Here is a 144179-nt window from a genome sequence, read left to right on the forward strand (position 1 = left end):
CATGTAAGCAAAGACAGAAAACCCATCCACAGCAGGGAGGAGGTCACTGAGTGCTGCCACGTGGACATGGAGGAGCAGGCGGGGCCAGACTGTTGAAGGTGGAGGATGTAGTCCAGAAGGTTGGGAATGGAGACTGAGTCCAGAGGGTAGCAGTGATGGTGTACCCAGTAATGAAACCTCACCATTTAGCTTGGTAGCAGGCTGTAGTAGACGGCCATCTGCTGTGAGTGAGGATGTCATGCACGGGGGGCAGAGCACACCCTGTCTATAAGTGAGCCCCATTCAAATACCAGGCTGTGAGGTGGAGCGGACCTGGGTTGGGGTGCCACAGACAGCCATGCGCCTGTGTGAGGAGATCTGGGAGGGTGGGAAGGCCAATTGTGGGGCAAGCAGAGAGGTGAAGGAGACTGGTGAACAAATACTGGTGAGGCCAGGAGGGAGCTATGAGAAGGACTGTTGCGTGATCCTGCTGTACCTTGCACAGGACTTGTGGGAGTAAGGGAATGGGTGGGAAGGCATAGCGATGTTTGGTGGTACAGGGAAGGAGAAGGACGTCGCCCTGTGAGCCCGGCCCGAGGGTTCCTATGGAGCAGAAGAGGGGAAGTTTGTGGTTCTTGGCTGTTGTGAAGAGATCCCAGTGCGGTGTGCCTGTGATGGGATCCCAGGATACAACTTGGAACTGGGGTACCACTTAACTCTCCAGCCTGGGGTGTCTCTCACAATGCTTTGATAGTGACAAGCAGCAAACCCCCCTAGGCTCTGTTATCACTCAATATAATAGCATATGGATCTCCACACCCAGTTAAATTGCATGAATGCTCCCATAGCCACTCATGAATCACACAGAGAAAGGCACCAGCAAATCTCCCAAGCCCCCAGTCTTGCATCCCAGAACAGTACTGTCTTGGCCTGGTCAGAAGCGTGACCAGTGTAAGTTTATTACCTAGTCCACCCCTGCTTGATGTGGAGAGGGGACACACTAAACTGAGCTGTAAACTGAGCCGAGATTTCCCAAACAAAACACATTGTTTTAGGTAAAATATAAAAACAGATGTATTAACTATAGAAAGATAGATTTTAAGTGATTATAAGTGTTACACACAAAAGGTCAGAGATAGTTACAAAAAAATCAAGCACATAGTTTAAATCTTAAACCTTATTAGACTAGGCAGTCTTTGGACCAAACAGTTTTTCTCACCCCACTTGATGTTGCAGGTAGGTTACAGTTCTTAATACACAGACTTCCCCTTTAAGCCTGGGACCAGTCTCCTCAGTTCAAGTTGTTGTCTTCCCAGTATTCTTGTTTCTTTCAGAGTAGGTAGGGGAGGAGAAAGGTAAAAGCATGATGCCACTGTCCTGTTTTATATCCACAGTCCCTGGAAAGAAACTTATCCAAAACGTGTCCTGGTGGGCTCTGCTGAGTCACAGAGTTGAGCAATCCCCCATTGTGTGGTGCTTCTCTCACAGAACTGTAAATCCCTTGTTTCACTCCCAGGAGGGTATTCAGTGACCATTAATCAGCAAGGGAGTTGTAATCACCACCCTTGTTGTCACTGGGAAACTAGCAGTAGAGACTCTCAAACTTACTGAAATAAAGCTGTAACCACCATACAGAACCATACCATATGGTTGTAACAACCATACAGAAAAAATCTCAACTTCATACACACTAACGATATACCTATCTGGACAGAACAATGGGTTTCAGCAGATCATGACCTTTCATGGGATCCCTTACATTGTATGAAATATATCTATTGTGACAGGGGTGAATATGGGGGTTCCAGAGTGCTGGTTCAAGGTACAGAGTGCCACAGTGCCCCACTGGCAAAAGACTGAGTGAAGTGTGAGGTCCTGGAGCTTCCAGTAAGGATTTGCGTAAAAGGACCTGCTGAACTTGTCTGCCAGAGAGTTGCTGGTGCCTGGGAGGCGCACAGCATAGAGGGTGACCTCGTGTCTGAGGCACCAGTTCCAGAGAATGGCTTCCATGCAGGGGGAGGGGGACCACTTGTTGACCTATACAACCACTGTCAAGTTGTCAGAGAGCAATTGAATGTGGTGGGATCTGATGGGGGCAGGAATGTCTGGCAAGCAAGGTGAGTGGCCTGCAGTTCTAGGATGTTGATATGCATCTGTGCTTCCCTGGGCAACCAGAGGCCCTGGGCTGTGTGGCCCTCCAGGTGGGCGCCCCATCCCATAAGTGAGGTGTCCATGGTGAGAGTGGTGTGGAATATGGGGGGAGTGAGTGGAGTGCTGGCCAGGATCATGGATGGGCTCCACCAGCAGAGGAGGGAAGCCAAGATGGAGATGGGGATTAGGGCTGGCTTGTCCAGGTGCTCCAACTGTGGGTTGTAGACCCACTAGAGACAGGTGGAGGCAGCGCATATGCAGGTGAGCATACAGTGTGCCTGAGGTGCAGGCTGCTATGTGGCCAAAGAGGAAGAGGCACTGTTGGATGTGTGTATGCTGAAGGCAGTGTAGTTGTGCGATAAGCATGGTGAATCGATCTGATGGGAGAAAGGCTCGGGCTGCAAGAGAGTCCAGGTGTGCCCCATGAAGGTGAGATTGAAGGTAGGTCTGGATAGTGGTGAAGAGGCAGTCGAGAGATGGTGCAATGAGGATCCAGTCATCTAGATAGGGGAATAGCGAGTGGTCTCGATAGCTCATGTAGGCCGCTACACCCATGAAGATGCAGGGAGCAGTGGCTGTCCCAAAGGGGAGGACCCAGAACTGGTAGTGGGAATGTCTCATGGTGAAGCAGAGGATGCGATGAGTGGGGTGGATGTCTATATGAAAATATACATCCTTCATATCAAGAGCTGCGAACCAGCTTCCATGGGGGAGGGCCAGGATAATGAGGGGGAGCAAGACCATCCAGAAATGGAAATTGCATATGAATTTGTTCAGCGACCAGACATCCAGAATGGGACGGTGGCCACCCCTCTTCTTTGGAACAAGGAAATAAGGGGAGAAGAAGCCATGGCAGTGCAGGACGCATTCTATGGCGCCCTTCCAGAGGAGGGTGTCCGCTTCCTCTCTGAGACTGCATCGGGAAGGATCCCCAGGGCCCTCATGGGGTGGGCGACAAGGAGAAGAACTCAATTGGTGAACAATATCCAGCACCCAGTGGTGATCTTGCTCCAAATGTGGGCAAACAGGACAAGACGGCCCACCAAAACAATCTGAGGTGCTGCAGAAGGGCTGGAGTGAGTTTCTTGGATCATGGGGGCAGAATCAAAAGGATTACTTGGATGACATTGAGTAAGGTGGAGGTGGTGGCAGTGGCAGAGTAGCGAGGTCACTATGTGCACGGGCGATGCTGAGATGCATCTTGCAGGTGTTGAGGGTAGGGCTGGTCGGCAGTGCGAGGGCATGGTCAGGAGGACGAGCACTGCTGCCTGCAAGTTGGGGCCAGGGTGCAGATTCAGAGCGACCAGAGGATGGCACAGGAGTCCTTAAGATAGTGGAGAACTTGTCCATTTCATCATTGAAGTTTGTGGCTGTCAAAGGGGAGGCCCTCTAGGGCAGTCTGGATCTCCTTGGGAAAGCTGAAGGATTGAAGCCAGGAATCCCAGCAGAGCACCATCCTGTGTGCCAGAAAGCATGACGCGGTGTCACCATGGCTTGGAAGGCCACTTTGGCAACTAGCTTGCCCTCATCCAGTAGGGCCTGAAAAGCCAGCTGTTGCTCTGGTGGGAGAAAGGCCTGGAGCTCCACCAACTTGGAGTAAGAGAGGAAGTCATACTTCACCAGGATGGTCTGGTAGTTGCCAATGAACAACTGGAGGCCTGAAAAAGAGCAGACCTTGCACCCCAGAAGGTCAAGTTTCTTCATCACCTGATCAGGAGGGGTGGCCTTGGGATGTTGCTGTCAGGCTTGGTCAATCACCATGTGAACCACGAGCGAATTGGGGGGTGGGTGGGTAAACAAGAAGTCTGTACCCTTAGATGGCATGAAGTAGTGGCACTCTGCCAGGTTCAGGGTAGGGGCACAGAAAGCTGGGATGTGCCAGACCACTTAAGCTGGTTACAAGATGGTTCCATGGATTGAGAGGGTATGCACTACAGCTATTCCCATTTGTGTGATCAGGTTCACATGTGAAAAATATCCATGTTCCAATTTGAATCAGATAAATGGACATTTTAACCTTGGGTCCATGTACATGAAAGGCTATTTTTTAAAAAGTTCTCATTGTTACTGACCAAGAGAAGAAAATTTTTCAGGAAAATATAATTTTGCATTATTTTCTTGGTTTTTGAAACTGAGATACTCAGTGCTGTCAATTTTGCACTCAGGAGCAGTGTTAATTACGGAGTTAAGTATTTGGAATGAATATGTGGATGTAGCCAGGAGTAGCACTTCACTGCTGATATTTTCCAGATGTAAATCTAGTAGCTGGTTCTATACTTATACAGAGTATATAATTGAAAATGCCATGCAGGCAAGCTTGTTATTTCTCTCTGCCATTACTATATAACTTACACTGAAAATACTCTAATATACAGGTGTTTTGTTAGATTCTTTGTTTTGACAATTCAAACAACACAAGTCTGCTTAATGGGGAAACAAGCTAACTCATGCTGCTATTTATACATAAAAAGAAAGTATCCCCACCTAAACATTGTGGAGAAAACATTTCTAAACATGAATTCTCAGCCCTCTTGATATTAATATACGCTATGCATTTATGGTCTGTGAACAGAAAGTTTAAGTGGGTCAACTGCACTAAAGTGATCCTTTAGTTATCTTTAACTTGTGTTTATATCCTCAAGAGATTACTCTACTTCAAAAAGTTGTCCATTTTTAGCTCCTCTACTTTTATTTTTTCAATACAAAGAAACTGAAGAGGAAGTAAACAGGTCAGATTGAACAAACAAACTTGAAAGTGCTAGGTCATAGTTCAGGGAAAAGTTTTTATTTAGGGCTAACAACTAGATAATAAATAAAGGCATATACTCATGTAATAACAGATGTTCTCATGCACTTAACACATACAATAAAGCTGGCTTACATTGTTGTTTGGACAAATTGAGAAGAGGTATTTGGCAATACTATAAATCTGAACAATTTAAAGATTATAGAACAAATTCTTCCTGTTGATTTTTTACATTTCCTTTATACAATTTTGAATAAATATTAATACTTATTTTTCCTCATACTCTGTCTTCACTTTTAACATGCCAGATAGCTAAGCCATAGCAATATACAACCGCCTAGAAACGGCTTTTATGGTTTATACTAAGTAGTAGGAGCCTAGAAATTATTCCCAATTTTACCATTTTTGTAAAAGTTGTTTAGTTAGAGCCAAATTTTAAAAAAAACTGCAGAGAGTTTAAGCTCATTTTACCATTCAGTGCAAGGCCAGTCCAGACCACAAATCATGATACTGTAACGTAAGCCAGTATAATTTAAATAGTAAAATGTGCCCAAAAGATTCAAGAGGAAGCAAACAGAGAATGATTTTTCTGTTGAAAGATTCATTTGATACCTAACATGCAGATACTGCAGTATTAGACATTTTTCAAATCTTTGAGATGGCAAATTCAGATGGTATAAGTAGGCCTTTTTAAAAGAACAAAACTCACAATACTACCACAATGGCCAAAAAATGACAAACTATTATAAAGAGAAATCAATCTGATTAAAAAAATTAAATATTTCAATTAACACTGAAAAGTGTTTGTAATCATTATTTACAATTTATCAATGATACCAGTGTACAGCTTCATACAGTCAAGTATACTGCTTTCAGCAAATGCAAATTCTTAATCCCCCAGTAAAGCATTAGATAGTAGTATAGTATTTCTTCTAAACACATCAATTTAATGAAGGAGATCGATCTGTGGTCCAGAGTAATTCTATATATGGCCATTTGGTTTGCAAACAGCGCTTTATTGGAGTATCATCAGTCTGTAGCATTGGATCTTCAAAGCCCATAATAACTGCTGTGCCTTCTACATACATGACCTGTCAAAATAAAGCCATCTACTTCAGTATATTTCCTGAGATACCTTTAAAGATAGACATAGAATGTTGTTTTCACAGTGTAGAAAGCCACTTGTCACAAAGCATGCTTTTCATTACAAAAGGAAAAACTCAAAACAAATAAAGTTTTAGACAAGTGGTTCACATTTATTGAAATATGAGATCTAGAATATCTAACTGGTAGGTGTTGATGCCTGAAACTTCTATTCAGGTCACAGATTAATCATGCTGTTCATATACTGACAGTAAAGGCCAAAGCAGAAAAAATAAAACTGAAAACTTAAATGATGCAAAAAGTCTGAGGCAATAGGCCATTCATTGAACAAACTCAATTTTCTTTAGATGAGGTGAAAAAGCGTAACAGGCAAAACATGTACAAATCTTTCCTTATAGTAGAGCACGAGTCTTACAAGAAAGTCAGAAATCATGTTTTGACCAAATTTTCAGATGAGTAATAGCATAGTTTTGAAGCAGAATAGTTTCAGTGCATCAAAGTCTGCGTCTCTATATATGGAAACACTATGAAGTTATAGCACTGAAATTTGCTCATATAGGTACATGTTACTATAAACAATCTGATATTTTTCATTCAAATGCAACAGAAAAGAGGGAGGAGTGAGTTAACATATAACACAGGTGTCAATAGACTGAACAAATGAAAAGAAATTGACAACCAATACAATTGTGCACAAGAAAATAAGGGTTAACAATGAGGATGAACAAAATCTTATATTCCGTATTTCATGCTTTCATTAATAAGCGCACACAGAATAAATTTAACCATCCAACTAAGTGGCCTGATTTTCAGAGGTGACCAGCACCCACAGCTTGCACTGAGAATTTGAGCTGTAGGTGCTCAGCACCTCTGAAAGACAGGTCACTTCTTTAGGTGCCCAACTTTAGCAAAACATGTTTGAATATTTTGGTCTTAACGTAAAGTAGACAAAAGGTACAGGAAAATAACTTCTACTGCTACAGCTTACCTGTCCCAAAGTTAAATGTACTCTTATTTTCAAAAAGAAAAGGAGTATTTGTGGCACCTTAGAGACTAACAAATTTATTAGAGCATAAGCTTTCGTGAGCTACAGCTCACTTCATCGGATGCATTTGGTGGAAACGAAAGCTTATGCTCTAATAAATTTGTTAGTCTCTAAGGTGCCACAAGTACTCCTTTTCTTTTTGCGAATACAGACTAACACGGCTGCTACTCTGAAACTTATTTTCAAAATATCAGCTAGTCCCCTATTCCCTAGATTCAAGGCAACTAGAGTTAATTAGATCCATACTATGAAGCCCTTGTTGTAGTCAGTTTAATTCATAAAATGGAATAAAACAGTGATATTGTTTAAAGATAATAGCCAGAATTCTCTAGAAGATCATTGTTACAAATATATGGTGGGTAAGGTTAAACTTTAAAAAACACGTATATGTATACAAAATAACCAGGCAACAGAGTGGATAAAAATAGATTAAAAAAATCAAATACTTTTCATTTCAAGAAAAATATCAGTTTTTTTAAAAAAAAACTTATTTACAATTAAATTTGAAATTGTCATCCTATGTTAAGGCCTATATTTATTATAATCCATTAAAATTAAATACTATAATATAATACTAAGCAGTACATGATTGCTGACAAATTTTAAAGAAAGTCAAACCATTAGCCAGTGACTGCCACCAGTTCAAACACCTGACACCAGAGTCTGCTGGAAATGCAAAACCAGCTTTTTACAGCAATAGTCTCTTTTGCAAGGTGCAGAGAGAATGTTTTCTTCATTTCAGTTTATTCAATAATTCAGTTCATTCAATAAATTCAGTTCAATGACCTAATTCAAACTTAAGAAGCAAATTAGGTATTGAAAAAGCAGGAAATATAGTTATTATTCATAGATTGGAAAAGGAAAACAAAAAACAAAAAGTGTGAAAGAATGAGATCTACTAGTTCTAAAATTTTGAAGGACATGGTAACCAGAAATAATCAGTGAATTCACTAACTACAGAAAATGTTTCCTTTGTTTAATAAATTAGTTTTAATGGAAAATGAATATTTTAATAAAGGTTGGTAACTTCTCTTGTATGTAATCAGCACATTTAAAATAATTTAATAAAAAATTAAAATGCTACATTTGTGCATTTTAAATTGAATTTGCATTTGAAATTGAAACTTGAAAAAAGCAAGCAAAAGTTTGTCAATTAGTAAATTAGAATTGCCTCATTCACCATTTTGAAGTATAATAACATTAAAATTAACAATCTGAATAAATGTAACAACCTATAATTATCAACCTGTGATTAAAATCAGATTTAAATCAATCCAACCTGCTAGGCAATCATAATAATCTGAGTACCTTTGCCTACATTTTGGAATACGAGACTGTTGGAAGTTCCATAGCAATTAATTTATAATCCCAAATTACTCTGATTTCAACCAGCATTAAATGGTGATTGAATCAAAATGCATCCTCTGGAAGGTCCTCCTCACTGGAAGTTATCTCTCTATTCATTCCTTGTGATCTCTACTCAGACTGGTAGCAAAGGTGCTAATTAGAACTGGTTGAAAAATGTTTTTTCCTTTGAAGAATAATCTTTGATTTGACAGAAATTTGAATATCATTTTTTTTGGGCCAAAACCAGAAATTTTGATTTTGAAATGCTGCTGTGGTGCTTTATGGGAGTTTAAGTTCATCTGTCTCATAACCCCATTCTCCTCTCTGGGTCCAACTACATCTCCCATGATGCATGCCTCCTCTCTGCAAGAGAGTGATGGCGTATAACGGTAAATATGGTTCGACCAGAGAGCATGGTATATAGAAGAGAACTGGAGTATGAAATAGCATTTCCAAATTGAAATACTTATGGGTTTTTTGGGGGAGGGGGGAGCAGAAAATTTGTGCAAAACAAGTTTCTACGGAAAATTTTTTACTTGGCCAACTGTTCAGTGTCAAATGTGGTGGCAGTTCTGCAATATGGACACAAGAAATAGCACTGACATCAACTCATTTCACATAAGACAGTGAACTGCTATCACATGGTCATGATTACTGGTTTCTCCTAAGCAGGTCCCAATTCATTTTCTCTCAGATCATCATACCTTTTCATTATAATTAGACTGCTTCAATCCATTGTAGTGATATACAGTGAATGACTCTGGAACCCTGGAGTCCTGGTATAAACAAGACAGTTCATTTTATATCATAAAATCAGTTTAACATGCACCCTTTTTCTTTTTACAATTACTTTGCTTGATGAAAAAAGGGGTAAGTAGGTGTGTGTGTGTGGGGGGGAAGTGAGTTAAGATACAAGATACTGAAGTTTTTCCAGGCCCCTCATAGGAGAAAAATACAACACCCAGTCAATCAGTTCTACTACCTGTTAATAGATTAGGCAACCCAAAATGTTCAAGAGACTAACGATTCAGTGCCCAACTGGATATCCTGAAGTGAAATTATTAATAATAATAATTTTATTTTTTTAAAGAGTTGAGCATATACACTCTGAGAATTGGACCTCCGAAGTATCTCAGGTTCAACACCCAAACATACTAGCCACATAAAACTGTTAAGTCTGATACAGTTAGAATGCTTAAGTATTCAGTAAAAGATTTAATAAATTCTTTCCAAGAAAGAATTCCTTCTTCACTTACCAAAAAGTGCAGAAGAATCATGTCTGGAGTTAAAAAGAGTGGTATTTAAATTTAATAAAATAACTAATTCCACTTTGTCAGTGGTGTATTGCTTCCAGACTTGTCAATAATTGCAATGTATCAGTTTTCATATGAAATAAAATTTAATTCAAAAGACTTTCTAGTGGTTCCACAGCTCTGGAAACTTTCAATCGTAAGAAAATGAACACTGCAGACTACATTTTAGAATCATTGTAGTGTTAGCCCTGGTCTACACTAAGAATTTAGGTCGAATTTAGCAGCATTAGATCGATTTAACCCTGCACCTGTCCACACAAAGAAGCCATTTTTGTCGACTTAAAGGACTCTTAAAATTGATTTTTGTACTCCTCCCCAACGAGGGGATTAGTGCTGAAATGGACATCGCCGGGTCGAATTTGGGGAAGTGTGGATGCAATCCGACAGTATTGGCTTTTGGGAGCGATCCCGGAGTGCTCCATTGTGACTGCTCCGGACAGCACTTTGAATTCAGATGCACTAGCCAGGTGCACAGGAAGCGCCCCGGGAACTTTTGATTTTCATTTCCTGTTTGGTCAGCGTGGCGAACTCAGTAGCACAAGTGATCATGCAGTCCCCCCAGAATGTTTCTACGCTCCCCCTATCATCTCTGTTCCTGAGGTTATATCAGATTGGAAGGCAAAAAACCCACACTCACGATGACATGTTTTCCGAGCTCATGCAATCCTCCCACACTGATAGGGCACAGCTTAATGCATGGAGGCATTCAGTGGCAGAGGCCAGGAAAGAATTGCTGTGTTTGCTTAACCTCATGCCTCGCTAGAGATCCTGCCCGAGCCAGGTCAGCCTTGGGTGGGGGCATGACTGCTTTGTGAGCAGGAAGGACATAGATATAGACATTACATCAGATAGCTTCTGTAACTAGAGAAAACATTCCTGTGCATTTGGCAAAGTTTGTGGCAAAAAAAGAAAAGCCCCGACATACCAAACTATTAATAATACACAACCACACGTTACATAAAGTATAATAGGGCCCACGCAAGGGATATGTTCAAGTTAGGTTTCCATAGTGTAGTGGTTATCCTGTTTACCTACCATACGAAAGGTCCCCGGTTCGAACCTGGGCGGAAACAGGTCCCTGTTCCTTTTTCTGACTCCCCTCCAGCATTTTTAGTCTTAGAACAGACCACGCTGTGAAATTTTACTTTGAATTATATCAATTACGAGTTAAATAATATGGATGCTCTCTCTAAGTTATAGTCCTGGGTTCCTCGCCCTTTCAGCTGCTCTGATAAATTAACATTTTTGTTAGGGGCGGGGGAAAATTTTCATGAAGCTTTTTATAGGGACTAAATGCTATTTAGGTCACTGAAATAATCTTAACGTGGCCCATAGAGTACAATCCTCATTCTGGATTTGTCATTCCACAAGTTGAACTGCTCCTTACTACTGTCCAGGCTCCATGAGCCATGGGAGCAAGGGGCAGGCTGGGGTAGGTGCGACCACGCAGTGCTGCCAGCTGGGAGAGCAGCCTGAGGCAGAAGACTCCAGCTCGCATGATATTCCAGACAGGACTGAATCTCCATGAGACAAAACTTAAAGAAGAGAATGACCTGGAGTCACTCCCATTCGGTGCTCTAAGAGGATAGCCATGTCTGTCCAGGCGCCCCTGATCGAACTCACCGAGGTCTATCAGGAGCACCCAGGAGACGTATGGTAACAGTGAGCTAAGCGGGCTCCCTGCTTGCCAGTCTGGGGCTCCATCCTCCGGCCCCGCTCAGCCCATGGCCTGCCTGGGGTTCTGATCACCCAGGCAGGCAGCGGGCTGAGTGGGACCAGCGGATGGGATCCTGGAAAAAAGGCGCGAAACAATTGTCTGCCGTTGCTTTCACGGAGGGAGGGGGGCCCGACGACAAAGTTTTTGCCCCATCAGGCATTAGGAGCTTAACTCAGTATTCCAATGGGCAGCGGAGACTGTGGGATAGCTACCCTCAGTGCACCGCTCCGTAAGTCGATGCTAGCCACGGTACTGAGGATGCAGTCTGCTGACTTAATGCACTTAGTGGGGACATACGCAATCGACTGTATAAAATCGAATTCTATAAAATCAACCTAATTTCATAGTAGACATACCTTAGTGTTTCATTTTGCAGTATTGTTTTGCTTTAAAAGGTGCATTGCCAAGTATACTTTTAAAATAGTTGTGGCTGTTTCACTTTTCCTTAGTAACACTTAGAATCTTTAAAATAAAGTTTCCATAACTTTGACAAATGCTGATTTTCCTGTATTTCAAACATGGCTGAAATTAATAAGGCTATTTTGTTTACTAACTAGATCTTCAAGTTATATAGTGAGAGAGAATATGCCTTGGAGTCTCAGCCTGGTCCCCAGTGTAGAGCCCTAAAAATCCACGGAAAACTGCGGATATCGACAGATAATTTTTGTGGATACGGATCGGATGCATCCATACAGGGCTCTACTTATCTGACACTTGGCAGCTTCAGTGGAGACTGCTTTTTGGTGTGAAGGCTACAAATTAGAATAGTTTTTCATTTAAACATTTTGGAATGCTAAATCACATAGGACAGTTATACTGAACTGAACAGCGCAAAGAGTTACCAGCTGACCCGAAGTATCAAAGAAATGTAACATTTATTAGACTAAATAATTTTGCAAAAATGCACATTAGAGTTATGAATGTTTAATGCATCACTGAAGAATCTTATTTAGTGAAATACAAAATGTTCTATGGCATAAGTAGAAGAAAAAAAAAACATCTACGTTACCTGCTCAGGGAAAAATTCTTGCAGAAAGGGACCCAGTAATATGATTCCTAGTCCTTCTGGGTCTAATTTGGTCTTCATGAGATTTACACTAAAACAAGAACATTGGATACAAAAATATGAGTTGCACATTTTTATTCTTGCATGATTATGTTATGTGGTACTACAACACTTCTGACTGCCAAATATATTGAGGTTTTTTTTGTTGAGACTCTTAAATAACAAATGCACCAGAACAGCACCAGATTTGAGAAAATGCAGTTATTTTTAAACCAAAGTAATCTGTTATTTGAAATGGAAGTAGCTGTAATTTTGAAAGATTGCCTTATTAGGTAAAGTCAGTTGAAAGTCATGCAAACTAAAACCTACACTTTAACCCAGAAGACATTTTGCTGTATGCTGCAAGCATTCCTCATCTTAAACACACAAGCCAGTCATCCTTTGAAGAGCTCTGACCAAACAACCTGCTTTTAAGTGGAGATTTGAAAAGCCACCAATGAATACATTTCAGAGGTTTTTAAAATTAAGTTTGATAAGAATAAATGTCATTGAAATAAGGTCCCATGTTTATCATTGTATATTTACAAAGTGCCTTTCACATTAAAGTAGCCCAAACCATTTAACATTTATTTTGATATTATACATACAAAAACAGAAAGAATGAGAATATACACGGAGTAGTATAAAAGCTTTATTGGTAGTAGCATGGGATTTTTGCCAGTCGTTGTAAATGTGTGTCAATAAAACATTTACATTTCTATTTATGCAATATATTTTACAGACTGTTTAGCAGAGTTTTACAAAGTATTCATATTTTTCCTAGCTCCCAGTCTAGTTCTAAAAGTTTACCAGGATAGGCTTCTGAATGAGAAATTTTAGAATTCACACAGTATCTAAACTAGCTCTCATGTAAATCAAGCAGAATTTTAACATTAATTTTAAACCTGTCACTGGTCCATGACAGAATATTTACCATTCTGCTAGTAAGCCACATCTTTGGTGTGTGAGACATTTTAATTTTTTTTTTAAAGCAGTCTGAAAACTGCTCAGTTTTGGAATGTTAGAACAGGCTCTAGGCATGATGGATTAGTGGACAGAATGCACATGAGGAATATTTAGGGCTTGTTTACAGGGAGCCGCAATGTGCAGTGTGAGGGTGTGATTTCTAATGCACACTAACATATTGTGCATTAAATTGGCCCATGTAGAACCTGCTGGTGCACACTACAGTTTCCACAGATCACTTTAACATAGTACTGTTTCAGACAGAGCTATGTTAAAGTGCAGCAGGTTACATGGACTTGTCAACACATAACACATTAGTGCGCATTAGAAATCACACCCCTGTAAGATGCATTATTCTACTTTGTAGAAAAGCCCACAAATCCACTTTTCAAATGCTCTGCAATTAACTTAATGAATATAGAGAAACCCCTTCACTCAACGAAATACATCTCTAGAAAATAACAACCTGCAACTGTTTAAAAACCTCTCAGCCACATTAAGTTTGAAGCCTAGTTTTAAGCAGTCATGAGATAAAAGATAGTCCTCTAATGGATCAGTAACTGGTTAAAAGATAGGAAATAAAGTATAGGAATAAATGGTCAGTTTTCAGAACAGAGAGAGGTAAATAGCAGTATCTCCCAAGGATCAGTACTGGGTTCTGTGCTGTTCAACATATTCATAAATGATCTACAAAAAGAGGTAAACAGTGAGGTGGCAAAGTTTGCAAATGATACAAAATTACTCAAGATAATTAAGTCCGAAGCTGACTGTGAAGAGTTACAGAGGGATCCCACAAAACTGGGTGACTGAGCGCAAAAAAAAAAAAAAGGGGGCAGATGAAATTCAGTGTTGATAAATGCAAAATAATGCATACTGGAAAACATAATCCCAACTGTACAAACAAAATATTGAGATATATATATAATATATAATATAATATATATATAATAATAATATAATATATAAATTAGCTGTTATCACTCAAGAAAGATCTTGGAGTCATTGTGGATAGTTCTCTGAAAACATCCGCTCAATATGCGGAAGAAGTCAAATAAGCTATCAGAATGTTAGGAATGGGATATATAATAAAATATAAGTATCATAATGCCACTATATAAATCCATGGTGTGCCCACACGTCAAATACTGAGGGCAGGTCTGGTCACCCCATTTCAAAAGAGATTTTAGAAATGAAAAAATGTATAGAGAAGGGCAACAAAAATATTTAGAGATATGGAACAGATTCCATATGAGGAGAGATTAAAAAGCCTGGGACTATTCAGCTTGGAAAAGAGATGACTAAACGGGGATATTATCGAGGTCTATAAAATCACGAATGATATGGACAATGTGAATGTGTTATTTACCCCTTCACCTAACACAAGATCTAGGAGTCGCCCAATGAAATTAATAGGCAGCAGATTTGCAACAAACAAAAGAAAAGTACTTCTTCACATAATACAGTCAACCCGCGGAACTCATTACAGGGGACGTTGTGAGAGCAAAACTAACTGGATTAAAAAAAGAATTAGCTAAGATGGTAAGGGATGTGACCCCATGTGCTGGGTGTCCCTAAGCCTCTGACTGCCAGATGCTTGGACTCTATGACTGGGAATGGATCACTTGATAATTGCCCTGTTCTGTTAATTCCTTTTGAAGCATCTGGCATTGGCCACTGTCAGAAGACAGAATACTGGGCTACATGGACCACTGGTCTGACTCCAGTATGGCTGTTCTTATGTAGAAAGTAAATGTTAACTAACTGAAAATATAGATGGAAGTTAGGTAAAATGTAACCATCAAATTCTAACCAGGGCTAAACAACACTAATCTTCTAAAGAGTATCATAGGATCTTTAGTAATCACAAATTAGCAAATTAGGGGAATTAGCAGCTAAATTGGAAAAGATGGGGATCAATATGAAAATTGAAAGGTGGATAAGGAATTGGTTAAAAGGGAGACTACAGTGGGTCATACTGAAAGGTGAACTGTCAGACTGGAGAGAGGTTACCAGTGTAGTTCTTCAGGGATTGGTTTTGGGACCAATCTTATTTAATCTTTTTATTACTGACCTCGGCACAAAAAGTGGGTTTGCACTAATAAAGTTTATGGATGATACAAAGCTGGGAGGTATTGCCAATTTAGAGAAGGACTGGGATATCATACAGGAGGATCTGGATGACCTTGTAAACTGGAGTAATAGTAATAGGATGAAATTTAATAGTGAGAAGTGTAGTAAGGTTATGCATTTAGGGATTAACAACAAGAATTTTAGTTATAAGCTGGGGATGCATCAATTAGAAGTAACGGAGGAGGAGAAGGAAGGACCTTGGAGTATTGGTTGACCACAGGATGACTATGAACCACTAATGTGATATGGCCGTGAAAAAAGCTAATGTGGTCTTGGGATGCATCAGGCGAGGTATTTCCAGTAGAGATAAGGAAGTGTTAGTACCGTTATACAAGGCACTGGTGAGACCTCATATGGAATACTGTGTGCAGTTCTGGTCTTCCATGTTTAAGAAGGATGAATTCAAACTGGAACAGGTACAGAGAAGGGCTACTAGGATGATCCAAGGAATGGAAAACCTGTCTTATGAAAGGAGACTCAAGGAGCTTGGCTTGTTTAGCCTAATCAAAAGAAGGCTGAGGGGAGATACGAATGTCCTCGATAAATATATCAGAGGGATAAATACCGGAGAGGGAGAAGAATTATTTAAGATCAGTACCAATGTGGACACAAGAACAAATGGATCTAAACTGGCCATCAGGAAGTTTAGACTTGAAATTAGACAAAGGTTTCTAACCATCAGAGGAGTGAAGTTCTGAAACAGCCTTCCAAGGGAAGCAGTGGAGGCAAAAGACCTATCTGGCTTCAAGATTAAACTCGATAAGTTTATGGAGGAGAGGGTATGATGGGATAACATGATTTTGGCAATTAACTGATCTTTAACTATTCATGGTAAATAGGCCCAATGGCCTGTGATGGGATGTTAGATGGGGTGGGATCTGAGTTACTACAGAGAATTCTTTCCTGGGTATCTGGCTGGTGAATCTTGCCGACATGCTCAGGGTTCAGCTGATCGCCATATTTAGGGTCAGGAAGGAATTTTCCTCTAGGGCAGATTGGAAGAGGCCCTGGAGGTTTTTTGCCTTCCTCTGCAGCGTGGGGCAAGGGTCACTTGCTGGATGATTCTCTGCACCTTGAAATCTTTAAACCATGATTTGAGGACTTCAGTAGCTCAGACACAGGTGAGAGGTTTATTGCAGGAGTGGGTGGGTGAGATTCTGCGGCCTGCATTGTGCAGGAGGTCAGGCTAGATCATAATGGTCCCTTCTGACCCTAATATCTATGAGTCTATGAGAATCTCATTTCATCTCCAATTAAAAATGACACCTTCAGCAATAGTGCCCTCAATGCCATGTTGCAGGAATTAGTTCAGAATTGAAATACAATAATTCCATCTACTGAGTCACCAGCATAACTATCTGACCACATATGGTTTTCCTTGCACACCTCCCAAATACTGAGCAGGTCTCAGGGTAGTTAGGTTTTGAGATCCGAAGAGATCACAGCCTGAGGTAGAAGCTTATAGGAAACTACTTGTATACTATATATAATTTAGATGTTATTTGCTTTGAAGAACACCACATTTGCAACTGACATATAAGGAATTAAGAATCCAAATACTCTCTACGTTATTTAAGTTTTTGCCATATTTCATGGACTGGAGACCCTAAACACAGAGACTTAGATGTCAGCTGAAAAATGTGATGAACCTACATAAGTCAGAACCTACTCTATAATACTACTGCTTTAACAGAGAGAAAATATGGCAGACTATGGATACGGAGAAATTCCACAGAATTATCCGCAGCAAAGAATCTTTTTAATATGGTATGCCTTTCTTGTGAATGATTCTTGACCATACAACACCTGATGTTCCATATGCAATAAGAGGTCATGATTATGCCACAAATATCCTAAAACCCAAGCAGCCAATTCTGAAATAAAGCTGGATTTGGAAGGAGGATTTTTCCCTTTTCCTTTGGGAAAGCAAATTTGTTAGAGGCAGTAGAACAAAAGAAGGCTTTCCAAGTTTCCCAAATCAGGCTCTTTCCCTAGAACTTGCAAAATTCTGTTCCCCTTTGGAGGGAAAAAATATGTTTCACACAGAGCTAACATCCCTAATTTGTCTTGGAACAGTTCACAACTACTTTTGATTAGGATAAAATGGGATTTGGCCTTATAAATGAGCAAAGCTAAAGCCTGGGAGGTGAAAAAACAAGTTCCGACATTGAGATTTGCTCTCTGGCTTGGGTATTCAGGAAGCAAAATGTGACTACATAAGCAGAATTTGTTGCAGAAGTTATTTGCTACCACCAAGCAGTTGGGAAACACTACTAGCAATGCCAGTCCAAATGAGAATTAAATTACCGAGTGAAGAGAGTTTTATCTAAATAGCCACTATTAAAACCTGTATAGTAACTCCTCACTTAACGTTGTAGTTATGTTCCTGAAAAATGCGACTTTAAGCGAAACGATGTTAAGAGAATCCAATTTCCCCATAAGAATTAATGTAAATGGGGAGGGTTAGGTTCCAGGGAATTTTTTTTTGCCAGACAAAAAAGACTTTTTTTTTTTTATATAATACACACACACACACACACACACACACACACACACAGTTTGTTTAAACAAACAATTTAATACTGTATATAGCAATGATGATTGTGAAGCTTGGTTGAGATGGTGAAGTCATAGGGTGGGATATTTCCTGGGGAATGCCTTACTGCTAAATGATGAACTAGCAATTGGCTGAGGCCTCAAGGGATTAACTCATTGTTAATGTAGCCTCACACTCTACAAGGCAGCAGGAATGGAGGGAGGGGAGACAGCATGGCAGAGAGTGAGTGTGGGAGGGGGGCAGGGGAGAGATGTGCATTTCCCCTTTAAGTATGCTGACCCACTCTTAAGTATACTGCCTTATTAAGTTAATCAGCAAGCTGAGACCACAGCTGCTGCCAGGAAGCTTCCTCCATCCTGAGCCCTGTCATGTCCCCCCTTTCTCTATGGAGATGGGGTAAGCGGGGTGCAGGAGCTAGGGGGACGGGGACACCCTGACATTAGCCCCCCTCTTCTTTCTCCCCCCCCAACAAGGGAGAAGACTCGGGGAGCAGCTCCAAGACAGAGGACAGGAGCAGCACATGGCATTGCGGGGAGGGATAGCTGAACTGCAGGCAACTGATAGCCTGCTGGGTGGCTGCTTCACAGGGAACTTAGGAGAGCAGGGAACTGATAGGGAGGTTGCCAGTCCACCCTGGTTCCAAGCCCCCACCAGCTAGCTGCAATGGGCTGCTTTTCCTGCAAGCAGTGGACAAAGCAGGCAGCTGCCAAACAATGTTATAAGGGAGCATTGCACAACTTTAAACGAGCATGTTCCCGAATTTATCAGCAACGAAACAATGTTAACCAGCATGACTTTAAGTGAGGAGTTACTGTACATATCTGGTATTGATGGAAACAAAGTACAACTATATAAAATGCAACCATACAGAAACACAAAATCTGAAAAGCAATTTGAACTTTGAGCTCTAGGATGGTATTAAATCTTCTTGTAACATTGTAGTCAGCTGTTGAGAGACCTTGTTTTTGCCAGCACACAGATTCACCTTGCAGTATTGGGTTGTCATAGGCAAATACATACACTTACAGAAAACGCGAGTCACAAATAGCTAGTAACTGGGAGCTAGGAAAGATGATCTTCTTTCTAAATCAAAAATGATTTTGAATCTTATCTTTAGGCCTTTTTTCCTTCATTTACAACTGACTCAATATTTTGGGACATTATCCTTAGGATACTACACAGAATTAGATATACTAACAATTCAAGATAAAACCAACCCATAACTAATCTGTTAAATGAAAATTTAGCTACACAAATTATACTTACTATTCAGGATCTGATACAAGGTCCAAAGCCTTCATTACATCTTCTAGAAGGGTATCAGGTATAAATCCATTATCTGCAAAAGGGACAAATTTTCTCAGTAGGGGAAAATAAACTGAAAACATTTTAAGATTATGGATTTTACCCAAAATACTGGTAATCAAACCCACATCTTAGAATTTGAGAGTGCACTGTAAAGTTACAAGATGAGGTCTTAGAACACATGATTTTCATACATATTTCCCCCAATTAAAAAATTGCAGGCTTACATGCCTTAAAAATGCCATTTTTCTAAAACATTTGAAAATGCAAACTTTATTAAACTTAAAACAATTTTTTACTAATAGACATATCAATGCCACCTTAAAATGGTGAGAGAATGTTTCTAAATTTGTTTCTAATTAAAATAAAATGTGAATATCAGGCAGCTTTGAGTTCTAAAATGAAACTAAGGAATTTTTCAGTACTTGTCAGACCTCTCAGATCACGATGGATCAGGTATGAAAGTTTTACATTTCTGAAAATGTAAGATTAGGGAAAGTGGTGGGTCACATACAAAGCAAGTCCCCAGCGTTGAAAAGCTTAAAATGAGAACTCTACTTCCTACTATTACTATATTTGACTTCCTCATGCTCTGTAGTTTTCAAGAGGCATGTCCATTTTATTATTAGGTTGATTAACCAACAAATCATGAAGTGTTGCTGTTTACCAGTAGGTAGCACATTTCCCTATGGATATGTCTGTCTACACAAGAGCTGGAAGATGTAAATTCCAGCCTGAGGAGACATACCTGTAACTAGCTCAGATTGTGCTAGCTCATTAAAAATAGCAGTGTAGCCATGACAGTGCAAGCAATGGGAGGGGCTAACTGTGCCAAATACATATCAATGGTCTTGAATGAGATCATACACAGGGCAGCCACGTATGATTTATAGCACACTACCTCACTAAATCAGAGCTAGTGCGGGGGTATGTCTCCCCAAGCTGGAATTTGCACCCTCCAGCAGTAGTGTACACATACCCTGTGAATCAGTATTAAGCCTCATCATGAGCAATGTGCCTTACAATGCAGGGGACTGTACTATTGGAGGTGCAGTGTTTTGCATATATCGTAAAACTGTTGCCCTATTTTTCGAGAAAGATTCTTCACACTCAAAACCAGTCAATATAAAGATTTCAACCCAAAGTTAAACAATGCAGCCTTACCTTCTGGATCATAAGTTTGAAAAACTCTTCTGGCTTGTTCTGAAGGAGCTTCAGGAGCAACTAGGGCCAAATCCTAAACAAGAAAGTTCCACAAGATTCATTATTTCAGACCAATACATATTGTTTTACTATGGAAATACATGACTATACTGAAACATTTCAAACCTTAAATTAATGAAGAAACAAAGTATAATGGCAGAGGTGAGCATTAGCTTCATGTTAATTCCACACATTGATGGTGTTCTTCAAGGTTGTGTTAACAACGTGTTACGGTTTATTTACATGGCTTTCCACACAACTATCCTGGTATGGATATAGCTTGGTCATGCAGATGTCATAGCATTCAAAATAAATGTTTAAGACAAGAATAATTAAAGACATGGAAAAAAACCAGAAAAGATGGTAAAATGCAGATGGGTATATCAGAGATAAATCATGCCAGAGTAGCCCAATAACTTTGTTTGAAAAAATAACTGAGTTTTTTAGACAAGGGAAATGCAATGGGTCTAATCGGGACTTCAGTACAGAATTTGATATAGAGATTAGTTAAAATGGAAAAAAAAGGAATAATTCCTATAGCAGATCTTTTAGAAAAACATCCAATCTTGATTTAAGAGTTGCCGGTGATGGAGAATCATCATGACCCTTGGTAAATTATTCCAATGATTAATTACCTTCATTTAAAAATGTACACCTTATTTCCTGTCTGAATTTTTCTAGCTTCACCTTCCAGCCATTAAATTATGTTATACGTTTCTCTGCTAGACTGAAGAGCCCATTATCAAATACTTGTTCCCCATGTAGGTACTTAGACTAATCAAGTCTTTGTTAAACTAAACTGAGTATCGTGTTTTATAATCCTTGCATCATTTTCATGGCTCTTCTCTGAACTCTCTCTAGTTTATGGATTTCTTGAACTGTGGAAACAAGTACTGGACACAGTATTCCAGTAGCAGTCACATCAGTGCCAAACACAGATAAAAATATCTCTACTCTTACTCGAGATTCCTGTTTATGCATCCCAGGATCATATCAGCCCTTTTGGCCAAAGCATGAAGCATGAGCTGGAAGCTCATGTTCAGGGGATTATCCACCCCAAATCTTTTTCCAGAATCACTGATTACCAGAATAGAGTCCTCCATCTTGAAAGTATGGCCTACATTCCTTGTTCCTAGACATATAAGAATTTCTGCCACAAAAGCTTATACTCAAATAAATCTGTTAGTCTTTAAGGTGCCATCGGACTCCTAGTTGTTTTTGTGGGTAGAGACTAACACGGCTACCCCTTGATATTTGCGATAAGCTGGAGTTTATCAGTTGGAAAAGACAGAGGAGAAAGACAGACCTAGGTGCATTTGTTGATTACAGGATGACTGAGCCACCAATGCGATGTGGCTGTAAAAAAGGCAAACGCAATCCTAGGATGTATCTGGTGAGGTATTTCCAGTAGAGCTAGAGAAGTATTAATATCATCGCACAAGGCACTGATAAGAGCTCATCTGGAATACTGTGCATAATTCTGGTTACCCATGTAACCAGAGAGATGAATTCAAACTGAAACAGATGCAGAGAAAGGATATTAGGACAACCAGAGGACTGCAGAGCCTATCCTACTAGAAAAAAGATCTTGGTTATTTAGCCTAGCAAAATGAAGGATGAGGGGGGATAAGATTGTTCTCTATAAATGCACTGGGGGGCAAGGGTAAAACATCAGGGAGGGAGAAGAGCTATTTAAAATAAAGGACAATGTTATCACAAGAACAAATGGGCATAAACTGGCCATGAATACATTTAGGTTGAAAATTAGAAGATTTCTAATCATAAGAAGAGAGAGGTTCTGGGAACAGTCTTCCAGCAGGAGTAGTGGGGGCAAGCAAACTAACTATAGTTTTAAGATTGATCTGGATAAATTTATCAATTGGATTATATGACAGGGTTGACAGCAACAGCATGAGACTGGACTCAATGACCCAGGAGGTCCCTTCCAGTCTTATGTTTACATTGCACTAAACCTAAATAATTTGTTACAAGTAAAAAAAAAAAAAAAAAAAAAAAAAAAAAGTTACTCTACCCATTTAAAATGGCCCACAGAGTACAAAACATTTTCTTTAAATGTATTTTCTTTTTCTTAAAGCAGAAACTCAAAGACAACACTTTCAGTCAGCAGATTTCAGTATGTGACAAATGGTTTTAGTCTGGATTGTGCAGGCCTGTATTACTGTTCAATTTAACTGAGTAGACATAAATGGAAGCGATGCATCTACATAAAGATAATAAAGTATGTTATTTTAGTACAGTGACCCACATCTTAGACTAAGGAAAGAAAAAGCTAGCTCAGGGAAAAATAGAAGTGAAATGCATTCAACCAGAATTTCATTCTTATATTATGTCTCAATTGCAAATGCTCCAAAAGCGCAAGATATTTAAAAATATGCTTAACTTTAAGGTTGGCATGTGCTTAAATACCTCCCTGAATGGAAAGGATTTACTTCTTTATTGGCATACAATGACATATTAGGAATCCCCATATGTGAAACAATTTGTACAATTTAAAATAAATGGCATTCCTATTTAAGGAAAACTAATAAAAAGGCACTGTAATAAGTCTGATAACTAGAACAATGTTATAGTACCTCAATACTTTTAGCAATACATTCTCATGTTTGTTTACTTTATCTGAGTCCCTTTCCCAACTGTACATTTTGCAAAAAAACCACAAACTGTTACACTACCAAACGATAGGATTAAAAAAAAAAAAATCTTCTAACCAAAGGCTGTAAGAGAAATTTAATGGAGGGAACAAGATTAGCTCCTTATCTTGCACCACCATTACTGCAACGTCCTTAACATAAGAAAGGCCATACTGGGTCAGACCAAAGGTTATTCTAACCCAGTATCCCATCTTCCAACGGTGGCTAATCTCTCCCCATCCTGGCTAATAGCAATTGAACGACCTATCCTCCATGAATTTATCTAGTTCTTTTTTGAACCCTGTTACAGTCTTGACCTTCACAACATCCTTTGACAAAGAGTTCCACAGACTGTGCACTGCATGAAGAAATACTTCCTTCTGTTTGTTTTAAACCTGTTGCCTATTAATTTCATTTGGTGACCCCCTAGTTCTTGTGTTAGGAGGAGGAGGAGTAAATAACACTTCCGTATTTACTTTATCCACGCCTTTTCTCTGGCCTTGACAAATGCAATCTTGCCCCACTCATATCCAGTCAAAATACTATTGCAAGTATCATTTTCCTAGGGCATCACTTTGATCGCATTATCCCTCTTTGAATCCCTCTACTTGATCCCCATTTCTACATCAAACACGTTGCTCATATTCACTTCCAAGGTCCTTCAGCCAATCCCCACCCTATCAATCATTTCTCATTCACTATTTTGCTGTTGACACTTATCTCCTATTGACCTGTGATGTCAGCCTCCACTGCCCATTTGTTCAATTTTCTAACACACCTTCATTGCTTTCTCCCATGCTGACCCGTAGGCTTGGAAGGCACTCCCCATAAACATATACAAAGCTATGTACTTGATTACCCACCTTCAAATCCCTCCTTTGCCAAGATGCCTACAAAAAAGTTTACAATAGTTAGGCTGCTCATGTGCCTATCATGAGCAATATTATTTCATTTTCACTTGTGCGCCCTTGTCTGTCTATATCCATCTGTTGTCTTGTGTCAGGTTATAAGTCCCTTGAGGCAGGGGCTGTCTTTTTGTTCTGTATTTGTAAAGTACCTAGTACAATGGGATCTTGGTCTATGACTATGGCCCCTAGGCTCTATAGCATAGAAATAAATAATATTTGAAAAAGTTGAAAAAATCCAGTCTTAAGAACTTCAAGTACGAAGAAAATGAAACATTGCAGCAATAATGAATATCCAGAATGCTCTGATTAAGTTTAACAGAACTGTATTTGGGGGTGGAGGACAACACAAAGACACTCAGGCTGGAACCTTTCAGACACAACTCCTTCCTAACTTTATACATGGCTTGAAAGATTCTTCACTCAGTCTAACAGAAACTTTTGTCAAGGCAAGTGGGCTGAGGAGCTGCTGGCTTCTTTTCTGGCGAATGATAGACTCATGATTGGAGAGGCTATTTTTAGGTCCCTTAAACCTTGTTTCATATCAGGGCGTGTCCAAACATAAGAACATATTAATGTCTTCATTTCTTTAGTAAAGAGCATACAGATTCCCTTTCTTGTGGCTGGCCAAGTCTCCTTTCCGTACAGTAAGAGGAGTCAAATTTCAGTTTTATACATGCTACCTTTTAACTTTATCGTTATCTTTTTATCACAGAGAACTTCAATCCGCTCTGGCCATTTGCTTCATACAGCTTTGGTATGATGCCAGGCATCAATCAGGAGGCACTATTGTCAGCAACCACTGTCTTTAAAATTTAAATTCTTTCACTCTTGGCTCTCTCCCTGCTATATCCTTTTACAGAGAGTTGTCCTTTCTCAGTTATCAGAGTCTTGGTCTTACCAACATTCACCCTAAGCCCAGCCTGCTCAAAACTATGTTGCCACTGTTTAAAGTTGGCTTGCAGGATCTCACAATCTTTCACACATCACTAAATCATCAGCAAACAGCATGTTCCAAGGCAGCTCCCTTTGTATATTCTCATTTGCATCCAGGACAATTGCAAACAAAATGAGGCTTGACATTGAGCCCTGACGTAGGCTAGCTTTTACTAAAAGTTCTCTACTGTAGCCCCACTTAGTTTTGACTACAGTAGTCACTGCAGCATGCATATCCTGAAAAAGACTCTCACATCCTTCTCACTCACCTCTCCACTGAAAACTCCAACTAGTTCTCATGGTACACAATTGTACACCTTCTCCAGGTCCACAAAGACAATATCCAGTTGTGGTTTCTTTTCTATGAATTACTGCATGAGGATTCATAGTGCAAGTATGGCATCAACTGTGCTCCTTCCTAGCATGAACCCATACTGACTCTTCCAAATTTCAAACATTCCATACAGAAGCTTTTCAATAATCTTCTCCCCTACTTTCATAACATGTGATGTCAGCTTAATTGGGCAATAATAAAGGAGATGTTAACCCTGTGTTAAAGTTTAAAAATGGGCAACAGAGCTTTTATGCCATTCGTTTGGCATTTTCCCTTTTTTAAGAATATCACTGAACAAACCTGTAAGATACTTGATGCCTTTCCTTCCCGATGATTTCACTGCATTCACTTGTACTTCTTTTTTTATATTCCTAAATGCCTCTGCAACCACTTTGTCCTGGAGGTAATCTATTGAGTTCCAGTTTGGCTCACATATTCTTAATTCCCCCCTTAAGTTCTCATTCATCACTCTTTCAAAATAATCACTCCAAATTTTGATTGACCCTTTGTTTGCAATATACTATATTCATTTCTGACATAAACAAACTTGTTGAAATCTCTTATTTTCTCAAGTCCATAGATGGTCTTCTCTCCCTCCTGTAATCCTAGTTAGTTATATATGCATCACAGTCCATACTTCTTGCTGTCACATTTCTTTTGGCCTCCTTTTTTGTCCCCATGTATGCCATCTTATCACTCCTCAAGCCCCTGGCCTGCTATTTTTTGAAGGTTACTTTTTCCCCTAATGGATTTTTTAACTTGAGTATTCTACCCCCAAGTCTCCCTTCTTATCCCTTTCAACATGGATTCACTTGTCTCCAGCAAAGGTGACTTAAGTTTGAATCAATTGTCCTCAATGCATCAGCCGCTACCAAATCTCATCACGTGTATCCCCAGGTGTTGAACAGGGGAACTCCCTGCAGATATGCAGGGCAGCTGGGAATATTCAATAAGAAGTTTTAGACCAATTGAAGACATCTCTCAGTGGGGCACTGTGGGGTAAGCTGGAGGTACAGCTACCACTATAAATGCTGGTCAGATGAGGATGTCAAGACAAATAAAGACTGCCTTAAAATAAGTCTTGCCAGGGGTGGTGGGGATCATAAGCCTTGGTAGGGAGCTCCCCTAGTAGAAGAAAAGCTATTTCAAACCAAAAGGTGTTAGACTTAGTCACCAGTAAATCTCATCCAGTTCATTTTATATACACACACATACATACACACACACACACACACACACACACACACACACACACACACACACACACACACAGATAGATGACTACCCAATATAACCAACCCTAAACAACTGTTTGAAACCCATGCATGAATGAAGGTTTTTTGTTTCTTGTTTTTTTTAAATTGAAGTATTGAAGAAGTATAACTAGTTCTCTTTGTACATGATTGTATGCCTTTTCCAAATCCACAAAGACAATACCCTGTTGCTATCTCTTTTTTTCTCTGAACTACTCCATGAAGATTAATAGTGCAAATATGGCATCAACTATGCTCCTTCCTGGTATGAATCCATACAGAACCTTCCAAATTTCAACCATTCCACACAAATGCTTTTAATCAATTTTCTCTCATACTTTCACAGCATGTGACATCAACTTAATTATGGAATTAATTTGTGGAATTAGTTATGATGGCAAGTTATGGGAGATTGTAGCCAGTGTCAGTTTAAGGTAGAACTCATGGCACATCCCCTTTTAAGATTATTTAAAGAAAGATCTTTTCTATTTACACATTATAAACATTCATTTTACATTAAAACTCGATGTAAACTGTGGCTATGGATAAAGCCACCCTCCTCAAGTTACATTGTGTGTGTGACTTTGCACTCCATATGCTTTATGAAAATATGCTTGGAATGTGAATATAAGGTAACTGGAATATGCTTTATGCAAAAGGTCTCGTCAGGTATCATTACAAAGCTTAATCTACTGAGTGTTCATCCTATTTGTATGCATGTATCATTCTTATATCTAAAACTAGAAATATGAAGTTAACTCTGAGGTCCTACTGTAATTATGCAAAGCATGGGCCATTAATGGTAGTTTAGAATCTTGATGGCTCCCATTGACCAGGACAATTGGTTGTAAATGGCTCTGTTTACTTGTAAGCCTTCCTGTATTGCTGTGAGTCAGGCTGGAAAGAATGGAGGCTTGGGGTCTCACAGGACATGTCACCAGGTAATGGAATCCATCTTAAACCTGGTGCTTTTCCATTTAGAAGGAGGGGTGGGGACCCAGAGAGACAAAAGATTCCCGCCTTGTGCCAAAGCCATAAAAGGGGGTGGAACAGAACAAAGGGGGCTGCAGTCATGAGAAATCCCCTAGTTACCACCTGAGCTGGAACTAATAAGAACGGTACCAGGGAAGAGGATTGGGCCCAGACTAGGAAGGAGTCTAGTCTGTGAAAGAAGCTTATTGGAACATCTTTGCGGGTGAGATTTACCTGTATTCAGTTTCTTATGTGTATTAGGCTTAGACTTGCATGTTTTGTTTTATTTTGCTTGGTAAATTACTTTGTTCTGCCTGTGATTAAGTAAATACTACTTTTTAAACTTAATAAAATCACTTTAGTTTATTAATTAATCCAGAGTAAGTGATTAATACCTGGGGGAGCAAACTGCTGTGCATAGCTCTCTATCAGTGTTATAGCGGGTGGACAATTTATGAATTTACTCTGTATAAGCTTTATACAGAGTAAAACAGATTTATTTGGGGTTTGGATCCCGTTGGGAGCTGGGTATCTGGGTGCTGGAGATAGGTGACTTGCTGAGCAGTTTTTGGTTAAAGTCTGCAGCTTTGGGGGCATGGTGCAGACCTGGGTCTGTGTTGCAGCAGATGTAGCATGTCTGGCTCAACAAGGAAGGGTTCTGGAGTCCCAAGCTGGCAGGGAAGATGGGCTCAGAGGTTGTCAAGGTTTCCTCCCCACTCTGAACTTTAGGGTACAGATGTGGGGACCTGCATGAAAGACCCCCTAAGCTTATTTTTACCACCTTAGGTTAAAAACTTTCCCAAGGCACAAATCCTTTTTTGTTCTTGGATGGGTACTGCTGCCACCCCCAAGTGAGTTAGACAAAGATTTAGGAAAAGAACCACTTGGAGTTCCTGTTTCCCTCAAATATCCCCCCAAGCCCTTTCACCCCCTTTCCTGGGACGCTAGAGAATAATATACCAACCAAATAGGTTAGGTTAACAAGATGAGCACAGACCAGCCCCTTGGGTTTTTAGGGCACTAAAACCCAATCAGGTTCTTAAAAACAGAACTTCATTATAAAAACAAAATAAAAGAAGCACCTTTATAAAATCAGGATGGAAGGTAATTTTACAGGGTAATCAGATTCAAAACAGAGGATTTTCCTCTAGGAAAACTTTTTTTTTTTTGTAACTTTAAAAAGAAATAAACCTCCCTCTTAGCACAGGGAAAATTCACAACCTAAAACAAAAGATTATCTAATGCATTTCCTTCCTATTACTTACAATTTGTAATATTAGATGCTTAGTTCAGATATGGCTTTAGGAGATGTATTTTCCCTGCCCTAGTTCCTCGCTGACCCAGAAAGAACACAAAGAAAAAACAAAACAAAAACCTTCCTCCACAGATTTGAAAGTATCTTCTCCCCTTATTGGTCCTTTTGGTCAGGTGCCAATCAGGTTTATTTGAGCTTCTTAACCCTTTATAGGTAAAGAAGGAAATTTATGCTACCCTTAGCTGTATGTTTATGACCGAGGTAATTTCAGCACATCAGGTAACTGTCCCAAGGGGGTCTCTGTGACCGAACCCATCACAATATGATCTTGTACTTGTTTAACTTTTTCCAATTGCACGGGATACGGAAGAAGAGTCCCCATTCCCAAAATATCTCCCTGAAAATTCCCATATATATGACTTGATTACTTGTTTAATGGTCTTCCTTTGCTAACAAAACTGAAATAATGTAAATATTCATAATTTGTGTTGGGCAGTGTACATGTCTGTCTTCTCGTTTCAATATGTGTGACAATGGAAGAACACAAGGAATGAGTCTTTCCATTCATTAACTGACATCTGAAATAAATTGTATGCTTGTACAGTAAATGGCTACAATTTTAAGCCAAATGCTAAACTGGAATAAAGTCAGCTATTTGTTATGCATTACATTTTTAAAGCATGGAATTTGATGTTCTATGTAAGTCATTCAAAAAGAGATTACATAATTTGCTTTACATGAAGCTTTAACTCTACACTACAGTTTTCACTGTTTAAAATAGCAAGATCAGAAAAGCACCAATAGCTACCACAGAGAAGTGTCAAGAAAATAAACTTGTACTTTTTTTTTTAGAAGTGCGAAAAAACCCTAAACTTCATAGTAACTTTGGACTTCAGATGAAATATTGTGCTATGACAGCAGGTAAAAACAAATTAAAACAACTTCATAAGTATACGACATGCATTCCCTATGGCAGGGATAGTCAATAGGCGGAATGTGGGCCAAATCCGGACCGCCAGACACTTTTAAACAGACCCCAAAATCTTTTTATTTACTTATTGTTTGTTTTTTATTATTATTTTCTGTGGAGGCTGGCCCTTGACTATACCTTTGACCAAGAAATTTGGACCTGGACAAAAAAAATAAACTGACTACCCCTCTCCTATGTTTTTGTAATGAAAACAAATGGAAAATATGAACTTCAGTCAGTAAAGCTTAAAAATGTGACAAACAAAAATGTACTTCAACTGCCCAAATTCCATCATTTCTGCCAAAATATGAAAAACAAAGCTCCAACTTTGTGAACTGCATTTGATACATTCCACACATTGAAACTTCCATACAAGGAAATCTCATCAAGAGTTTATCATAACAATTATTCAACACTTTTAAAGTATCTCATGTCCCAAGAGGCAAGAAAATCATGTTTCACCCTGTGGCTCTGGTGATGTACAAATAGCCATTTTTACAACTTTCAAAAAGTTCTCTTCAATAATACCAGTTATTTTAAGATCTCATGTTTATTCTTAAAGGCAAAATATATTCTTAGTAAGTTCTAATGAAAACATTCCAGAAGTTTGTCCTGCTAATCCAAAACAGCTCATAAGAATTGCTATAATGACTAAGGTGCGCTGACATGCCTGTTTTTACAACACACTTCATTGAAGGAACTATTACCCTTTTAATTCAAACCCACTTGGATATGAAATATTTAGAAGTTCTATACATACTAGACTAAGTATGGTGTCAAGTATCAGGGGGTAGCCGTGTGAGTCTGTATGTACAATAACAACAAGGAGTCCGGGGGCACCTTAAAGACTAACAGATTTATTTGAGCATAAGCTTTCTTCAAGAAGTGAGGTTTTTACCCACGAAAGCTTATGCTCAAATAAATCTGTTAGTCTTTAAGGTGCCCCCGGACTCCTTGTTACAGTAAGTATATGACTTACATTAATATTTTATTCCTATTAAAATATCTTGTAAAATATTTTTCTACATTGTTTGCCAAATTTCTAATTAAAATATCAATATATGTAAGAAGTGCCTAAATTTGATAAAACTGTTCCAAGCTAATCTGTAGATTTACATCATTCCTAAAGTATTACAAGGCCATCTTTTTTGTAGCTCACACCAACTTTCATCTCACTACACTCAAATAGATAGTTGTTAGTTCTAAAATACAATACAGCAAGTCTTCCCACTCGAAGGACACAGATGAGAAGGTTGTTTTAAAAAAATGGATTCCAAAAAGTTAGGCTCCTAAGCAGCCTAATTTTCAAGAGTGCTAAATACCCAGCAAATCACGATGACATCAAGAACAATATGCAACGCACATTCAGTACAAGCTTACACACAAAATTCTGTCAATTCAGCACAATACTGACCAGTGACACCATGCTACTCCAGTTCGGGGCAACACCATAGTATAGAATATCAAGTGTGATAAATGTATGCAGTGCTTTTGCAATACGGACAAACTAGACAGACTAAAAGTGATCATCATGTGTAACCAAAGGATGATTTTAATTAGATGCACTAGACCTTTCACCTCTAAAGATACAACTCATTGAATCACAAAAACACAAGATCTAGATTTTCTAAGTTTTTGCTTAGTGTCATTTTATACATCAAAGTATAAATACAAAGTAAATGACATGAAATATTGTATGCTCTACAAAGTATATTTTACTAGAAACAGTATTTAAACAGTATTTAAACACCAGAAATACCTCGTTGATCTGCGAGCCTACAAAGCTTGCAGAGATAAGTCTAAACTTAAAGATCGTATTAAAAACTGGCAGTTGAAACTACAAGTTCAAGGTCGAAGGTGGCTTTGAGGGAGGATTTCCCACCATGCTTGCATGATCCTTTAAGGACTTTAGCCAGGCAGACTTGCTTTACAACCATTCAAGAAAGCGTGATTTGTTTTTCAGTATAGTATAGAAGGAAATAGAGTTATGTTTTTTCTAGATTGTTCTCATTTCAAGAATTTCTTTCCTTCTCCCAAATCCTTACGGTCATTCAGCAACTTGCTATAGACCTATATTAAAATGATTGGCTGGGAAATAAGACAAATACCCTGTGAAGCCTATCAAGCCACTACCGAATGGGCTGGATGGATTGCTGTTAATCCCTGCTAGTGCTTCGCTGTCTTTTGAGTGAAGTATGAAGCTCAAAAAGAACAGAAGTATTCGTCGCACCTTAGAGAGACTAACAAATTTATTAGAGCATAAGCTTTCGTGGACTACAGCCCACTTCATCGGATGCATAGAATGGAACATATAGTAAGAAGATCTATATCTTTATCTATATAATACACATACATATATATACACATACATACATACAGATAAGTTGGAAGTTACCATACAAACCGTGAGAGGCTAATTAGTTAAGATGAGCTATTATCAGCAGGAGAAAAAAATTTTGTACTGATAATCAAGATGGCCAATTTAGACAGTTGACAAGAAGGTATGAGGATACTTAACATGGGGAAATAGATTCAATATGTGTAATGACCTAGCCACTCCCAGTCTCTATTCAAACCCAAGTTAATAGTATTTAGTTTGCATATTAACTCAAGCTCAGCAGTTTCTCATTGGAGTATGTTTTTGAAGCTTTTCTGTTGCAAAATTGCCACACTTAAATCTTTTACTGAGTGGCCACAGAGGTTAAAGTGTTCTCCTACCAGTTTTTGAATGTTATGATTCCTGATGTCAGATTTGTGTCCATTTATTCTTTTGCATATAGACTATCCCGTTTGGCCAATGTACATGGCAGAGGGACATTGCTGGCACATGATGGCATATAACACATTGGTAGATGTGCAGGTGAACAAGCCCCTGATGGCATGGCTAATGTGATTAGGTCACATTATGATGTGTCACACTATGATGGTGTCACTTGAATAAATATGTGGACAGAGTTGGCATCGGGCTTTGTTGCAAGAATAGGTTCCTGGGTTAGTGTTTTTGTTGTGTGGTGTGTGGTTGCTGGTGAGTGTTTGCTTCAGGGTGGGGGGCTGTCTGTAAGCGAGGACTGGTCTGTCTCCCAAGATCTATCAGAGTGAGGGATCATTTTTCAGGATAGGTTGTAAATCTTTGATGATGTGCTGAAGAGGTTTTAGTTGGGGGCTGAAGGTGATGGCTAGTGGCGTTCTGTTGTTTTCTTTGTTGGGCCTGTCCTGTTGTAGGTGACTTCTGGGTACTCTTCTGGCTCTGTCAATCTGTTTTTTCACTTTAGCAGGTGGGTATTGTAGTTTTAAGAATGCTTGATAGAGATCTTGTAGGTGTTTGCCTGTGTCTGAGGGATTGGAGCAAATGCAGTTGTATCTTAGAGCTTGGTTGTAGACAATGGATTGTGTGGTGTATCCTGGATGGAAGCTGGAGGCATGTAGGTAATTATAGCATAGGTAAGGTTTCCAGTATAGGGTGGTGTTTATGTGACCATTGCTTATTAGCACAGTAGTGTCCAGGAAATGGACCGCTTGTGTGGACTGGTCTGGGCTGAGGTTGATGATGGGATGGAAATTGTTGAAATCATGGTGGAATTCTCAAGGGCTGCAGCCCATGAAAGCTTATGCTCTAATAAATTTGTTAGTCTCTAAGGTAATTCAAGGACTGTATTAAGATCATGCCTAGTAAACAGAACAGTGGGAGACTAGAAATCAATTAACCAAAATTGGTGTGTTGGAAATTAAGTCTAATTGAGTGAACAATCTATTCCATATATCACTTCCCTTTTGGGGTCTTCACAGATTTTGGGAGGAAAAGGTAGCTACCATGAAGCTGGCTGACTGAAAAACAAGAGATGGGGAAAGTGTCCGTTTCACCATCATGGCTGCCACCGCTACCATCTCCTCGGACACTGGACATTCATCCTCTTGATCCAGAGAAATGTACTGACCAGACCAGGCCATAGAGAGGGACCCGCTGACAACACCACCTCTAATGGCTCTGGCTGAATCCCAAACACTGAGATGTGAGATTGTCACTCCCACTCCTTTTTCTTCCTCACATTATTTCTTCTCTTTGCTATCTTTCTCCCCTATTACCTTCCATTTAATAAGGGTCTGGAATAGACAGTCAAGAATCTATATTTTGCAACATTGCTGTATGGCTGTGACCAAAAGAGGCAGCTAAGAGCAATGTCCTAAACAGCCCAATACTAGTACAAGTTTGCCAGGTCTCAGACTGGCTAAGATTGTGTGCTGTGCCAGCCATAAAGCTGAAAATGAAAGTCAACATCAGAGACAGAAGCTGCATTTTCTAATCTTTGCTGTTCTTTTCTCTTCCTTCTTGTGTGCGCCTTGTTTTGTCTTCTAGGAAATGGATTCTGACTTTAGCAGCAGCAACAACAGCTCCATTCCATTTCAACTACCTTCTTCTCTTCCCCCCAAATCAGATAGTTATTACACCATCTAAGAGACAGTTACAATATCTAAGAGACTGTCAAATGACATTTCTACCTAAAAAATCCCTTCAACTAAAGGGAAAGGGAATGGGAACAAGCTATGTTGCTAAAATAAAAGCTTTACTTAATACTTTACATTACAAATACTTTGTTTTCCTTCTTTTTTGTACCTTTAATAAAAGGTTAAAAGGATTTTGAATTATGTGTTTGCTATGGTACTAAGCTGAAGTCTCTGTATACCAATCACAAACCTTGTTTAAACTGTTTAATGTTGGACAGTGACCAGGTTATGTTAATAACTGACTTCAGGTCCATATATGCCATCTAAATTAATACTACTGTCCGCTCCTGTGGGTTCTTCAGAAGAGAGGCTAACATGGGTCTTTAGTGACTAAAGCAAGCAGTCAGGACTCAATGGAAACATGGAACAGATCCATTAAGTAAAATCCTGTTTGTTTAACATACATAATTTTCAGAGTAAAGTACCATTTAAAATGCGAGCATGTTTAAAACTGCTCCCACCAAGGTGCTATACCCTCCTCCCCTTCATACTGGGATTTATTGTACAAAAAGACATTCCTACAGTTCTTTAGTCCTAATAAAGAAAGCACAGAAGTAGTATCCAGAATCCATTACAACCTACATCCCCGGCCCAAGGAGGAGATACATGATCCAAAGGGGGGTGGGGGGAGGAAAAAAAAAAGAGCAAGACTTCATAAAGTAATCTGCAGTGAATAATATGCCCGAGTATCCATCTGGGAAGTAATGCTCTTAACAGACACTCTACACAATTACAGAAACCACAATACATCTGCTATTCCGGAGGGATGGTTTAACTAGAGAGTCAACAAAACATCCACTGGATTGCACAACTTTTGAAGAGACCTAAACTACATCATCAACATTTAACATCTGTGGCCATGTTAAAGTAGTATAATATTTTATATCCAACCAATACCAAAGGCAACAATTCATTCACTGGACTGTCAAAAGGATGGCTTTTCATTTCCGTATTTCTTTCTTTGGAGGACAGATTACAAAGAGACTTTTAGAAAGTGGGATGAGCGGGTATTGTATTGTTTTAGATTTTGTTTGCCAGCTAAGTAGATGATCTTTATCCACATGGGGAAAGCCTTCGACTTCGAAAGCAAATTTTTGTAAACAAAGAGCTGGAATTGCAGAAGAGGGGCAAGCCTGGTAGTCTCGTCTAACTGATAAATTCAGCATCCCCCTCTGCCTAAAATTTGACCTGAGAGGGCACTGTTTTTCCATGTGTTTGTAATCTGCCACACATACAGAATCATTTTTATTTCATGGTATCATAAGTCTTAGTCATAAGAGCCAAACTGAAAGAGTGTTGGGCAGATTTTTTGGTCCCCAGGTTGCAGATACTTGAGGGATACTTCACTCAGAACAAACGGTGGCTTTGATGCCGTGGAAGCTCCTTCACATGGTTTGAAGATGTAAAGAGTAACAGGATATTAATACCATTTCAACCTATAAAATTGATTACATGACCACACACTATCAAATACACAGTACATGCTGGGTATGATATGTTCATTATTTTGTGAGCCTGCATTAAGCAGGAGGGAGTGGAACAAGTGTGACAGGAACACTTCGTGTGTGAGCAGAGTTCAAAGTAAATGAAAATATATGGCAGAAATCAAAGCCATTTTGAATCCAGCTGTGCCTATGTTACATTAACATGAAAGTTATATTTAAGGTTGCAACTCAACTTCCAGCATAACCCAATTTTCCACTTGCTCGTAATTTACAATTCATCTTTTTTGGTTTCAATCCAGAAAGATGAAATTTTTTTTGGAAAAGGACCAAATCTTTTTTGACAAGGTTGCTGGCCTATTGCATGGCGGGGGGTGGGGGGTGGGTGGGGGGGGTGGAGCAGTAGGTGTGATATAACTATCAAAAAACCTCACTAAAATAAAAAGTTCCACATGACAGTCTCATAACCAAAGTAGGGAAATGTGATCTAGATGAAATTATTATAAGGTGGTTGCACAACTGGTTGAGAGACCATACTCAGAGTAGTTATCAATTGTTCGTGTCAAACTGGGAGGGCCTATCTAGTAGGGGTCTCATAGGGGTCAGTCCTGTGTCTGGTACTATTCAATATTTTCATTAATGACTTGGATAATGGAGTGCAGAGTATGCTTATAAAATTTGCAGATGACTCCAAGCAGAGAGGGGTTTCAAGTACTTGGGAAGGCAGGATTAGGATTCAACACGACCTTGACAAATTGGTCTGAATTCAACATGATGAAGTTCAATAAGGATAAGTGCAAAATACTTGATTTAGGAAGGAAAAATCAAATGCACAACTACAAAATGGGAAATAACTTTGCTAGGTGGTAGTACTGCTGAAAAAGATCTGGGGGTTATAGTGGATCATAAATTGAATGAAAGTCAACAATGGGATGCAGTTGCAAAAAAGGCTAATATCCTTCTGGGGTATATTAACAGGACTATATTAACTGTCTCACTTGGCAGTCCTGGACCATGAAGTGTATTTAGCTCATCCATATCTTACACTCATAATCTTAACTACACAAAGTATTCAGAGTAAGTGTTTTGTAAATTAGCCAATACATATGCTTGCAGAGTTTAGGGATCCTTTCTACTAACATTTTTTTCTGTATTGATAGAATGCATGGTATCAAAATGTCATTGATAAAACTTTTTAACTGAACAGTTTGCAGACTTCATGTATAACATGCAAAATAAATCCATATTTACCATTTAAAATTTTTAAAAAGCTATTTTAATTCAGAAATATAATCTTGGATATGCAGGCACACAAAAATGTTATCCAGGTGTTTGATTAAATGTGACTTCTAATGTTACTCGGAAGGAAGAAATAAAGACATCTGCCATGTAAGGTCTCAGTAACAGACACCACTACGTACACTGCCAATTTACCCAGGGAGCGTTAAGAGCTTCCTGCAGCACTAAAGACTATTTTCTTTACAATTTTTAAAAAAAGCTTAGGTTTTCAATGTGTTCCCTCATGTGCCCTCCCCTGAATGTGAAACTGCTTAGTCAGAAGAGGTCAAAGGTGTTATTCTATACACATGAACGTCCCTATCACCATGAAAGGGGACAACGAAGGGAATGTAAAACTCGTTTCCCACCACTTCAAAAGAGTCTGAAATGGATTTCCAAGGGTATTAGTCACTGCACTTGTAAAGGATGAAATTGGATGCTGTATACGGGTTTTTGCTAATGTTTCTGTGGATTTAACAGCTGTCACATGCATTATGGTTATCATGATCAAACACCACCCAAAAGACAAATTGATTTCTGTCAGGTTCTTGACATGCATATAATTGCATTAGTGTCCATAGTGTTTCTGCATTTCCACTGGATACATGTTTAGGAGTTTATAACTAGGAGAGGATTTGGGACAGAGCCTGGCATAAAGTTTCAGCCCAAGCCTTCCTTTGTTACGATTTTAAAAAAAGATTTTCCACTGAATTGTATACTGCCATGTTGGGGGTCAAAGTTAGTTTTCTGAGCTTATGCCCTTGCTTCTAGTCCAGAAATGTTTGAGTAATGCAGATATAACAGGCTTAGCCTCAGAGAGGGCAGCCTTGGAACAAGGAACGTCACCTCACACTACATCCTCCAGCTAACCAAGGAGAAACATTGACCTGCTCAGGAAAAAGTCTACTGCCCTCCTTTGACAGAAGGGAAGATCAAAAAGAGAAAGGACAAAGTGAGGCAATAGGCTAGATATAAAATATATCAGAACTGTGCACAGACATTGGAAAAAGTTCACAGGCACAGTAAATGGTCATAAGGGCATGTTTACACTGCAAAAAAAGACCTGCAGCATGGCCACAGCTGGCCTGGGTCAGCTTACTTCAGCTTGCAGGGCTTGGACTGTGGGGCTAAAAATTGCAGTGTAGATATTCAGGCTCAGACTGAAGCCTGGACTCAGACACTACAACAGGTGGGAGGGTTACTGAGCCTGGGTTCCAGCCCAAGCCCAAATCTTTACACTGCAATTTTTAGCGCTGCAGCCTGAACTCCATAGGCCCAAGTCAGCTGACCTAGGCTCAAACTTGGTGCAACCGTGTTTTTTATTGCAGTGTAGACAGACCCTAAAGATTAACTCTTTATATTCTGAAAACCAATAAATTCTCACTTCAAATTACTACTCAAGGACATTCAGTAATTATATTCCAAAGGCTTTTATTTTTGGAACTATACACTATATTTATGATTTGCAGCTAAGTGGAAGGAAGACACCTTTGATGGAGGTGTCCCATTTCATTTTGTAATAAAAAAAAGAAAAATAATCTAGGACATCTTCTACTGATAGTCAGCACTTCCCAATTGAGACTCATTAGCCAACACTCATTTTCTAAATGAAAAGGCAATAAAAGGGAGGTTGTGCCATCAGTTCTCAAAGTAGTCCAGGCAGATTTAGATAGTCACACTGTGTCGGTTCTCTTTATTTCCAACTGTTAAATAACTTTAAGAGACTGGTAAAAAGCCTCCTAATAGCACTATCATGTAAACAACTGCTGTGGCCATAGGGATCGCAAATAAGAGGGGAGGTGGTATATGTGATTGGGAACGGAAGGGGTGTCCCCCACATTAGGACAGTTTGAGAACCCATAGTGTATGCATTTTACTTTATATTAAATATGGGAAATGAAAAGAAGTGACATTGTAGTCTATCACACCCTAGGCATCTCAGTCTCTCCTGTTAGCAGCAGCAAATATTAAAACAGTATTTTGGAGTACAGTGAGTTATACTTCTAAGATCTCTTGAAAAGAGAGGGAATGTTTGAATAATTCTTACTCTTCTAAATGTATTTTTACTAATTTGAAATAATCTAACGAACAGAACTAATCACTATACATATAGCAGCATGAGTACTCTTAGTCTAGATGAAGTTTACAGACTACTGACAGTTCAAAAGCTTGTTGAAAGACCATGCATGATAAATAGAGAAAAGATTAGCAATGGGTGCTGAGATAGTCTGATTCAATGAAGAGGCTAACACAGCTTCTCTTTTCTCCCTCTTATCTTTTCACAAGTACGAGGACATTCATTTAGACTTGCCTATCTCTGAAAGATGGAATGTTCCAATGCTCAAGTTTAGTAGGTAAAGAAGTGATTGTTACATTGTCTTCTTAAACCACTGTCTTCTTAAAACTTCCTTGCCTTCCACTCACTTAAAACTAGATTAATATTTACAAGAACTAAGGCCTTATCTATGCTTGGTATACAGTGATCTGCAATCAGTGTTGCTGCATTTGTGCACTGAAATTAGGTAAACTCAACTGGTGCAAGTCATGGCTTTTGTACCTTTGCTTGTGGACGGGGTTGCAGTGATGCTAGCTGCTGTCCACAGATGGAGGCTAATCTCAAGTATAGAACAAAAATACTGAAGATTAACCTGATTACAGTGACATCCTGTTGGCCTAATCTATTGGTTGTATATGAATTATATTGATTATCTCAATTGTCATCTTCCTCATCACCATCACCAGTGATTGACTCCCTGGCTTCTCCCAAGGTACACAGACTGAGATACAGCTTTTATAATGTCTTACATTAACATCACTATGCCTAATAAATATTCTGTAGGTGTTTCATCCCCTTTTCTCTATTTGTATTTGTTCACTCTACAAATGTTGGAGTGCCCTTCTCCCATCTCACAGGATACTAATCTGTTTACTTAAAGTTTATTAGCTTATATGTCAATTAGTTATTACGTTATTCTTGTGGTTGGACATCTGCTGATGTTCCTAACTTAAAATATCCCAAGCTGGTATAAACTAGCATCTTGTGTTTACCTGTTAGCAGTTTAGTCATTACAACATCTTATCTTGTGTTACCTTATGATCTATGGTTACTCCTGGTTAGCTGCTTACACTAAGGCTTTGGCTTTATGCCTTGATTAGCTTAGCTAAGCTACGTACAGTAGGTCTTGAGGCTTGTAAGCGCATTGTGTTACTCCTTTAATTTATATGTATGCCTTGCCTAGCTAATACCTATATCTATAGGCTGCAATGAAACTGAAGCAGGCAACAGTTGAGCTAAAGGATTTTGTAGTCTCCCATGAGATCTTAGCTGCCATTTTAGATTTGCATCTCTGAAGGACAGTCATCAAAGCAGCTTTCAAAGACTGAGTTTCCATTTTGCCTTAAAGCTTAAATGCACAAGAAAGCTTTTAGGAGTGGAGAAAGCCTTTAACGGAGCTAAGGAGAACCACCAAAAACAAAAACAAAAAAACAGAATGCTAAATGAATCCTCAAAGTCATATTAAAAAAATCAGATTTTTCTTTAAAATACCATACCTTTAGTCATGCACAGAGAAAAACTGAAATGGTAGCTAGAGTAGCGAGATGGAGTTTTGTAAAATATTCAGAAAGACCCACAAGTCCATAGAACTTAAACTAAAAGTACCACTCTGACAATCAAGACTCAGACATACTATTGGGGAAAGGAGCCTTGCAGAAGAGTGGCTTTGCTTTTCCACTTGTGGGGCAGAAATTTGCAGAAACAAAAAACAATTGATTTACATTTATGTGCTGGGTTTCTATAAATATCTATTTTAAGCTAGAACTATCATTTAACCCATCAATTTTCAGTCAATTGGGATGTCTATTCTTTTAACTTTGAAAAGCAAAATATCTACCCGTCATGTGATGAGTCAGGCCCAATGTCTTCTATTGTACCAAACATGGCTGGAACCAACATTGGTTTGACACCTAAAAAAGGATACAGAATGATACAATGATGTTCACAGCCTTCTCTTCTATGTGGTAGGCTAATATACTGTACACAGTGACTTACAAGTAAGAAAGGTATATTTAGCAGTGCATTTGATGTGTTCAGTACTTGCAAGCCATTCTGTGTTCAGTACTTGCAAGCCATTCTGTGTTCAGTACTTGCAAGCCATTCTACCAAAAAAAAGTGAGAAAGCTGAAATGTTTGTTTTTATAACTCAACATCTCAGATGTCAGGTACACAGAGGTATTGTATGCTGTTCACCCACTAACAGAGGGCCATGCCAAATACTTCAAATTACCTTGGACTCATTCATAAATCTTACCTCATTCTTTGCCAAAAAACCTCAGTTATCTTATTAAATTTAGATTAAAATTAATTACTAAGACAACTGACTACTTCTGATGTCTTTTGCACAGAATGAGATATGACTTATGAATGAGTCCAATGTAGTAAATCCAAAGATTAATATAAATATTCAATACTGCTTTGCTTACAAATGTGCAGAAACTTTCATTCAAAATTTGGCATCAATGATTTTTATTCAAATATTCCATTTTATATGGTGGCTAAATTTTTCATGACAAAGTGGTTTTACATATTTCTTATTACTACAACCTATTGAATTAAAAATTACACCAAATCATAAAATGAGAACAGAATGTGCCAATTAATCTTTTAGTTCAAGTCACAGAAGACCATAAATTACATTGTGGCATTCCATTATTTATTCTCAATGTACTTCAATATCAGATTTGCCCATTTCACAAATCAGAAGATGTATTTTTAACTGGCTACACTGCTAACTGATCTGAAATTAAACTATGCTCTCCTTCATGTATCACCACTAAAAACTCAAATTGAAAATGACTATTTTGTTGCTTTAGAAAATTCAGAATATATTTTTGATTCACACTTGTATAGACCTTGTAATGACAACAGTTAAGTAGAGAATATGATTTGAAGACAGCACCCACACTGAAAAAAAAAATTTATAATCACTTTTCCAGCCACATTTTAAATAGACTAAAATGTTTTAGAAACCTCTCAAGCAAATGATTAAATAGACGGTTACATTTCAGCACACACTTAATTACATTTTCCCTATAACTTTGGCTAATTTCTGAAGTTCCTCTTAATTATATTTACTTGACTGTTTAGCTGCTCATGGGAAATTATCTTGTTTCATCTATAAAGGGTGTTTTGTTTGTTTGTTTGTTTATTTTGGAAAGGGCCTTGTGCAATACAAATTGGAGCAAGAGTTTTAATTAGAATTTTTAGAATGAACTTTGTTCCTGTGAAGATCAAATGGGAACAGCTGGGGAAAAAAAATCTGGGATATTCTGACTCTTGATTTACAAGCCTTTCATCTAGGCTTGGAAAGGCTGTGGGAAGATACAGTAAAAGGGATATTCCATCTCTATTCTAGCTAAGTGTGACTGTACTAAAATGTACAGCTTTGGAGAGGGAATCCAAGTTGAAAACCAAAAATCTTATTCTTTAAAGGCTTCTTGAACTCGCACACATGCATGACAAGTGATTTAATCAAAGCAATACTCTCCCATCCCCCAAAGTAAATGAATGTAATTCATTTCATTTGTAATTAACTACTTCAAGTCATCAAAACAACACAGTCTACTGAGGACTTTTGTGCCAACCAGAGAGTGACCATAGTTGATGGTGTAATAGCAGGTTAGTGAAATCCCCAGATCTGGCTCAATCCATCAAATCAACAAATCTCTGAGGCAGCACCACAGGTGGCACCAGGTAGGGACAGTGCATGCACCTCTTCAAGCATCAATGGAGAGTTTGAGAAGAGTGTATTGGGGTGTGTTTTGTCCATCCTGGCAACAAGTCTGAAAAGCATGCAACACCACTTTTGACCATAATGAGCGATAGGAGGTCAGATCTCTGAGATGATGACATTTTGCACAAAATCAACCCATTTTATGCTCCGGATTTGGTGCTACAGCAGACATGAAATGTTTCTAGCTGCTAAGTCTGCCTGTAAGAGTGTGTCCAGGTTTCTGATGCCTATTAGCAATAAAGGAAGTACACAGGTTTGATAGGTCCTAAACTTTGTCTCAATGCAAAGACATGAACTTAGTGCAGGAGGCGGTTAGAACTATTTCTCAATGAATGTCTGTCTAATTTGCAGAGGCTGTTTGAACTCTGCTTGCAGAGTAGATAGATGAATTTGTCAATAGTCCATGGTACTTGAACCCATAGCTGAGCCAATCTGCACCGGGGTTCCGGTGGCCCAGCAACAAGGTTCTGGACGTTGGCCTTCTGCCATGAGATGTTCAACCCGATAGCGTGCCAGACTCTGGAGACTCTGGTTGGCAGGGCTGAAATTCTATAACCCCTCCATAAGCACTTTAGTGTCCTTGGTATAATCTTGGTCAGTGAACACTTTTTGGGCAACCTGGATTCGTACGTGTGGAGCCGCAAATCCTAATATCTAGCTGATACCTTCCAAAATAATGCTGAGGTGAGAATGGATCCCTGCCACACACCTGAAGTTGTGTAGAAACACAATGTACCAATGCAAGAAAAACCATGTACCAGTGCAAACTGTTCTGTCGGTGCTGGTGTGAAGATGGCATTCCAGATGTGCACAAAGTCGGCCCTGAATGAGACAAAGTGCTAACCTGTAGACTGATTCAAATACCACTTTGATGTTGCTATATGCCATAGGAAGTGTGTGGTTAAATTCTCAGTGCAGCTCAGCAAGAAGCCAAAGGGTAAGGGCAGCTTCACTGTCGACTGCTTAACAATGAAATCGGATTGCTGTGGATAATGTTTGTTAAGGAGCAGCTGCATCCTACCAAGCAGAACATGAGCAAAAACCTTTCCAAGAACTGATAACAATGAGATCAGCCTGCAGTTGCTACATTTGGTACAAGATTTTTCCTTCGTACACGGACACCGTAATGCCGTCTTTCCATTCTGCTGGTATTTTGGCTCATGCCCACAGTTTTAAAAGCAGCTGATGCAGGCAGATGCGCCCTGATTCCAAGGCATCTTTGAGCAGCTTAATGGAATATCATCAGGTCCAGTAGCACATCTATTCCATAACTTTTGGATAGCCTACTTCAGGTTATGGAGTATTAGCGTTTGTCCCAAGTCTGCAGTCACACTGTTTGCTAGATCACATAGCTCTGGACAGTTGTGAGCAGATGCATGGGTCAGCACACTTTCATAATGTGCTTTCCCTCTGTCCAGGGCCTTGTCCATCAATGAGCAGGGAGAGCCATTTGGTTTTGGGATGGGTATGACAGAAGGCTATTTATGGCTGACAACGGCTCTGCAAACAGGAGGCAGATTGTTGTACTTTAAGTTGTCCTCTCCTTCATGAGCCAGGTAGTTGATGTAGATCTCAAGGTCACATGTGGCTGTGGCCCAGAAAATGCCTTTCGGCCTTTTACTTTCTTGGACATCATCTTGCTTGCATGTTCCCATCTTCTTTGCCAATATATCAGAGGACTCTTCAGAAAGCCAAGGTTTCTTGCGCAAGTATCTGCCAATTTTTCCAGCCATGGCATGTAATATAGCATTATGTAAACCAATTCCAGGTGATCTCCACATCATCTGATAGAGTACTGAGGTTACATCCTCCATGGCCTTGTGTATTTCGCTGCTTCAACAGGATCCTTGGATAGATGCTGGATATTGTACTGTTGGTGGACACCTGGCTTGTGAGGAGTTGGAAAATGCAGTGAGCTGCACAACTAGTCTATGGTCTGAGTTTGCTGGTGCTTCTGTGCCACCAAAAATCTAGGGAGATTTCCCTCTGGAGTGGTTTCTGATGAGGATGTGATTAATTTCCTTCATTGCACATCCATTGTTTGAAAACCAAGGCCAATGATGGTTAAGGTACCTAAACCAGAAACCCGTGATAGATAAGCCCTCATGGGCACACAATGTCAAAAAGGTAGACGGTATTGTTATTTGGGGAACCTGAACTAAAGGGAGCTGGCACAGTTTCATACCCATTTAATTTGCAGCCAGTCACAGCATTGAAGTCTCCTAGCACTAGCAGAGTTGATTGGCTTTGCTGCTAGCTGGTGGTAGAATGCATCCTTTTCCGCAGGTAATTCATCTTCTGATGGTATGAAGGCCATAATGATTGATAAGTGTCTATGACAATGTTGGAGACAAGCATAGAGTAAGTGTGGAGAGATGGGGTTGTGTGTGCTTAGAGTGGTCAGACAACCCCTAACAAAATGCCACACCCTGAATTCAGTGTTGACCACTGGAGTGGAGAAAGGTTGATCCTTCCACAATAACTTAATCACTTTGTGATAGATGGTCCTGTGATGTCAGTGATTTTGATATCAAAATGGGTGAGATCTTTGACAAGTGCTGCGTTGTATCCAGCGCCATTCAGTGTTAATGTGTTCCTTGTGGCAATATGTAACATACCTCTACGGTCAGGTTTGGACTTCCAGGAAGGTGGATCTTTAAATGTAACAGCTAAAATCCATCTTCAAAAGAAAACAGATGGATAAGAAGTCTTTTTGCAAAAAAATAATTTGCTTATTCTCCTGAGGGCATATACCGTTACATTTTCATGGTCTACATCAACAGTTTTCAACCAGGACTCTACGGCTCCCCCACAGGGCTGAAACCCCGAGCCCTGGTGGGGCTGAAGCCCCAGCATCCTGAGCTCCCTGGTCCTGTGGAGCCTCGACGCCCACCTCCCTGGTGGGCCCTGGAGTTTCTACAGCATGTTAGGGGGCCCTCAAAGAAAAAGGTTGAGAATCCTGGTCTACATCACCCAACCATGAACAATGACCTTAGATGTTTATACTTAGTGTGCACATTGTGATAAGGTTAGTTAGCAACCTTAGAAAACATACATATATTCACAACAGCTTTGTTTTTGATTTCTGAAACCAGTTACAAATGTTTTCACCATGCTGACTTGATTCTCTTTAACTGCAAATGCCACAAAGGTTGTTAAATAAAATATGCAGTACCTGTTCAGTTTAATGACCTTTGAGTTGAAGTTTGTAAATCTTGATTCTTAAGAATGCTAGAGACTGTATTTCCTCTTCATATACCTAGACAGTGATCCCTCATGAAGCCATGTCTACTTCTGATCCAAACAGGGAACCTGTAAAGTTTGCAAGAGGCAGCAAGTGCCCCAGAAGCCTGATCCAATTCAAACTTGGTAGTATTCAGAACTTCTGCTAACAGCTAAACCTTCTCATGATCTTTCTCCAAAACTCCCATGATTCTCTGCCAGTGCTCAACATACCTGAAATCCTAGGCCTGAGTGACAAACAGGTATCAGCCAATTTTTATCTCTTCTCCTCTCACATCTACTCAGCATCTTAATCCTAACACTTTCACTGGATCTTTTCCTTCTGTCCCTCTCATCTATACCCTAGATCCTCCTCTCCAGCCTCCTAGACATCCATCTATCACCCACTTCAGCCCATACAAAATGAAACTGTGATAGTCGTTTTTGCCTATGGCTCTGTTCCCATGTTCCCGGTCTAGAAATCCTTCCAATGACTCTCCTTTTTCTACTGCTTCAGGTTCAAGATTCTTTTTCTTACTTTCAAGGCCCTTCATAAATGTGCATAGGGACTTGGATCACATTACTCTTCTGCTTGTGGTTTCAAAAGTCAAAAAACCTTAAGAGCTACTCAAGTTTTCCCAGTCTCATACCAAGGAGTCAAGACCCCAGTACTGCCAACCCCCAGAGTTCAAAAGTCATCAATCAGACCTCCCAAAAAATCATCAGGGTTTTTTTGATTTGTTTAAGAGATGTTTGGGTTTTGGTCTATCTTGATTTAACTCCCCGGTCAACCCGCAGTGTGCATGCAGCAGTAAGTGGTGCCAACTCTCCCAAATTTATAGAATAATGTGATTTTGGTCCCCACTACAGATGCTCTCACTGGTTGCCTGATGGAGTAAAGCTTACAGCTTGTCCCCAAACTCCAAAATAGTCATGTCTCCTTCTGTGTTCACATCTGCCCATCTTAAAGCTCATCAATTAATCATGCACCCTCCACCCCCACATCAAGTCTGCCCTATGCCACATAGTGAAACTCTGCTCCTCCTCCTGCAGCTCCAGGGGATCTTCACCTTCACCCCCTTAGGCCTAGGGAGCAGCTACAGCAGGGTTCTTATCTCATTCTCCAAGGAGTATGACAACAGGAATGAATCCTTGAAGCTGAGAACACCCTTTTCCTTCATTACCCCACCCCACCCCAATCCAGGGGGTCTTCACCACCTTTTCCCTTTTCCACACCAAGTGTTACAGGGATGAAGGGGCGGGAGGGGAAGGAGCCCAGAGGAGCAGACTCATGTCACAGGAGTGGTGAGGGCAGGAAGGTGTAGAGCCAACCTGGTCCTGCTCCCCAACACCATAAACCCATCTCAGTCATGGGCGGGAGAAAGAGAGGGACTACTTGCTTCTTGATTGGCTACTTTCCCCCCAGGAAACAGGGAAGTGGGGGAAGGCAATCAGCTGATTTACCACAGGCAGGGCTGAAATTCACATGAAGGCTGAAGTGTCTAGTCTCAACACAGGGGAATGGCTCCAGCAAGGGCCAAAATTACATTATGATGAAATCACAAGGGCTAGCAACAGACCTCATGAGTGAGAATCCTAATCATATTATATCTTTAGAATAAATATAACTCCTACATTTGCTATGGAAGGTCATCAGGGAAAAAAGGGAGGAGGAGTTGCCTCATACAGCAAAGATTTATAAACTTGCACTGAGATTGAGACAGAAGTGGGAGGCAGATGTGTTGAAAGGGGTAAAAAACTGGAGTGATGCCTTGGTAGGAGGTCTACTATAGACAACTTAATTAGGAAGAAGAGGTGAATGAGACTTTTTTTAAACAACTAACAAAATCATTCAAAACACAGGACTTGGTGGTGACCGGGGACTTCAATTACCCAGACATCTGTTGGGAAAATAATACAACAGGGCACAGATTATCCAACCAGATCTTGGAATGCACTGGAAACACCTTTTAATTACAGAAGGTGGAGAAAGCAACTAGAGAAAAGGCTATTCTGGATTTGATCCTGACAAAATGTGGGAACTACTTAGAATCTGAAGGTGCAAAGCAGTTTCAGTGAAATTGATCATGAAATGATGAGTTCATGAATCTAAGGAACAGTAGGAGTGAAAACAGTAAAATTAAGCCAAAGGACTTTAAGAAGGCAGACTTAAGCAAACTGAATGAATTGGTAAGTAACATCCTGTGGGAAATGCATCCGATGAAGTGAGCTGTAGCTCACGAAAGCTTATGCTCAAATAAATTTGTTAGTCTCTAAGGTGCCACAAGTACTCCTTTTCAAGTGTCACCTTGGATGCTCCACTTGAGGTGACTGTTGAACAGTGCCCCTTAGTGGAGGGGAGGGGCTTCGGAGTTGGTCTACTGACTGTGGATAACACCGTAAGTCCAAAGTGAGCATCTGATGTGGACTGTTTTTCTAGCGCACAATGTTTAGTGAAAGTATGGACTGATGCTCAGGTAGCTGCTTTGCAAATGTCAGTGATAGGTCACAGATGCTGCCAGTGCTCTTGTGGAACGCACAACCTCCTGGTGGAGGTTATAGACCGGTGTTTTGCTAGCACAAATGGATACATCCAGATATCCATTTGGATAGTCTGTTTTGAGATGGTTTGACCCATCGAGCGTTCTGTTATGGAAACAAATAGTCTAGGTGATTTTCTAAATTATTTTGTTCTTTCAAAGCAGAAAGCTAATGCTCTATGAACATCAAACTTGTGGAGTGAGGCCTCCCTCCCGAGCAAATATAGCGACCCCATCCACCTTATCGTGGAAGGAGGTAATAGCAGCCAAGTGTACTCTGATTGAGCTTGTGGATTGCCCTGATATTTTAAGTCCTAATAAACAGTCGAGGTTCCTCGGTATGGGGGACAACTGTGGTAAGATCTGTTGATCTTGGCACCAGGTACAGAATCGCTTCCACTTATGGATAGATGTCTTTCTTGTGCTTAGTCTCTGACTATTCAATAATATATCTTTTACTTCCTCAGAACAGGCCCTCTTGACCCCAGTCAGCCATGGAGTAACCAGGCCTTGAAGAGGAGTACTGCAAGGCTGGAGTGACGGACAGGTCCTGCATCTTGTGATAAGAAGGTGAGGTACTAAGGGAAGGGTTCAAGGCAGTTTCGGTAGGTATGGGAACCATGTTTGTCTGGGCCATGTGGGTGCAATGAGAATGACCCTGGATTTGTCCTGCCTTATCTTGTGAATGACTCTGCTTAGCAGTGAAGTTGGAGGAAATGGATACATCAGTGGCGCCTCCCATTTTATGAGGAGAGCGTCGCCTAGGTGTCCTAAGCCTGCTCTGGAGCAATATTGTGGGCATCTGGCATTCTGAGCTGTTGCAAATAGATTTATGATGGGGAACTCCCATAGTATGAATATGGATTTGAAAATTCCAGGATCCATCTTCCATTTTTGGGTTTGTGAAAAATTTCTGCTTAGTAGATCCACTGTTGAATTCTGACATCCTGGCAGATAGGATGCTGATATCTCTGTGTTGTTGGTGATGCACCAATTCCAAAGGGGAATTGCCTCCATACATATGGAGTATGATTGTGCTCCCCCTTGGCAGTTTATACAAAATTTGCCTGCTATATTGTCTGTGAGGATCTTGATGGCACTGTTCTTGATTAGAGGGAGAAAGTGGTTGCATGCATTTCAGACTGCCTTTAGCTCCAGTAAGTTTCTGTGCAGGTTGGACTCTGCTGGGGACCAGCGGCTTTGAATTGTATTGTTGAGCCCAAAAGAAAGCGATCTCCTACTGAAAAATCTGCCCCAGTACGACTTTTTTGTAGCCTTTCTATGAGTAGACTCCTTGGCAGCTGTTGTTGGAGCACAGCCTCTGTCAGAGGGGGTGGCCTGGACTTGGGGTTTGAAGCTGGCCTGAGAGATTTCTCCATAGCTGGTTGAAGATCCCTGGCTTTTCTTGTCCTGGCTGTCAGCTTTCTGCAGTGTGGGCACTTTTGAGTAAAGTGTGTTTTGCCGAGGCATCAGACATACTGAGCATGGCTGTCAGAAACTGGTATGGAGAGTCTGCAAGTCAGGCATGCCTGAGAGTGTTGGTTTCTTAGAGGAAAAAACAGGGGTAAACCCTGTTTGAGGCTAAGGCTGTATGCCTGCCAGAGAAACAGGAGAGGTAGAAGGAAAAATATATATATATTTTAATTAAATAAATTAGAGTAGGGCAAGAAGATAGGGAAGCTAACTACAACTAATCTAACACTATCACTATGAATTATCTACTATAAATATTATCTGAAATAAGAGAGGGCGCTGGAAATTGGGATGGAAATTGTTGAAATCCTGGTGGAATTCCTCAAGGACTTCTTTTCCATGGCTCCAGATGATAAAGATGTCATCAATGTAGCGCAATGCAATTCTGTGGTGACCTAGAATCCTATTTTCGACGTCTCCGACTCAAGGAATATTTCCAACACACCTCTGACCAACATATTAACCCACAGAGACCTTCCGACCAACGCTACAAAAAGAAGGATTCTGGGTAGACTCCTCCTGAAGGTCAAAACAGCAGACTGGACTTCTACATAGAGTGCTTCCGCCAATGTGCACGAGCTGAAATTGTGGAAGAGCAGCATCGCTTACCCCATAATTTCAGCCGTGCAGAACACAATGCCATCCACAGCCTCAGAAACAACTCTGACATCATAATCAAAAAGGCTGACAAAGGAGGTGCTGTCATCATCATGAATAGGTCGGAAAATGAACAAGAGGCTACTAGGCAGCTCTCCAACACCACTTTCTACAAGCCATTACCCTCTGATCCCACTGAGAGTTACCAAAAGAAACTACAGCATTTGCTCAAGAAACTCCCTGAAAAAGCACAAGAACAAATCTGCACAGACACACCCCTGGAACCCCGACCTGGGGTATTCTATCTGCTACACAAGATCCATAAACCTGGAAATCCTGGACGCCCCATCATCTCAGGCATTGGCAGCCTGAGAGCAGGATTGTCTGGCTATGCAGACTCCCTCCTCAGGCCCTTCGTTACCAGCACTCCCAGCTATCTTCGAGACACCACTGACTTCCTGAGGAAACTACAGTCCATTGGTGATCTTCCTAAAAACACCATCCTAGCCACTATGGATGTAGAAGCCCTCTACACCAACATTCCACAGAAAGATGGACTACAAGCCATCAGAAACAGTATCCCCGATAATGTCACGGCTAACCTGGTGGCTGAACTTTGTGACTTTGTCCTCACCTATAACTATTTCACATTTGGGGACAACGTATACCTTCAAATCAGCGGCACTGCGATGGGTACCCACATGGCCCCACAGTATGCCAACATTTTTATGGCTGACTTAGAACAATGCTTCCTCAGCTCTCGTCCCCTAATGCCCCTACTCTACTTGTGCTACATTGATGACATCTTCATCATCTGGACCCATGGAAAAGAAGCCCTTGAGGAATTCCACCAGGATTTCAACAATTTCCATCCCACCATCAACCTCAGCCTGGATCAGTCACACAAGAGATCCGCTTCCTGGACACTACAGTGCTAATAAGAGATGGTCACATAAACACCACCCTATATCGGAAACCTACTGACCGCTATTCCTACCTACATGCCTCTAGCTTTCATTCAGATCACACCACACGATCCATTGTCTACAGCCAAGCTCTACGATATAACCGCATTTGCTCCACCCCCTCAGACAGAGACAAACATCTACAAGATCTCTATCATGCATTCTTACAACTACAATACCCACCTGCTGAAGTGAAGAAACAGATTGACAGAGCCAGAAGAGTACACAGAAGCCACCTACTACAGGACAGGCCCAACAAAGAAAATAACAGAACGCCACTAGCCATCACCGTCAGCCCCCAACTAAAACCTCTCCAATGCATCATCAAGGATCTACAATCTATCCTGAAGGATAACCCATCACTCTTACAGATCTTGGGAGACAGGCTAGTCCTTGCTTACAGACAGCCCCCCAGCCTGAAGCAAATACACACCAGCAACCACACACCACACAACAGAAGCACTAACCCAAGAACCTATCCTTGCAACAAAGCCCATTGCCAACTGTGTCCACATATCTATTCAGGGGACACCATCATAGGGCCTAATCACATCAGCCACACTATCAGAGGCTCGTTCACCTGCACATATACCAATGTGATATATGCCATCATGTGCCAGCAATGCCCCCTGCCATGTACATTGGTCAAACTGGACAGTCTCTACATAAAATAATAAATGGACACAAATCAGACGTCAAGAATTATAACATTCAAAAACCAGTCGGAGAACACTTCAATCTCTCTGGTCACTCACTTACAGACCTGAGAGTGGCTATCCTTCAACAAAAAAACTTCAAAAACAGACTGCAGCGAGAGACTGCTGAATTGGAATTAATTTGCAAACTGGATACAATTCACTTAGGCTTGAATAGAGACTGGGAGTGGATGAGTCATTACACAAAGTAAACTATTTCCCCATGGTATTTCTCCTCCCCACCCCACCCCCCCCACCCCCACTGTTCCTCAGACGTTCTTGTTAACTGCTGGAAATGGCCCACCTTGCTTGTCACCATGAAAGGTTTTCCTCCTTTCCCCCCCCCGCTGCTGGTGATGGCTCATCTTAAGTGATCACTCTCCTTACAGTGTGTATGATAAAACCCATTGTTTCATGTTCTCTGTGTGTGTATATAAATCTCCCCACTGTATTTTCCACCGAATGCATCCGATGAAGTGAGCTGTAGCTCACGAAAGCTTATACTCAAATAAATTTGTTAGTCTCTAAGGTGCCACAAGTACTCCTTTTCTTTTTGCGAATACAGACTAACACGGCTGCTACTCTGAAACCTTTGAGAACTTGTGGAGGATGGGAGAGATACCTGAGGACTGGAAAAGGGCAAATATAGTATCTATAAGAAGGGAAATAAGGACAACCGAGGGAATTATAGACCAGCCAGCTTAACTTCAGTACCCAGGAAGATAATGGAGCAAATAATCAGAAGATCAATTTGCAAGCACCTAGAAGACAATAAGGTGATAGCTAACAGTCAACATGGATTTGTCAAGACAAATCATGTGAAACCAACAGACTCTTCTTTGATAGGGAAACAAGCCTTGTGGATAGGGGGAAGCAGCAGAGATCATATATCTCGACTTTAGTAAGGCTTTGGATACTTTTTCACATGGCCTTCTCATAAACTAGAGAAATATAGCACAGACAAACCTACTATAAGGTGGGTGTATAACTGGCTGGAAAGCCACACTCAAAAGTAGTTATCAATAGCTCACAATTGAGCTGGAAGGGTATACTGAGTGAGATCCCATAGGCATCTATCCTGAGTTTGGTTCTATTCAATATCTTCATAAATTATTTGGATAATGGCCTACAGAGTACACTTAAAGTTTGTGTGAGATACCAAACTGGGAGAAGATGCAAGCACTCTGGAGGCGAGGATTAAAATTCAAAATGATCTTGACAAACTGGAGAAATAGTCTGAATTAAACAAGATAAAATTCAGTAAGGAGAAATGCAAAGTACTACACTTAGGGAAGAATAATCAACGCACCAATACAAAATGGGAAACGACTACTTTGGAGGCAGTACTGCAGAAGAGGCTCTGGGTGTTACAGTAGATCACAAACTAAATATGGGTCAATAATGTAATACTGTTACAAAAAAGAAAACATCATTCTGGAATGTATTAGCAGGAGTGTTTGAGCAAGACACCAGAAGTAATTCTTCCACTCTACTCAGCACTGATAACGCCCTCAGCTGGAGTACTATGTCCGGTTCTGGGCACCACACTTCAGGAAAGATACGAAAATTTGAGAAAATCCAGAGGAGAGCAACAAAAATGATTAAAGGTCTAGAAAATGTGACCTATGAGGGAAAATTGAAAAATTGGGTTTGGAGAAGAGAAAACGGGGGCAGGACAAGTAGTCATGGGCTTAAAATGCTGCAAGGGAGATTTTGATTATACATTAGGAAAAACTTCCTAATTACAAGGGTAGTTAAGCACTGAAACACATTACCTAGAGAGGTTGTGGAATCTCTGTCATTGGAGGTTTTTAAGAACAGGTTAGACCAGCGGTTCCCAAACTTGTTCCGCCGCTTGTGCGGGGAAAGTCCCCAGCGGGCCGGGCCAAACCAGTTTGTTTACCTGCCACATCCGCAGGTTCAGCCGATCACAGCTCCCAGTGGCCACGGTTCGCTGCTCCAGGTCAATGGGAGCTGCTGGAAACGGCGCGGGCCAAAGGACGTACTGCCCGCCGTTTCCAGCGGCTCCCATTGGCCTGGAGTAGCGAACCACAGCCACTAGGAGCCGCAATCAGCCAAACCTGCGGACACGGCAGGTAAACAAACTGGCCCGGCCTGCCAGGGGCTTTTCCAGCACAAGCGGTGGAACAAGTTTGGGAACCACTGGGTTAGACAAATACCTGTCAGGGATGGTCTAGATCAGTGGTTCTCAAACTGTGGGTTGGAACCCCAAAGTGGGTTGCAACCCCATTTTAATGGGGTTGCCAGGGCTGGTTTAGACTTCCAGGGGTTCGGGGCCAAAGCCCGAGCCCCACTGCCCAGGGCCATGGGGCTCAGGTTACCAGGCCCCTGGCTGAAGCTTTTGGGCTTTGGCTTTGACGCCTTCTCCACCTGGGGCAGTGGGGCTCAGGCTTTGGCTTTGTCTCCCCCCCCCCAGGGCAGTGGGACTCAGGTGGGCTCAGGCTTCAGTTCTCCCTCCTGGGGTCATGTAATAATTTTTTGTTGTCAGAAGGAGGTTGTAGTGAAATGAAGTTTGAGAACCCCAGGTCTAGATAATACTTAGTTCTGCCTCAGTGCAGGGGACTGTATTAGATGATCTATTGAGGTCCCTTCCAGTCCTGTTTTTATTATTCTAATTTAGGAAAATGTATGGCATTTTAACAGAAGTAGTACTTTTCTGAATGCCCAACAACATGAGACTCCTCAAACAAGCAAAGAGTCCCTGTTTCTATGCTCACAAAAATCACCTGTGTAATGACAAGTGAGGGTCAAATAGGGAGCAGATAAAGAGGGAGACCAATGGCAAGATGGCAAAAAAAGATCATTTAACTGGTTAGAATGGCATTTCTACATATCTTGATAAACCAGCTTCTTATTTATTGACAAATTAGCTATTCTGCCCTTTACTTCATGCAGGCTTCACATCACAATTGAGTTTTTAGGAGGATTTGAACACAAAGATTGAACAGAAGCAGGCAGAAGTCTCCTGGAAACTATAATAGAGAGACCATTTTTAATAGCTAAAGAATTCCGTACTTAAACTTTTTTCCTTGTTTCAGAATTACGATCCAAGACTTCATTGTAAGATGTTGAATTAGGAATGGGCAAAACTGCAAAAAAGCTTTCCACAAATTAAAAGCCATCATTTCCTAAAATCAAAGATTCACTTATGCAGAAAGCATTTTTTCAGAGAAGGTGGTAAAAAGTTAAACTTACAAGGGACAATGTCTCAACCACAACTATGAAAACAAGACGTGTCAAGAGAAAATTCAACATATGATTTACGAGTTCATTAGGAACGGTTAACTCAAATGTTTTATACTTTAAGTGTAATGGTTTATAGTTAAAAAACTTAAGTTAAAGTGTTTCCTGATGTACTAATTCTAAACCTTTAGTATGTATACTTGAGCTTACAGTACAGATTTCTGTAGCTCATATGGTTTAAAAATGGGTAAAAACATTCTCAAACAGGTGGAGTTGCAAAAAGACCCCATACATTTTATTCAAACAATGCTCCCCACAACTATAGCAATTTAAGATCTCAGACGTAACATCTATAGTACTATAAAGCCTAAAATATATTAGTAGCTGAAACAACCTCTTTTTTAAAAATGCAAGTTTAAGCTTAAAGACACTTTAAAAATATCATTAAAACTGTTTAACTTATTTTAAATGTTCAGTGATTCAGTTTTTGTATTAAAGGCAGCTGAAAAAAAAAATCACACTCTAGCAAGATCTGAACTTGTATGGTATTTATCTGCCTGGAGTCGTATAACAAAAACCAAAGCTATCATACCTTGGCAAAAAAGACTGTGAGATGTGTTTCACTGCCAAGTATCCAAATAGGGAACTTTGGAGATTTCAAGTAGGAGCCAACCTAGAAAAGATGCAGTAAAAACAAATAAACTAGCTTACAGCTATAGCGAAGGCCCAATACCCTCCCCACCCCCAAAATTTGTAATATTAAAAAATTAATATTCAGTCACAATTTGAAGGTAGTATTTAAAAACTTTACTAAATCTGTTTTTGATTACCATATCCCCTATTTAATAAATTGGTGATCTGCGATTTAGCCATATAAATCCAACCATCAGCGGAAATTAGATGGCACTAGGCCCAATACTGTGAAGTGCCAAGTGCCTTCAATCACCACCAAAGTCAAGAGCTGGTGGTATACTGTAACTCTGAGGCCTAAGTCATTGTTTATGTTTGTAAATAAAAAGGGGGAGGAGGGATTTAGAGGTTAAAGCAACTGAATAGAGAGCCTTACAACATGAATACCGTTTATTTATATTGAAAAGATCCTATTTAGCAGGACTATTTTTTTTTTAAAAAAACAAGAAAGTTACTATACACAAAATCATAAATCACCTTGGATTTAACTCTAAGTATAAAACAGTGCCAGCTTCTACTTAAAATTAAATTTGCTGCAAAGCAAATTTGTAAAAAAGCAAATCTAAGAGCTTCTTACCTGTGCACGAATAATGAATCACTCCAATGTCACTTTAAAATAAATCATTACTAAAAATGCTACATCTGCCAAAATTACACATTTTAGCTATTACACTTTCCATATGACTGAAGGTATGGATTTTTTTACTTTAACAAATGGGGTAGCTAGTATCTACCTTTTTTTTTTTTTTTAAATTCTGGTACAAATTAAAGCATTCAAGACTTCATAAAATGCATGGTATTTTTGAGCAAGGTTGGAATCTCACATTTAAACATTCTTTTGGCTGAGAAAAGGGCAAAACATACATAAATTAGTTATTCTATTAATGGAGAATAAACTGTTCAATCTTAATGTTTACTCATCACAAGACATGCATTTAACACTCTCTTTATTGTTAGGCATGTATTTTATTACAGACTTTTAGCCTTGGTTTCATTTTGAGGCTAGAAATACTACAAACCTAATAACTCTTAGACTGCACTCTTCAACAGTTTAGGATGAAGTGCCCACATGCAATATTTTCAGAAGAGGATGATGCCTTAGTGGAATACTGCTAAGGAGCAACTCGCAAGAGAAATATCATTTTAAAAATTATGGGAAAAAAGGCAGCTTACCTTACAGTATCTTAGAGATTCCATTAATGTCAAAAAACCTACGGTTGCCTGCTTACGTATACCAAGTAGTTCTTTTTAAAAACAAAACAGAAACATTTTATTGGATAAATTTTCTATTTTTTCAAAAATGACGTGGTATAAGATACCTTATTTTACAAAGACATACAACTTAAACAAGCATTGAAAAAGCAATGAGCTCAGGTCAACTGGAAACTTTAAAAAAAAAATTCCAGGACGACTTTAGCGAAATCCCAAATTGTTTATTCCATAAATGAATACAACTGAAATGAATTGTTAATTTTACTAGAAGTCTGCTGTTGACAGTCCTTTTAAAAAAAAGTTTAGATTTACAATGCTAAAGCAAATTCTTGTGAAATATTCTAGTATGCTCTAGAAAAAGAAAAACCCTACATCCTGAAACTGCCATTTTAGAAAATGAAATGAGCAAAACTTTCCATACTTTTCTTTAATCATATTGACACTGTGGACAATGCAAAAATCAACTGGTTTTGAAATGTTTTATTAATTAAATGTTTTATTAACAAATGTCTATTTCTTACCATTTCATTTTTCTCTGGAGAACTTCACTGCGAGCAACCACCAGTACTAGCACTCAAGTATCAGTACTACTTCAGCTGATTAGTACTATTTTTAAAGAAAGCCTCACAATAAGAATGAAAAATACTTTGAAGGCGATGAATCTTTGAAGAGTATAATCTATGTAGAACTAAAATTTGGACTTCAGCATCTTTAGAAATGTAGTTCAACTCTGAAAAGGACTAAAAATGGCTCTGGACTCAATGAACCACACTACATGTGCAAAACTTACAAATAGGAAACTATTTGCCTGAGTTGGACATTCTCTTGGACCTGAAAGTCAAGCGGAGTTCTTATCTACTCAAGAATAACCACCAGTAATAAACATTCTGCAGCCAAAAATACAGCATCCTGAGGTTTACACAGGTCTATCTGATTAAAATTTAGTAAACAAAATCTATCAAAAGGAGTAGAATCCAGCTTTCACTCTAAAATGAATAAAAGAAATAAACATTTGTGACACTAAAAGCAAGCATACGTGTGAACATACAGTGAGCAGATCTCTTTGGTAAAGTCTTTAAGGTAACATCTACACAGAAAACAAACATCCGCAGCTGAACTGATTCAGCTGGCTTGGGCTTGGGAGGCTCAGGCTGCAATGCTGTAAAATTGTGGTGTATGCATTTGCGGTCAGGTTGGAGCCTAAGCTCTGGAACCCTGCAAGGGGAGAGGGTCTCAGAGCCCAGGCTCCCATCTAGCCCATACATCTACACTACAATTTTACAGCCCCACAAGCCTGAGTCAGCGGCTGGTTTTTAACTGCTATGTAGACATATCCAAAGTCACTTTTCAGAGAATTACACTGAAGCTACTTTGATTTTGGGAAACTGCAGCTCTTAAATATATATTTGTTAGTAATAGTAACACGTTATGATTACAAACTGTGATGCATTTACCTATGGGCCAAGTTCTGGGATAACACTGGGAAATATTCTTAATGAAAAAATGTTCATTTTCTTTCTCATGTTTCAAATAGACTCAATCCTGCATTTTGTGACAGCACCTGTGCAGTAAATTTACTACAGGAATTGCATGAAAGAAGTGTTAGTTTTTCCATGCATTTCCTTTATCTATCCATTCCAATAAGTCAAAAAGAAGATATTGGGTAAATTTGGCATGATGTGCGTTTCATTTATATAATCTGGTTATTATGCATGATCTCCCTTTCCCAATATTGCCCACGAACAGACTTCTTTGCTCAGAGTTGCCCAAGAAATGTATTCTGAAGATTCTATACCTTGTAGAATCAAAAACTTATCACTAAAGGATCTTCCTGATTAACCTCTATTTTGGAGGTACCTTTGGACCACAGGCTGTTAAAATTCTTTCCAGGCTGTCATTCAGCCAGACAGGAAAGAAGTTGCTCATGCATTGGTACATTTTGGAGTTCAGACAACATACTTCTTCACTTACAGCCTCATTGCTATATATGGCAATATACTGAGCAGAATTACACTTCCCTTTGGAAGAAGGTAAAGTGGCAAGTCCAATTCAAAATCTAATAGAAGTTGTGTAGCCTTTGTTTAGAGCTAAAGCGCTTCCATCAGGTAATTTTAGCTTAGACAGACCCTAAAACAAACAGAGGTGAATATCTAGCCTATCAAAAGGTCATATCAATACAATAATCCCAGTTAATACCATACATCAAATTCCCTTTGTGAAAAAAATCTAATTTACACTGAAATCAGTCTTAAAACAGTCCATCAGATAAGGGCTTTTTGAAATGCAATATAGTATAGTATCTTGCTTTTCTACTAGTGGATGATTAAGGGTAACTATTTTTCAGGCAGAGATTCTTTCCCTTACAACTTCAATATAGTATCTAAAGAAGCTGATTTTATACAGTGAATGCCTGAAACCAGCATCGAGTGAAAGGTCCAGTGCAGGACAGAGAACTACCTACTATTTTGAAACATTATGTTAGAAAGGAAACAGAAGAGATCCTCCGACAGTTGAGGGCTTTCTCATAACCTGCTATGCTGTCTTGGGCTTCTTGTCAGAAAATCAGTCCTTTTCTAAAAGAATTTTTGCAATTACTTTATTGGGTAACTAGTTTTTAGTGCACTGCACCTTTTATAAGAGCACTTTTTTCTGGCCTCTATGGTATTATACTTAGTGATGCTACTTCAAGCTTAATGTAACTTAAATGCCACCTTGTGTTGATATGAAATAATGCAGCAGTTCTGACATTACACAGATTGTTTTTGAAAAGGCACAGCATGGTATATATTAATAAAATGTACTCTCTCTTTGGAGCTGCTTCATTCAGATGAGGTTACCCATCTTGTGCACTAACTGAGGTTCTTCAAGATGTGTCCCCCTGTGGGTGCTCCACTTTAGGTGTTGGTGCGTCCTGGCACTGCTGATTGGAGACTTTTGGTAGCAGTGCCTGGTCGGGATGTGCGTGCGCAGTAGCCGCCTTGTGGTACCATTGGCGCTCATGCATCCCGACCCCCTCAATTCCTTCTCTGTCATAAAGCTAATATAGTGAACTCCGTAGAGGGGAGGAGGCTGGATAGTGGAGCACCCACAGGAAAACATATCTTGAAGAATCTCAGTAACTGCACAATGTGAGTAACCTTCTCTTCTTAGAGTGCTGTCCCTGTGGGTGCTCCACTTTTGGGGACTTAGAGCAGTACCCAGTTATGGAAGGTTGGGTTCTGGAGTAAGTTGAACAGTTGATGATAATACCATAAGGCTGAGCATTGCATCATTCTCAGAGCTTTTTGTTATTGCATAGTTGTTTGTGAATCATGTGTATTGAAGCCCAAGTGGCAGCCTGGCACATTTCTTTGATTGGGACATTATGTAGAAAAGCAGTCGAGGTAGAAACTGCTCTCATTGAATGGGCTCTGATGCCGTTGGGTGTTCTATCTTTTGTTGCTGATAACACAGGTGGATGCAAGTCAAAATCCATTTTGATAGTCTGTTTCGAAATGGCCATGCCTTTCATCGTCCAGTTGTGGTGGAGATGAAGAGTCTCAGTGACTTACGGAAAGGTTTTGTTCTCTCTAGGTAGAATGCTAGTGTCTTCTAACATCTAGTGTGTGGAGAACAGATTCCTGGGTAGACCCAGGTGGCTTTAGGCAGAACGCAGGGAGATGTGTAAGTTGACTGATATGGAATGACGAGGGTACCTTTGGTACAAATTTAGGGTGTGGTCGCATATTCTTTGTCTTTAAAGTGACTATAGTATAAGGCAGATGGGCCATGAGAGCCCTGACCTCACCCACTCTATGTGCTGAGGTGATCGCAACTAGGAATGCTACCTTCATTGATAGGTGTAGTAGTGAAGAGGTAGCAAGGGGTTAGAAGGTGGCTCTGGTAAGTCCTCTGAGGACTGAGTATAGATCCCATGCTGTTGCAGGGTTGCAGACTTCAGGGTACATGTTCTGAATTCCTGCAAGAAAGCGTTTTGTAATTGGATGCATGAAGGCTGTGGAAACCGTCACTCTTATGGCCGCGAGGTGTACCTTGAGTGAACTAATGGACAGCCCTGAGCGTGTCAAGTATAGCAAGTATTCCAGGATCTCATGGATTGGTGTTGTAAGTGCAGGTATGTGTTTGTCATGACACCACCAAGTGAACCACTTCCATTTATGCAGGTAAATAGTGCATGTGGTGATTTTCCTGCTGTTTAGGAATACGTTTTTAACCTCTTCTGAACAGGCTAGTTTGTTGCATTGGAGCCATCAAAGAGCCATGCCTTCAGGCCGAGTTTTGGTAGATTCAGATAAAAGATTAGACCCTCGTCCTAAGACAGGCGATCCCGTTGAATGGGAAAACTGTACGGTGGGCACCACGTTAGGTGGTTCAGGTGTAGGAACCATGTCGGGGCAATCAGTATGATCCTGGCTCCATTGGTCTGTAATCTTGGGTATTACTTTGGATAATAGCTGGATTGGTGGGAATGCATACAGAAGGGGAGCATTCCATTGGATGAGGAAGGCATCTTCTAGAGTGTGTGGTCCTAGTCCTGCTCGCAAGCAAAAGCTTTGGCATTTGCAGTTTGTGTTGTTGCGAACAGGTCTATGACTGGTAGTCCCCACTGTGGGACATGTGGAATATGTGTTGTGCTACTTTGTCATTCAGCTCCTATTCATGTTCCTGGGAAAACAGTCTGCTCAATGTGTCTGCCATCGTGGTCTGCTGTTCTGGGAGGTAAGACACAGCAATAGTAATATTGTGGGTAAGGCACTAGTTCCATAGTTTCATGGCTTCTGTGCCTAGGGAATGAGAACGAGCTCCTCCCAGTCTGCTTATGTAGAACATACAGGCTACGTTGTCTATTATTCTTAGCAATTTGTTTCTCATCATCGGTAGGAAGTGTGCATACATTTTGAATTGCTCGTAGTTCAAGTAGACTGATGTGTAATGACGACTTACGAGACCATTTCCCTTGGATTTTGTGGGGGTTGAAATGTGCACCCCATCCTACCAGTGAGGCCTCTGTGGTGATTAGGATGGATGCAGGGACTTGTTGGACAATTGCTTGGAATTGTTCACCATTGTAGGGACTGTGTGACTTTCGGGGGTAGCGATAGGATTTTGTTTAGGTTATGTCTGCCTGCTATGTATACCGTGCTTAGCCACCCCTGGAGAGATACATGACTACACATGCACTGTTTGACTACAAAAGTAGAGGCAACTATGTGTCGTAATAGTTTCAGGCAGGTGTGTGCAGAGATCGGCAGACTGCTTGTGATCCTAGATATGAGACAGGTCATTGTGTAAAATCTGGACATTGGTAGGGAAGCTTTTTCTGGTATTGAGTATGTAAGCTCCGATTAATTCTAATTGTTGCTCCGGAAGTAGAGTCAATTTCTTCTCAGTTGTCTGTAGGCCAAGAGTATGGAAGAGCATTATAGTTCTCTGTGTAAAGTTTGTTGTTTCTGTTCGAGTGCGACCCTTTAAACAGGCAGTCATCCAAGCATGGGAATATCACGATTCCCTGTCTGTGTAAGTATACTGCTACTACTGCCAGCGTCTGGGTGAAGACTCTGAGCTGTGGATAGTCTGAACGGTAGCCCTCTGTATTGGAAGTGGTCTCTGCCTACCATCTCTGCCTACCAGGAATCATCTGTGTGTGTGTGGGGGGGTGTATAGTGATATGAAAGTATGTGTCCTGTAAGTCAAGGGCTGAAAATCAGTCTCCTTCTTCCAATGCTGGGATTTTGATGTCAGTGTGACCATTTTGAATTTGTGGGTAGCAACGAATTTGTTGAGTTTCCTGAGAGCTAAGATGTTCTCCATCCTCCATTTTTCTTGTGTGTTAGAAAGTAGTGGGAGCAGAACCCTTTCCCTCTGTATTCTGGTGGAACCTGTGCAAAAGCATCTAGGTGTACAAGATGGTTTATTTGTCATCTCAGAAGATGCTCATGAGAAGGGTCCCTGAAGAGATACAGGGAAGGGGAGTGGATAGGGGGGTTGGAGGTAAAAGGGATGATATAGCCTGATATTTCCAGTACCCAACTGTGTGTGGTGATGGATGCCCACGCTAGGTAAAATGGTCAAAGTTGGTGGCCAAAAGTTTGGGTATTCAATGTAATTTGCTCTGGGAGTTGTGGGAGGTCGGTCAGACAATTAACCAAATCCTCAAAATTGTGGCTTATGAGATAGCATTTGGGACGTTGAAGCCTAGTTTTGTGGTGGACGACATCTCTGTGCCTGGTGGCAAGGCCTGGAACTGTCGAACGGACATGGTTGTAGTTGGTTCAGGTTGTCAAGGTTCCCGTTATAGGGTTGTAATTTAGGTGTGTATATATGCCCAAAGTATGGAGTGTGGCATGGGAGTCCTTCACTGAGTACAGGATATCATCAGTTTTTAATTAAAATAAATTTCTACCTGTCAAATGGGAGATCCTTTACTTTGGTTTGCAGTTCCCATGGGATTCCTGAGGCTTGTAGCCAGGAGGCTCTCCTAATGACTATGGCAGTAGCTGTTGTACGGTTGCTGTGTGTGCTGTATCAAGGGAAGCTTGTAGTGCTGTTCGGGCTGCTAGTTGTCCCTCCGTCAAGATGACTTGGAACTGCTTCTTTCTTTTCCTCCGGAATATTTGGTAGGAACTCGTTGAGTTTCTGGCAGCTGATATGGTCATACTTCGCCAATAGGGTGGTACAGCTTGCCGTGCAGAGTCTTGCAGACAAGTATACTTTTTGGCCAAAAAGATCTAATCCCTTGGCGTCTTTGTCTTGAGGTGTGTTCTTAAATTTATCCCCGATTTATGGCGTCCACCACCAATGAATTTGGTTGTGGGTAGGAGAATAAAAAGTCCATACCTTTGTTGAGGACATAATATTTTCTGTCAGTTATTTTGCTCGTAGGTGGTATGGTGGCTGGTGTTTGCCATATCATTTCCACGGGTTCCATCGATGCATCATTCACTGGTACTGCTATTTTTGTTGTGAATGCTAGGTGTAGAATCTTTAATAGTTGGTGTTGATTCTCAGTTACCTCTTCTAGTGTGATGTTTTGACTTTGTGCCACCCTTCTAAACAATTCTTGGAATTGTTTTGAGTCATAGAATCATAGAATCATAGAATATCAGGGTTGGAAGGGACCCCAGAAGGTCATCTAGTCCAACCCCCTGCTCAAAGCAGGACCAAGTCCCAGTTAAATCATCCTAGCCAGGGCTTTGTCAAGCCTGACCTTAAAAACCTCTAAGGAAGGAGATTCTACCACCTCCCTAGGTAACGCATTCCAGTGTTTCACCACCCTCTTAGTGAAAAAGTTTTTCCTAATATCCAATCTAAACCTCCCCCATTGCAACTTGAGACCATTACTCCTCGTTCTGTCATCTGCTACCATTGAGAACAGTCTAGAGCCATCCTCTTTGAAACCCCCTTTCAGGTAGTTGAAAGCAGCTATCAAATCCCCCCTCATTCTTCTCTTCTGCAGACTAAACAATCCCAGCTCCCTCAGCCTCTCCTCATAAGTCATCTGCTACTGTGGGTGGGAGAAGGGAGGAGCAGGGGAAAGAGACTCATCTAGCGATGAAAAGGAGTTATGTTCCGATGAGAGGTCCTGTGTGGTATCTTCCAACTCTTCTATTGTGTCCTCAGGTGCCTCCGAGGGTTCTGTGGCCATCTCCATAGGGGGTCATATCTGCTCTCTTTTAGATGTGTGAATCCTTTGTAATTGTGGTCTGTATGCCGACCATGGGTCCCAGTGTGCCCATTGCATCAGGAATGGAAAGGGTGGGCACATCCATGGGTTAGCCAGCCATGGGGGTATGTCTCTGTGAGGATGGTCCCTGGTACCTGTGTGGGATGGTTGGGGTTCAGTACCAGAAAGGGAGGAGCGTCTGGAGTAGAATACTCCCTCCTCCATGTCGTCGTCCTCATTGCTTGAGAAGTGCAGCAGAGACATCGAGCCTTGGTTTTTCGATGTCAGCAGCACCGGGGAGCCATTGGTATTGAGAACGGGAAACCCTGGTGTGGAGGTTATCAGCATGTGTGGAGCTGAGGTCATCAGTGCCGAGTAGATACGTTCAGGCACCTGCACTAGTGCCACCATCTGGTGAGTGGCTTTGGGCAATGCCGATGTTGGCAGTTTAGGTCTTGTGGATGGCAGTGTCATTTTCAGTGCTGTTGGCACCATGTCCTTCCTGGGAGTGGCAGGTGCCGTGGAGGAGGAGGCTGTCTTATGCCTGCCACTCGACTCCTTGCCTTTACTGTTCATACTCCCGGTGCGGGAGGTGCCAGAGGTGCCCCAGAGCATTGAACATGATTACCCTGCTGGCCATTGGCACTAAGGGTAGTGATCTTGCTGGAGACCATTTTCTCTTTAACAGTTCTCCCTGCATTGGTGATGTTTCCCTTTTCCCTATTTTTTTTTTATTTTTTTGGAGGAAAGGGTACTTGCTCTATCCAGGGAGGAAGTGCCTGGAGAGTCCCTTCCTGGGGGCTTTCTAGCATCCAATGGAGAAGTAAGGGATTTTTCCATTAGGATAATTTTTAGTCTAAGATCCCTGTCTCTCCTTGCTCTGGCTTTGAAGTTGTTGCAGTGGGCGTATTTCTGGGGAACGTGCGCTTCCCCTAAGCAATGGACGCACTGCGGGTGGCTGTCTGAGACAGGCATCGCATCCTTGCAAAAAGTGCATCTTTTGAATCCAGGCGAGCCTGGCACTATCTTTATATAATCTTCTAATTAAACAGAAATAAAGAAGGAGAGGGATCTCTCAGGTTTTTTTTTTTGAAGTCAAAATAGTTTTAAACTGAAGTTTAAGACTATTTCTACACTATCTACTAACTGTAACTAACTAAACTCTAATTGCTATGTAAATTGTTCTATTTCAGTCGTTTTAAGACACCGCTGTTGGAACTCCATCTGTGGCCCAGGATAGTTCAGAAGGAACTGAGGGGGTTGGGACTCACAAGCGCCAATGGTACAAGGTGGCTACTGCGCACATGCGTCCCAACCAGGCTCTGCTATCAAAAGTCTCTGATCAGTGGTGCCAGGATGCACCAACACCTAAAGTGGAGTACCCACAGGGACAGCACTCGAAGAATTACTACTTTCTGTATCACAGCATTTGAGCCAACAAAAAGGAAGTGGTATTAAAATTGGTAAAGTCTACCACTAAAATGCTTCATAAAGAAATCAAGCAAGTTAAGATAGTTTATTTTGTAACTACCCTGTGAATCTGAAACTTAGTACTCAGAACTGAAAGGCATCTTCCAACTATGCAGGAATATAGGATGGAAGAGAGAAGACTAGAGGAACAGAGCAAGCGTGGGAAGTAAGCGGATAGGAAGTCAAACAGGTAAAGTTACTTAATATTCCCATATGGCATGTGGATGCTTATGGAATTTCACAAGTCAGTACTGTATACCATCTGCAGAACAGTTTTGAATATTGTTATTTGATCTTTTTCAATAACTAAGCAAAAGCATGAATTTGATTAAAAATACGAATCTCTAGTGTTAAGATTTAGGACCTCCGCCTGTTTCCACTGAAACTAATCAAGATACTAGGGATCAAACACAGGTTAACAGAAACCAAATCATAATTATACCAACTGTTAAGGCATTTATTTTGTCTGATTTTATACACAGTAAATGTGTATTAAACAACATCAAAACACAACCACCTTAGGTTTTTGAATCTTTAAAAGAAGCACACCTTGACAGTATTGCATACAAAAAAAAAAATTATTCTAGGATCAGTGGATAGCTTTTATTATCCAGGCTCAATGATATGTTAGAACATAAAAACAGGAGGCAGAATCAATGGAAGAGTTCAGAAGAGCTGAGCATTAGAAATGCTATGAAGTTTAAGTTTCTCTGACATTTGAGAGGCTGAAAAGAGACAGATAATCAGTCGGCTGGAATAAATTTAACATGTGCATTGTTTGCATCTGCTTCATCTTACATACTTAAGACCTGTGAGTAGATAATTCTGGTACAAGAGACATTATTTCTAGAGATTAAAAAAAATATATATATCTACACACTTTGGTCTTGCCTTTAACATGTACTCTGGTTACAAATTTTAATATATAGTAATAGCAGTTTGTGGCCAGGCAGCTCCTTTTAAAAATTATATCAAACAACTGAACCAGGGATCATTAAAATGTCTGCAAAATGTAAATGTGCACTTTTATTCAGAAGCTAATGCAAGTGTCTAATTTAAACTGTATGTGCTTTCAATATTTAATTTATCGTATCTTAGGTAGTCCTTCCACTGATTAATCTCACCACGTGTAGCCCACAGGGCTGGCTTGCCTTTATTATATTCAGCTGTAAGGAATCTACAGGTCTGTATCCTGTAAACATTAGCTTAAACAAGTTAACATAAGCATGGTTAAAGGCCTGTAACCTTTGGCATAGATAAATGGCCTAATGGTTACCTTCAGATTTTGGGAACTGAGGAAAGCTTGCTCAATGGCAGAAGTTGGAACTTAACAGTAAGTGGTAACTGCAAGGAACTTGGAAGTAACAGCTGCAATTCTGCTTAAGCAAGAAGTGATGGGTATGATAATGAGCTAAAATGGTATTAATACATATCAATATATGTTAACCTATAGAATAAGTACATCTTAACACTATGTGGATAAGGAAGTTAGATTTAGCCATACTGGGTTGGATATTAGCTTGGGCCCTATAATGGGGCAACCCACCATGTGGCATTAGTTCTTTCTTCTAGGCTTTTCTGCTTTTCCCCATTTGACCCTTCAACTCATTCAGGAACCTGGACCATTAGACTCATTGCCATGTCAGAGACAGGGCTGATCCTTTGTCTCTTACCACCAGGTCCTCAAAGAAGGGTGTGTGTATGCAAATCTAAGAGCTTATGCAAAGAATACCACCACAGATATCCCTAATACTGTATTATCTCTACCTGTTTATGTGGCTTGAATCTTTTCTGGCTTTATTCGTTATTTTAATAAAGGTCTCTAAGGTTTTAATTTGCCCTCAGTGTGAATATCCTTGCCATCCATCCTGAGGCTCCCAACAAGATATTGTACTCATTGGTATTAGTTCTGTGCAGCCTGATTTTGGGACAAGAACCTTATCACAGTCATATCAATTGTCAATCACCACAATGATTATTAACCTATTAAAAGGGTCAGGCAACACATGCAACAGGTGAATAGAACTGTTGACATAACCAGTATCCCTCAACTACTGTGCAAATGCATAGGATGTCCAAAAGGTTTTGGATATCAGCTAAACGTGGAGTGCCCTGTCCAGCTCTCTCACTGGTAGCTGCTGCTAGGCAATTGGCTAGCAATCACAGTAGGAAAATACCTGTGGAGTCAACTTCAAAAAAAAGTCATGTTCGACCATACAAAATCCTTGCATTTTATTTGTGCAGGCCTTCTACATGAGGAAGCTACCGCTTGATGGTTGCCAACCCTGAGGAGACTGACTAAAGAAGAAATGTGACAAGATAGCAGAGGAAGACAGTGAACAGACCAAAGGAGGAAAAAAAAAAAAAAAAAAAGGTGTAGTGCAAGAAGGAGAGAGGACAAAGATAGCAAAATAGAACGGAAAAGCATAGTTGTGTTCCCAATGCGTAGCTCAGCTTTCCTTACTAAGGCTGTGAAATGTAACCAACCAAAATATGTTTACTACACAATTACAAGCAACTATCCCACCCCACATAATCTGAAGAGTTTTGGGATACATGCAAGCACTCCCTTTCCTTTCTCCTATACACTTAGGACCTTAGATGATATTTTCTTCTCCAGGAATGGTTGGGTGCAGAGATGTACCATAGAAAATATAACTGAAGAGTTAGACAAGTGATTTTTAAAAAATTATAAAGGTATAGCCTTACATCTCTGAGTGCTGTATAAATATTGGCTGATTAAACACCAACCTCACAAGGATTTTGAGGATCAATCAATACCAGCTTCAAAGATTCTGGTAGGATTAAATATTACTTTCCCTTGATGCCTACACTGAACTTAAGGACAGTGAAATAGCATCTCACCTAGTGAACCAGGAACACTGCACAACTCAAGTTTCTAACACCGAACAGTTATACTGTGTAAAAACAGATAAAATTATAAATTGGAAGTAACTTACTCATTCCTGAGCATTCTCTATCTCCGTCCCACACATTAGAAACTGCATGCCCCGTCAACAAGAGGTTAATTAAGCTTTGGCTATGTAATGGAAAGATATACCTTATTAAAAAGTGACATGCAATTTATTTCTGCAAATCTAATTATTCCTGAACAAAGGAGAAAACTCATATCTTAGCAAGCATTTGCTGTCTGAACACTTTGAATTCAGTTTAAATATATATCTCAATGACACCCAAAATACTTTAAAACTAACATTTTTAACACAAGATTGCCTATTTATCTCCATCTTAAGAGACTGAATACTTCCTCTGGAAGTTCAGTATTAAAAGGGTTTGTTCCAAATCGCAGCAAACAGTGTGAACAAACGGGTTCCAAAAATTCAAGTAGAAAGTTACTGCAATAGTTGTTGCTTTTATCTACTATAGAATAGCAACTGAATTCTTTTCAGACTAAGCATGCTCAGCAACTATTTCTAAAAGAATAATCACTTGTAGAAACATGGGAAAGTGTGTTAGTCCACTCTACAGAGACCATTGAATAATCTGGCTAGTCTAGTGAAAATATAAAAAGGTTGCAAACACATCTCACTAAAATGACTATTTATAACTTACCTCCCATGGCCATAAACAGGATCTATCAATGGCTCTGTGGAATCTTCAATTTCATTTTTTATGTTTTCGATACCCTAGAGAAAAAGCAGAAGCACTCACTGGAGTATTTATTAAAAAAAATGCTGTTAAGGAATGAAGACAAGCTTAAAGCTAGCAGGTACAAAATAAAACAGACAATAAAACATATCAAGGTTGACTGCCCTAGCAGCCTGGCAGGAGAGTGGCATAACTGACAGAAGAGACAATAAGGGCTGTGTATGCTGGTGTTAAAAAGAGTCAGGGCAAAAGCTCAGGGCCTCCACATGGATTGTGATGGTGTCTTGGAAGCCCCATGACTCATTCCACAGATTTGATATTGACCTGGGCTGTCAGGCGATTAAAAAAATTAATTGTAATTAATCGCACTGTTAAACAACAATAGAATACCATTTATTTAAATATTTTTGGGTTCTCTCTACATTTTCAAATATATTGATTTCAATTACAAAACAGAATACAAAGTGTACAGTGCTTAATTTATTTTTGATTACAAGTATTTGCACTGTAAAAAACAAAAGAAATAGGTGAATTGAAAAATACTAATACAAGTACTGTAGTGCAATCTCTATCATGAAAGTTGAACCTAGAAATGTAGAATTATGTAAAAACCCTGCATTCAAAAATAAAACATTGTAAAACTTTAGAGCTTACAAGTCTACTCAGGCCTACTTCTTGTTAAGCCAATCGCTCAGACAAACAAGTTTCTTTACATTTTCAGGAGATAATGCTGCCCAGTTCTTGTTTACAATGTTACCTGAAAGAGAACAGGCAGTCTCATGGCACTGTCGTAGCTGGCGTCACAAGATATTTACGTGCCAGATGAGCTAAAGATTCATATGTCCTTTCATGTCATTCGAAGGAACATGCGATCATGCCGATGACGGGTTCTGTTTGATAATCCAAAGCAGTGCAGACCAACGCATGTTCAATTTCATCCTCTGAATCAGATGCCACCAGCAGAAGGTTGATTTTCTTTTTTTGGTGGTTCGGGTTCCGTAGATTCCACATCTGAGTGTTGCTCTTTTAAGACTTCTGAAAGCATGCCCCACACCCCGTCCCACTTCAGACTTTTAAACCTTGGGTCAAGTGCCGTAGCTGTTTTTAGAAATTTCACATTGGTACCTTCTTTGCATTTTGTCAAATCTGCAGTGAAAGGTTCTTAAAATGAACATGTGCTGGGTCTTCACCCAAGACTGCTATAACATGAAATATGACAGAATATGGGTAAAACGGAGCAGGGGACATATAATTCTCCCCCAAGGAGTTCAGTCACAAATGTAATTAACCTATTATTTTTTTAATGAGCGCCATCAGCATGGAAGCATGACCTCTGAAATGGTGGCTGAAGCATGAAGAGGCATACAAATGTTTACCAGATCTGGCACATAAATACATTGCAATGCCAGCTACAAAAGTGCCATGCAAAATGCCTGTTCTCACTTTCTGGTGATATTGTTAAGAAGAAGAGGGCAGCATTATCTCCTATAAATGTAAACAAACTTGTTTGTCTTAGCAATTGGCTGAACAAGAAGTAGGACTGAGAGGACTTGTAGGCACTGAGGTTTTACATTGTTTTGTTTTTGAGTGAAGATATGTAACAAAAAAAATTCTACATTTGTAAGTTGTACTTTCATGACAAAGATTGTACTATAGTATTTGTATGAGGTGAATTGAAAACTACTATTTCTTTTATCATTTTTACAGTGCAAATATTTGTAATCAAAAATATATATTTTGATTTCAATTACAAACACAGAATACAATATATATGAAAATGTAGAAAAACATCCAAAATATTAAATAAATTTAAATTGGTATTCTATTGTTTAACAGTGCAATTAATACTGCGATTACTCACAATTAATTTTTTGGAGTTAATCGCATGAGTTAACTGCGATTAATGGACAGCCCTAATATTGATACATAGTGAGGACCAAATAAAAGAGCTGATTATAGTGGACAACCTTAGTTCAAGTGACCATGAGCTAATTCAGTACAACTAATGGAAGGATATACAAAAACAGATCTGCAGCTGGGGTCCTTGATTTCAAAATGGTTAACTTAAAAAAATTAAGGGAAATTAGTTAGGAAAATGAACTAGACTGAAGAACTCAAAAATCTGAATGTGGAAGAGGCTTGGAATTACTTTACGTCAAAGTTGTAGAAACTATTTGAAGCCTGCATCCCAAGCAAGGGGAAAAAATTCATAAGGAAGGGCTGCAGACTAAGCTGGATGAGAAAGCATCTTAAGCAGGTGACTAAGAGAAAGCAGACAGCCTACAAGGAATGGAAGAAGGGAGGGATCAGCAAGGGAAGCTACCTCTTGGAGGTCAGAAAGTGTAGGGATAAAATGAGAACTTTCAAAAGCCAAGCAGAGTTGAACTTTGCAAAGGGAATTAAAACCAATAGTAAAAGGTTCTATAGTCATATAAATAAGAAAACAAGAAAAAAAGTGGGATTACTGAGCATTGAGGATGGGTGGAGGTTAGATTATCTGGGCATGGCCCAATATCTAGACAAATACTTTGCCTCAGTTTTTAATGAGGCTAATGAAGAGCTTGGGGTAGTGACAAGGTGACTAATGGGAATGAAGATATGGATGTAGAAATGACCACAACCAAGGTGAAGTCAAACAAAATAGCTTAATGGGACTAAAAGCGGCACAGGTAATCTCCATCCAAGAATATTAAAGGAACTGGCATATGAAATTGTAAAACCACTAGCAAGACTTTTTAATGAATCTGTAAACTTGGGGGTCATACCCTATGACTGGAGAATTGCTAATACAGTTCCTATTTTTAACAAAGGGGAAAAAAGTGATCTAGAAAACTAAAGGCCTGTTAGTTTGACTTCAATTGCACGCAAGATCTTGGAACAAATTTTGAAAGAGAAAGTAGTTAAGGACCTAGAGGTTAACAATTGGGATAAAATATAGCATAGTTTTACAAAAGGTATATTGTGCCAGACCAATTTAATCTTAATTGAGAAGGTAACAGATTTTTTTAGTCAAGGAAATGCAGTAGAGATCTAATCTACCTGGATTTCAATAAAGCATTTCATACAGTTCCACATGGGAAATTATTAATTAAATTAGTGAAGATGGGGATTAATATGAGAATTGCAAGATGGATAAGGAACTGATTAAAGGGGAGACTACAACAGGCCATATTAAAAAGGTGAAATCTAAGGATGGAGGGAAGTTACTAGTGGAGTACCTCAGGGATTAGTCTTGGCACCAATCTTATTTAACATTTTTTTATTGACATTGGCAAAAAAAGGGTGTGCGGGCTACTAAAATTTGTGGATGACACAACATTGGGAGATATTGCCAATATTGAGGACCACCAGACAAGAAGATCTGGATGACCTTGTAAACTGGAATAGAAGAAATGGAATGAAATTTAATGGTGCAAAGTGTAAGGTCATACATTTAGGGACTAACAAGAATTTTTGCTACAAGCTGGGGACATGTCAGTTGGAAGTGACAGAGGAGGAGAAAGATTAGGACTTATTGGTTGATCACAGGATGACTATGAGCTGCCAATGGGATGCAGCTGTGAAAGAAGGCTAATGCAGTCCGAGCATTCATAAGGCACAGTATTTCATAGATACTAAGGTCAGAAGGGACCATTCTGATCATCTAGTCCGACCTCCTGCACAGCGCAGGCCACAGAATCTCACCCACCCACTCCTATGAAAAACCTCACCTATTTCGAGCAGAGAGAGGGAAGTGTTAGTGCTGTTATACAAGGTACTGGTGAGACCTCATCTGGAATACTGGGCACAATTCTGGTCTCCATGTTTAAGAAAGATTAAACTAAACTGGAACACGTACAGAGACGAGCTCCTAGGATGATGTGAGGAATGGAAAACCTACCTTATGAGAGGAGATTCAAAGAGATTGGCTTGTTTAGCCTAACCAAAATAAGGCTGAGGGGAGATGTGATTGCTCTCTATATATCATTGGGGGATAACTTAAATTTAATAAATAACAGAACGGAGAGAAATTAAGTGCTGATGTGGACAGAAGAACAAATAGACAAACAGGCCATTAACAAGTCTAGGCTTGAAATGAGGCAAAGGTTTCTAACCATCAGAGGAGTGAAGTTCTGGAACAGCCTGCCAAGAGGAGTCGGGGGGGAACGGACGGACAAAAAAACATAACTGGCTTGGTAAGTTTATGGAAGGGGTGGTATGATGAGACTGCCTACAATGGCATGTAGCTAATCTGCGACTGCTAGCAGTAAATAGCACCAATGGCTGGTGATGGAACACTAGCTGGGGAGGGTTCTGAGTTACTACAGAGAATTCTTTCCCAGATGTCTGGCTAGTAGGTCTTGTCCACATGCTTTGCTCAGGGTTTAACTGATTGCCATTCTGACCCTAAATATAGCAGAGACTCTGGGGTTTTCTCAGCTTCCTCTGCATCATGGGGCCTGGGTCACTTGCAGGTTTAAACTAGTGTATATGGTGAATTCTCTGTAACTTGAAGTCTTTTAACCATGATTTCAGGACTTCACTCAGCCAGAGGTTAGGGTCTATTACAGGAGTGGATGAGTGTGGTTCTGTGGCCTGCAATGTGCAGGAGGTCAGACTAGATGATCATGATGGTCACTTCTGACCTTAAAGTCTATGGGATAAGGAACAATCACTACACTCACAGTTAATCAGTGGGGGAATGCTGCAAGGATATCCTCTGACTTTCCCCCTTCCTCGGGATTTTACTGCTACCAGCTGAACTGAAGACTAAAATGAAAATGGAGCTACAGATTGATGGGACTAATGTCCCTACTAAACAGGTAGGAATGGGATGGCAGTCAACACAAAAATACATTTTAACTCTATAAAAAGATTCTTTTCCACCTATCCCCGTAAAATACCTTGTGATGTTCAGAAAGGAATTTTCTTAAAAAACCAACAATTTACAAGTTTATTTCTGTGCTGGATGCCCCACTACAACATTAATAAGGAGCCCATCCTACTCATAAATCTGGAATAAACTCAAATTTTAAATTCTGAGCTTGCTGCTCATCTTTAAGTAAAAGGGGTGATGATCAAATCTTCTCTTTTAAGAACAAACCTTTGTCAATATCACAGAATACAGAAAGAGCAATACTCCAAATTTATTTGTCCACACTGAATACTGATCCCACAGTGCATCCTTTAGTTCTGGAAAGCTTTGGAATGACTGCTTGCTGAAGACAGAAAAAAGGAGAAATAATTTAGATGTAGCATTAGAATAGTGTAAAAAGTAAAAAGGATATTAAGTACTAACATTAAGTTGTCTAAGTAAAAAGAGTTACATCCGTGTTATTGCACACTGAGACAGTTACACAGCAATCTCTGCAGTTAATACACCTGCGACATAACTATTAGTATTTACTTATAAGAAGAGCAAATAAATGGTTTCTTTAGAGAAGCTGGTTACAGTCTTATATTTTTGCTGATATGCAAATATTTTAGTATAAATTATGTACACTTGAAACAGTGCAAAGTGGCTAAAATAATTAATAAATTTTTCAAATCTGAAGTTGCAGTGGACTGAATAGGTCTGCTGGTGCAGTAATTAATAATGAAAGGAAGGGAGGGGGAAGCGTTATATCTAAACAAAAACTCTACCCAGCCAGGTGAAACTATTTCCCTTCAAAGAACAATGTGTAGGACCTATTATAAACCACTTTCTTTGAGGGGCAAGCTGATCTTTAAAATGAAGCCTCAGAGGAATCATTAAGCCTTTGAAAGGCTGCTGTTAAAAGGTCATATCCTCAGTGGGCCATCTCTTAGACAAAGCCTTAGTGAAAGAAAAAAGTCCTCAACTCGTGTGTGAGCGAGTGTAATGGGAAAAACTGGTATGGAGAATAAGATGGCTAATCCAAATGATGGGAGGCATATCTGGACACGCAGGCAGATCTTAAATGAAAGTCAGAGGTAGAAGAAATCTCTGAATGCAGGTAAGGGAGGTAATTGCTTTCTCTTGGGACAGCATGGAATCACAACCATAGATTTCTTTTAAGAACACGTATGCATCGTTTCTTTTCTGTCACTTAAGCTGAGAAAACATAACATACATTAGGTTAAGCTAAGTGTAAATCTAAATATACTAAACAAGTCATTGTTTTTACTCCACTATTTTCTGTTTTTAATAAATCTTATTTATTGTTAAGAAATGTATATTGCAATGGTGCAAATTTGCTTGTGAGGGGAAGGTTCACCCAAGCCATTTTTGGTGACAAAAGGCATCCTGCAACCTTGAAAAAGAGGTACAGGAGGCACAGAAAGTTCAGAAACCTAACCCACCAAATGAACTTGGTCAACAGGGCATGGGAAAGGATGTCCACTCCTAGTGGGGCGTTTTGTGAGAAGCTGTGCTAGGTTAACATCTGGGGACCTAGGATAGGACCAAGGAAGAGACAAAAGTTGATTATGAGGTCAGGCAACATGTTATATTTTTTCCTCCTCTCTCCTCCATCACACAAAAGGATGTTTTGAAAAGTTCTTGGCATAGACTATTGTAAGTATTCTTGAAGGTGATAAAAACTTAGTGACCTTTAGATTATTGCATTAGTGCCTTTTATTTTATCCAAAAATATTCTTAAACTTCTATTACTATTCTTGTTTTGTTCCTTACATTTTATTCCTGTAAAGATATAACTTTTTAATTTATTTATTACCTTCAGAGACAAATTCAAAAGCATTTCATCCTTCAACCCGGCATTTAGACAAAAACTAGAAAGGATAGTGCTAGAACTAAAATAGAGGAACATGTATATCTATTTTAGCTTTAGCACTATCCTTTCTAGTTTTTGTCTAAATGTCGGGTTGAAGGATGAAATGCTGTTGAATTTGTCTCTGAAGGTAATAAGTTAAAAAAAATTATATTTTTATAGGAATAAAATGTAAGGAACAAAACAAGAACATTAATAGAAGTTTAAGAATATTTTGGATAAAATAAAAGTCCCTAATATAATAATCTAAAGGTCACTACAAGTTTTATATTTATATATAAGACAAAAGATTTCTTTTAAAAGTTTCCTGGCCTGTCTAAGTTATGGAAAGATACCAGGTGAGGCAAGCTGTTTCCTGCAGTACAGGTCAAACAAGCATTTTTTTAAAAATCAGCATGATCTGTGAAGACTATATCACAACAAACTGAATTATTCATATCCTTTTTACTCAAATTTATTAAATATGCCTTTTAATTAACTGCAAAGAAATGCACATAATCATGTGCAAAGTGTGCCAATCAGATATTTTAGATAAAATCTGGAACAAATTATTGCTTCCTTTTTGAATTATAAATATTCAGATAAATACAAAGTTTTAAACTCCAAATTTGACCTACCCGTATAACACTTTGCCATATATCTGATTTTGAATATTAGTGAGACTGTAAAATAGTGTATTTTAAATGTTCCAACATGTTACTTACTGAATTAATGCATGAAATCGCTCAAAGCCAAGCTCTTCGGCAGCCAAGGCAGCTATACACAAGAGACACTTTTCAGCACTACACATGGCAAAAAATGACACAAGATACACACAGCAAGCTAGTATACTTTCAAGCTTTCAATTATATTTTTAATTTCCCCTCCTTTGGAAATTTTCAATTTTATTTTCAATTTTTGTATCTACATGATGTAATCTACTTCACTGTAATAATATGGGTCCTTCACCATACAAATCAGTGAATGCACCACTATTTAGATTACAGAAAAGTATCTTAAATTTAAAAAAACAAAACCAAAAAAAAAAAAAAAAAAGAGCCCCTAGTTTGTAGTCTTGAAATTTTGTGAAAATATAAACTTTTGATTTTGCAAAAGTGAGGATGATTGTTAGTCACCAAGCAGAAGCATGCTACAAATAATTTTGCAAGTCAACTGCAAGTATTGTTTTCTAGAGGAAAGCAAGCATGATTATTTGAATAGTTTTAGAGCAATGTCAATGTAAGAAAGCTGTGCTTTTTTTCAAATGTTTAAGTAACATTTGTTTTTGTAAACAAATTAGAATGGTTCCAGATAGTTTTAGGCACCCTGTTCCTGCAACAAGATTTCATAGCTCTAAACTAACTCGCCTCAGATATTCCTCAAATATATCTACAGCTAGAGGGGGAAAAAAAAAAAAGAAAAAAAAATACAGCATGCAGTGTCGTCCCAGGTTCAGTGTAGACCTTTGGTCCCTCGTAAAAGCTTTTGAACCAGAGATAAAATGAGCTTTTCTTTACTTTCACTTGCTTTTAAATAAGTATGCTCTAAAATCTATTTTGATACTTGTAAAATGTGTAAAACAAGTATTTAAAATTACAAGAGACGCTCAAAAAGCAGCATCATTAACAGGCTTTGACTCCACCAATATTCCTAAATGTTTTATCTTATTCCTTGTGTATAATAGATATAACAGATGCTTCCACTTTCAATTAAAACTGAACAATGAATTTCTGAATATTTATTTGATCCTGAAGGCACAGAAGACAGTAGCAGTGCTTCCATTTGCTTCAATGAATGCATGATTGAGCCCTGTATCAGTTACACGTGTACCTGTCATAAGCAACACCACTAATCCAGTATGAAGGTTCACAAAGCATTAAGCATTCCTCAAAGTAAATAGCTTAATTGAATATCAAACTTGTATTTGGAAGGGTCTTTTTAGTTTGCCTGCCATACACAGTATGCCTCTCTCTCTCTAGTCAAAAGGTGACTTTTGCAATGACTAGTGTCAGATTTATGAATTACAGGAGTTTGGGGATCATGATTTCAGTATCCTCAGCACTGTCACCTACATATTAATGGTTTTAAAAATCACAAGTAGTCAGGAATTGCAAAAAAGTTATATTTATAAGAAGAATGTGACCTTTTTGAAGTCTCATGTCCTACTATATGAATTTGAAGAAGTATGAAGTCAAATACTTGAACTAGAACAGAAGATACTACAAATGTGCAATATGGACAGATAGTAGTTGGAACCTTAAAAATCAATCCTGAAATGGCTAAGTTACCTGTGGATCCTTGTCTTCATAGATTTCCTTTTTAATATAAGTAAAAAAATTCAGAGCCATTTGTTTTATGACGTACAAGCTTTTTTCTCTAGTCAGTGGACCACTCACATATCAAGATAGATATTGCCAAGTTAACCCCACAAAAAGTGACCTGGCCAGAATATTTTTTTAAAAAGGGGAATGATCATTTAACCCTTCCAACTTAATGGCTAAAAAGCTTTACACAGTCTAAAAAAAATTGGGGGTCAGAAATCATGCATGTTACATTCCTGAACAAATACGTATTTTGGAAAATACATGAACAGTAGTTCATAATGAAAATTATTGTAACTTTAAAGAAGTCGTCATAACTGCTATTGTAGCTAAAGAGACTAAGTTTTTTAAAAACAAAAAAAAGAAAAGAAAAAAGTTAGAGAGCATAAATATACAAATCAACATTTGAACCCAACAGCTTTCACTATTATAATAATAAAGTGCAAAGCCAATAAGTCATTAGTGTACACCACAAAAACAGATTAAACAAATGTGATCATTCTGTATGTGTGTCCACTTTGTTGGCAGTTCTACAAACAGTATTTTAAACCATTTCACTCTGCTACTACTTGGAGTGGAATAGCAGAAACTTAACATTTGGAACAAAAGCAGGAAACAGGCAGAAAACAGATGAGAGGCCTGCAAGAGAAGAGGTAGTGTTAAAAAAATAGTGGAGACAGGCATAACTCAGATGAGATCACACTGAAACAACATTTAGTTGTGAGAAAAAGAGGAGAGGAAAGGACAGATGAAATAAAAAAAATCCATATAAGAAAAAAGGTGATTAGAGAAAACCTGAGTTTAAAAAAAAATACTATATATTTACAATATTTGGAATTATTTTAATAGTATTAATGTATTAAGCCAGAAGTAGAAATGTTTACAACATTATGAATATGTTTCAGTTTTTATTCCATTGGAAGTATGTAATTAGACTCCCAAAAGCAGCAGCCTGACTGTCAAGCTGACTGCCATCTGTGAAACCATCCTGTCCTCTGCAACATCAAGAGTCTTGAAAAATGAAAAGGCAAAGTTTGAATGTTCATTTGGTCATAACAGCAAAGACAGGAAATTTCAATCCTTAATGTCTTAACCCTGCCAGTGGTGAAACTTTCCACTGCCATCAGTTCCTCGGAACCCATCTCTTTGTCCACAGCCTGGCCAGATAAGGACTTGGAAGCCCGCTATAGCTAAAATAGGAGAAAATGAGGACAGGAGAAAAAAAAAAATCTTGAGACCAGGAGGGAAGTAAAAATCAAAATACTTCTTAAATTCCAGAGTACAAGAGATGAGCTGTTCAACGCCCAAGAGCAGAGAGAAAGAAAGAGAGAGAGAAATTCACCATTAAAGTTTCCTGTTCTTCATAACAGAGGGAAATTTTGACTAGTGCTGGGATGTGAAATCACATTCCATTTATAAAGGACAAAGTCAACCACAACTCCCAAACTGGTACAACAACATCAAAATATATAGGAATACATTGGGACAGATTAGTTCACTACAACAGTTAGCTCATATGTTCCAGCTAGCCTAGCTGTAGTGAGAGTGACCACACTACTGAACATTTTGAACTAGAATGATTGGCTCATCAGATGATTAGTTGTAAGTGGAGTTGCTGCATCCCCTCTCCATTACTAGCTCCAGCTTTAGCAGCACTCGGCTCCAAACCACCCTCTTTATGGGCAAACTAGGTGGAACTTAAAGTACCACTGAACTTGACCTAGAGATGTGTGTGTAGGGACAAGAGTCTGGTTGGGGCAAAACTTGAGTCTGAGTTGACAACACAGTGAAGAGAAGACTTAAGTGGCCAGGCTGCCTTTATCAAGGTTGCTGCAGGGGAAAGGAGAGGACTTTTTGTGGTGAGCAAGCCCACTTTCCATGTTTCCATAGTCCTCAGTACAGGTCAGTATTTTAACAAGGAGAGTAAGTTTGGAAAAGCCTTGTGGCAACCAGAATCTGCTCCAATCTCTTACAAGACTAATTTCACAGCACAAAAAAGATGTTCATGACAAACCGGAAACCATACAGAAAACATTTTACTCAGATATTACCATTCCCTGGGTACAACAATCTTTCAAAGAAAGAATTTACCAACCCCTAGAAATAAGTTGCCAATACAACTTTATGAACATTATGTCTTATGTGGAAAAACATGTTTATTGAACAAAAATGGGCAGAAATTTCATAAGTGATCCTGTCTAATAGACTTATAATCTTTCTAATAACCACTATATGGTGAGGTTGAACTTTGTTGATTAAGTAGCTTCTAGGAACAAGTATGTTTAACTACCATTATCTGAGCATTCAAAAGCAGCCAAGGCTCTTAGTAGAAGCTAATAAAGACAACCCTTACCAAAATGAGCTTATGATCTGAACTCTATTCAATACTGTCACCCGATTTATCTTTTCTTAAAAGCTCTCTCTTGCAATATTGCCTACAAAAAGCAAGTACATGCATGTGCAACAAAAACTGGAATAAATAATGTAGGACTATTACCTTGATGGTGCACCCTTCCTCACACCATATGTCTTTTAAGACTAAGGCTATGTCTACACTAGCATTTACTGCGATATAACTTACATCGCTCAGGGGAGTGAAAAAGCCACCCCCTTGAGCGATGTAAGTTACATTGACCGAAGCGCCAGTGTAGACAACACTATGTTGGCAGGAGAGCTTTTTCCACCTTTTTTTTTTAGGGTCCTCTAAAAGAATGAACTATTGCTCAGGAGTCAACACAATAAATTTAGAGAGAAATACATCTTACAGGGTTGTTCCTCTTGATGACTTGACTCGACAGGACTCTCAGAAATACTAGCAGTCTCTTCAGTTGTTTTTCCTCTTATCCATGTTGCCAAAGAGTAGGATTCAGAATTATCAGAGCAAGCCATCTCTAAAATGTCACATAACGTATGACAAAGGAGGTTCTTCTGTTCTTCCTCTGAAAGATCAGAATCCTGCATGAATTCAATTACTATTTATCACTATCTTAAGTATGCTATTAGCATTGGATGTGTGCACCCACTTATTAATGTTGGCAGCTATCTTAAAGCACAGAAATTTAAAACCAGCCCTCCAAAAATACATCTCAATAAGATTTGTGTTCCTCACTTTCAGTTTCATTTATAAGAATTTAAACTAATCCAAGATGAACGTTTCAATCAGTGATGTCCACCAATGTGATCAATAATATTGTAGTCTGGCATTGAAGTGTGAAAATTAACAAATTAGTGCCACGTGAAGTATAAGTATCGTTTTTCCCCCACTATGGAGATAGCATGGCAGCACAGTTAACAGGCAAATGTACAAATATTGAACCTCTTTGTAAAGCAAATTACTACAATACAAAAAAATATGAAAACAGGTCCTAATCACCTTGACACTCTCTCCAAGCAGACTTCTCACAGGTGAAAAGCTTCTTCAAAAGAAATGCCTTTATGTAATTAAAGCAACAAGCATTAGACTACAAGAGGAAGTAATCAAATTTTACTCTACATCAATTCAATTCTACATTTCACATTACATTTATATTAAAAAGACAGCATTAATATACAGTTGAAATGTCAGATGTTTGAGATCAAACTATGAAAGCATACCAGAACTTCATTTGTTCTCTGGTTTCCCGACTCAATCCTATTACATCAGTGACTTCAGAATAAGTTTCTCTAGTTTTAAGTATAAACCTCAAGTGTGAAGTATACCCATACTGCCTACCAGAGTGCATACCTGTATGCCAATCTGTATACCAAACTAAGGACTACTACCCAATGGGACTCTTGCTTAAGTGAAGGTACACCACCATGTCATAATTCTACATCCTAAGTTACATAGAAGACGACCCTAACCTCCTTCCATGCACAGTCCAAACTTAACATTTTCAGCAATTAACCAGCTTAGCAGCTTGCAAGCTAAATTTTTTTCTTTTAAAAGGGTGCCTGGGTACTGTTTCCCCACATGAGTCTGAAAATGTATTGCAGTTCTAGATATCTGCTAGGTTTTCTATAAATCCTTGTGATAAGAAAAAAAAATCAAATATCAAAACTACCAACTTCAAAAGCAAATATGCAAAATGTTCTTTTTGTCACTTATGAAGCAAAAGTAAATACAGATTTATATGCTCCTGCTCTAATACTCATACCATATAGTATTTCAGAATGTTACAGCACTCCAATGCATCCGATGAAGTGAGCTGTAGCTCACGAAAGCTTATGCTCAAATAAATTTGTTAGTCTCCAAGGTGCCACAAGTACTCCTTTTCTTTTTGCGAATACAGACTAACACGGCTGCTACTCTGAAAAAAGCACTCCCATAGTCCCCCTTTCCTTGCATCAGGCTCACTTACCCAACAGATTCTCCTATTGGGGCTCTTTAGCCAGGTTTCTTCCTTTAGCCATCCAGTGCTAGCAGCAGCTACTCCAGGTTCTCTCCTTACTCCTCATGTTTGATCCCTTCCTTCCTGCTCCCCCAACTGAAACCCATTTAACTCACCCATATATTTTTAAAATAATTTTTTTAAACACAAATTCAGGGACAAGGAGATTGAATCTATATACACCGAAATGAAAACAGTCTCACAGATTTTGAACCATTGGTACACCCCTTCCATTTATTTAGATTTATAGGCAGCTGACTGACCTGTATTCTTTTCTCATAAATTAGGAGGATTTAAGTGTATTATAATTCCTGTGTCATGGACCAGTGACTCCCAAACTGTAGACCGTAGACGGCAATGGAAGCTACATTAGAAAGAGCTAAAAAAATAGACTAAATACTTTCCTATTGCTACTTTGCCATTTAAACAATTGCTTAAATTATCACAGGTATGTTAATTCACATTGGGATTGGCTACAAGATACTAACATTTAACCCACATTATAAAGTTTGAAAACCATCATCACAGGCAATCAAGAGTACTGCAATTCATATAAAGTTTCCAGTATAAGAGTCCCAAGAATGGCAATAATCAATTTTAATGTCTTAATTATATTGACTTCACAGATTTCAGTCCCAATAATTTGGGAATATGAAAAAGTTTATTATTTCCACTTGTTTATTCAGTAAGCACTTGAAACTCCAATGCTCTACATTTTTTAAGCAGAATTGCTTATTGCAGTGGTGCCTGTGACTGCCGTGGTGAAGGCAATACTTTTAAGAAAAGCATTGGTGAATTGGAGGTAAAAAGGATTATGAAATTTCAATTTCCTATCAGTCTTGCTTACATCCTCATCTGTGCTCTTTTCACTTGCTACATTAATTGCGCTCTTTTATCCCGCTCAGGCTCTGCTCTATACCTTCTTTTAAGCTACCTAGGCTTGAATTTGTCTCTCTTACTTGCCAGAAGGAAATCACCACTTTTGCAAAGTCTCTATGTTGATAGACTATTTTTGTCCCTTCTTGTTCCTAGACCAGAAGTGGGCAAACAACAGCCTGCAGGACTGTCCTGCCTGGCCCTTGAGCTCCCAGCCGGGGAGGCTAGCCCCAGGACCATCCCCTGCTGTTTCCCCTCCCCCACAGCTTCAGCTCCCCATGCTGTCAGCGCTCAGGGCAGCGAGCTCCTGCCAGGCAGGACGGCAGCGTGGCTGGCTCCGGCTAGGCGGCGCGGCTGCCAGTCCTGGTGCTCTGAGCGGCATGGTAAGGGGTCGGGGAACAGGGATGATGGATAAGGGGCAGAGGATCCCAGGGGGCAGTCACGGGACAAGGGGATTGGATAGGTGTGGGAGTCCCGGGGGGCCTGTCGGGGGCCGAGGTGAGGATAGAGGTCGGAGCAGTCAGGGGACAGGGAGCAGGGGTGGTTGGACGGAGGGATGGGGGCCAGTTAGGGGCATGGGACCCCGGGAGGGTGCAGTCAGGGGACAAGTAGTGGGAGGTGGGGGGGGGGTTGGATGGTTCTGAGGGGGGCAGTCAGCGGGTGGGGGGACAGATAGGGGGTGGGGGCTAGGCGGTTTGGGGAGGCACAGCCTTCCCTACCCAGCCCTCCATAGTTTCGGAACCCCGATGTAGCACTCATGCCAAAAAGTTTGCCCACCCCGTCCTAGAGACTGTTGTTTCATGTGTTGTAGTTATCAGATGTTGTAAATTCAACTGGCTGAAGATCCCTCTCTATCTTTGGCTTTTTTTTTTTTTTTTTTTAAATTCAGCTATGGTACCATATAAATTATGTAAAAGCTGGTGAAATTTTGTGCCTGTTAAGTTTAAACCACTTCTGTAACCAGTGCACATTACCTGAACAGGTGCAATCACCGCACATGGGCCACCTTCAAATTGTTCTAATGCAGTGGATTCAGATTCACTATATACAAACCCTGACAATGAAAAAGACCATGGTTAATGATGTACTTAAACATGCACACATATTACATATATTCTCCTTGACAGCAATGCCACTCCACTCACCTTATTCACCAAGATCAAGTTAGTTTTGTGGACCAGAAAACACCATTTTTACATAGCAATCAAGTCTAATTTATGACATATGAAAATCAAATATATGGAGTACAAAGGACAGATTACATTCCACAATATTACCTATATTAGCAATGACACATGGCCAAAAATGGCTAGTCCCTAGAGTTTTAAAGTAGTAACATGTAAAGTAGCGAACATAATTAAGATGTCCATCAGAATGTGACTTCCAACACTCTACCGTTTAAATTAGGGTGGACTAGCATATTCCAATCACCAAACAATATTCAGCTAACAGTCTTTTAGACAATGGACTAAATTTATAGGCCAGTCTAAAAGTACGTAATTTGTGGCACCCTTCACTGTGTAAGTTAGACCCTTCCTTCACTAGAAATTAAAATTACATTTTACTTAGTCTGTCAGCCAAACCCAGAGGTGATGCATAATAGTGTGTAACTGACATGTTAGTAACTGGGTGTTAGTTCAAGATGATCTGAGTCTACATTGATATAATTTATATACCAAGAGCCAGTATACGCAAGTTATACCTACTTAGACTCCCTTAATTTGACCCAAAATCTCTATTACTCTGTACTGCTGCCAAATGTTTCATTAGTGTCATTTCATTCACCTGGTGTAAATGAGACTGATGATATAGATGTCACTAATGCTATGAGCTAGGAACATCCCATAGCCTACTGGCATTCATATGTACAATCAGATAGCTTCTGACCTGGATGAGCCAATATAGACTACAATTTTCCTTTAACTTTAAAATAAAATTAAAAAAAAAACCATTGCAATGTGCTCAAAAAAGTACAGGTTAGTATTCATTGTGTTGATGATTCAGTAATTGCAATGAAAAAAAAAAAAGTATGGGGTATCATCCCACCATACACAAGAAACCTAGCATTTGTTTTACATTCTTCAGGGGTTTGCTAGAGAGCTTGAATATTTTTTTGTTTACTATTATACTATTTGTCAACCGTGTGACCTAAAAATGTCAGGTCAGATTTGCACAAACTAGTTTGGTCTGCCCTAAGGAGACATACTATACTAAAGGAATATTTGGCAAATGTTTATTTAAGTTGGTAGAGTACAATTATATCATTTAAACTAAAGCCATTGCTGCCATTTAGTTCTGTTGTTATTGTTATTTATTATTATTATTGCCTTTCTAGCAATCTTGAGTATTAACAGCATCATGGTGAACGGATACTGAATCAATACTGTACATGTAATGACATGAAAGTTATTTAACTCCTGGGGAAATTCGGCGACAACAACCAGCACCACCACAAATTTTGCACACAATATTTTCAAATTCTGCACATTTTATTTGTCAAAACAACACAATATACTCACACCAGTTTCAATTATTTTTGGTACTTTATTTCAAAATACTTGTCACCAAGTATGTCTGTAACAATACAGACAACAAAAAAGATTCAGGAAACGTTTGACACAAAGAGTTCTGTATTAATATACCTAGTAAGGAATCTATGAGTAGTTTAAATGAATTATTACAATACAGAACGGTATTTCCTGCACCCCTCAGAAGCAGTGCAAAGGTTTGGGGGAGGCAGGGGTAACGGAGGAGCTGAGCGAGAGGGAAGTAATTGTTGGGAAGAAGCCTGGGTGTGAACTTTGGGAGGGTTGTTGGGTATGGGTGGGAAAAGTATGAAACAGTTTTGTTTTTGGTAGGGGGGGCGAATTGTTCGGGAGTTTCCCCCACGCAGACCCTGACTGACCCCTAGACTCTCTCATTCAGTCAGGCACATCTGCCCCTGGGTCCATGTGTCCCTGCACCCCTCTCCTATGCTCATATGTCTCTGTGCCCTACTCAACCACCCCTCTCACCCATAGGGCCTTGCACCCCCCTCCCTGCTGTGGCCCTGCGCCTCCACTCCCATTCAGCCCCTGCCAGATAGTCTGTCCTCCCTCACTAGCCCTTATGAGCCAGTCTGTGATCCCCCAGCAGCCTCATGTTGTCTGTCTCCTGACCTGGCCAAACAGCTGCTTTGAAGAAGGCAGGCTCATTGATTTCCTTAGCTGTCCAGAAGCTGCTGCTCTGTTCTATTGCCACAGCACCCTTTGATGGGCAAAAGGCAAAAATGCAGCATCTTTCAAGCAGAAGCTGTTTTCTGTGCAAAAAATGTAAAATATACACGGCACATTATGCATGTTTGCAGTGGTGCAGAATCACCAACACTCTCCCACCTTTCCTCATCTAGTTCTATGACCATCCTCCCAATCTAATTCCATTCCTCATTAATCATTTCCCTTCTGCATTCTCCTTTGTTTCCAGTTATCTGAAAAAACACTCAGATCTATTTAAACTACAATTCAATTCCTTTAGAGCAGCAAAATTCCATTCTTCCGAGTTCTCTCCTTTGAGTCTTTTATATCGGGATTCTGCTCACCTCAGTCTAATACCACCACCACCCTCACTAAAACCGCTCTTTTTAGTAGTGAAAAAGTATTCTATACTCCTGCTGATTTAGCTGTCTGATGCTTTTCAAAATTCAGTTCTACACATGCACACCCTCCCCCAATTTATGAGCACATTCCTGTGAATCTGCCCAGTTGAGAGATTAGCATTTCTCGGTCATATCAGTCATCAAGCCAAATAAACGTTTCAACTTCTTCTCATTCCTTATTCATTAGTTTCACCAAATAAATATCCGGGTCCAACATTGCAATTTTAGTTCCCAGATAAGATTCTCTATACAAAATTATTAACAAGAACTTGCACAAAATCTGCATCTTATTTAATATAGTAAAGATCTCAGATTCCACGGTTATCGTTACTTGTTTTCCTATGAAGAAGCACCAGTCCTGCACAGATGTTTGCACCTGATTACGTCTACCTGATTAATGCAGGGGCTTTAGAGCCTGCAGCCCAGGGTACTGGGCTAAAGGTGGCCAGCAGGGCACAGGGAAACTGCCTGCATATTATGGCCCCACACCAGTCCCGGAACCGGCTGGCTGCTGACACAGCTCTGCAGCCCCTGGTGGGAGGGATGTGGGAGGTGGCTCCATGCACTGCCACTACCATACATATTTTTCTGGAGCCCTCTCCTGCACCCAAACTCCTTCCCAGGCCTGGTCTACACTACGAGTTTACGTCAGATTTAGCAGCATTAAAGCCGAATTAACCCTGCACCTGTCCACACAACAAAGCCATTTTTTCGACATAAAGGGCTCTTAAAACCAATTTCTGTACTCCTCCCCAACAAGGGAATTAGCACTGAAATAGACATTGCTGTTTCAAATTAGGATTAGCGTGGATGCAATTTGAAGGTATTGCGCTCCGGGAGCTATCCCACAGCGCGCCGTTGTGACCACTCTGTACAGCACTCTGAACTCGGATGCACTGGCCAGGTGTACAGGAAAAGTCCTGGGAACTTTTGAATCTCATTTCCTGTTTGGCCAGGTGAGCTCATCAGCACCGTTAATCATACAATCCCAGAATCGAAAAAGAGCTCCAGCATGGATTGAACAGGAGGTACTGGATTCGATCGCTGTATGGGAGAGGAATCCGTGCTATCAGAGCTACGTTCCAAAAGACGAAATGCCAAAACATTTTAAAAAAAATCTCAGAGGCCATGAGGGACAGAGGCTACATCAGGGACACAACACAGTGCCGCGTGAAACTTAAGGAGCTCAGACAAGTGTACTGAAAACCAAAGAACCAAACGGACGCTCCGGTACAGAGCCCCAGACATGCCACTTCTATGCTGAGCTGCATGCAATTCTAAGGGGGGCCGCCACCACTACCCAACCCCTGTCCGTGGACTCCGATGATGCGGTACTCTCTGCCATGGTTGAGGATTTTGCAGATGGGGAAGATGAGGAGGACGACGACGAGCTTGGGGAGAGCACACAGCACACCATTCTCCCCAAACAGCCAGGATCTTTTTATCGCCCTGACTGAAATACCCTCCCAAACCAGAGAAGGGACCTCTGGTGAGTGTACCTTTTTAAATATAATACATGTTATAAAAGCAAGCGTTTTTTAATGATTAAGTAGCCCTGAGGACTTGGGATGCATTTGTGGCCAGTACTGCTACTGGAAAACCCTGTTAATGTGCCTGGGGATGGAGAGGAAATCCTCCAGGGACATCTCCATGAGCTCTCCTGGAGGTACTCTAAAAGCCTTTGCAGAAGGTTTCTGGGGAGAGCAGCCTTATTCCGTCCTCCATGGTAGGACACTTTACCACACCATGCTAATAGCAAGTAATCTGGTATCATTGCACGACAAAGCCTGACAGCGTATGGTCCCGGTATTTGCTGGCATTCAAGCAACATCCGTTCTTTATCTCTCTGTGTTATCCTCAGGAAATGATAACGTTCACAGTAACCTGGCTGAAATAGGGGAATTTAATTAAAAGGGACATTCAGAGGTGGCCATTCCTAGTAGGCTGTTTGCCTGTGGCTGAAAAGAAATCCTCCCTGCAGTTAGCCACGCAGTGGCGGGGGGGCATTGGTGCTGAGCTGTTCGCGTTTGGCTAGCAGGGATCTTCCCTGATACCAGCCACGCGGTGGGGTGAGGGGTAAAGTGATTCTCCCAGAGAATTGGATGGGGGGGAAGGGGTTAGTTTGGTTTCTGCTGCTGCACGTTAACAGGAAAACTGCAGCACTAAATGGCTAACTCAATGGGCTTTGCTTGGTATGGGAAAGGAGGGGGCTGCTGTTATGAAGGTTGCAGAAGCCAAAAGACTATGGCCGCCTGCAAGCTGAATTCTGTTGCCCGGCCCTGCATGTGTGATCTCTAACACCAAAGCTTATCAATATAAGATGCAAAATGCGACTTTGTACCAAAATTACATGTGCTATGTAATGTGAATAGCGTTGTTCACTGTGGAAGAGTATAGCCATTGTTCTGTAAAATGTATCTTGTTAAATACGTCACTCCCTTTTTTTCCTCCAGCAGCCGCAAATGTTTCAAGCCTCCCTCCTCCATCCCATAGGCTCTCTCAGATAAGTTGGTGAAAAAAACGCACATGTGATGACATGTTCTCTGAGCTCATGCAGTCGTCCGGCACTGACAGAGCTGTGTGGAGGGACACAATAGCAGAGTACAGGATGGTGGCCGATGAACATGAGGAGAGGTGGTGGCAGGAAGATCAGAGGAGGCATGAGGAAACGCAGGGGCTACTGCAGGATCAAACAGACATGCTCCGGCATCTGGTGGAGGTTCATGAACAGCAGCAGGATCACAGACTGCTGTTACAGACCCTGCTTAACCATCCTCCCTCCTCCCCAAGTTCCATAGCCTCCTCACCCAGATGCCCAAGAACGCGGGGTGGGGTGGGGGAGGCTCTGGGCACCCAACCACTCCACCCCAGTGGACAGCCCAAGCAACAGAAGGCTGGCATTCAACAAGTTTTGAAGTGGCCTTTTCCTTCCCTCCTACCCTCCTTCCACACCCCACCTGGGCTACCTTGTGAGTTATCTCCCTATTTTTATAATCAATTAATAAAGAATACATGTTTTTTTTAAATGATAGTGACTTTATTTCCTTTGCAAGCAAGCTGTGATTGAAGGTGGGAGGTGGGTAGCTTAGAGGGAATTAGAGTCAACCAAGGGGGCGGGTTTTCATCAAGGAGAAACAAACAGAAGTGTCACACAGTACCCTGGCCAGTCATGAAACTGGTGTTCAAAGCTTCTCTGATGCGCAGTGCTTCCTGCTGTGCTCTTCTAATCCCCTCGTGTCTGGCTGTGCGTATTTGCATCAACCTCACACCCCGCCATAAACATCTCCCGCTTACTCTCAAAGAGATTGTGGAGCACACAGCAAGCAGCAATAACAATGGGAATATTGGTTTCGCTGAGCTCTGAGCGAGTCAGTAAACTGCACCTGCGACCCTTTAATCATCCAAATGCACACTCCACCACCATTCTGTACTTGCTCAGCCTATAGTTGAACAGCTCCTTACTACTGTCCAGGGTGCCTGTGTACGGCTTCATGAGCCAGGGCATTAAGGGGTAGGCTGGTTCCCCAAGGATAACTATCTACATATCATACAGACTATGCTGACAGCTTGTGCCACACACTCTCAAAGAAACTGCGGAACCACCTGAACAACATCCTCTACAGCAAACAGGGAAAGATTAAGAATGAGCTCTCAAAACTGGATACTCTCATAAAGAACCAACCTTCCACACAAACTTCCTCGTGGCTGGACTTTACAAAAACTAGACAAGCCATTTACAAAACACACTTTGCTTCTCTACAAAAGAAAAAGGACACTAAGCTATCTAAACTACTATATGTCACAAGGGGCCACAACAATGGTTCCCGTAACCCACCCAGCAATATTGTTAATCTATCCAACTATACTCTTAGCCCAGCAGAAGAATCTGTCCTATCTCGGGGCCTCTCCTTTTGCCCCTCCACCCCCACGAACATGATACAGTTATGTGGTGACCTAGAATCCTATTTTCGACGTCTCAGACTCAAGGAATATTTCCAACACACCTCTGACCAACATATTAACCCACAGAGACCTTCCTGCCAACACTACAAAAAGAAGGATTCTGGGTGGACTCCTCCTGAAGGTCGAAACAGCAGCCTGGATTTCTACATAGACTGCTTCCGCCGACGTGCACGAGCTGAAATTGTGGAAGAGCAGCATCGCTTACCCCATAACCTCAGCCATGCAGAACACAGTGCCATCCACAGCCTCAGAAACAACTCTGACATCATAATCAAAAAGGCTGACAAAGGAGGTGCTGTCGTCATCATGAATAGGTCGGAGTATGGACAAGAGGCTACTAAGCAGCTCTCCAACACCACTTTCTACAAGCCATTACCCTCTGATCCCACTGAGAGTTACCAAAAGAAACTACAGCATTTGCTCAAGAAACTCCCTGAAAAAGCACAAGAACAAATCCGCACAGACACACCCCGGGAGCCCCGACCTGGGGTATTCTATCTGCTACCCAAGATCCATAAACCTGGAAATCCTGGATGCCCCATCATTTCAGGCATTGGCACCCTGACAGCAGGATTGTCTGGCTATGTAGACTCCCTCCTCAGGCCCTTCGTTACCAGCACTCCCAGCTATCTTCGAGACACCACTGACTTCCTGAGGAAACTACAGTCCATTGGTGATCTTCCTAAAAACATCATCCTAGCCACTATGGATGTAGAAGCCCTCTGTACCAACATTCCACACAAAGATGGACTACAAGCCGTCAGGAACAGTATCCCCGATACTGTCACGGCTAACCTGGTGGCAGAACTTTGTGACTTTGTCCTGACCCATAACTATTTCACATTTGGTGACAATGTATACCTTCAAATCAGCGGCACTGCGATGGGTACCCGCATGGCCCCACAGTATGCCAACATTTTTATGGCTGACTTAGAACAACGCTTCCTCAGCTCTCATCCCCTAATGCCCCTACTCTACTTGCGCTACATTGATGACATCTTCATCATCTGGACCCATGGAAAAGAAGCTCTTGAGGAATTCCACCATGATTTTAACAATTTCCATCCCACCATCAACCTCAGCCTGGACCAGACCACACAAGAGATCCACTTCCTGGACACTACGGTGCTAATAAGCGATGGTCACATAAACACCACCCTATATCGGAAACCTACTGACCGCTATTCCTACCTACATGCCTCTAGCTTTCATCCAGATCGTACCACTCGATCCATTGTCTGCAGCCAAGCGCTACGATATAACCGCATTTGCTCCAACCCCTCAGACAGAGACAAACACCTACAAGATCTCTATCATGCATTCCTACAACTACAATACCCACCTGCTGAAGTGAAGAAACAGATTGACAGAGCCAGAAGAGTACCCAGAAGTCACCTACTACAGGACAGGCTCAACAAAGAAAACAACAGAACGCCACTAGCCATCACCTTCAGCCCCCAACTAAAACCTCTCCAACGCATCATCAAGGATCTACAACCTATCCTGAAGGACGACCCGTCACTCTCACAGATCTTGGGAGACAGGCCAGTCCTTGCTACAGACAGCCCCCCAATCTGAAGCAAATACTCACCAGCAACCACACACCACACAACAGAACCACTAACCCAGGAACCTATCCTTGCAACAAAGCCCGTTGCCAACTCTGTCCACATATCTATTCAGGGGATACCATCATAGGGCCTAATCACATCAGCCACACTATCAGAGGCTCGTTCACCTGCGCATCTACCAATGTGATATATGCCATCATGTGCCAGCAATGCCCCTCTGCCATGTACATTGGCCAAACTGGACAGTCTCTACGTAAAAGAATGAATGGACACAAATCAGACGTCAAGAATTATAACATTCAAAAACCAGTTGGAGAACACTTCAATCTCTCTGGTCACTCGATCACAGACCTAAGAGTGGCTATACTTCAACAAAAAAGCTTCAAAAACAGACTCCAACGAGAGACTGCTGAATTGGAATTAATTTGCAAACTGGATACAATTCACTTAGGCTTGAATAGAGACTGGGAATGGATGAGTCATTACACAAAGTAAAACTATTTCCCCATGGTATTTCTCCCTCCCACCCCACCCCCCCACTGTTCCTCTGATATTCTTGTTAACTGGTGGAATTAGCCTACCTTGCTTGTCACCATGAAAGGTTTTCCTCCTTTCCCCCCCCCTGCTGCTGGTGATGGCTGATCTTAAGTGATCACTCTCCTTACAGTGTGTATGATAAACCCATTGTTTCATGTTCTCTGTGTGTGTGTATAAATCTCTCCTCTGTTTTTTCCACCAAATGCATCCGATGAAGTGAGCTGTAGCTCACGAAAGCTTATGCTCTAATAAATTTGTTAGTCTCTAAGGTGCCACAAGTACTCCTTTTCTTTTTGCGAATACAGACTAACACGGCTGCTACTCTGAAACCTATAGGCATTTCAACATCCCCAACAGTTATTTTCTGATCTGGGAAGTAAATCCCTTCCTGCAGCCGTTTAAACAGACCAGAGTTCCTGAAGACGCGAGCATCATGAACCTTTCCCGGCCATCCCATGTTGATGTTGGTGAAACGTCCCTTGTGATCCACCAGTGCTTGCAGCACCATTGAAAAGTACCCCTTGCGGTTTATGTACTGGCTGCCCTGGTGGTCCGGTCCCAAGATAGGGATGTGTGTTCCGTCTATAACCCCACCACAGTTAGGGAATCCCATTGCAGTACAGCCATCTACTATGACCTGCACATTTCCCAGAGTCACTAACTTTGATAGCAGCAGCTCAGTGATTGTGTTGGCTACTTGTATCACAGCAACCCCCACAGTAGATTTGCCCACTCCAAATTGATTACCGACTGACCGGGAGCTGTCTGGTGTTGCAAACTTCCACAGGGCTATTGCCACTCGCTTGTGAACTGTGAGGGCTGCTATCATCTTGGTATTCTTGCGCTTCAGGGCAGGGGAAAGCAAGTCACAAAGTTCCATGAAAGTGCCCTTACGCATGTGAAAGTTTCAGAGCCATTGGGAATCATCCCAGACCTGCAACACTATGCGGTCCCACCACTCTCTGCTTGTTTCCTGGGCCCAGAATCGGCATTCCATGGCACGAGTCTGCCCCATTAACACCATGATCTCCAAATTTCAGGGGAATGTGGTTTTAGAGAAAAGTGTGTTCACGTCCTCATCACCGGGCTGCCGTCGCCTCCTTGCCTGGTTTTTCAGGTGCTGGTTCTGCATACACTGCATGATAATGCACGAGGTGTTTACAATGGTCGTAACTGGTGTGGTGAGCTGAACGGGCTCCATGCTTGCTGTGCTATGGTGTCTGCTCCTGCTCCAGCAATCCAGGGAAAAGGGTGCGAAACGATTGTTTGCCGTTGCTGTGACGGAGGGAGGGGCGACTGACAACATGGCTCACAGGGAATTAAAAACAACAAAGGGGGTGGCTTTGCGAGAAACAGAATGGCCTCCTCCAGGATAGAACTCAAAACCTCAAGGACAGAACTCAAAACCGGGTTTAGCAGGCCACTGATTTCACGGAGGGAGGGAGGAGAAAATGAATGCAAAGTAAATCTGGTCTATTTCTTGTTTTTATCCACTTCATCTATCTTTATACATCTTGCTGGCAGCAGACTGTGCAGTACGACCGCTAGCCATTGTCATCTCCTGGGTGCTCGGCAGAAGACGGTGCAATACAACTGCTGGCCATCGTCTTCTGCTGGCTGCCAGTAGGACTGAATCGCCATGAGACGAAACTTAAAAGAGAAATGACCAGGCTGAGTCACTCCCATGTTTGCCCAGCCCTGACCACATCGAGGTCAGTTAAAAGAGCACCCTGGACTATGTCGATGACGGCTACCAGTCATAATGCACTGTCTGCTGCCAAAAGGCAATAAGCTGCTGCTGTGTAGCAATGCAGTTCCGCGTCTGCCAGCACTCAGGAGACATACGGTGACAGTGAGCTGAGCGGGCTCCATGCTTGCCATGGTATGGCATCTGCACAAGTAACCCAGGAAAAAAAGGCACAAAATGATTGTCTGCCGTTGCTTTCACAGAGGGAGGGAGGGAAGGGGGGCCTGACGATATGCACCCAGAACCATCTGCGACAATGTTTTAGCCCCATCAGGCATTGGAATTTCTACCCAGAATTCAAATGGGTAGTGGAGACTGCGGGAACTGTGGGATAGCTACCCACAGTGCAATGCTCCAGCAGTTGACAGTTGCCTCGGTACTGTGGACACACTCCGCCAAACTACATGCACTTAGAGCATTTGTGTGGGTCCCCACACAATTGGCTGTATAACGCTTTCTACAAAACCAACTTCTATAAATTCGACCTAATTTCATAGTGTAGACAAGGCCCCAGAAATAAACTAATATAACAGATGTTATAAGGTAAGAAGTAGGCTATTCTGAATTAATTTAACTATATTCTGCGTGTTTTAAGACTGAAATGAAATCACAGAATGGCTTTATATTAATTTAAAGGCAAGTTTAGTAGCCTTAATAGCTTCGATGCCATAATTGTGATAATTTTGTTTTAAATTAGGAAAGAGACTTGTATACAGGGCCTCACAAAATCTAAAAGCCCTGGGCCCACAGGAGAGTTAATCCAGCCCTGTACGCATAAGAGTTTGAAACTGAGCAAGTGCAAAAGTCTACACAAGATTGGGTCCAAGTCTGTACCCAATTTCAGTAAGACTACTTATGATCCCAGTGCTTCTCTGTAGTCACGTAAGAATAAACAGCAAACACTGGAAAATTGATTGTGGAAACAAAAGCCTGGACCATGTAAAATGTTTATATACTGCTGTATGGATGTAGTTTGCTAGGTAAATTTCCTCCATTTCTCTTGTAATTCCCTTTCAGTATCTTAAAAAGAGATTGCCAGACAACACAAAAAATATTTTAGCTGTGAAATTGCTTCATCATGTATTCATAGGCCACAAACGATCTAGTAGCAACATAAACCAAGTGCAGATGTGCAAAACACCATTACTGTATATATGGGTTTCATCTGTACCCCCAAGCATGCTGTTTCCCAATTTATCCCCCCCCCCCTTTTAGGAGCAACAAAACCCCATGGACTGGTACTGACAAGACAACAAAAGATAAAGTAGAGGGTTGATAAAGGGAAGGTTTAGCTTTAGGTAAAACTAACCAGGAGGCTGAATTGGGAAGAAGTAAATCAGGGACAGAAAACTAAAGGGAAAAGAACTCATTCAGGAGGAGGAGGCAGCGGCGGCGGCAAATGAGGGGGTGGACTTGGCAGAAGGGGTACACAGAGCAGGGAGGTGAGTGAGGCCCAGGAGAAGAGAGCAAGGAGAAGTAAAGGGCAGGGAGGGGCAAACGAATAAGGAGGAGAACGTGGGGCAGAAGAGGAAGGCACGGGAGTGGGGGAGAAGAAGAGGGGCACAGAGGAGAGAGGCAAGGAGTGGGGAGGGGCAAAGTGGAGGGTGGCGAGGAGGAAGAGGGGGAGGGGAGAGGAAGAGGCAGAGGGATGGGGGACGATGGGCGCGGAGGAATCGGGGCAGAGCGTGGGGAGAGGGGCAGGTACCTTGCGCCCAGCGGCAGAAGATGGTGTCAGCGAGCCCGCCGGGCCCGGCTTTCTTGCCCCACACCCGGTGGACAAGCTCCTGGCTCAGCTCAGACATGACGGGGCGGCGGCTCTCGGGCCGGGCGGAGGCGGCGGCTCCTGGCGCTGGAACGAGAGCGGGCTGCTACCAACCCGCTTTTCCTGAACATAGGAAGGAGCCGGAGCAGAAGCGGCTGCCGGGACCGGGGGGGGGAAGGGTCCAGCAAACAGCCGCTCACACAGGAGGGGGGAGAAACCGCCGCAGCCGGCTCTGGTAGGTTTCACTCAGCGGAGTCGCCTCCAGAAGAAGCTTCCGGTTCCTCTCCCGGGTGAACGGGAAGGGGAAGCGCCGCTCAGCGCCACTTCCCTCCTCTCAGCCCGTCTGGCTGCTCCGTTATCGTCCTTCCGCGGGTTTTGGCTCGCGCTGGGCGGTGGCCCCCAGCTCGCGCTCTGGATGCCGCCGGACTGGAGAGCGCGAGGCTGGGAGCAGCCGTTGGGAGTGTCGCGTTCTCCCCCGCGGCGCCTCGTTCCGCGCGGGCCGGGCTGGGCGCGGGCTGCGGGTGCGGAGTCTATAGTCCGAGGCCCCGGCGAAGCGGAAGATGCCCCTGAGCCCCTTCCCCGCGCCTGTGGGCCCTGGCGGCTCGGGCTGTGTGGGCCGAGGAAGGGGCTGTGATGCAGCGGATCTGGGTCCCGGGGCAGAGCCCCTCTCCTGGCCCAGGCAAAACCCCTTGTGGGGCCACTTGCCCAACACGGGCATCACCCTGCCTCTATCCCTTCCCTGGGTAATCTTCACCACAGGTTCTTCACAGGTCTACCTGGGCGTGCCAGACCTGCCTCCTGCCCAAACTCAAATCTCAGCCTCTCTCTTTGACAGCTCCTTGTGGATGTCTAGCTACCAGCTCAAGATCAATGTGGCTGGTAGAGCGTTCTTCATCTACCCCACCACCACCACCCAAAAATATCAAAACCAAAACGTCTTACCTCCTCCGTTGATCGCTGTAGGGTCCACCACCATCCTGCCCGGCGCTCAAGTCCACAGCGTGGGCATCATCTCTGACTTGACCCTCTCTCTAGGTCCTCATATCCAGGCTATAGAGAGGGTCAAGTTAGAGATGATGTCCACGCTGTGGACTTGAGTACCCGGCAGGATGGATGCATCTGAAGAAGTGGGTTTTTTACCCATGAAAGCGTATGCCCAAATAAATCAGTTAGTCTTTAAGGTGCCACCGGACTCCTTGTTTTTGTGGATACAGACTAACACGGCTACACATGACAGCCTTTCCTATGCATCCACACTGCTAAAAGTTTGCCAGGCTCTCATCACCTCTTGCCTTGGTTATTGCAATATCTTTCTCTTTGGCCTTGACAAAAACAATCTTGCCCCCCACCCCACATCCATTCTGAATGCCGTTGCAAAGATCATTGTCCTAGCTTGTCACTTTGGCCACGTCAGCCCACTCTTTGCATCCTTCTATGGGCTCCCTCTTCTGTATCATGTCAAACAAGCTATTTGTCTTCATGTTCAAGGCCCTTCACAGACCTGACATCTTTCATTTAGTGTCAAAAGGTCAATTCCTGCCACCTCCATTGCTCACTTGTTAAATTTCAAACACCTACCATATTGCCCCTCACACTTGGAAGAAGTTCCCCATAAGTGTCCACAAAACTATAATCATAATCCTCCTTTAAACCCCTTTTTAAAATTATCCTTTGCTGTGATGCTTCTGAAAAATTTGACAACGCTATGGCTCCTGGTATACTGAGACGACAGCCTAGCTTGCTGACCAATATTGCCATATTTCCTTGAACTCCCCTATCTGTCTGTATCCATCCGTTGTCTCATACTAGATTGTTATCTGTTTGGGGCAGGTGCTGTCTTTTCTGAGTTTGTATAGCACCTAGTGTCCTAGTCCATGACTGGGGATCCTAGACACTACAATAATCATAAAAACAGTAGTCACTGGGCAGGCTGGGGCCTTGTTCCTCCCTGTACCCAGGCTCCCTGCCCAGGCCTTAGGAGGCAGGACTTACTCCCCAACCGTCGGAGCAGAGGGCTCCTGCTAGCCCAGAAGAGCCATGATTGGGTGACAGTGTGCCTTGAAAAGGGCTTGGTTAACAACCCCAGAGACGAGTAGGAGCAGCTTCCCTATCACAGAGCTATTGATGCAGGTCGTGTTGCTGTGGCAACTTGTGGCCTACTAGTCTATGTACTCTGGCTGTCTGGGGCCAAAGGAGGGAAGAGATGGTAATCTGCCCTTGCTTGTCCCAAACCTCACCCCCAAAAGCGGGACTAAAATAATCAGTAGTGCTATAATTAATACTGCAGTTCCAATTGTGATAATTGGGCTTCAGTGCTAACTGTGGTATGATAAAAGTGAAAAGCAGACATGGCCTAGACTTGGAGACCTGTCTTGGAGAGATTATGGGAAAGAGCGTGGGAGGAGTTGGGCAGCTGTGGATGGAAAAAGATAAAAGGCTGCCCATTGCTTTCTCTTAGGGTTTGTGTACATTCAAAAGTTATTCCAGAGTAAGATAGGGTGTGAATTTAAAGCAGAGTATCTATTCTGGAATACTTCCCTGTGTGAACACTATTATTCCACAATAAAAGTGCCTTTTTCTGGTTTATCTTAAGGCACTTTCAAAGTGGAGTAAACTTATTTGGAACAAGCAGCAAAGAGTCCTGTGGCACCTTATAGACTAACAGACATATTGGAGCATAAGCTTTCGTGGGTTAATACCCACTTCGTTGGATGCATGTAGTGGAAATTTCCAGAGGCAGGTATAAGTATGCAAGCAAGAATCAGGCTAGGGATAACGAGGTTAGTTCCATCAGGGAGGATGGGGCCCTCTTCTAGCAGTTGAGGTATGATCACCAAGGGAGGAGAAACTGCTTTTGTAGTTGGCTAGCCATTCCCAGTCTTTGTTTAATCCTGAACTGATGGTGTCAGATTTACAAATGAAGTGAAGCTCAGCAGTTTCTCTTTGAAGTCTGGTCCTGAAGTTTTCTTGCTGCAGGATGGCTACCTTTAAATCTACTATTGTGTGTCCAGGGAGAGTGAAGTGTTCTCCTACAGGTTTTTATATATTGCCATTTCTAATATCTGATTTGTGTCCATTTATCCTTTTACATAGGGACTGTCCAGTTTGGCCGATGTACATAGCAGAAGGGCATTGCTGGCACATGATGGCATATATTACATTAGTGGACGTTCATTCACTATCACCTTATTCAACCGTGAAAGCTTATGCTCCAATACCTCTGTTAGTCTCTAAGGTGCCACAAGTACTCCTTTTCTTTTTGCGAATACAGACTAACACGGCTGCTACTCTGAAAACTGTTCTGATAACACTGTCTTCCTTCTGTAAGAGCTAAAACTAAAGGGCCTAGTTTTCTAACCATTCTGTGGGTGGACCTACCACAGAAACTTCATTGAAAGTTCTGCTTATAGATGACAGACAAAATGGGGTTGTAATATTTTACTTGTCTAATTTGTCATCACCCAGTACTACTTCTGAATGTTTTATTGATAGTCTAAATGTGCTTAGCCTATGTGTCTTTTGCAAGCCTGCCAATATTCTGGTTTAGCAGATACCAGTACAGCAGCTGCTTGCTGGAATTTTTAATCTCTTTTGGGTGCAAGTATGGAGGATTGATCAGCAGGTGGCACTGCTGTACTTCTTTCTGCTATAGTAAGACATGTCAGAGTTTTCCAGTACAGTGCCATTTCCACATTCCCATTGAGTTCTGATACTGATTTGGGTACATTAATACAATATTTCATCAGTGTCTTTCTACACAGAATAACTGCATAAGGTGCTTAACTGAAGCAAATTCCCTGTCTGCAATAGCATTGTGCGTCTTGATAGTATTGGCCTAATTTTGCGCTTATACTAATGTAAATCAGGAGTAACTCCAGGGATCTTAGTGGAATTAAACTGTAGTAAGATCAATATAAGAACAGAATCACACCCTATATTTCTTACAATAATTGGTCTTTTCCTTCTTGTTCTGCAATTTTTTCCCATTTTGAATCAATGATGCATAGTGTATGAGGTGCTTTACAATGTTACACAAAATGGATAATTCCCTGCAATTGTAATGCACTTTCCTTACAATTTTCAAGTGAACATAGTCATGGAATAACAAGTATAATAGACTGTAAGATTAAAAACAGTTCTTTGAGGAGGGGGCAAAAAGTAGACATAGAGGGAAATGTTTCAAGCTGGACATAAGGGTGAGAGAAGGATGATCACAGGAGTGCTCCCCAATTTGTCTGATTTAGTGCATGGAATGCTGAGCAAGAGGCCGGTATATGGCAAAGGGAGTTCAATGCAGACAAATACAAAATAATTAGTCTGGGAGCAAGAAACCAATCTAGGGAATATGTGCCAAATAGAACAATCAACCAGTACACTGGCCAGGGAAAGCATCAGGGAATTATTGTGGAAACATCATCAGGCCAGTGCACAGTATCAGTAAGAACAATGAAAAAAGGCAATCAGTATAGTAGGTTGTATTAATAGCAGCACAGAATACAAAATAAAAGAGGTGAGGCCTTGGCTGTGTAAGTCATTTGAGTTAGCCTGCCTAAGGACTACTGATTCATATCTTAAAAAAAGAAAAGGAGTACTTGTGGCACCTTAGAGACTAACAAATTTATTAGAGCATAAGCTTTCGTGAGCTACAGCTCACTTCATCGGATGCATTTGGTGGAAAAAGCAGAGGAGAGATTTATATACACACACACACACACAGAGAACATGAAACAATGGGTTTATCATACACACTGTAAGGAGAGTGATCACTTAAGATCAGCCATCACCAGCAGCAGGGGGGGAAAGGAGGAAAACCTTTCATGGTGATAAGCAAGGTAGGCTAATTCCAGCAGTTAACAAGAATATCAGAGGAACAGTGGGGGGTGGGGTGGGAGGGAGAAATACCATGGGGAAATAGTTTTACTTTGTGTAATGACTTATCCATTCCCAGTCTCTATTCAAGCCTAAGTTAATTGTATCCAGTTTGCAAATTAATTCCAATTCAGCAGTCTCTCCTTGGAGTCTGTTTTTGAAGCTTTTTTGTTGAAGTATAGCCACTCTTAGGTCTGTGATCGAGTGACCAGAGAGATTGAAGTGTTCTCCAACTGGTTTTTGAATGTTATAATTCTTGACGTCTGATTTGTGTCCATTCATTCTTTTACGTAGAGACTGTCCAGTTTGGCCAATGTACATGGCAGAGGGGCATTGCTGGCACATGATGGCATATATCACATTGGTGATGTCTACCAATGACATCCGATGAAGTGAGCTGTAGCTCACGAAAGCTTATGCTCTAATAAATTTGTTAGTCTCTAAGGTGCCACAAGTACTCCTTTTCTTTTTGCGAATACAGACTAACACGGCTGCTACTCTGAAACATATCTTAAAAAGTGTGCACTCACAAATTCCAGTGCCTTCATAAATGTTATGGGGCTGCGTGCACACTTGGTTATGTGTTTGCATAGTCCCACGGGGCTAAAATGACATATGCATTTTAGAAGATTTATGCCACTTTATGCAATACAGGTCAAGATACTCAGAAAATATATTGTTGCCTTTAATAGAGTGGAGCAATAAAGTTGATACAAAGTTCAAAGAATTCAAATATATGCTAAGTGAATGATGTCTTGGTTGTTCATTGACATTTACAACTTAGATGGAGGAGTGGGGGGGGGGTGCGCGCATGAACATTTGCTGGAGGGGGTGAGGTTGAACTTGGTGGACAAAGGGATTAGGAGGTGAGTAGGGATCTATTACTCTGTTTTGGAGTTAAGAATGTACCAGTACTTTTATTTTTCCTGTTTGAATACTGATTGGCACTTCTGAAGTCCAGTGGGGAAGCTAATAATTCACTTAATTTTAATATGCCAACTGATCTGCATGTTATAATGATAACTGTGTACTGCTTCACACAAATAGAACATTCCTGTATATAGTATGAATTTGACCTCTGCTCTGTGTAAAAGGTGTGACTCAGCATGGAAAATATAATTTAAGAAGAAAACAGTTACATGTGGAAATAAATGCCATTTTGTTACTCTGCAGCATTGCTTGAATATCTCCAAATTAACATGCACATTTAGTCTTCTTAACAAAGGATGGATCTTTATGGTGACAATCTGAGTTATTTTTGCCTGTTTTTTATATTAAATGTATAGGAGCTCTTTTCCATTTTTTATTCTATGCTGCCATCATGTGGCTGTTTGCCTTGTTAATTTACAATGTACCTGCTGCTTTTCAATACACACAATTTTTCTATTTTCCTTTCTATTGAATACACAAAATTCTATTCAACTTATTTTTTCTTTGCCAGAAAGATACAGTTAATTGCTTTTTAATTCTGTTTTGTTTTCTTAGAAGGACACAGAAACAACCACTCTCCCCCTTCAAATCTCTACTTCAAACTTGCTTTGTTCTGTCTGCTTTTCCCCCATTAACCTCTCTGTACTACTTTATATTCCTGCATTCACCTCTGATCATTTAAAAACCAAAATTTACCTCACAGCAAACAATAAATGGATGAAAAATATAAACAATTTATACTTTCTGTATGTGTACAAGTGCCCTTGTTCATTCTCCTTTCCTTTCCCCCCTCTTCCCTTTGCTTTTTCTGACTAATTCAAAGCCTAATCCTGAAAAGTGCTTGCATTATCTAATGGCCTGGTCCTGTGAACTGCTGAGGGCTGTCTACTCCCAGGGGCGTTCAACAGAGCTGTAACTAGACATTTTAGTACCCGGGACGAGCAAGCATATTTGCACTCCCTGCTGGGGTTTTTTGGCATTTCTCTGCCCCATTTTTCCACCCCTGCCACACTTGCCCCACCCTGGTTACTGCCCCGGCATTCAATAGGAGTGAAGAGTAGTTCGCACCTCACAGGATCAGGTTTCTGAGAGCAAAGATTGTGTTGTCTTATTTGTCTTTAAAATGCATTTTGTGGCTCTGGTAATACATAAATAAATATTATAATAAGAAAATGCCAAGCTGCTCAGTGTATACAGCAGAGAAGGGAGTCACACTTGTATAGCCAGCTGCTCTAGTATGGGTGGGGAGCTATAAAGTATTATTATAATTATTTGTTAGACTTTCCAAGGCAAGGTTTCTATGGTTCCCCATTCCTATTTACTCTCTTCAAAGCTTTGGTTATCTAGGGAAAAGAAGTAGAAAATGTCCACCAAGTCTATACTGATAATACATTGTTTAGAAGTTCAATGTGGCACAGTAATGTTACTGGGATAGATTGGGCCTTTGTTCCTAGCTGAGTGTGTAGGGTGTAGCTGAGTGTGTAGCTGCACCATCCCAGAAGGAGCCTTGGGAAGGAATGGTGGTTTAGTTGCCAATTCTCCCCCGCTTTACCTTTGCTTCCAGGGGAGTGGTGGGGAGCAATCTACACCACCTCTTCACAAGGTGCAGTTTACTTCCTCACTTGCATCAGGTGAATTTTAGTGGCTACCATGGGAGGGAGGGGCAGAGCGTCCATTCTGTGAACATCCTGCCCCTCTCTACCCTCTTGCTCACAGACAGGAGGAGAATAGTAGCCCCATGGAGCCTATCTCCCACACCTTTGGACTTGCAATCCAGACAGACAATGCAGGGAATGGGGATGTGTAGGGAGAGGGTGGGCCTTAATGTCCTCTGACTCACCTGTGGCATTAGGGCCACTGGCTATTTAGACCACTGGAATATGAAACTAAAAGAATATATAGTGATTTAAGGACTTATTTGTAAAATTGCTGATGGTAAGCATGTGGAAATGAAAGCTACACAAATGTCTCAAAGCTAAGAACAGGACATAGCACTTGGTAAATTCATTATTGTGCCAAATACAGTAGGAAGAACATTGCTACAGGAGATAGCTGATGCCATTGGAATATGCTGGGCCTTCTCTTTCAAACTCGGGGGCTATTTTCTGAACTCACCTCATGTTCTCATCCCACAATCACCCTGTAGAAATTCCTCCATACCCTCATCCAACTATTTCCCTGTAGAGACTATTTAGTAGCATCTGTTTCTGCCTTAGTAATGCCACACACATACACATACTACCATGTTTCCCCTTAATGCAAGACCTCATACAGTTTCAACACTTCCTTTTCAATCACCTCATGTATTGTTCCCACCATTTACCCTGTAGAGATCCCAATTCTCTTTTGGACTGCACGTAATTATCAGATCACTTCTCTTGGTTCCCAGGCTGCAAGATAGATCATATCGCTCCATCCTCTTAAATTTAAGTAATGTACATTTAAGAAAAAATAGTATTTCAGGTAAATGACAAGCTCTTTCTAGATGGATTGTACTTTTGGAAGCTGGAAGAAAAACAAGATAAGAGTGCTCAATATAATTGCAAAGATTTTTTTGTGCTACACATAGATCAGCAATTCTCACACTTGAAAACTTAGTGTACCATATCTAAAACCTAAAAAGTACATGAAGTATCACCTTCATAATTTTAATCAGTGTAATTATAATGGATTCTTACATTGATAAATCAACTCATTTTTCACTTGACTGCACCATTATATGTGTATCACAATTTGATAACTGCTGGTCTAGCAGAAACCAAAAGAGCACATCAGGCAATTTTTTTGTGTGAAAATAATTGGTTTTAATATAGGAAATAGTATAAAATTAACCATACCCGAGTAGTTTAATTATAATTGTGTTACCTATCAAGGAGATAAAACAACCTATTGATTTCCCTTGATGCATGTGTATATTGGCTATTATCATTAGTGGTAGTCATCCTTCTCACAGAGGGGGGAAGTACTACTAAATGTTGACATATGATTCATAGCTCAGTTTCTATTAAAGTTAATAATTTTAATTTCAAGCCAAGCAGGAATGCCACCTTTTTTTTGCATATTTTCACAACATTGGTTTAGTTTAAACTACAGCACCACTGATTGAAATTGATTCCTACCAAGCTATAGTTTTATCATTTGCAGAAACATTGACAAGAATTAATATCCCTATTTGTACAGTAGCAGTTACATGAAAATCTAGCAGGTATGCTGAGGATTACCAGAGGGAATGATACAAGATTTCCCTCTAGAAAGGGAAAAAAGTATGACACTGAAAACAAGAAATTGGACAGACTTGCTTATACATTTTTTTTTCAGTTATCAAGCATGGAGTTTTCAGTTCCTTGATTTCTTATGGTTTGGATTTTGTTTTTGTTTCTTAGTGCTGCTTCATCTAGCTTTAAAGTCATAAAATAAAATTATATTGTAGAGTCAGTTTTTATTATACATTCACATGGTTACTCCGGACGTGACCTGTGGCATATTGCTCTGGGTTATGGACTGCAATTCTTATGAATGGTAAGAGAAAGAAACTGGCAATATAACTGCCAAAAAAGTAAAGATTTTGATTGTTAAGAATTTCAAGAATTAAATGTATGTATAAGCAATAATATTAATATTGTGTGTTCAGCTTCTTTGACTACAGGTGGCTCAGACAAAGTTTTAGCTCTAGGAGACGTTGAATCAACTAATAGCTTCATGTGCATGCAATACTCTTCAGCAAGTTGCACCAAATATCTGCAGTAACTGCAGTGAAGAAAAAATAAAGAGAATAAGCAATCATGCCAAATTCTCTTGTAAGAATGAATTATGGATCTTCCAGTTCTATGTATCTTAATGTTACTAGTACTATATAGAGTATTTGATTTGATTTTAATTTTAAAATGAATGTCTATGTAGCATGAAGTTGAATATCTAAGTGATAACTGATGTTCGCCAGGTTTCTCCCAAGATTATTGTTGCTTCCCTATACAAATAGAACCAGAGACTTCTTGAAATATAGTTTAACTCATTAAAAATTTCTTGGGGTTCTGGTATTGTTTTCTTCTGAAGCTAAGTGAAAAGTGAATATTTTTGTAATCAAAGTTTTACTTTCTCTTCTTTTTGTGGGGTCTAGAAGTCTGAGAACAGGTAGGAGAACATGGGAGATTATTGAGGATGTGTCATAGGAATGTGTGAAAATCGTAGAGGGAGTATTACAGGGGCCTGAGATCATTTGGGGGCACTTATAGGGAGGGAGGACAAGTTGTGGGAACATTGCAGGGAGGCCATGTGAAGTGCTACAGGACCTTGGAGGTTTTTGGGGAACCTGTTGGAGGCATTTGTCAAAAAGATCAAGAGGAGTGAGAAGTCTGCAAAGGGGGAAAAAAAGCAGGCATGAATAGCCAGGACTCAAGAGCCTATAACTTTAAGGTAGCTCATGTAGTGCTGGAATTCTAACTGTGAAGGTAACAGGGGACTGTATCAAGGGGTGCTGGGACTCTTTCAGGGAAGTTCATCAAGAGGGAGGATAACGTGGAAACAGGAGCTTGCCAGGAGGGTGAGAGCAAAGTTATTGGAGTGCCAGAGCACATGAGCTATGAAAAACTAGAACTCTGTCAAGGAGAATCAAAGGTATAGAATGGGGCTTTGGAGAGACAGAGGCCTCTGTTTGTGTTTGGAGTGCAGGGAATCTCTTGATTACAGCTGTGCAGGAGTGAGAATTTCTGTATCATGGGAAATTCTGTGATTTCAGCATTTGTTTTAATTACACATCAGCTCTTGTTTTCTCCGACACTTCCTGCACCCCATGTGCTTTATATTCTGTGCAATTCTCTCTTCGGGACAATTTTTTTGTCTCCTTCATCACTGTCAATTTGTACCTATGTCACACTGTTCGCTAACCTTGGAATAGCCTCTGAAATAGTCTTCCTAAATGATAGACATCCTATCTTTCCTCCTTCAAATCTATCCTAAAACCCATTTCATTCATCTAATCTTCCCAATGACATCTAAAATGTAAAATAATAATATGTGGGGGAGAAGTCCACAGGGTGGATTATGATTAGGCCCTACCAAATTCACAGCCATGAAAAATGTGTCACGGACCATGAAATCTGGTCTCCCACCTGTAAAATCTGGTATTTTGTGTGCTTTTACATTATACTATACAGATTTCACAGAGGAGACCAGTGTTTCTCAAATTGGGAGTCCTGAACCAAAAGGGAGTTCCAGGGGGGTCACAAGGTTATTTTAGAGGGGTCATGGTATTGCCACCCTTACTTCTGCAGTGCCTTCAGAGCTGGGCAGCCAGAGAGCAGAGGCTGTTGGCTGGGCGCCCAGCTCTGAAAGCAACACCCTTCCAGCAGCGGCGTAGAAGTAAGGGTGGCAACACCATACCATGCTACCTGTACTTCTGCGCTGCTGCCTTCAGAGCTGTGCAGCCAGAGAGCGGCGGCTGCTGACTGAGGGCCCAGCTTTGCAGGCATCAGCGCAGAAATAAGGGTGGCAATACCATACCATGCCATCCTTACTCCTGTGCTGCTGCTGGTGGTGGCTCTGCCTTCAGAGCTGGGCTCCCGGCCAGCAGCCGCTGCTCTCCAGCTGCCTAGCTCTGAAGGCAGCGCTGCCGCCAGCAGCAGCACAGAAGTAAGGGTAGCGGTACCATAACCCCCTCCCACAATAACCTTGCGATCCCCCCACAACTCTTTTTTTGGGTCAGGACCCCTACAATTACAACACTGTGAAATTTCAGATTCAAATTTCCCAGTGCAACATTGGGAAAAGGAGTCATAAAGTGAGAACCTGTTGTGAAGAGGGAGATGATAGCTAAAGGACTCCACGCAAAAAAGGTTCCGTTTTGGACATTTTTCAGTCAGAACATTTTGATCTTTATCCATCCTGAGCTGAATCACCAAAGGGAATATCATCACCCCACAACAAAAATAAACTCACTCACAGTATTTTATGAAGATGCATTATCATAGTTTATATGACAGTAATTTTGCCTGTCTCACCTTAAACTTGACATTTTGAAAACAGTGCAATTAGCAGTAACTTCAGATCATCCAAATTAGCTGAATTTTTTCCTCTTCATGTCAGAATTTTCTGCCCAGTAGAGGGAGTTGTAGTTCTTAGTATAGGTGTCCTTAACAATACTATTTAATTTAGTTCAGGCAAAAGTCTCTCTTAACACAATCTGGTGGCTAAGAAATTAAGGATCGGGAAGCTACATCAATTTATAGCATCTGAGCATCTGATTTGAAATGTACAAATTAAAGAATTTCCAAGTTCTGATTTCCCACAGCAGCTGGGACTTGGCTTCTTTGCAAATACTGTATGCATATATGCTGATAAGTTTTATCCTTTAATATACGTAGCACTGCATGGACAATGTGACTGTGCTATAGTGGCTTTGAATGTCCTCACTTTGGTACTTTTAAATTCCCCAACTATAATGTTATGCTTACATGTTTTTTTTGTCTTTAGTTTTCTTTCTTTAAAAAATCCCACAACAAACCTCTTCCCTCCTGTGCTCTGCATTAGCTACCTGTCTGCTTGTGGGCATCGGGGTTCTGGTTGTGATCTATAAAGCCCTGAATAGACAGGAATTCACCTTTATTCCTAGGTTTCAGAGTAGCAGCCATGTTAGTCTGTATTCGCAAAAAGAAAAGGAGTACTTGTGGCACCTTTATGTGGCACATAAGCTTTCGGGATCCGATGAAGTGAGCTGTAGCTCACGAAAGCTTATGCTCTAATAAATTTGTTAGTCTCTAAGGTGCCACAAGTACTCCTTACCTTTATTCCTATGTTGCATTGTGATAGTTAAAATAAAACAAGGAGTTCCGGAGATAAGATAAGGAGTTCTTCTGCCAGCATAGCTACCCCACCACCCCAAATGACATTAGCTAAGCCAACAAAAGTACTCTTTTGTTGGCATCAATGCATCTCCACCAGGGGTTTTGCTGACATAGCTATGTTGGCTGGGTGTGTGTGATTTTTTCATACTCCTAACCAACATAACTATGCCGGCAAAACTTGATAGCATAGACTAAGTCAAAGGGCATGTCTACACTATGAAAGTACTCCGATTTTACAGAAGTCGATTTTTGAGAACAGATTGTATAAAGTTGAGTGCATGCGTCCACACTAAGCACATTAATTCGGCAGTATGCATCCATAGGACCGTGGCAAGCACTGACATTCCAAGCGGTGCACTGTGGGTAGCTATCCCACAGTTCCTGCAGTCCCTGCTGCCCATTGGAATTCTGGGCTGAGCTCCAGATGGGGCCTGATGGGGCCAAAAATTTGTCACGGGTAAATGTCGTCAGTCAACCCTCCCTCCCTTCGTGAAAGCAATGGCAGACAATCATTTCACGCCCTTTTCCCTGGATTGCCCGAGCAGGCACCATGGCACGATTCAGCTCACCGCAGCAGTTATGACCATTGTAAGGATCTTCCACATTATAGTGCAGTTTATGCAGAAGCAGCACCTGAAAAACCAGGTGAGGAGGCGACGGCAGCGCAGTGATGAGGACATGAACACAGATTTCTCGAAAACCGCGGTCCCCGGCATTTGGAGATCATGGTGTTACTGGGGCAGGCTCATGTCATGGAACGCCGATTCTGGGCCCGGGAAACAAGCACAGAGTGGTGGGACTGCATAGTTTTGCAGGTTTGGGATGATTCCCAGTGGCTCCGAAACTTTTGCATGTGTAAGGGCACTTTCATGGAACTTTGTGACTTGCTTTCCCCTGCCATGAAGCGCAAGAATACCAAGATGAGAGCAGCCCTCACAGTTCACAAGCAAGTTTCAGAGTAGCAGCCATGTTAGTCTGTATCCGCAAAAAGAAAAGGAGTACTTGTGGCACCTTAGAGACTAACACATTTGTTTGAGCATAAGCTTTTGTGAGCTACAGCTCACTTCATCAGATTCATTCAGTGGAAAATACAGTGGGGAGATTTATATACAAAGAGAACATGAAACAATGGGTGTTACCATACACACGGTAATAAGAGTGATCAGGTACGGTGAGCTATTACCAGCAGGAGAGCGGGGTCGGGGGGGGGGACGGATTTTTGTAGTGATAATCAAGATGGGCCATTTGCAGCAGTTGACAAGAATGTCTGAGGAACAATGGTGGGGGGTGAATAAACATGGGGAAATAGTTTTACTTTGTGTAATGACTCATCCACTCTTTATTCAAGCCTAAATTAATTGTATCCAGTTTGCAAGTTAATTCCAATTCAGCAGTCTCTCGTTGGAGTCTGTTTCTGAAGTTTTTTTGTTGAAGAATTGCCACGTTTAGGTCTGTAATCGAGTGACCAAAAAGATTGAAGTGTTCTCCGACTGGTTTTTGAATGTTATAATTCTTGACATCTGATTTGTGTCCATTTATTCTTTTACGTAGAGACTGTCCAGTTTGACCAATGCACATGGCAGAGGGGCATTGCTGGCACATGATGGCATATATCACATTGATAGATGTGCAGATGAACGAGCCTCTGATAGTGTGGCTGATGTGATTAGGCCCTATGATGGTATCCCCTGAATAGATATGTGGACACAGTTGGCAACAGGCTTTGTTGCAAGGATAGTTTCCTGGGTTAGTGGTTGTGGCGTGTGGTTGCTGGTGAGTATTTGCTTCAGGTTGGGGGGCTGTCTGTAAGCAAGGACTGGCCTGCTCCCAAGATCTGTGAGAGTGATGGGTCATACTTCAGGATAGGTTGTAGATCCTTGATGATGCGTTGGAGAGGTTTTAGTTGGGGGCTGAAGGTGATGGCTAGTGGCGTTCTGTTATTTTCTTTGTTGAGCCTGTCCTGTAGTAGGTAACTTCAGGGTACTCTTCTGGCTCTGTCAATCTGTTTCTTCGCTTCAGCAGGTGGGTATTGTAGTTGTAAGAATGCTTGATAGAGATCTTGTAGGTGTTTGTCTCTGTCTGAGGGATTGGAGCAAATGGCAGTAGCCCTATGGAAGCTTGCAATGCCAGACAGCTATCGGTCAGTCGGTAATCAATTTGGAGTGGGCAAATCTACTGTGGGGGTTGTTGTGATACAAGTAGCCAACACAATCATTGAGCTGCTGCTATCAAAGGTAATGACTCTGGGAAATGTGCAGGTCATAGTAGATGGCTTTACTGCAATGGGATTCCCTAACTGTGGTGGGGTTATAGATGGAATGCATATCCCTATCTTGGGACGGACCACCAGGGCAGCCAGTACATGAATAGCTAGGAGTACTTTTCAATGGTGCTGCAAGCACTGGTGGATCACAAGGGACGTTTCACCAACATCAACGTGGGATGGCTGGGAAAGGTTCATGATGCTCGCGTCTTCAGGAACTCTGGTCTGTTTAAATGGCTGCAGGAAGGGATTTACTTCCAGACCAGAAAATAACTGTTGGGGATGTTGAAATGCCTATCGTTATCCTTTTGGACCCAGCCTATCCCTTAATGCCCTGGCTCATGACGCCGTACACAGGCACCCTGGACAGTAGTAAGGAGCTGTTCAACTATAGGCTGAGCAAGTACAGAATGGTGGTAGAGTGTGCATTTGGATGTTTAAAGGGTTGCTGGCACAGTTTACTGACTCGCTCGAAACCAATATTCCCTTTGTTATTGCTGCTTGTTATGTGCTCCATATCTGTGAGAGGAAGGGGGAGACATTTATGGTGGGGCGGGAGGTTGAGGCAAATCACCTGGCCACTGAATACACGCAACCAGACACTGGAGTAGTTAGAAAAGCACAGCAGGAAGTGCTGCCCATCAGAGAAGCTTTGAAAACCAGTTTCATGACTGGCCAGGGTACTGGCCAGAAGTGTGACACTTCTGTTTGTTTCTCCTTGATGAAAACCTGTTCCCTTGGTTGCCTCTAAGTTCCTTCTAAGCCACCTGCCCTCCCCCCTTCAATCACAGCTTGCTTGCAAAGGAAATAAAGTCACTATCATTTAAAAACATATATTATATTAATTGATCATAAAAGTAGGGAGATAACTCACAAGGTTGCCCAGGTGGCGTGTGGGAGGAGGGTAGGAGGGAAGGAAAAGGCCACTTCAAAACTTGTTGAATGCCAGCCTTCTGTTGCTTGGGCTGTCCACTGGGGTGGAGTGGTTGGGTGCCCGGAGCCTCTCCCACCCCACCCCATGTTCTTGGGCGTCTGGGTGAGGAGGCTAGGGAACTTGGGAAGGAGGGAGGGCGCTTAAACAGGGGCTGCAGTGGCAGTCTGTGATCCTGCTCTCACTCATGAACGTCCATCAGACGTTGGAGCATGTCCGTTTGATCCTGCAGTGTTGCATCCTGCTTCCTCTGATCTTCCTGCCGTCACCTCTCCTCACATTCATCAGCCACTTTCCTGTACTCTGCTATTGTGTCCCTCCACACATTCTGCTGAGCTCTGTCTGTGCCAGATGACTGCATGAGCTCAGAGAACATTTCATCGCGTGTGTGTTTTTTTCACCGCTTTATCTGAGATAGCCTTTCGGACGGAGGAGGGAGGCTTGAAACATTTGCAGCTGCTGAAGGAAAAAAAGGGAGTGAAGTATTTAAAAAGTTACATTTTACAGAACAATGGCTATACTCTTTCATGGTGAACAATTACATAGCACATGTGATTTTGGTACAAGGTCGCATTTTGCATCTTATATTGAGTGCCTGTGGCTTTGGTGTTAGAGATCACACACGCAGTGCCGGGCAACAGAATTCGGCTTGCAGGCGGCCACGGTCTTTCGGCTTCTGCAATGTTCATAACAGCAGCTTCCTCCACTCCCATACCAAGCAAAGCCCATTGAGTTGGCCATTTAGTGCTGCAGTTTTCCTGTTAACGTGCAGCAGCAGAAACCAAACTAACCCCCCTGCATCCAATTCTCTGGGATGATCACTTTACCCCTCACCCCACCGCGTGGCTGGTATCAGGGAAGATCCCTGCTAGCCAAACGCGAACAGCTCAGCACCAATGCCCTCCCGCCACCGCGTGGCTAACTGCAGGGATGATTTCTTTTCAGCCACAGGCAAACAGCCTAGTAGGAATGGCCACCTCTGAATGTCCCCGTAATTAAATTCCCCTATTTCAGCCAGGTTACAGTGAACGATATCACTCTCCTGAGAATAACACAGAGAGATAAAGAACGGATGTTGCTTGAATGCCAGCAAGCACCAGGACCATACGCTGCCAGGCTTTGTCATTTGTCATTTTTACCAGATTACTTGCTACTAGCATGGTGTGGTAAAGTGTCCTACCATGGAAGACAGAATAAGGCTGCTCTCCCCAAAAACCTTCTGCAAAGGCTTTTAGAGTACCTCCAGGAGAGCTTCATGGAGATGTCCCTGGAGGATTTCCGCTCCATCCCCAGACACGTTAACAGGGTTTTCCAGGAGCTGTACTGGCCACAAATGCATCCTAAGTCCTCAGGGCTACTTAATCATTAAAAAACACTTGCTTTTATAACATGCATTATATTTTAAAAGATACACTCACCAGAAGTCCCTTCATCAACTTGGTTGGGTTGGGAAGGTATTTCAGTCAGGGCGATAAAAAGATCCTGGCTGTCGGGGAGAACAGTGTGCTGTGTGCTCTCCTCAAGCTCATCCTCCTCCTCCTCATCTTCCCCGTCTGCAAAATCCTCAGCCATGGTGGAGAGTACCCCATCATTGGAGTCCACGGACAGGGGTGGGGTACTGGCGGCAGTTTCTATGCAGCTCAGCATAGAATTGGCATGTCTGGAGCTCTGTCCCGGAGTGTCCGTTTGATTCTTTGGTTTTCTGGTACGCTTGTCCTAGCTCCTTAAGTTTCACGCGGCACTGTGTTGTGTCCCTGATGTAGCCTCTGTCCATCATGGCCTCTGAGAGTTTTTGAAATGTTTTGGCATTTTGTCTTTTGGAACATAGTTCTGATAGCACGGATTCCTCTCCCCATACAGTGATCAAATCCAGTACCTCCCTTTTGGTCCATGCTGGAGCTCTTTTTCGATTCTGGGACTGCCTGGTTAACTGTGCTGATGAGCTCACCTGGCCAAACAGGAAATGAGATTCAAAAGTTCCCAGGGCTTTTCCTGTACAGTTGGCCAGTGCATCCAAGTTCAGAATGCTGTCCAGAGCAGTCACAATGGTGCACTGTGGGATAGCTCCCGGAGCCCAATACCTTCGAATTGCGTCCACACTAATCCTAATTCTAAACGGCAATGTCGATTTCAGCGCTAATCCCCTCGTGGAAGAGTACAGAAATTGGTTTTATGAGCCCTTTATGTTGAAAAAAAGGCTTGTTGTGTGGACAGGTGCAGGGTTAATTCGATTTAACACTGCTAAATCTGACAAATTTGTAGTGTAGACCAGGCCAAAGACTAGCATCAGGTATTTTTAGTGGGGCCCCTCACAGGATGTACTGGAGAGGGGTCTCTTGTGGGGAACATTGTTAAAATTCTGCCATCAGACCAAAAGGTGTGTGATGATGTCCTTCAATAGAGTTCACGTCTTCGAACACAGAAAAATCATCCCTGCCAGAGATGGCATAGCCATGGGCCTCATGAAAATGCTTCTGAAAGAGATTTTCTTTCTCCCCACTACTCTCCTGCCATTTGAAATACTCTGTGAAGGCCAGTGTATCAGGTATTCTTGGGAAAAAGCTTTTCAGGGGAGGATATCCTAGAACTGCAATGAAAGGGGGACACACTTCAATTTACAACCTGAACACTGCTATCCTACTTATATTGCTCCTTTATCTACTCTCTGGCCCTAAGCTCTGCCCAGGCCTAGCTGCTTAGTACCCTATACCATTTCCCACTAGACTCCTAGATTTTTTCTCATGGTGCCCACTATGCATGGAACAACTTCTCCTTCAAATGAGTCAATTAGCTCATGTTTTTGCCTAGTTTTCTATACCTATTGACTATAATTCTGTTAGTTTCAATTGTCATGCCTCTTCTTTTAGTTGTCTGTATTGTATCTATCTATGTAGATTGTACATTTTTATGGGCAAGGACTTCTCTAAGCTATGTATTTTGTAAAGTGCAATACACAAGTATTGGCATTTTATAAAGAAATTAGAATGTTAGTTTCAATATTTTCTCTATGTGATTAACTTCTTTCCTTTTCTTCCGTAACTCTAATATGACCAACCTTATTCAATGTCCAATATACAGCATATCTTGCTTTAAAGACATTATAATAGAGTTTAGCCCTAAGGATACCCCGACTCCTGAAACTACAGTTTCCTCATTTGTATCCAGTGTGTTTTCTATTGCCAAATCCATCTTTCAAATGAGACAAAGCTAATCACTTGTGATCATTCAGGCAGAAACTTTCAAAAACTGTGCATGCAATTTTATGTCTGATTTAGACATGCAGTCACAGCCATCACAATTCCTCTGACTGTGAGTAAGGACAGTAATACTCTGTCAATTAGACACACAAATGCAAGTTCATTTCTCTGAAAATTTATATAAAAAAATCATATGGCCCTTTTAATACAACTAGGGGTCTTGTGTAAAATTCCATTGTATTGAAAAGTAGTCTACCTGCATTTCTCCTGAAGTTTCAACTGAATATGTTGTTCTTTACGTCCTGTTCCAGACTGCTGCTCATTGTTGTTGTGTTATTGTGTTGCTATTAAATAACTATCAGGTTCCACGCTAGTGACAAGTATGTTTCACTTGTGGGTGAAATGATCCACAGACATCTCACTTTCTACTGAACTCTGGTGTTTTATGAGGCTTAATTGATGTTTGAAAAACATTCTGACATATTCAAATAAAGGACACTGTATAAAAGCAAATTTCAGAGTACTTCACTCTTAATCAGGATAAAAGTCTGTCCCCCCAGCTGGTTTCTACTATTCTATTATTAATGATTAAAAGGTGAAAAGGATTTATTGAAACATTTCAACTATTTTAAAGAATCAAAGTAATCTTACAATGTGAAACACCATGTGTCACAACCAAGCAGTTTTACCAGACATTCCAAATGAAATCGTCATTGGTTTGAGAGCAAGCAAGAGAAATTTCAGCCCAAAGGGTAATTTTTGTTTCTGAACTGTTGAATCACCTGGAAACTGAGGCTAATAAGGAAAGCATCTATTCAACTGTAACTGCAGAGCTACCACTGCAAAAACTATTCTAAAAGAAAAGAGTGAAAAGACAAACCTCAGACATTATGGCAATCTTTCCCCGAGATAGCTGTCCTTTGGAGACCAGATGAGAAAGAACCTGACATTCATACATTCCGTTGGGTGACTGGAAATAGCTGGAGCTGAAATACCTTCTATTGAATAGTATGAGACTGAGTGGCAGTGAACTGCATCACAGATTGTACTGTATTTTGACCTATGTATCCTAGAACAGTATTCTACAACAATTAGTATAGAATGGGGAGTTTAAGGATGAATTTCAAACTCCATCTATCTCTCCCTCTTAACCCTTAACTCTAACAAAAACAGACAAATGTGTCGCCCTGATTTACATTAACATACTTTCAGTGGCATCAGCTTTTTACAAAGTGCCTAGGATGGGTTCACCGATGGGCAGCAAAATCTATAAGAAATTCATCTTCCAGCGATGTCCTCCTTCTTTCCTCTCTCCCCACTACACAATTTCATTCTGAACAAGGCTAGTTGTAAGGGTAAAACAAATGCCTGCCAATAGCTGCTTGTGGGCATGATTTTGTGCTATAATATCACTCACTTATGCATGCTCTCTCCATAGCTCCTTCCTCATGTAGTGCTATAAAAAAAATCTGTTTATAAATTTTGGACATACCAGGTTACTGCATCATACAAGCCTGATCCTTCATATTGTAATTAGTTATAATATTCACCCTAAGTTTTGCATCTTTAAGGTGCTGCATTTGTAGTAGCTACATAAATGACATACTGACAAAACAAATTAATCTTTTGAGTCTTCTTTGCAGTTCAGCAATATGTCTGCACTGTGTAGTGTCTTTTGGAACATGCACTCCCCCGTCCTCCCCCCCAAAAAACAGGGCATATGCGTGGGAATAAATACTCAGGACCAGATTCTCTGCTGTGCTCAGCAGACAGTAGGGTCCATCAAGGAACTGGTTACAGCTTCCCAGATCTCTGCCCTGGGGACTGCTCAGATTTGCACCACCTGGCAACAATCCCCAAGAGACTATTTGCTAGCTGAGTACGGACAGAGTGCAATGTGCTCCAGCAACTCTCTCTCAGTCTTGACATGCCCTCTTCTTGCCATCAACACATCTCCTGCATTGCAGGTTGTGGGAAGGGGGAGTGTAGGAGCCAACTCTACCCCAGCTAGGGACTGCCATGTGCTGTGTGTGCGCCCAGCAGGAGACATCTAGGTCTAAATACTGCCCCCTTTGCACTTCCGAAGCTGTACAAAAGGGAAAGAGCAGGTCAGAGAATCTGGCCCTCAAAGCCTACAATATAAAGGTCATGGCATCTAGAGAAATGGAGGAGGCGGAGAGGAAATGGATATTATCAGAGCGGGGCAGAGGATGGAAGTTCCAGTTCATGAAGAATTTTGAGATTTTGAAATTTGACTTTGTTCCTTATCAGAGTGAAAACTGAAAATTTTGAAATTCTCAGTGAAGGAAAGTTTAAAAAAAAAGTTTGTTTCAGGCCATTCAAGACAGTTTCACAAATTTGAAATGTTTTGTTTTGATTTTGACTTAGAATACAAACTAAAATTCAAAATGAAAAATCATTTCAAAATGGAAAATCAAAACATTTCATTCCAAAAAATATCAAAATAGGATGTTTTGACATCATTGGAACTCTCCCCCCACCATGCTCCCCACTGTTTTTTTTTCTAAATGAAATTCTGGCAAAACTGACCCAGTTCTGTGCAGTGTTTTGATTCTGAGAGAACTGCATATTCCAGTGGAATATGATTCCATTGACGTTTCTCTGACCAGCTCTAGACAGTCTCTCAGAATACAGACTTGTCAGCATATGGACAATACATGGTCTCTCAAAACAAGAAAATGTTTTGTTCTGCTCCTTCCTCATGTTCACCTCTCTTCCTCCTCATTATCTGCTGGACATTTCTTTTGACCCTTATTCTGTTTTGTACCTTCCAATACAGATAAATGTGGAATCCTTCCTGTTGTCTCACCTGCTCTTGGGTCACTCCAACTATATGTTAATCTCAAGCCTCTTATCTCATTTGGACAATCTAAGCAGAATCATTCAACTGATGCATATGTCTGTAGGCCAGTCTGTGAAAAAGTTATGGATTATGTCAATCATTCTCATTTAATGTTTGGCCTTGTAGGGGCAATATATAGAATTTATGTCAATCCTGTTATTGGTGCCTAGACTGTCTTCCTATACTACTAAGCATATTACCCTACATTCAACTGTCTCTGGTATCTAATTATTTCCATTACTGAAGAAAGCCTGGTGTCAGCGTTTTTTGAGAGTTTGTCTTCTTTGCAGCATTTAGTTTGAGTTATTCTACCTGAACTAGCCTAGCTCAAATGAGAGTGACCACCCCATGAAACAACACTGGAGCTACACCACGGGATTTGAACAGCAGCATAGAGTAAGCGGGGTAGCAGCTGATGAGTTGTGCTAACTCAAGCTTGTAGCTTCATCCCCACTGCATTACTACTAGCTAGCATGTCAGCAGCACTTGAGATCCCACCCATACTCCCTGACAGGCTAGCTATCTCAAGTTTAAAGCACTACTTCACTTCAGTTTGAAATAGAGATGTGTATATGTGGACAGGAGCCTGGTTGGGGCAACACTCAAATTATAGTTTGAGCTAACACTACAGTGAAGGCAAGCCCTGAGACAGAAATTTCAGTATGTATCCTCCATGTTAAAGTCTGATTCCAGACAGGATTATTGCCTCCATAGATAGCAGAGAAGCATTTTAACTTTCTTGTTTTGCCGTTTGGGGAGCTCTCTTTTTCAAGGTTATATATTTCTTTTTTTCATATAATTTTATTCAGAAAGAAATGATAGTTATAAAAAACATTATAGTCTTGCAAGGGGACTACACTCACAAGCATAGTCCCTAGTGAAGATATATAAATCACAGTAATATACTCCATCAACTTCCATTTATTTTGCCCATAAGATAAGGCATTAAGTAAAATTTTTACCTTGTAAACTAAGAAAAGAGAAAGGATAAGAATTTATTGCAACCAATAAATAAATAGAAAGAAAGGAGAAAAGAAGTTCAGAAATAGTATATCATTTCAGACAAATAAATCAAGAAATGAATATTTATATAATATATGTTATTCAACATAGCAAATAAACTGAAAAAAAAACTTTAAATCATAACATCTAAATTGGTTTCCACTATTTGTGTGTGGTATGAGATCAAAGCAAGCTATTATTTTTATAAGGAATCGTGGTGCCTATCTATAATAAGAGTCTTAGGGTTAGGGTAGAATCTGTTTGAGGCATTAAAGAAAGGAGGTTACTTGACAATAAAAGTACTGAAATTTGGCCTGTAGCATCAAAGGTTATAGATGTCATGAAATAAATTGATTTTTTTTTGCACAGTTTTCTATTTTGAGCTTCATTTTTTATTTAGGTTTTAAGGCTGCAATTCAGCAGAGCACATGCATGATTCCATCCCTATTCAATAAAGCACTTAAGAACATGCTTAAGTTCAATATGCTTAAGTTCCATTAACTTTGGTGTGACATAAACACAGGCTTAAGTGCTTTGCTGAAGAAAGATGGACCTAAGCTTATGCTTAAGTTCTGACATCATCCCAATTACAAACAAATGTTCTAGACTTCCAAACAGAATTAGAGTCTGATGTAAATTTTTGACTTTGACTTTGATGGAAACAGGAGCAGGCCAGTAGTAAACTGGAATCGTCATCTAATTTAGAAATGATGTACATAGGTGTGATACACTATGGTACAATCGAGACCAGTGGAGGGCATAGGGGGCGGGGAGGGCTGGGTCACCCCTGCCCTATAATGTAGGATGCCTTGCAATGCCTTGCTGCTGTAGCCTCCAAACTGGACTGCTCACAGACAGCCATGAGCATGCAGGTCACTCCCAGAGGTGTTTGTGTAACTGCAGTCTGCCCGTCACACCCTGATTCTCACAAGCATTAGTTATCCTGCAGGGTGACCACACACTCCCAGTCCTGGATTTGCCCCCAGAAATGTATGTCCTGTACCTCCCTCCCTTCTCCTGGATAGAACATATATAAATACAAATATATTAAGTCCATTATTCCTTTAAGGGAATAATATACTATCTTTATTACCTAAAATGGAGTTATCTAGACACTTCAATTTAAACATACTGGATTAGATAAAACAAGTTTATTAACTACAAAGATAATAATGTACATTTTAAATTAGTACAAATAGTGAGGCATAAAAGTCAGAAATAGCTACAAGAAAAATAAAGATAAAATGCTTTCTAGTGCTTAACTTAACAAACTATATTAGATTCAAGCAAAGTTTCTCACCACATGCTCCAGCAGATTACTGACCAAACTTTCAAGTCAGTACCCCTACCCCAGAGTCCAACAGCTGTTTCCTTTTGTCTTCTCAGGTGCAGAGAATGAGGTGGGCAGGGAGCAAGACAGGGGTACTTTGAGGTGTTTGCTCCTCCTTTGTATAGTTTTAGTCTCCCTCTTGAAAAACATTTCCTGCTGAGAACCATGAGACAAAGCGTGTATGTGGAAAGATATACCCTACTGTTTTTTTTTCACCTGATTGAGCTTCTTTTGATTTCCCTTCCTGCTTGATGACTCTGTTTACTGCTTAAATGCAAATTAAGACAAGCACATATTCCTTTGTTTGGGATAGAGCTGTTTCCTGACTTCTACTTGGGCAGTGCTATGGGGTTTGGAACATGTTAATAACATCATAACATATTATAACTTCACATACAATGTTGCTACACATATTTTAATCAGACAATACTGACCAGCAAATTATGAGTTTTCAAATGATGCCTTAGAAGGCATACCTTGTGCAAAGATTATTACACTAGCATGTAGGGTGTGAAGACAGAGGTGTATTCCAGCACACTAGGTTATAGCTCAGAAATGGGTGTGAGCAAACCTGTCCCTTTTCACTGCATCTGGATTCTTTCCAGCCACGTGCATGTGTGTTTTCGAGCATTTTTCAACTAAAACGCTACTGCTTTTTTTTTTAAAAAACATTTCCAATAGACACTTCATTAGCTCTTACTGGCAGTATGGTTCTCATTAATAAGTAAAATATCTTCCTCTCCTGTATTTAACACTGGATGGTAGGACATGTGCCAAATACAAATAATAAATAGTTATGAGTCAGGTTAAGCCCAAAGCCTAAGGTTTAAATGGTTTACAATAGCCATTTTAAATATGTTTTTTCTTATTTACATAGCCCAGCACCTGCTAGCAAAACACTGTGTTGTGGAATGGTTTTCAAGAACCAATTGCAAAACATATTTGAGGACTGGAAACTTTTAAATAGTGCACATGGAGTTTTATATATCATTCGCAAATGGTGTCTCAGACAGATATTGGCAGTCTCTCTCTCTTGTCTGATGAAGAAGGGCTGCTCATTGGATCACTTTAAACTGGTGAGGAGGTGGGAAGCTTGGATTGGACCGAGGAAGGCACGGCAGACTCTGTGGAGCAAACAGAGAGTGCAGTAGTGCTGCTATGCCACACCCTGACCTGCCCTCAGGTTGGGAGTATAAATCCTATTCTCCCCAACACCCAGATTGTTGCCTTCGCTTGTAGGTTTTGTGTATGAATATTACCTTCTATTTGTTTTTTTAAACACACTTTAATATTCACCTGGTCCCAGTGTAAAAGGTTTATGATCACAGTTGGAAACACCTGTATAATAAGGATCATGAATAAATTCCTTGTTTTAATGTTATATTTAAAATATATGTTACAATAATACACATACTTTGACAGGTTTCAGAGTAGCAGCCGTATTAGTCTGTATTCGCAAAAAGAAAAGGAGTACTTGTGGCACCTTAGAGACTAACAAATTTATTAGAGCATAAGCTTTCGTGAGCTACAGCTCACTTTATCGGATGATGAAGTGAGCTGTAGCTCACGAAAGCTTATGCTCTAATAAAGTTGTTAGTCTCTAAGGTGCCACAAGTACTCCTTTTCTTTTTACACATACTTTGGAATTAGGTCTTGCTGTTTTGTACTTCTTTTTCTAAAGTTAAGATTCACAAAGAGGACCTGCATGTATCATACAGACCTACCCAAACAATTTTAATTATATAGGAGGACTAGAGACAGTTTCTATTGTTCATAAATCACTTGAGTCCTGAGAAATAAGCCCTTATGAAAACCAGATGCCTTTTAAAAGGATAATTTTTTGTGTGAGAAGAGTAATCGTAATTGTAATTAATAGTACATTATTGCATATCAGATCACAGTGCTCTGTATGTTTTGTGTAATGATAATTTGGAAAGAACCCAACCCATTAAACTAGGAGAAAATGCATATATTATTCATTCCTTTTAAGTTTCAAAACTTAAGTTTCAAAACTATAAATCATTTTGCATCGCATTCTGGAATTTTGGTACACATCGCAGTATGAATTTGTATGCTCAGTTTCCCAAATGTATTTGTCTTCAATGACGTTAAACCACAGAGAAATTAGCCCAGTATATTTAGAAGAAGCATTCTCCAAACAAACAAACAATCTCTCTCTTTTTTTAGTTTGTTATTTAAGTGATTGTTAAGTAATCTACACTACAAAAGTTCAGTTTTAAACCTTAAAACCCCAAAACAAATCATTGTTTTTCAACACTTGGAGAATACATACAGCTCCTGGGTTAGTTCCATTTTGATGAAACCTGTCATTGATAAAAGAGAGTTCAAGCTTCACTAAACCAATTAAAATGTTTTTGCCTCAGGATGTAAATAAAAGCACATGATAGAACTAAAGCAGAGTGGGAGAGTGGTAATCAGTACAATAGTTCAGTATTGAACAATATCGAACACTGTAACAATAACACATAATAAATCATTTTGAAAGGTACATTGGATATATTTTTTCAAGGACAAATAAAGTATACTCATGAGGATCAAAAGGAGGTCTATGTTATTTTTATGGTCTATTTTAGAAAGTATTGACAATTCCTTTTAAAGAAACTTTATCCTCAACTGCACAAAATATTCCTGAAAATAATTTCGACAATGATTTTGTATGTGTAAATTTGTCATAGTTAGAGATTTTTTCATAGAAGTGTTTACACCCCTTCATCTTTCAAAGTCTGAAATGTATTTCAGTGATTTGTGTTAAACAGTTTATATCTTGATCTTATTTACAGAAAAGTGAGAAGTAGTCCACACTTGTCTAATTAAACAATCTAAACTGGGGGTAGATTTCACTAATGCTTGCATTCCTAGTTCTTTATTTCCAGCCCACAATTTAAACAGTTCAACAAATTTAGATATATCAGAAGTACTGGCTCCATTGAAATCAATGGCCAAACTCCTGTTGACTTCAGTGGAGCCCAGATTTCACCAATTGTTTTTAAATGGGAATTAAAAAGATGATATGGAATACTGACTACAGTAAGACAGGCAACCTTTTCACTTACTTCAGTAGAAGTTGTTCTTGCATGCTGTCTGATAGATCAGTCCACCATAGCTAATCCACCCGCCCAATTAAACAGGAGAGCTAATGAAAGGAATTCTCCAGTTCTAAGAAACTGATTTAATACTACTAAACAGAGAGGTGAACACTGAGGCAGCAGGTTAAATTTACAGTTTGGGTTTTGTGCTTTTATGCCTTCAGATTGCACTTTGTTATTTTGATTCATCTTTTTTCACCAAAAATATGAATGTTTGCATGTTTGAAAAAGTAAGACACATCTTTTCTTAAAGAATGGACCTCCTCACTTTTAAAATTATCTAATTTTGGCTTGAAAAATTGAGTGGAAAATGACCTATTTCCGATTGAAAACATTTGCATGCCTTAGTGAAAGGGTTTTCTTAGAAAAGGTTCTGTATTGCTGTTAATAAAATGTAAAAGCCTTTGAGTTGCCTGTATTTTGCAGTTTAGTACAAATATGCTGCACACCTCCAGGTCTAGTACTACAGCCCTTACTCAGTGGTTGATCTCTAAAATTAAAAGTGAAATCCCCATCAACTCTAGCATCTAACCCCTATCGAACCCCTATCAGCTGCTTAGGATCTGGCACTTTTATCACTGTGAGGCAGATAGGACTGCATATAAAAACTGAACCCCAAAATTGTGATATCAGGAGGAAAATATTTTTTACTGTGACTGAATTTAAGTCTTAACCTTTCTCCCAGATTGTGTGTGTCAAAAGATAATGTTCAAAGTTGAGCTGCTGAGTACTCAAATATAAAGGGGAAATTATAAGCCTATGTCTCTAAAACAGGCACTGTCCCTTTCTGGGCATAGCTGAGTGAATGTCAGATTGGGGTTTTCTTAAGATTTTGATTCCAGCTTTTTGCTAGCTGTGCATTTTTAATATTATTTTTGAATCTGGACCTTTTAGGGGTTTGGAATAATGCTGGAAAAGTGATCCATGACCTCAAATGTCTCCAAATACCTATGGACCTGCTGACTGGGTACATTGTTGGATCCATGGAATTTCTGAGCCCAAAGTTACCAGGCTGGCGAAGTTCTTCATTTGCATAAAGATGACCTAATTGGACCCCAGTTGGTGATGCCAGTGACCTCAGAAGAGGAGAGCCCTATTCTGATTTCACAAGAAGATCACGAGAGGCGTTCCAAAGGGGAGGAACCAACCAGGCTCCTATCTTCAAAAACTGAAAGGAAGAAGCTTGCTTCTGGCTTGTTTGCCTGCTGTGGCTGCTCCTATGGCCCTTGGCTGCTGGTCTCTGGCTATGCAATGCCAGCATGCCGGACAAAGAAGCCTATGCTTCCAGCACCCTCCTGCTTGGCCACCGATGTATAGGAATCCAACAACATGTGTCTCTACTTTGACATCTACAAAGAAGTAACCTCTAGCCACTCAGCAAATCTGCAGTGTTAAACATCAGAGCCAATACGTGTTAAACATCAGAGCCAATCACTGGCTTATCTTTTCAACAACATACCAGCTTCCTGAAGCTGAATGAAGCCATAAGCATCACAATAACCATCCTGCATAAGTGTCAACCTTTAGGGTTTTGTTTTCCAATCTCTGTTAGTACAGGGATATCTCTACCTCAGCATTCTTGCACTTATTTTTAACATTTAACAGATGGCTGGTGGCAAGAGCATGCACGTCTGTGTTTGGCTAAAATCCACGGAGTTTATCTGAGTATGGATCCTATAGAATTAACAAATTTATTTGGGCATAAGCTTTTGTGGGCTATAACCCACTTCATCAGATGCATGGAGTGAAAAATAAAGTAGGCAGGTATAAATATACAGCACATGAAAAAATGAGTTGGGAATCCACCCTGATTGAACTGGCCTCATTAGCACTGACCCCCAACTTGGTAAGGCAACTCCCATCTTTTCATGTGCTGTATATTTATACCTGCCAACTGTATTTTTAACTCCATGCATCTGATGAAGTGGGTTGTAGCCCACGAAAGCTTGTGCCCAAATACGTTTGTTGGTCTTTAAGGTGCCACAAGGACTCCTCGTTGTTTTTGCTGACACAACTAACATGGCTATCACTCTGAAACCTATAGAATTGTTTCCCAAATACATAAGACAGCCATAGGTTACACAAACTTGCTATCTAAAACATCACATGCATGTATCTGATGGGTTAGGAGTTGTATGTTTGATCCTGAGATGAGAGATCCTATTATTTTCACTTAACTTCGTCATTTCAATATGAAGTGTAAGAAGCCCCATCATCTAGAGCTGTAATGAAATATGTCATTGTAACCCTGTGTTTGGAGAGAAGAGCTTCACTGTCACCAGCAGTTTGGAAAGGTTACCTTTCTTAGCATCAGAGCTGTAGTCTCAACATTGGCTTCAACCTGGAAGTGATTTGACCCTCCCTGTATCAACAGTTTGGCTGGAACCTAAATATATAGGTTGGCATTGAGACTTGAGGCTGATAGCTAAACAAGACTGCTGCCTTCTCAGATTATTACATAGAGTTTATAAGGGACTGTTGGTTTATTTGATATGATTTAATCAACCAGCTAATTATATAGTTTTGCTTAATTTTATTTAGTTAATAAAATATAGAAAATTGAAAGCCTATCGTTTGGATGTTTCTTCATCAGGCAACAGGGTTCCAAACCTGTTAGAACTCAACTTCATGTCCTTGATGACAGTCTAGAAGTCTGTAAGATTAATTAAAAATACAGTATCTGGAACTGAAGAGGGAAGCTCAACAAGCAACTATTATAGTAGCAGAGTAACAGTGGAGTGGATTGTAATTATTTGATTTCCACCAGGGAGAAAACAAGGTATCCTTGGTCATAATCACCAGCAGCAGCCAGTCTTTGGCAATCTCCCTAGCATCTCTAAATAACTTAAGAGATCTCCAGAAAATTGTGTGTTGAAATCAGGCCCAAACTTGTCCTGATGCAAGTAAATGGGAGCGAACACTAGGAGTTTTGCTGACAAAAGAACTGTAGGGCTTTTTCCCTTCCTTTTTACACAATGAAAGCATATAAAGATCATTCTTATGCAATAAACAATTTCTCTGTTTAAATAGATATTAGGACCATTTAAAAAAATCTTTCCTATTATGATTGGAAAATTTCCCATTCTGGCAAGTAAGTTTACTTGTATCACTTTGCAACTGAAAAGATATAATATAATATCAGGCTGTTCAGATTGAAATGTGACTGCGTTTCTTTGCAGATCTGGAGGACCACAGATCAGCTAAAAATTATTTGACATAGACTTCTGCTGGAGCTGAGATTTCAGCACCATCAGAAATTCTATGGGAAATATCCTCGATTTAAGTTAAACTCCCAGTGGACAGCAGACCTCATCATAAGGCAACACACACACTATAACATGAAGTAATAATGAATTTGATTAGACTTTGCTGCTGTTTAGAAAAGCTAAAAACAGAATTATCTCTCTCTTCCCTAAAGGAATGTGGAGGTCAAGGACAGTGAATGTACTTTGGCTAGCAAGTTTGAAGATGTTCTCAATGCAGCAGTATGTACTTGAGTTTTACAGGTGTGGCAGATTCCATTTCTATTTTGCCAGTCATTGACCTCCAAAGATATAAATATTTACACTGCAACTTGAAAAAAACCCAAACAGAGAAATGATCTTAAATGGAATCATCTGCAGCTGTAAAAAGCCTTTCATGCCACTGCAAAATAATAATAGTACATTTTATTTCTTTTTCAGTAGTGCCTAGAAACCCTAATCAAAGATCAGAGTCCCACTAAACAAGTAAAGAAGACATCCCTTGTACCAGAGAGCTGAAAATTTAGGTGTCAGGCTGGCTGTAAAAGACAAAACAGGCAAACAGAGTTGTTTTTATTTGGCGATTGGGGTAAGTTAACAATAAAATGAGCAGAGGTTAACATAAAAGTAGAAGTCTCATCTCACCACATCAGTTTGAAATCTGTATCAGCATTTCATATTCAGTTCTTTAGCAGCTGGCTTACAGATGTATTGTTTTATACATCTGTAACATTATCCAGGGTACAATCTAGAGAGATGGACAGCTGTGTCCCCTCAAATCTCCAACCTAGTGTGCCTTTTACACTGCTTCACTGTAACAGCAACCAATCCTGGTCCTGCTCTCACACAGCCTCTATCATGTAAAATCACTCCCAGATGAACGAAAGCTTATGCTCTAATAAATTTGTTAGTCTCTAAGGTGCCACAAGTACTCCTTTTCTTTTTGCGAATACAGACTAACATGGCTGCTACTCTGAAACCTATGAATACTCTGGCCAGTCATTCATGAATTAATATACAGGGTGACACCAGCAATCTCCCAGTCACAGACTTATCCCCAGAAATATGTGTCTTGTACTTCCCAGCACCCTCCTGGACAATGCAAGTTCATAGAAAGTTCACCATTTTATCAATGGAAAATGATATGCATAAATCCTGTTATCTCAGGTGGAGGTTCCCAAACATTTCAAACTAAACACACTGGTTTAGGTAAAACAATAAAACAAAAAGATAGATTCCGGGGGGGAGGGATAGCTCAGTGGTTTGAGCATTGGCCTGCAAAACCTAGGGTTGTGAGTTCAATCCTTGAGGGGGCCATTTAGGGATCTGGGGCAAAAATTGGGGATTGGTCCTGCTTTGAGCAAGGGGGTTGGACTAGATGACCTTCTGAGGTCCCTTCTAACCCTGATATTCTATGATTTTAAGTGATTACAAGCAATGAGCATAAAAGTCAGAATTGGTTACAAAGAAAAATAAAAAGATAAAATGCAAATTAATACCCAATTAGCCAGCAAAGGGTTTTCTCACCACATGCTCTTTGCTGTGTTTATTGGTTGGAAGCTCTAGGCCAGGACCACTCCCCACATTCAGTGTTTCTTCAGGTGTCGTTGCTGCCGTGAGCACAGAGAATTGGAGAAGAGAGGGGTAATTTGTCTTGTGTGTCTATTATTATACCATTCTTCCCTCTTTGAAGATTATCTCCAGATGGGTTTCAGGTGACAGCGAGTCTGTTTACACCTCATAGATTCATAGATTCATAGATACTAAGGTCAGAAGGGACCATTCTGACCATCTAGTCCGACCTCCTGCACAGCGCAGGCCACAGAATCTCACCCACCCACTCCTATGAAAAACCTCACCCATGTCTGAGCTATTGAAGTCCTTAAATCATGGTTCAAAGACTTCAAGGAGCAGAGAAGCCTCCCTCAAGTCAACCATGCCCCATGCTACAGAGGAAGGCAAAAAACCTCCAGGGCCTCTCCAATCTGCCCTGGAGAAAAATTCCTTCCCGACCCCAAATATGGCAATCAGCTAAACCCTGAGCATATGGGCAAGATTCACCAGCCAGATACCCAGGAAAGAATTTTCTATAGTAAATCAGATCCCATCCATCTAATATCCCATCTCAGGGGATTTGGCCTATTTACCCTGAATATTTAAAGATCAATTACTTACCAAAATCCCATTATCCCATCATACCATCTCCTCCATAAACTTATCAAGTAGAATCTTAAAACCAGATAGATCTTTTGCCCCCACTGCTTCCCTTGGAAGGTTATTCCAAAACTTCACTCCTCTGATGGTTAAAAACCTTTGTCTGATTTCAAGTCTAAACTTCCTGGTGGCCAATTTATACCCATTTGTTCTTGTGTCCACATTGGTGCTGAGCTTAAATAATTCCTCTCCCTCTCCTATATTTATCCCTCTGATATATTTATAGAGAGCAAGCATATCTCCCCTCAACCTTCTTTTAGTTAGGCTAAACAAGCCAAGCTCCTTAAGTCTCCTTTCATAAGACAAGTTTTCCATTCCTCAGATCATCCTAGTAGCCCTTCTCTGTACCTGCTCCAGTTTGAATTCATCCTTTTTAAACATGGGAGACCAGAACTGCACACAGTATTCTAGGTGAGGTCTCACCAGTGCCTTGTATAACGGTACTAAAACCTCCTTATCCCTACTGGAAATGCCTCTCCTGATGCATCCCAAAACCGCATTAGCTTTTTTCACAGCCATATCACATTGGCAGCTCATAGTCATCCTATGATCAACCAATACTCCAAGGTCCTTCTCCTCTTCCATTACTTCTAATTGATGCGTCCCCAACTTATAACTAAAATTCTTGTTATTAATCCCTAAATGCATAACCTTACACTTCTCACTATTAAATTTCATCCTATTACTATTACTCCAGTTTACAAGGTCATCCAGATCCTCCTGTATAATATCCCGATCCTTCTCCGAATTGGCAATACCTCCCAGCTTTACCTCAATACGTAAAGTTCTTTCTTACTGCCAAAGAATGGCAACCCAAGCTCAACGGGGTGTTATAAGTGCATCTCACTGTAGGCAGATACAGAGCACCAAGCAATGCTCAGCACCTCCAAATCTCTCTGCATGTTGCTCAGATATATGTAGATCTTCTGAATTTTTCCTCATCAGTTCCTCCAGAGCTTTAATTATTTTGGCTGCTGAGCAGCTCCCGGCTGCCACAAGTAGCGGGGGCCCCTGGAGTTCCAAGCTCCAAGTTGCTGTAGGCATTGGGAGGACTCTGCAGCTCCAGGCTACCATGGGTGGGTGGGGAACCCCACAGTTGAGCTCCCCATTTTGTCAAGGATATTTTTAGGAACAGTCTTGGATATGTCAGACTTTTGTTAATTTTTCTTTATTGCCCATGACCTGTCCATGACTGTTCCTAAAAATATCCTTGACAAAATCTTAGCCTTAATAATAATGCATTGCATTTGAACAGCTCCTTTTGTCTAAGGATCACAAAGTGGGTGTTATCCTGAGTTTACTGAGTAAGAAAGTGAGGCACAGAGAAGTTAAGTGGCCACAAGCTCACACAGTAAATCTGTTTAGCTTCACTGCAGAGTTAACCTGAGTTGTAATTTGAGTGCCATCCACACACACAAACCCATCACTCAAGTTGGGGAGGGGGGCTTTTACATTGAGCTGGCTGGCCTGAGAGTGGGTACAGGCTAAAACTCAAATGAGCACAATGCATCAGCTGCAAAGAAACCCACTCCATAATGCAGGTGCAGACTAGAATGCTACTAGTCCTCCAGTGTGCTTCCCACAACTCACATCATGTGTCCAGAAAGGACAATTAAGTTCTCCAACAATTCAGTGGGAAGAATTCAGAGAATAGCTCAACTTACTGCAGTGCTAAGAACCATGAGATGTGCCCCAGGTTAGCATTATAGACAAATGATTGCAATACCAATGTGGCTACAGCAGCTCAAGTGTTATTTCGCCATTTGGCTGCTCTCATTTGAGCTCGGCTAACTGAAGAGAAGTAACTTGAATTAACTTTGTAAAGAAGACTTCCCCTGTAGCAGAGTCAGGAATAGAACCCATTACTCCTAACTCCGTTTCCAGAATTGTAGCACCTAGACTACGTTGCCACCCTTTCTAGGGCAGGGAAGGCTAATGTTGTTTTTCAGGGAGTGATAAGAAAGGGTGAAAAAGAAAGGGTATAAAATAGAATTGGAAAGTTTTCCCCAACCATTTTTCATACAATTCTCTACATAGAAATAGAACAATAGCTATATTTAATAAATTTCCTCCATGGCTATATGTAATAAATTTCTAAACTAAATCCTGCTAAATAAGCACAATGCATCAGTGAGAAGAATAATGAGCAACTTCAGCACCCCTGAACCCAAATACTACTCACAAGCCCAGGTCAGAAATTCTTGCACAGAAGAAAGACTGCAGATACATGGCATTTTGTAATGCTCCAACATTAATAAAAATTGCCTTTTTATCACATGCTAATTGAATCTTTAAAATGATAGAAATATTAGATGTCACAACATTTTAGGAACTAAGAGAATGGATGAAACTCTGGTGTACCTTTTGATAGTGGTTGTAACATATGGTTATACTACTTCCAATTAGTGGTGGAGAAATATTGATATAAATGTATTAGTACAAAAGGTAAAAGTGCTCCACCACTAATCATAATAAATTGCAGCATTCAACCCAGAAATGTTATAAGTCTTTAAATTGCTTTTGCCTTGCTATATGAATATAGCTGAACATAGTTTAATACATTTTTTACAAGAGGTAATTTTATCTAGCCCATACAATGTCAGGATAATAATAATGATATTCTAATATTAATGCAAGCACAAAATATACATATTGATGAATAATGGTCCTATGGTTTCAGATCTCCTTGCCAAGTCATATTAAAATGACAAATAATTGCCATTGCTTCAGAGAAATGGTATAGGCTCTGTAGTCAAAAAGCACATTAGGGACCAACAGTGTCCATTTGTTATCCTTTGTCAGGAAAGCATGGTTCTTAATGAAAGGACACTGATTGAGGACAGTGACACCTTTTTCTCAACAAGAGCCATGACCTGGGTATTAATAAGAAGATTGAAAGGTTAAGACTCAGCTTTGGAACTATAGAATCACAAAAGAATCTGAAATAAAAACCCTTCATAATTTTGCAAAACTACAGTGTAAAATAGATTGTGTAAGCCCGCAAGCCACACGAGGTTACAATGGACAGAAAGCAGTCCGCAGCAGCCACTGCAAGGAAAGCATTTAAAATCTGTACCCAAATACTTTTTTTAAAAAGTCTTGTTTCCATTTCTCTGTCTGTCTTGGTAAATTCTCTCTTTCCCTCTCCACCGACGACAGTGCTCACCACCTCAGCCAGGGCATTTTCTGAGTGTTACGAGCGTCTAGGAGAGCAGATGGCCTAATCTGTAGCATGAGTAAATGCAATACAATACATACTAGAACCCGATCTTCAGCTGGTGTAAATTGGTACAGTTCAATTCAGGTCAATGGAGCTATGCCAGTTTACACCAAATGAGGATCTGGACCACTGTTTTCATTGAGAATTCAAGGAAAGCATGTGCTGATTATTTGGGGGAATAAATAAATACCTTAGCGTATGAAAAACGTTCCTGTTGTTGTTCCTGCTTGTTAGGGGGCTTATTCCTTCACCCACTTACTTCCCTGGTCCTTCTCGCATGAACAGGGAGCAACGATACCCGAAGTCCAAAGGTGCAAACAATTCGATATTTATTAGGGTGAACTTCCAGCAAGCATGATTCCAGTTTCCTTCCTTAGTGTCCCCCTTCCCAGCTTTGACACCACAGAGCCTTACCTGTATCCCTGTTCCCATTCCCCCCACCTTAGCAAAACATTTTGGACTGTAGGGCCCTATCCTGCACAGATTTACATTCTAACCTTTACACATGAGGAGTGCCATTGGAGTGGAACTACTCAGAGTGCATGAAGTTAAATATGTGTGCAAGTCTCTGCAGGATGGGGCCTCACTTGCTGTGTCTGCTCTGTTGAGAAGAGGTGGGGACTCTGCATGTTCACAAATGCATTAAGCATATTTATCTAAGTGATCTGACTTCCTTTTCTATTCCTAATATTCAATAGAGAGAAAACATGCATTAGGAATTTGACTTATTTGGCTATCAGTAATTTTACATTTGGAATTCGTGGCATAGGGAAATTATCTTCATTTCCTGGTGCCAGTGGTAGAGATGGACCCAACCCCCAAAACTTTCCCGGAGTTTGAAAGTGCTTGGGTTGAGAATTTGCTTCTGTATATCACAGAAATAGGCGTCAGCCACAAAATTCACAACTGAATTTCAACTTTTTCCAAACGTAAAGATTTTTAGATCTTGGTCTTTGTTTTGGGCCTATCTTTAGCCAAAAGAAAAACGTTATAGGCAGAGGCAGCTTCAGACCGAGATATGTAAAGGTCATATTCTAAATTTTCCTTGAACTATTACAGAGCCAAATAATAGCATGCTAAACGAGACATAAGCTGAACACTGAAAGTTCTCTTTAAAAGTTTAACTCTTAAAGACTAGATTTAATAGAAAACCCTTTCCAAATCCTTGAACACATTAGAGAAATATATTTTTAATGACTGTAATATTCATAAAATGAGTTTGTCAAGTGATTTCACATGTTCATTCCACTTCAGGTGTGTGCACGCCCAGTGCACCAGACTTGGAGATTTTCCTCAGTGGTACCAATTGGGGTGGCGCAGGTGTCCTCTGCTGCCTTGTGCTGCTGCATGATGGTATAAAGTGAGGAACTGCCCCAGACCCTCCTCAGGTGCATCTTATCACCTTTGATTAGTAGTTGTAGCAGGCTGACTTGCTACTACACATTCTCTCTCTCTTTAAAGAGAAATGATCTTTGTCACTGTAAATAGTTAGTGGTATTTGTTAGTTTGATTAGTATAGGTTTTCTTTGTTATTTTCTTGTTTCTTTTGAAGAGTCAGTCCCTTCTTATTCTAAGGGTGCTGACACTTGCTACTGGGGTGTGCCTAAGTCTCTGGGCTTCAAGTCTTGTGCCAGCTGCACAAAATCTTTGCCAGTGACTGACCCTCATTCCATCTGCCTGAAGTGCCTCACTGAGGGTCACATTAGAGACCATTGCCAGATTTGCAGGGACTTCAAGCTCCAGACAAAAAAAGGACAGAGAGGAGAGACTACACTACAAACTGAAGGAGGACACCCTGTGTCCACTTTCTCAACTTTCCTATTCAGGGTACGTATATATCTAAGAACAAAGAATGTAGGCCATACTTCAAGGATGGGGATTCTATCCTGGAAAGCAGTTACTCTGAAAAAGATTTGGGGATGAGGGTGGATAATCAGTTGAACATGAGCTCCCAGTGTGATGCTATGGCCAAAAGAGGTAATGCGATCCTGGGATGCATAAACAGGGGAATCTCAAGTAGGAATAGATAGGATTATTTTACCTCTATATTTGATACTGGTGCAACCACTGCTGGAATACTGTGTCCAGTTCTGGTGCCACAATTCAAAAAGGATGTTCATAAATTGGAAAGGTTTCAAAGAAGAGCAAAGAGAATGATTAAAGACTAAGAAAACATGCTTTACAGTGATAGACTCAATCTAATTAGCTTAACAAAGAGAAGGTTAAGGGGTGACTTGACTAGTCTATAAGTATCTACATGGAGAACAAATATTTAATACTAGGGTCTTCAGTCTAGAACAGAAAGAATAACAGAATCTAATGGCTTGAAGTTGAAGCTAGACAAATTCAAACTGGAAATAAAGCATACTTTTTAACAGTGAGAGTAATTAACCATTGGAACAGTTTACCAAAGGTCATGGTGAATCCTCCATCACTGAACATTTTAAAATCAAGATTGGATATTTTTCTAAAAGATATGCTCTAGGAATTATTTTGGGGGAGTTCTATGGTCTGTGTTATAGACTACATCTGCTAGACGATCACGGTGGTTCCTTCTGGACTTAGAATCTATCTATCTATGTAGTTGGGTCATATGGCCCTACTGGAATCCATGGGGCATGCCTCCCACTTCCACAGCTTGCATGGTTCTTCAGCTTTCAGACTTCTGAGCAGGCAATGTGCTGGTGCACATGAGGAGGCACAGGAGGTTATTATCAGTATCAAGCAAAACCCTCAAAGCCTGCCTGTTTAGGAACCTCCACTAAACTGCAAGAGAATGAGCCTCAGCATCCTTTGCATTCTTCTTCATCACCTGATGAGACTATAGTTCCCTGGGATTCCTCATCTGTCCAAGATAACTTCAGGGCTTACCAAAGTCTTTTAAAGAGAGTTGCTACTTCTTTGGATACTGCTGTTGAGGTGGTCCACTAGAGTTCTGGTAGATATTCTGGGTTTGGCAGAAACAATGAGGAGTCCTTGTGGCACCTCAGAGACTAACACATTTATTTGGGCATAAGCTTTTGTGGGCTAGAACCCACTTCATCAGATGCATGGAGTGGAAAATACCTATCAACAATGCCATATTAGAACCTGCAAAATCCTTCTGGCAAACACCACCCTTTCTGCCTCCAACAGCTAGGAGAATTGAGAGAAAGTACCATGTCTCTTCTCAAGGATACGAACATTTTATATCCATCCTTCATCAGATTCTTTACTTGTCTTAGCAGTGAATGAAAGTGTGTGGCAGGGTCAACTCTCTTCTACCCTAAATGACAAGGGTGTAAAGAAACTAGACATTTTTAATAGAAACATTATTTCACATCTGGTTTACAACTTCGTATCGCTAACCAACAAGCCTTATTGGCCAGATACAACTTCTCCCTCTGGGATAATATGTCAGATAGGAATTCCAATCACTGTTATATGAGGGCAAGTTGGTGGCTTGCATTTCTCAGGAAGCATCGTTGGATGAGGAAGATTCGGTGATCAGAGCCATGGCATCTGCAATATCTATGTTCAGGTGTTCGTGGCTTCAATCATCACGGGGGTCTGTTGCAGGAGGTCCACCAGACTATCTAGGATCTCCCCTTCAAGGTCCTATGCCAGGAATCGGCAACCTTTGGCACACGGCTCATGAGTGTAATCTGCTGGTGGTCCGTGAGATATTTTGTTTACATTGTTTACATGCAGGCACTGCCCCCCGCAGCTCCCAGTGGCCGTGGTTCGCAGTTCCTGGCCAATGGGAACTGTGGGAAGCAGTGGCCAAGACATCCCTGGGGCCCGTGCCACTTCCCAAGCTCCCATTGGCCAGGAATGGTGAACCGTGGCCACTAGGAGCTGTGGGGGAACGTGCCTGTGGACAGAAAATGTAAACAAAATGTCTCGTGGCCCACCAGCGGATTATCCTGATAGGCCACATACCAAAGGTTGCCAACCCTGTCCTATGCTCTTCTCACAGAAGACAGATGAGAAGCTCCACAATCTTAAAGATTCAAGGGCCAAGTTGAAATAGTTGGGAATTTATATGCCTTTCCCTAAAAGAAAGCAATTCTGCCTGTATCAGGGTGGCTTGCTTCATGGGCTGGGGAGCCTGGGGCTAAGGCAGCCCTGATTACAGGATAAACCCCACCTCAGAGGAATCCAATGATTCTAGTACAAAAAGGAGCAGGGATTCTCAGTGAGGGGTGGAGCAGGGAAATCACAGGAAACTGCAGATAAGATTGTAGACAGTGGAGGGAGCAAAAAGGTCCTTCAGGGCCCTGAGTCAGCAGAGGAAAAGCCCAAGAAGCAGGAGAGAGTGAAGAAAGCTCTCCAGGCAGGGAGGCTTGGGAGAGACCTTGTCCAAGGGAAAAGACTGCAAAAGCCCAGCTGGAAAGGCCTATGGAGAAGGACAAACTCCAGGCAGGAGATGCTGGGATGCAGAAAGACATCCCTCAGAGAGGTGGAGCTGTGCCCAGATGAAACTAGGAAGAAGACTGTGTGAGCTTGTGTTCTATTTTTGAAAGGCTTTTTTGGTATTTTGGATGATCAGGAAAGAAATACTGAAATGGGGTTTGGGTCTAGATGTCCACTATGCACATGAGGACTCATTAAATTAGACCCCAGGAGGGGGTACCTTTGAACTGAGTGAGTTCTTAAAGGGCCAGCAAGGGTGGAAACCAGACAGAGTGCTGCAGAGCTACCCCTTGCCATTAGAGGGCTCTCAGAAGCCAATGTCCTGCGTTATATAGCCCTCAGTCTCTATAAATACCTGCCTTTCCCACTGAGACAGGCTGACCAGTCTAGGAAATGAGGGGAAAGCACAGGAGGAGACCACCTCCTCCTCAGTTTTCTTCTTTGGTGGATTCTTCCAAGATTGTTTGAGTGCCTTATCTAGGACAGAGGACCAGTTCATGACATACCAGTTTCTCCCTCCCTGTTTTTTAAAATCAGGTTATCCAACTCCCTATGCGCTTGGTCCCATATTAGCATAGACTCATGGGTCTCAAGTACTGTGGAATAGGGATATACCCTACAGTTTATTTCTACTGCCCCTCCCCTCCTGACCAACTCCCCCATTCTCTTCAGGGACCACTCTCACAAGGATGTCCTCCTCAGAGAAGTGCAGTCTCTTCTCCATTTGGGAACTATAGAAGAGCCCTTTCCACTAATGCAAAAGGTTTTATTCATGTTACTTCCTGATTCCAAAGGCAAAAAGAGGTCCATCCCAGACTTGCAAATTTTGAACAAATATATAAAGAAAAAAGTTTTTTACATGATCGCTCAGGCCTCCATCATCCCCTCCCTGGATCCTGGTGACTGGTACTCTGCCCTCAACTTGAAAGATGCATATTTCCACATAGTTATCTAGCAAATCCACAGGAAATCCCTAAGATTTCTGGTCAACAGACCCCATTATCAGTTAACAGTCCTGCCCCTCAGCCTATCTGCAGTCCTGAGAGTATTTACAAAATGCATGGTGGTGGTAGCTGCATTCCTAAAGAAAGCCGGGATGCAAGTATTTCATACCTGAACAACTGGCTAGCACAAAGTCAATGCAAGCTCTAAATACAAGTTAGGCTATCCAGGATACAATCCCTCTTCAGTGTTCTGGGTCAGATGAGGACAAGTATTGTCCCCTCATCAGAGAAAAGACTTTATGTGATTGCTTCCAGATTCTACAGTAGCCAGGGTGTTCCTGCCTCAAGCCAGATTCCATACAGTGTTAAACATTTCCATAGATCTCAAAGCCCATCCAATCACAACAGTGACAAACTGCACATGGCCTCCTGCACACATGTGGTTCAGTATGCCAGACTTAATCTCAGAGTTGCAGGGCTGGTTGAAGTCAGTGGACTCCTTGGCTTGTCACCCATTGGGCATGCTGAGTCAAATTCCTGCAGGAGTACTTAGCTCCTTGGACAGGTGGATAGATCTGGCAAATGCATGTATGACAGTTCCCTTCACCCCATCCCTTGCCTACATTGACTCTGGTTACTGACACTTTTTCTCTAAGTTGGAAAGCACACCTAGGAAACCTACAAACTCAAGGTCTGTGGTTTCAGCAAGATTTGGGTCTCCACATAAACATGTGGGAGTTGCAGGCTATTATCTGACCTGTTCGGCTTTTCTCCCTTTCATCAAGGGAGAGAATCTACAAGTCCTCATGGACAACACCAGGGCAATATTCTACATGAACAGATAGGGAGGGGCCAGAGCAGATTGTCTCTCTCAAGAGTCGATATATCCTATATATATATATATATAGGAGTTTTGTATCACCAATGCAACACATCTCAAAACTTCCCATCTTCCTGGTGTTCAGAAAAGCTTGGCAGATCACCTGAGCAGATCATTCAGCAGAGATTACAAATGGCCTCTCAGGCTGGATACCATGATACATTTTTCAAAGCTAGGGAGTGCCTACATAGACCTGTTTGCTACTTCTCTCAACAGAAAGTGCAAACTCTTTTCTTCTGGGGCAGGTCACAATCTGATGGATGCTTTCTTGCTATCTTGGTAGGACAAACAGCTGTTTGCCTACCTTCCCATTCCACTCATTCCCTGGGTGTTACTCAACCACAAGCAGGATCAGGCTTGCTTAATCCTCGTAGTGCTGGTGTGGTCTCGCTAGCATTGGTTCTTCACTCTGCTTACCCTCTAGGCCTGGGCTCCTTTGACACTACCTTCAGAATCTGACCTGCTCTCCCACGACTATGGCTGCCTTCTGCATCCCAACCCAGCCACTCTCCATCTTACGTGGATGCTCTGTGGTTAATGCCTCAGAAGACATAGCATTGAGGGTATGTTCGCCTGAATACCAGAAAGCCATCTACTAAATATACTTCCCCATTAACATGGATTTGCCTTATGGTAAAAAAAAAAAAAAAGGTGTTTCACCAGTCTAGGCCTCTATCCAGCATGTTTTTGACTACTTGTTCCACCTGAAACAACGAGTCCCATCGATTAGCTGTCAGAGTTCATGTGGCAGCCATCTCCATTTCCACCTACCAATCACAGGTCACTCAATATTTTCTAATTCGATGTCAGTCAAATTTCTAAATAGTCTGGGCAGATTATATCCCCATGCAATGAATCCCATTCCTCCATGGGACTTAAACCTGATGATGGTAAGATTGATGGGTTTGCCCTTTGAACTGATGGCCATCTTCTCTTTGCTGCAGCTCTCTATGAAACTTTCATTTTTGGTAGCTATTACCTGGGGAAGAAGGGTGGTGGACAGCAGCGTTGGAAGAATTTTTACAGGGAGGTGCTGAAAGCCATTGAACAAAACTGAAAACGCTGTAGATCAGTGTTTCCCAAACTTGGGATGTACCAGCTGCTGCTTCCCACAGCCCCCATTGGCCTGCAGTGGCGAACTGCAGCCAGTGGGAGCTGCGATCACCGAACCTGCGGACGCGGCAGGTAAACAAACCGACTTGGCCTGCTAGGGGCTTTTCCTGAACAAGCAGTGTCCCAAGTCTGGGAAACACTGCTATAGATGATGGAAACCACTTCAAGCCAGGGAGTGCTGCCACACCCTTAGCACCCCTAGTTTCAGCACCCATGGTGGCAGAGTTCTGAGCATCAGTAGCTGACCCTCCTTACACACATTTTTACAAGGACAAGGTATATTTACATCTGCAACCAAGATTCCTGACCAAAGTAGAATTGGAATTCCACCTCAATCAAGCCATATTCTTTCATAAACCCCATTCTCACAAGAATTAGGAGAGGCTCCATACCTTGAATGTTAAAAGAGCATTGGCTTTTGTTTTGGACCTGAAGTCTTTTAGGTCATCAGCATAGCTGCTTCTCAGTTGCAGACAGGATGGAAGACCTTTCAATCTGGAAGCAGATGATTTCGTTCTGGATTTCATCACGCATAGTTTTGTGCTATAACATTGCCCATGTACCTCCTCTAGCCAGAGTGGTAGTGCACTCCATTCAATCTCAATTAAAAGATATGCTCTTGCTTTTTTGGCATAAGTATCTATCATAGACATTTGTAATCTTCAAGTTGGTCGTCGGTACCTACTTTTACTACTCATTATGCTACATCTCAGCATTCCACATATGATGCCAAGTTTGGACAAGTAGTTCTTCAGTCCTTGTTCAGGTAGACTATAAAACTCACCTCCAGTTTGAACCGCTTGTGAATCACCTGAAGCTGAATGAACATGTGCAGTCACTTGCTGAAGAAAAAACGGTTATGAACTTGTTCGGTAACTGAGTAGCAGCCGTGTTAGTCTGTATTCGCAAAAAGAAAAGGAGTACTTGTGGCACCTTAGAGACTAACAAATTTATTAGAGCATAAGCTTTCGTGAGCTACAGCTCACTTCATCGATGAAGTGAGCTGTAGCTCACGAAAGCTTATGCTCTAATAAATTTGTTAGTCTCTAAGGTGCCACAAGTACTCCTTTTCTTTGTTCGGTAACTGTTGCTCTTCAAGATGTGTTCAACAGGCCCATTCCCAGATCCACACCCCTTCTCCAGTATAAATATGAATCAACAACCCTATTAACACATATGCATGAAAAGATAGTTTAAAGCATATCAACTCTCTACATTTTGGGGGTCTGATCCAGTATCCACTGAAGTCAATGGTTTCAGAGTAGTAGCCGTGTTAGTCTGTATTCGCAAAAAGAAATGGAGTACTTGTGGCACCTTAGAGACTAACACATTTATTTGAGCATAAGCTTTTGTGAGCTACAGCTCACTTCATCGGATGCATTCAGTGGAAAATACAGTGGGAAGATTTATATACACAGAGAACATGAAACAATGGGTGTTACCATATCCACTGTAAGGAGAGTGATCACTTAAGATGAGCTATTACCAGCCGGAGAGCGGGGAGGGGGGGAAATCTTTTGTAGTGATAGTCAAGGTGGGCCATTTCCAGCAGTTGACAAGAATGTCTGAGGAAGCAGTGGGGGGGTGAGGTGGGAGGGAGAAATAACATGGGGAAATAGTTTTACTTTGTGTAATGACCCATCCACTCCCAGTCTCTATTCAAGCCTAAGTTAATTGTATCCAGTTTGCAAATTAATTCCAATTCAGCAGTCTCTCGTTGGAGTCTGTTTTTGAAGTTTTTTGTTGAATAATTGCCATTTTTAGGTCCGTAATCGAGTGACTAGAGAGATTTAAGTGTTCTCTGACTGGTTTTTGAATGTTATAATTCTTGACGTCTGATTTGTGTCCATTTATTCTTTTACGCAGAGACTGTCCAGTTTGACCAATGTACATGGCAGAGGGGCATTGCTGGCACATGATGGCATATATCACATTGGTAGATGTGCAGGTGAACGAGCCTCTGATAGTGTAGCTGATGTGATTAGGCCCTATGATGGTGTCCCCTGAATAGATATGTGGACACAGCTGGCAACGGGCTTTGTTGCAAGGATAGGTTCCTGGGTTAGTGGTTCTGTTGTGCGGTGTGTGGTTGCTGGTGTGTATTTGCTTCAGGTTGGGGGTGTCTTTCCATTGACTTCAGTGGGCTTTGAATTAGGCCCTTTATGCATTGCTCAAAAAACATGTTTTCGTCTTTCAGTTACCTTGTCAATATTACTAATTTAGATACCAATAATACCCAAAATCTATTAGGTACTGCCCCCCATACCCAGGAAGATGCAGTTCCTCTGCCAAAGAGCTTCCCATTTAAGAAACATGAAATGATAGTCTATTTTATCCATACATTGTACAAATCCTGCTTGTACCATGTGCTATGACATGACATTTTAAAATACCTATTCTTTTCATTTGTAAGCAATGAATGATTTCCATTTCTCAGAATCATTTACCATTTTTAGATTGAGCCATATATCTATAGTGGTTCAGTCTATAGCTTTACCCAAAATGTGGTCTTAATTGGCTTATCTGGCTAAGTAAACTCGTCCGCCCCATTAAAAAAAAATCATGGAACTAACACAATGTTTGCTACCATCACATTGTTCACTCTGTATGTTATACCCTTCCCCTAACCTCAGTTTGTCTTGTCTGTTTACAGTGTAAGTTTTCTGGAACAGAAACTATGTTCTCCTTCGTATATACAGTCCCTAATACAATGGGGCCCTATTTTTATTTGACCTTAGACTGTACTATCATAAATATGATTTTTTAAATAATAATATTAATGAAACAGCGTAATGCAAGTGCACATGACTATTGAAGTGACTATCTAGCCAAGTGCCTGTACAAATGTCTGATTTGTATGTGCACAGTATATTTTCATACATAGCTCTGTATACACCGTTTTGAATTTGCCTAATTTTGAAAGTTTCGCCCAAAATATTGAGGATTGTGAGTTAAAGTTGCTCCTGCTTGAGGTGATATTTTAGCAAGGCTTTTTTGTTGTTGTTGTTTTTGTGTTCTGCGGTGAAGTTTCTGCTGGCAATGACAGAAGGGACAAATTGTTCATAGATCTATGTGCCATCCCTGATACAGTATATTTTCAGTACTGTAGTTTT

At 40.9% G+C, this 144179-nt stretch overlaps 1 protein-coding gene across 2 annotated transcripts; it reads right to left on the reverse strand.

Annotated features, from left to right (window-relative positions):
• Window positions 1-4893: 4893 nt before the first annotated feature.
• On the reverse strand, window positions 4894-98214 carry MINDY3 (MINDY lysine 48 deubiquitinase 3). 2 transcript variants are annotated; one of them, XM_038391356.1, is made up of 15 exons: window positions 97671-98214; window positions 85488-85567; window positions 82641-82698; window positions 82033-82206; window positions 77672-77723; window positions 75323-75437; window positions 70204-70277; window positions 69591-69670; window positions 57459-57529; window positions 56188-56268; window positions 20570-20642; window positions 19367-19439; window positions 12412-12499; window positions 9077-9148; window positions 4894-5967 (listed from the first exon to the last, which is right to left on the reverse strand). In XM_038391356.1, exons 1-15 carry the CDS (start codon window positions 97765-97767, stop codon window positions 5818-5820), a joined length of 1338 nt encoding a protein of 445 aa, XP_038247284.1. In that variant the 5' UTR covers window positions 97768-98214; the 3' UTR covers window positions 4894-5817. The 2 variants fall into 2 exon arrangements, with proteins under 2 accessions (XP_038247284.1, XP_043365321.1); XM_043509386.1 differs by lacking the exon at window positions 97671-98214 and having other exon boundaries at window positions 82033-82222; window positions 85488-85568.
• Between the last annotated feature and the right edge of the window lie 45965 nt (window positions 98215-144179).

This window comes from Dermochelys coriacea, chromosome 2, assembly GCF_009764565.3.
Source record: "Dermochelys coriacea isolate rDerCor1 chromosome 2, rDerCor1.pri.v4, whole genome shotgun sequence".
NCBI lineage: Eukaryota > Metazoa > Chordata > Testudines > Dermochelyidae > Dermochelys > Dermochelys coriacea.

What these genes read in the sequence shown, in the direction of transcription:
- MINDY3 (XM_038391356.1), bottom strand. Translation starts at nt 97,767, where the DNA reads ATGTCTGAGCTGAGCCAGGAGCTTGTCCACCGGGTGTGGGGCAAGAAA. An exon ending in AATCTCTAAGATACTGTAAG is followed by an intron (nt 56,269 to 57,458) that starts GTAAGCTGCCTT and finishes CATCTTTTCTAG; the next exon opens with GTTGGCTCCTACTTGAAATC. An exon ending in AAGAATTTTTCCCTGAGCAG is followed by an intron (nt 9,149 to 12,411) that starts GTAACGTAGATG and finishes TGTTTATACCAG; the next exon opens with GACTCCAGGGTTCCAGAGTC.